Raw genomic sequence first — 105,690 nt, 5'->3', positions numbered from 1 at the left:
GGCTCCAATCGCACTGCACACAGGTTGCATGTGATCTGCACAGGAATGCAGTGCGGTTCCTGTGCGAATCACATGCACTGCATATATGTAAACCCGGGCTAAAAGTGATACTAAAGTCTTTGTTTTTTTTTTCTTAAAAACAACAAACATGTTATACTTACAGTGGATATAAAAAGACACCTCTGTTACAATGTCAGGTTTCTGTGAAGTAAAAAAAAGAGACAAAGATTTATATATTTATTTATTTCAGGTACTTATATAGCGCCGTCAATTTACACAGTGCTTTACATATATCATGTACATTCACATCAGTCCCTAACCCTCAAGGGGAATACAATCTAAGGCCAATAACTCACATTCATACATACACATACTAGGGACAATTTAGACAGAAGCCAATTAACCTACCAGCATGTCTTTGGAGAGTGGGAGGAAACCGGAGAAGATAAATAATTTCAGAACTTTTTCCACCTTTAATGTAACCTATAAACTGTACAACTCAGTTGAACAACAAATTGAGATCTTTTAGGTGGAGGGAAGTACAAATAAAACACTAAAATAATATGGTTGCATAAGTGTGCACACCCTTATACTACTACTTTGTGGAGGCACCTTTTGATTTGATTCCAGCACTCAGTCTTCTTGGGTATGAGTCTATCAGCACGGCACATCTTGACTTGGCAATATTTGCCCACTCTTCCTTGCAAAAACACTCCATATCTGTCAGATGGCGAGGGTATCTCCTGTGCGCAGCCCTCTTCAGATCACCCTACAGATGTTCGATCGGATTCAGGTCTGGGCTCTGGCTGGGCCATTCCAAAACCTTAATCTTCTGGTGAAGCCATTCCTTTGTTGATTTGGATGTATGCTTTGGGTCGTTGTCATGCTGAAAGATGAAGTTCCTCTTCATGTTCAGATTTCTAGCGGAAGCCTCTCCCTAGGTTCACATATGTGCAGGTGGTGCCACTGCAGATCTGCACGAAAATTCGTGCAGCTGCACCACCCGCACAGAGAAATGCGGACCCGTGAGCGGGTGCCATTAGTTTTAATGGCACGCTGCCCGCACTAGAAAATGCAACCGTACTGGGAACCGAGGTTCCTGTGCAGGCTGTGTTTTCAAAAGAAGTGCAGGGACTTTTTCCCTGCGTGTCACGGGCAAGGGAGTCCATTCAAATGAATGGGCTCTCATGCCTGTGCAAAACGCAGCCTGCACGGCCGCATATATGTGAACCAGGGGATAAGGTTTTGTGCCAATATTGAATGGTATTTGGAACTGTTCGTAATTCCATCTACCTTGACTAAAGCCCCAGTTCCAGCTGAAGAAAAACAGCCCCAAAGCATGATGCTGCCACCACCATGCTTCACTGTGGGTATGGTGTTCTTTTGGTGATGTGCAGTGTTGTTTTTGCGCCAAACATATCTTTTGGAATTATGGCCAAAAAGTTCAACCTTGGTTTCATCAGACCATAACACATTTTCCCACATGCTTTTGGGAGACTTCAGATGTGTTTTTGCAAAATTTAGCCAGACTTGGATTTTTTCTTTGTAAGAAAAGGCTTCCGTCTTGCCACTCTACCCCTTAGCCCAGAGATATGAAGAATATAGGAGATTGTTGTCACATGTACCACACAGCCAGTACTTGCCAGATATTCCTGAAGCTCCTTTAACCACTTCTTCTTTGGGGTGGTCGAATGGAAACGGACCTTCTGTCCATATCCACCCGACTGCCATCTGATCTGATCCACCAGACGGATGGGGAATGGATCTCCATCCATCTGTTTTTGGTGTACAGGATTGGATCGGATGCCGACAGGTGTCAGTGGACACTTGTTCGCTGACACCCGCAGGTCCATAGAAGTCTATGGATAGTACAATCGGGTCCACCTGAAAAACTGACAGGCGGACCCAATCATACTGTCAGTGTGAAAGAGCCCTAAGTGCTCCTAACTCAGACAAGCACACACTGTAGAGGGATATGCTTTTTCATATTTCACGTCTGAGGTTTACAACCACTCTAAGCTAACCATACATGGATCAAAATTCAGCTGGTTCAGTGGAACTGGATGAATTTCGATCCATTTGTGGCCGTTCTTGTTCATGAGAAGTTGATCTATCAATCGACTAGTTGTGAACAGTCTTGCTGGAAAATTTCCATTAGATCAGTGCATGCAGCCAACCAGCTGCAGCGCTGATCAGTCTATTCTGACAGCAGAGGAGTCCTGCTGTCAAATACAATTACTCAGCATGGAGGATTCCCCCATTCACAAGGCTCCATGCACACTAGCTTTTTTTATAAACTAAAAAAAACACTAGAAAAAAAGCTGCATGAGAAACACTGATAATAGCATTTTTGTGCCGGCTTGTAGTAGCATTTAGGAGCATTAGCGTTTTATTAGCATTTTTAGACCTTATGCACACAAGGAATTTTTGCGGCCACTTTTAGGGGAGTCTGGCTTTTTTTTACAGCTTCTAAACACCCCTCCATATTATCCTATGTGTCCATGCACACATAGACTTTAAGGAGCTGTAAAACCCACTGCCAGTGCGTCCAGGAGTAGTAGCATTTTGGCAGAAAAAATGCTTGACATGCCTAAACGCATGTTTACGCTAGGTGCGTTTAGTGCTGGAGCATTAATTCATTGTAGCCTCCCTAGTGGTGTTCCTGAGTGTAGCTCGGGGTAAAGTTTCAGTACCACAAGCGGTAACCCCAAGCTACACTCGGGCTTACCATGCGGCGCTGCTCCGGGATCTGCTCTTCTCTTACCTTGTCCTGCGCTCCCGCGATGTCCCTCCTGCAATGTCCTCTGGCCGATGCCGGCATCTGTCTTCTGAGTTCCGTTCCCTGCGACGTCAGAATGTACAGGGACGGAACTGGCGGGAAATTTGAAAGTTGTAAAAGTGACATTCACTAAATTCACTAACATCACATAGTAAAACTTTACTGTATCAAACCATTTCACATACATTTTGTCCCTAGTGCTTTGTCCTGTGCCCTGCCTGCATTTGTACCGTTCTTTCTGCCTGGAAACTGAGAAATGTCAATGGCGTCCAAAAAGTGTTCCTTTAGGTCAAAAGCGGTTTTAGACCAGCTAGAGAACAGTGATAGTAAATTAGAACTACTTGAGAACTAATTGAGTGATGATTTGTGGGGAAATTTGTCAGACACTGAAAACGATTTTGCGACTTTGCTCAGTGATGTGCGAACTTGGCGCTCTATTTCAAATTTCAGTGTTTTTGGTTTGATTATATCATTGAATTAAATTTATTATTATATTATTATTTTTTATGATTATTTATTAAATTATAATTTATGATTTTGTGTTTCAAATTTTAACATACCCGGAATGTTTACTAGACTCTTGTTCGGACAGATTTCAGTGAGTTATTCCTAAAAATTACAGGCATACAATTATTATTATTATACGGAGTACTTGGTGTCATTCTGGACTCCAACCTATCCTTCCAGCCCCAAGTCCAATCTTTAACTAACTCGTGCAGACTCCACCTCCGCAACATCGCCAAAATACGCACCTAACCCCAGAAACCACTAAACAGCTCATCCACTCCCTCATCATATCACGACTCGACTACTGCAACTCCCTCCTCACTGGCCTGCCTCGCCGCTGGCTATCCCCGCTTCAGTCGATCCTGAATATGGCAGCCAGACTCATTCACCTTTTCAACCGCTCCTTTCCGCCACCCCCCTCTGCCAATCCCTCCACTGGCTTCCGATTGCGCAACAGATCAAATTTAAAATACTAACGCTGACGTACAAAGCTGTCCACCACACTGCCCCGAACTACATCACCGACCTAATATCCAAGTACTGCCCAGCACGCACACTCCGCTCCTCACAAGACCTCCTTCTCTCTAGTTCCCTGGTCTCCTCCTCCCATGCCCGCCTCCAGGACTTCTCCAGGGTGTCACCCATCCTCTGGAACTCCCTTCCCCAACCCATCAGATTATCACCTACTCTCCTCTCCTTTAGGTGCACCCTGAAAACCCATCTCTTCAGGGAAGCCTACCCCACCCCCTGCTAACTTGTCGACCTCCTCCACTCTTCCTACCACTCCATCCCCCACAGCTATCTCCTCCTGTGCCACCATCCCCTCCCTCCAAGATTGTAAGCTCGAAAGAGCAGGGCCCTCGATCCCCTCATGTTTTGCATTGTATTGGTATTGTTCTGTCACATGTTCTGTCCCCCTTTGTAATGTACAGCGCTGAGCAAACTATTGGCGCTTTATAAATACTGTATAATAATAATAATAATAATAAAATGCCTACATTCCATCTTGAAGCATGGGCACCAGATCTCTGTGCTAAAATATGGTCAGCAGTGTTAAAGCGGAGCTCCACCCAAAAGGGGAAGTTCCGCTTTAAGTCTTTGTCCCCCGCTCTCCATTAAGGATTGGCACCTTGGGGTAGCGGGTACCCGAATTTGATAGGTACCTGCTCCCACTTCCACTGTGATTGCCTAGGCCAGTGGTCGGCAAGCCGCGGCTCGCGAGCCACATGCGGCTCTTTACACATTTTAATGCGGCTCTTCTGTGTGCTGGGCGCTCGCTCCCCTCCCCTCCCCTCCCTCCTCTCCCTCCTCTCGGGCGGCCGCTCCCCTCCCTCCTCTCGGGTGGCCGAGGACTCTGCAGCTAGCCCAGCAATGATTGGCCAGTCTCGCTGCCACTCACATCCTGATAGCTAGTGATTGGCTGTCAGGATGTGTGTAGGCGGGGCAGCGTGACGAACGTGAGGGGAGCTAGGCTCCTCTCACAGTCCGCCCTGAAGACCGGAACGGCGCGGGGAGCACGGCGAGAGGAACGCGCGGAGAAAGGTAAGTGAATTGACACAGGAGGGACTTGACTTACTACTTGCTACTTACTTACTACTACTATATGAGGGATGAATTAATATGGGGGGTGAATTACTATGGGGGATGAATTACTATGGGGGATGCATTACTATATGGGGGATGTATTACTATGGGGGATGAATTACTATATGGGGGAGGAATTACTATGGGGGATGAATTACTATGGGGGATGAATTACTATATGGGGGATGAATTACTATGGGGGATGAATTACTATATGGGGGGTGAATTATTATATGGGGGATGAATTACTATGGGGATGAAATACTATATGGGGGATGAATTACTATATGGGGGATGAATTACTATGGGGGATGAATTACTATGGGGGATGAATTACTATATGGGGGGTGAATTAATATGGGGGATGAATTACTATAGGGGGGATGAATTACTATATGGGGGATGAATTACTATGGGGGATGAATTACTATATGGGGGATGAATTACTATAAAAACTTATTGAAACTAAAAACAGTGTACCATCCTATGTATTTTCAGTTTTAAAAATGTGGCTCTCAAAATAAATTTCAATCGTGGTTTTGGCGAGATTTGGCTCAGTTGAAAAAAAAAGGTTGCCCACCACTGGCCTAGGCAATCGGAAGCGGAAGTTGTGCCCCGTCCTCCCTGTAGTCTTCTGGGACACGTGACAGGTCCCAGGAGACTATGGGACCATTCACAAAGCACATCATTTCTCACACATGCGCAGTGGTCACCAAGATGTGAAGCCGCAAGCTGTCACCACCGGGTGCCCACACTGAAGATACTGGCACTAGGGAGAGAAGACGGCCTATGAAACTAGCCGTGGTGAGGACACCGCTGGACCGAGGGACAGGTAAGTGTCTGTAGTTTAAAAGTTAGCAGCTGCAGTTTTTGTAGCTGCTGACTTTTATTTTTATTTTTTTTCAGCTGGAACACCGCTTTAAGAGAATCTAGTGAGGACCCCACCAATATTTACCATCAAAGTGCACACTGAAGTGTGGGCAAGATTCCCTGTTCCCAGTGCCATCACTGGCCCAATAATAACGTACTAAACCTCCTTAGTAGGGTAGACCCAATAAAAGAGTTTAGCACTTTCAAGTTATTTTTTTTTAATTGCTAGAAGATGAGAGTTGTTTTAAGGGAACCATAGAAATTCAGTCCGGATGCATTTTTGTATATGCGTTTTTGAAGCGTTCCGGTTTTCTCCCCCTCTCTTTTTCTTCAGCTTAAATAAAGATGTGCGTTCCGGTGTGCTTTGATGCCCTTTACTGTGTTCCAGTACAGTTCAGTCCAGAAAAAAATACAGCATGTTCTACTTTTTTTTTATGGAACTGAAACGCACTGGAACTGACCGCACTGTTGTGAGCTATGCCATTGGAAACCATGTAACCTACTATCAATGCGTTTTTGATGCAGAAAAAAATGCACTGGACTGAATGCAGTGTGAACTGCCCCTACAATAAGAGACTCTGCATATCTCTTCTGTAAAAATCCTTCCCCTATCTCTCCTTGAAAAGTTTAAAATAGTGTGCACTGTCAATGGTGTATGCGCAGTGCAGTGTACACCCTGGGTCATCATACAGTTGCAGGGAATGCAGGCACATGCATCAGATGTGGAGGAGATCAGTAAAATGGGACCCTGAAGATGGGACTGAGTGGGGAGATTCAGCTTTGATCTGTAATTGCTGAGTCTCAAATAGACAGGTGAGTGGAGTTCCGCTTTAAGGGATTGACGTTACAGAGGATGGAGAAACCAGCATCTTTGCTTCTTAAACCTTTGTGTTCCCAACTTGATCTGCAGCAGGTGTTAATGTTAAATCTTCACAAGTAGCAATAAAGTCTTCAGAAATCACACTGAAATTGTACACAAATCGCATGATTTTAAATGGCAGTGGTGTGACCAGTGACTAAAAGCCAGACAGACCGTGATCTGCCTGGAAATTCTAATGTCAGCGTCCCTTCTGACAATCTGCCAGCAAAACAGGTTTGCTGACATTCAAGCTTCACAGCTTGGAAACTTTACCTTGATATCCAGGAATCAGCCTTGAAGATTTGTCCCTGGAAATTTTCCTAGCCTTCTAACTGACCATCTGTCACCCTTTTTCTTCATAGTGACCACTAAATGATTTGGTCTGCATGAAATATATAGCGTCCACAAATGGCAGTATATATACTGGAATTTTAATTTTTTTCATCAGCGACATATAGCGGGACTGCGGCAGGCATTCTGACTCTGGGGGGGAACTGACTAACTGCCACTGACATCCAAATGACACTAATACAGTGATCAGTGCTAGTAAAAAGCACTGACACTGTACTAATGACACTGGGAAGGGATCTGGGGTGATCGAAGGGTTAACTGTGTGCTGTTTTACATGATGCGCTGTGTGTGTTTTACTAGGGTAACATGCTGCTGTGCAGACAGATACACAGCAGCATGTTATTGCTGTCAGGAGAGAGACCTGTGTTGTTTACACACAGGTTTCCCCCCTATCAGTGTTACTCGGTGATCGCTGGGTGCCGGCAGAGAATCTTTGGCCGGGACCCAGTGACTGATATCTGTAGCCGCCAATGGCAGTGCACGTGTGCCCCCTACCAGGACATGCAAATCTCGTATATATACGTAATTTTGCACAGCCATGCCGCCCTGTGGCAGTGCTTCTGCGATAGGGAGGAGGAGAAGAGGCAAAAGGACTAGTCAAAAAGTACACAAAGCTTATACTATGTGAAAAAGTTAATATTCATAACTATATGTGTGTAAATCTGTACTCACATGTTAAAAGAAATTAAAATACTAGATGTTTCTCTAAATTGCCAGCAAACTGACAATTCTTTATTTGCCAGGGATTACCAGACAGGATATTTGATATTTGTATAAATTTATAGGCTTAAGTTGGCAGCAGATAATTTACTTTAAGATTTCTGGATAGGACGTAATTTATACTGTGCTTTTGAAAAATGTCATCTGTAACATTAGTACTGGGAAAGCCAGTGCAGATAGTAGTAGGGGGCCTGGGGCAGCTAGTTTTGGCAGGGAAATGGTGCATGACAGCCTGAAACATATAAGGCCAATCAGGGCCGGTGCTAGACTATTTTGCGCCCTAGGCAAGACCAGCTACGTGCACCCCCCAAAAAACAAAAATAAAACTTCACTTGTAGTTCTACTTCACCCTCCTAGTACACATCATCTTTCCCCTCAAATATGTTCCACCCTAGCATAAATTCTCTCCCCCAAATCCCCTTCCTACCATAAATCCCTCCAATCCCATCTCCTATCACAACTCGCTCGAAATTACCCATCTTAGCACAAATCCTTCCTCCCCACCCAAATCCCCCCTCCTAGCACAAATCTCCCCCTCCTAACACAAATCGCCCAATCCTCTCTCCTAACACAAATTCCCCCAATCCCCCTCCTAGCACAAATCCTCCCTCCCAGCATCACTCCTATTCCTTTAATTCCCCTACCTAGGACAAATTCCCCCGAATCCCATCGCTAGCTAAACCCCCTCCAAATTATCCTTACAGGCATAAAATCCTCCCACCTTACCCAAATCCACCCAAAGCCCATCCCAGCACCGCCTTAGATCCAGCCTTGGTATAGAGTAGCAAAACCAGTGGCCATGGCTGTGCTCCTAGGTGACAGTGTGCCCTAGGCAGCTGCCTAGTTTGACTAGTGGTAGCACCAGCCCTGAGGCCAATAGAGGTTCAGAACTGGAAGAGATTGCACTCAGATAGTGCTGCTGTCCTACAATGCCAGGTCAAGGTTATTCAGTCTCGGTGCAAAGATGTCAAACTATGCCCCCCCCCCCTTCCAACCATCAATGTGCATGTCCAATCATCTTCTGCAGTTGGGATTCCACCCCCAGCTGACCCCGTGCATCATTGCACAGTTACATATCCACACTGATTGTGAAAAGCTCTGGACAAACCAGAGGTAAAAAAAAAAGTATGGCACCGGGGGCTTTACAAATAGAAGTAAGATGCACCATAGTAATAGGAGGATGTAGCCACACTGTACTAACAGTGCGATGGGCTTAAAGAGCTATGCATAAATAAGACCTGGGCCTATTAGATGCATACACTGCACACATATGCCATGATCCTTTTTGAAAACAAAAAAGAATGCTTTGGTGCAGGGACAGATTGGATGCTTTCTGCTCCATCGATTTCTGCTGGGATTCTGGAATGGGCTGCCTCCAGCCTTTAATTTATCCCCTGCTATATAAGCTTCAACAGGGATGCTCTCATAGACTAGAGTTAGAACCACACTATACAGAGAGAGGGGCTTGCAAGGCAGTGCAGCGTCCACATATATTTGCACCCTCCATTTTTGACTGGCTAGCTGGTAAGTGTACTGGGAAAACATTTTTTATTCTTGTTAGCTCTGTGTAAAGCCCTTCGATATGCACCCTCACTGTAAAACCCAGTTATAAATTCGAGCAGTTGCCATTTATATTTTTTCTATGGTTTAAAGATACCTCTGCTTTCGCGTGCAGAGACTGAACACAGAAGCTTCTTATATTCATTATGACAGTTGCAGGGAAAGCTGGAAAATATTAGGATGCAACACTCCTAGAACATACATACATTGTAGCCCCCCCCTCCTCATACATACAATGGGGTTCCCCCTCCCCCTCACACATACATGCAGTGCAGCGCCTTGCCTCCTCTCACATACATGCAGTGCAGCGCCTTGCCTCCTCTCACATATATAAAATGTAGCCCCGTACCTCTTACACATATATACAGTATAGCCCTCTCCCTCTTGCACACACAAAAAATGCAGCCCATCTTCCTAATCAATATATACAATGCAGCTCTCCTGCCCTCTTCCCCTCACACGTACAGTGGCAAAAATAATTATTTGATCCCCTGCAGATTTTGTGCATTTGCCCACTTACAAAGAAATGAAGGGTCAGGGGTCTATAATTTTTATCATAGGTGTATTTTAAATGATAGAGACAGAATATCAACCAAAAATCCCCCCAAAAAACACATGATACAAATGTCATAAATTGAGCTGCAGTTCAATGAGTAAACTAAGTATTTGATCCCAACAATAATTTTGGCTCCCACAGACTGGCTATGTCAGCAATGGGCAAACTACGGCCCGCGGGCTGTATACGGCCCGGCGGACCTTTTAATCCGGCCTGCGGAGCGTGGCAAACATCGGCTGTCAGAATGTGTGTAGGCGGGGCAGCGTGAGGAACGTGAGGGGAGCTAGGCTCCTCTCACAGTCCGCCCTGAAGACTGGAACGGCGCGGGAACACGGTGAGAGGAACGCGCGGAGCAAAGGTAAGTGAATTGACACAGGGGGGACTTGGCTTACTACTTGGGGGGAAATAGTACTGTGGGGGATTAAATACTATATGAGGGATGAATTAATATGGGGGATGAATTAATACGGGGAATGAATTACTATAGGGGGGATGAATTACTATATGGGGGATGAATTACTATGGGGGATGAATTACTATATGGGGGATGAATTACTATATGGGGGATGAATTACTATGGGGGATGAATTACTATATGGGGGATGAATTACTATGGGGGATGAATTACTATATGGGGGATGAATTACTATGGGGGATGAATTACTATATGGGGGATGAATTACTATATGGGGGATGAATTACTATGGGGGATGAATTACTATATGGGGGATTAATTACTATGCTTACTATGGGGGAATATTACTATACTTACTATGGATGACACATACACATCATTCATCTACTCTTGGTCCGGCCCCCGGGTCCAATATATGAACCCATTGCGGCCCTCAAGTCAAAAAGTTTGCCCACCCCTGGGCTATGTGCTCATGTGGTACAGAGATTAGTCCTGCCAATTTAAGAAGGTGCTCCTAACCACAACTTGTTATGTGTATAAAAGACACCTGTCCACAGAATCTCTTTCTTCCATCTTCCACCTCGCCACCATGGACAAGACCAAAGAGCTGTCAAAGGATGTCAAGGACAAGATTGTAGACCAGGACAAGATTGTAGACCTGCACAAGGCTGGAATGGGCTACAAGACTATCAACAAGAAACTTGGTGAGAAGGAGACAACTGTTGGAGCGATTATTTGCAAATGGAAGAAATACAAAATAATGGTCAATTGTGCTCGGTCTGGAGCTCCATGCAAGATTTCTTCTCATGGGGTAAGGATGATCATGAGAAAAGTGAGGGATCAGCCCAGAACTACATGGGAGGAGCTTGTGAATGATCTCAAGGTAGTTGGGACCACAGTCACCAAACAAACCATTGGTAACACAATACGCCACCATGGATTGAAATTCTGCAGTGCCTGCAAGGCCCCCTCCTCAAGAAGGCACATGTACAGGCCCAGCTGAAAGCGGAGCTCCACCCAAAAGGGGAAGTTCCGCTTTAAAGACTACTCCCCCGCTCCCCAATAAGGATTGACTCCTTTGGGGGGAGGGTACCCGAATTTGACAGGTACCCACTTCCGCTCTGATTGCGTAGGTGATGGAAGTGGAAGGCGTCCTCCCTTCCTCCCTCCCCGTAGTCTTTTGGGACACGTGACAGGTCCCAGAAGAATACAGGACCATTAACCTCCTTGGCGGTATGATTCTTTCCGATTTTTTGTGCTGAAAGCGGTACCATTTTTTTGCATGGAAATATGTAGTTTTTTATTGTAGGCTGTAATTTTTAGGAATAACTCACTGAAATCTGTCCGAACAAGAGTCTATTAAACATTCCGGATATGATAAAATTCGAAACACGAAATCATAAATTATAATTTAATAAATAATCATAAAAAATAATAATATAATAATAATAAATTGAATTCAATAATATAATCAAACCAAAAACACTGAAATTTGAAATATAGAGGCAAATTCGCACATCGCTGAGCAAAGTCGCAAAATCGTTTTCAGTGTCTGATGACGAATTTCCCCACAAATCATTATCACTCAATTCTGCAAGTGGTTCTGATTTACTATAGCTGTTCTAAAACTGCTTTTGACGTAAAGGGACGCTTTTTGGCCGCCATGGACTTTTCTAAGTTTCCAGGCAGAAAGAACAGTCAAAATGCAGGCAGGGCACAGGACAAAGCAGTGGGGACAAAATGTATGTGAAATGCAGTGAAAAAGCAATGACAGCAAAAATGTCATTTTTTAAAAATTTCAAATTTCCCGCCGGTTCTGCCGCCCGAACGTTCCGACGTCACAGGGATCGGAACACGGAAGCCAGATGCCGGCATCCGCCGGAGGAGATGGACGGGGACGCTGCAGGGGACCCATCGTGGGAGCGAAGGACAAGGTAAGTGCTGCAGGGACCCCCAAAGAACGCTGCATGGTAAGCCCGAGTGTAGCTCGGGGTTACCGTTCTTGGTATAGAAATTCTACCCCGAGCTACACTCGGGAATACCGCCAAGGAGGTTAAGGAAGCGCAGCACTACTCGCGCATGCACAGTAGGTACCCGGCTGTGATGCCGCAAGCTATCACAGCTGGGTGCCCACACTGAAGATGCCAGAGCCCAGGGAGGGAAGATGGCCGGTAAAACGGGCTGCAGGGGACACACCAAGGGACAGGTGAGTGTATGTTTTTTAAAAGTCAGCAGCTACAGTTTTTGTAGCTGCTGACTTTAACTTTTTGACAGCATGAAGTTTGCCAATGAACATCTAAATGATTCAGGGTTGAGAGAAAGTGCTGTGGTCAGATGAGACCAAAATTGAGCTCTTTGGCATTAACTCGACTTGCCGTGTTTGGAAGAAGAAAAATGCTGACTATGACCCTAAGAACATCATCCCTATAGTCAAGCACAGAGATAGAAACATTATGCTTTGGGGCTGTTTCCCTGCTAAAGGTACAGGCTGACTTTGCCGAATTGAGGGGCCAATGGATGGGGCTATGTGTTGTAAAATCTTGGATGAGAACCTACTTCCCTCAGCCAGAACACTGAAGATGGGTTATGTATGGGTCTAACAGCTTGACAATGACCCAAAACATACCATCAAGGCAAAAAAGGAGTGACTCAAGAAGAAACACATTAAAGGTCATGGAGTGGCCTAGCCAGTCTCTAGACCTTAATCCTATAGAAAGTTTATGGAGGGAGCTGAAACTTCGAGTTGCCAGGAGACAGCCAAGATACCTTAAGGATTTAGAGAAAATCTGTAAATAAGAGTGGACCAAACTCCTCCTGAGATGTGTGCAAACCTGACAACCAACTACAAGAAACGTCTTACCTCTGTGCTTACCAACAAGGGTTTCTCCACCAAGTACTAAGTCATGTTTTGCAAAGGGGATCAAATACTTATTTTACTCACTGAACTGCAACTCAATTTATAACATTGCATTATGTGTTTTTTCCTGATTTTTGGTTGATATTCCATCTCTATCATTTATAATACACCTATGATAAAAATTATAGACCCTTCATTTCTTTGTAAGTTGGCAAACGTACAAAATCTGCAGGGGATCAAATAATTATTCTCCCCACTGTACATACAATGCAGCCCCTCTGTCCCCCTCTTCATACATAAACACAATGCAGCTCCCCTACTTCCTCTTCTCACATACATACAATGCAACCCCTCTCCTCACACATACACTGCTCACTCTTCATTGTCTGCAGCTCCTCTGTTCTTTTCAAGACATCCAAATAGTAGCTAAAATGGTATTCCATATTTGCTAAACAGCATAATAGTAAAATAATAATTATAATAATAATGACACCCCCCCCGCTGGACAAGCAGATGATAAGTCCATGTCCGCTCTTATGCAGAGTGGACACAGGCAGAGCCTGCAGTCCTCTATGGTTGTGACAGGTCCCAGAAGACTACGGGACCATTCACAAAGCGCAGAGCTACTTGCACATGCGCAGTGTGAAGCCACATGCTGTCACAGCCAGGTGCCCACACTGAAGATGCCAGTGCCGAGAACATAGGGCAGCCAGGGAAATGGGCTGCAGGGGGGGGGGGGCAACCGCGGGATCGAGGGACAGGTAAGTGTCTGTTTTTTAAAACTCAGCAGCTGCAGTTTTTGTAGCTGCTGCCTTTTTATTAATTTTTTTAAATTTTCACTGAAACTCTGCTTTAAAGATGTAAAAAGGAGTACAGAAAGTTAATAGGTTCAAAGGCACAGAGGAGTAAATCTAGCTATACATATGCCTACACAAGCAATCAACCCTAAACTATCTATCTATTTCATTCTATCATTCTATCTATCTTCTATCATTCTAATTTAAACATATAACTAATTCATTAACACTGTAGCAAATCCCTCAGTAGTTTAAAAAGTAGAATGTGTTGATTTTAGCTCATACATTGATGTTTCCTTACGGTTATAAACTAACCATAAATAAATTATATGGTCCAAGTACCTGTAAGAAATAAAAAGGGACATTATTAATAGGTGTCAGTAGTTATGTTTGTAAGTGTTTCCTAGCTATACAGATAAGCATTCTTATACCAAGATAAACACATAATGGAACAAATACTTGTTCCTTACACTAGTAAACATGCCACTGAAACATCTGATTTGTTGAGTTATTTCAGTGAAAAGCATTCTCTACTTCTTTGATCTTATCTTACTGTCACAGTGCGCCTTGTCACAATGTTAAAAGGGTTTGGTGTCACCCAGGATTCTCAACTAGGCAGGTTGAGGGTGCTTATTTCACTTGTCAGAAACTGGCTTTTCAGGTCCTTAGTGGTTGATAAAACTCGGTTTGGGACCTGGAGCCTGGAGATTTCATAGAGATTTTGGAGGGAGGAAATCTTCATTCCTGGATCCTGGCTTTACAAACAACCGGCATGCTGATGGTGCAGGTGTTCACACCTGTTATAGTTCTGGGACCTGACAGTAGATTGGGCTCCATCCTCCTGAGGTGTCTGTGTGGTTGCAAAGGAGCGGCCATAAATGTGCATGTCTGCAGGGTGCTGTCTGTGATAGAACAGACAAACAGCCCAAGCCTGAGGGCCGGAGCAGCAGGGAGCTGCCATAAAGAGAGCTGACAGAGGTGCAGTGTTTGAACATGAACACAGGGATGCTGTGTTAACCACTTCAAGTCCGGACACTTTCACCCCCTTCCTGTCCAGGCCAATTTTCAGCTTTCAGTGCTATCACACTTTGAATGACAATTGCGTGGTCATGCAACACTGTACCCATATGAATTTTTTTAGCATTTTTTGAGACAGATAAAATTTTATTTTGGTGGTATTTATTCACCACTGGGAGTTTTATTTTTTTGCTGTATAAATGAAAAAGTCCAAAAATATTGAAAAAAAAAGTGTTTTTCTTTTAAAAGTTTGCTAATAAATAATCTTTCTTCATAAATCTTGGCCAAAATGTATTCTTTTATCTTTTTAGTAAAAAAAAAACAAAAAAAACCCCAAATTATAATTTTTTCAAAATTTTATTTTACATTTTTATTTTTTTCTTTATATTATTATTATTATTTTTTTAACATACTGTCACCCTAGCAGTACAGTGTCACCAAAGTGACACTGTACTTCTTGTGGGGAGTGATGAAGATTTTTTTTTTCTTTTTTTACACTGATTGCTTTTACACCCATAAAGGCTGTAAAAGCAATCATTTCTCCCTCTGTCTGGCTGCATTCCTGCAGCCATTGAGAAATGCTGTGTGAGCTGTGATTGGTTACAGCTTGTCACATGGTACAAGGCTGTTGTGAATAGCCTTGTACCATGTGACCTATGTGATCATTCACAGATTTCACAAGTAGTAAGCAATGATGTCAGAAGTTACATCTTGTTTACTACTGTTCATGTGATCACTGATTGGCCAGTCAGTGATCGCATGAATAGGGACGTCACACAGAGGTTTTGTACAGTGATCTGTGTTCACAGATTGCGGTGCTGTGCGCTCCCAGGGAGCGCGCACAGGCAATGGATGCGGGGGGACATTTATAAACGTCCACCCACATCGGCAGCGCTCCCGTCCGGCCATTTAACGTCATGGCCCAGACGGGAAGAGGTTAAGTGGTCAGAAGGACCAAGGCACAAGGCCTAAACAGCTGTGCTGCTAAATAGAGGCAGAAGGCTGAATATCGATAATTTTGAGTTGAAGGTGGAAACTCCTTTGAGGGAAGCCATTTGTTCTGTTGGGCTTTTCATCGATTTGAATAAAAGTGGGCCAACAAGCTGTACTTGAGCTAAACATCCCTCAAATAAAACATTACTTTTTATTTGTTGTGTGCAATAAGATATTTATGGGTCTGAGAAGTTTTCTTGCATTGGTAATAGTAATAAAAATAACATGCTAAAAAATATCTCAGCAAGTGTAAGAGAAGCATTTAAAGTGATTGTAAAGTGAAGATGTCTCAATCGTCCTCTTCTCGGGTCCCCCACTGATGCTCCTGGGCCCTCCCTCCTGCCGAGTGCAAGAGCTTGGTATGCGGGCACCCGAGCCGCTGCTCTCCCCTCGTTGGGTCACTGACTATGACTGGCAGTATCCATCGCTCCCACGGCTTTCTCAGCCAATGAGGAGGCAGAGACCCGGGACAGGCGAGGCTCTTGTGAACATTGCTAGATCAAGATGGGGCTCAGGTAGGTATAAGGGAGGGGCTGGGGGGATGCTGTACACAGAATGCATGAAAGTAAAGAACCTTGAGCCTTAACAATCACTTTAAAATAGCAAATAATCAGAACCCTAGTCTTCAGTAAATTCAAATCCGATGGATTGCTGTAGGTTATTGCACTTCATTGCTCTCTTGATTGGTTTACTTGATAATTCTATTGTGTACACTTCATTCTTGATTTGAAATATTGTTATATTATCTTGGAAAGTTAAGACATTTCAGTCACTTCAGGTGCTACTCTACAAAGATGCCGATAAGAACTTACATTGTTTTCAGTAAATTGCTTAAAGGCTTAAAGTGTAGGTAAAAGCATAACTTTTTTTGGATAGAGTATGGTAGGATTCAAACCATCATCATGCTGGCTGTGTCCCACTGTAGAGGTTTTCCTTCATTCCTTTTGTGCAGATGCAATAAGAAAATAGAGGAAATCTCTGAAAAGTGATGGAGAATTCCCATCTTAGTCAGTTATGTCAACCTTTGTCCCTATTGGAAAATTTCCCTCACCTCTTGCTGTCATGACATCTCTAGAACATTGGATTTCCCCTCACTTTCAGAAAATGGTGACCAAAACAAATAGAGGAGTGAATCACCCCAGTGGGGACTCAAACAGCAATGAAAAACCTGAAATTGTGTCTACCTTTTTCCCATTAAAATTAAAAATAAATGTACCTTCACTTTACATTATTTTTCTCTTTATACTTTAAGATTAGAATTCTTTTGCACCACGCAGCTCTTTGCCTTTAAAGTTTCTCCTCCTTCCCCATTCTCCCACATTCCCCTGGCTGTATATGCATATCCACTGGTGATTACATGATCTTTATGTGAAATTTAGATTCCTTAGTTGCCTTTGTATTTCATGGCACTGACACAGGTTTTTTGTACCTGCTGAATGTATTCTACTGTACTTTAACCTGTTCGTTATTACACCTTTTTCTGACAAAAAAGGTTCTCCTTCTACATGGTAACAGATAAACTTTTAATTTTCTTGTCACAAAAGTACAGATTGAATACAAATATTTTGACTTCACAGTTTTTAAATATGATGGAAAGATCGTAATGGATTCACGCAACCCCAGCTATACACCCAAAAATGTAATCAACCATGAGTGTCTCATTTCAGTTGTGAAAGAGAGATTTGAAGCTTTAACCACTTGCCCTCCAGAGGATTTACCCCCCTTCCTGACCAGGCCATTTTTTGCAATACGGCACTGCGTTACTCTAACTGACAATTGCGCGGTCATGCAACGCTGCACCCAAATGAAAATTATGTCCTTTTTTCCCCACAAATGGAGCTTTCTTTCGGTGGTATTTGATTGCCTGTGCGTTTTTGCTCTATAAACAAAAAAAAATAAAAATTTTGAGAAAAAACAATGTTTTTGACTTTTTGCTATTAAACATGTCCAGTAAAAAAAAAATCAAAAATCAAATTTCGTTATAAATGTAGGCCAAAATGTATTCTGCGACATGTCTTTGCTAAAAAAAAAATATCCCAATACTTGTAAATTAATTGGTTTACGTGAAAGTTATAGCATCTACAAATGGCGGTATATATAGTGGAATTTTTTTTCTACTAGTAATGTTGGCAATCAGTGACTTATAGCGGGACTGCGGGACTGTGGCAGGCATTCTGACACTGGGGAGAACTGACTTGGTGTCACTGACATCCCCAGCACTGACACTGTACTAATAGCACTGGGCAGGAAGGGGATAACATCTGGGGGTCATCAAAGGGTTAACTGTGTGCTGTTTTACTATGATGGCTGTGAGTGCTTTACACTGTATGCATACTGCTTTGTATAGCACTGCTATGCAGAGCCATACAAAGCAGTGTGCAGGAGCTGACAGGGGAGAGATCTGTGTTGTTTATACACAGGTCTCCCCCCATCGGAGATACTTGGTGATCACCGGGTGCCAGCGAGTAATCACTGGCCGGGACCCGGTGACTGACAGCCGAGGTCACGAATGGCAGCGCGGGTAGAGTGCACGCGTGCCCCCTACACGGAACTGCAAAATCATGAATAAGTACGTGATTTTGCACACCTGTGCCTCCCTGTAGCAGTATTTCTGCTATAGGGCGGCGTGGAAGTGGTTAAAGTGCTACTAAACCCAGGGCCCTGCATTCACTATATCTGGTCTCCCACAGTACACACAACATGGAAATGCAAATCTTTTAGTAAATATTAACTGCTAAATACCTTTTCTCATCAGCAGTTAGAGCAGTCTTGTGACTTCTATCAGTGTCCAGCAGAGCACTGGTTAAAGCTTGTAGGAGGAGTTTTCATTCTCCCCTTATTGTCCTGTGAGGCTGCAGGACCCCTGACCCTCTGTCTGGACAGTGTGGATTGGCCCTGTGCTGATCTCATGTGCCCTCTCAAGAAAAAAAAAAAACTCTTTAGCAATACATACCAAACGGAGCATATGCAGCTTGCTCCCAAGGCTCTGTTCTATCAGGAGATAATTTATTTTTTTTTTTTTTATTTAAATATTTATTAAATTTTTCATGTTAATACAAAAACCCAAAAAGGGAAAAAATTCTCAAACAAATAAACATTTATAACATTTCTATCTTTCCCTTACTAAAAACTCTTTTCTTTCCCATCCCACTACCTCCCATCCCACCCCTCATCCCCCCTCCTCCCCCTCTGCAGACTCTAGCTCGTTCTACTCCTTGAGGCTTATTAATTTTTTTGCTAACATCCTAGTTCATATTTTCCTATATTTCTCCTTCAATCCTGCTCTTTCCCATTTTTCCCATCTCCTGAAATAAACTCTCATCTTATCTTCCTGTATATGGTATGATCTTTCCATTCTACCTATCTGGTTTACTCTATTAATCCAGTCTTCCTCCTTCGGTACCTCAGCCTTCCGCCAAAACTTAGGTATCAACCCTTTCGCCGCATTCAAGAAATACCAAATACCTGAGTCTTTATATTTATTTACTGATGTCTCCACATTGTGTAGGAGGCACGTCTTTGGGTCTAAGCCTATGTCAATTTCAGTTATTTCTTTAATCAATTTGACTATTATCTTCCAAAAAGCCTGGATTTTCGGACATTCCCACCATATGTGAAACACCGTGCCCATCTCTCCACATCCTCTCCAACACTTATTTGAATTCTCCCCATTCATCTTGTGCTCTACACTCGGTGTAATGTGCCATCGTGTCACGCACTTATAATTAACCTCAACCTCTCTCATACTCACATTGTCGTGTATCAATCTAAACATCTTTCTCTGACTGTCTTCATCAAACTCAACTCCCATATCTCTTTCCCATTTTGTGATAAAAATTAACTTTGTGTTTGTGTCTAATTCTGTGAGTATTCTATACACTTTTGAAATACCGTGCTTCCCATCCCTTCGTGTCTCTAACAACCTTTCCAACATATTCCACTCCTGTTTTACTCTCAGGGGTTTCGGTAGATTTCCAATAAAACATTTCAGTTGATGATATTTCCACTCATCTATTCTAATAAAAATATCTCCCTTATTCTCCATTAAATCTTTAAGTGTTCTCAATTCCCCCTCCACCAGAACATCTCTCAGTTGGGTATCCTCCTTTCTAAACCATCTCCCTGATATCTTATTTTTTCCCGGAGGAAAGTAATCAGAATCAGTGAGAGGCATTAAAATAGAATTAAATTCCCATTTCATGTTTTTGTGAAAATTGTCCCATATCCTAAGAACATTTAAAGTGTAGATACTTGTGCTTTCTTTGATTCCCCTGAACTGTGGTGGAACCCATATCATCTGGTTCAATCTAACGCCACTAAGATCATTTTCAATTGTTACCCAACTTTTCCCCTTATGGTTAAATGTCCAGTCATATATTCTTGCTAAAACCACTGCTTTATAGTATCTCTTGACATCTGGTAGACCCAGTCCCCCTTTCTCTTTAGTCCTGCTCAATGTTTCATATGCTATTCTAGGTTTTTTATTCTTCCATATGTATCTTGTTAACATTTTTTTCATTATCTTAAAGAAGGCTTCTGGGATTTTAATTGGTACCATTTGAAATCTATACAGTATTTTAGGCATAATTACCATTTTGACTAAGTTTATACGTCCTATCCAGGATGGATTTCCACCTTCCAGTCTTTTTAAATCTTCCCTGATCTCATTTATCAAAGAGATATAGTTTAATCTATACAGATGTTTAGATGAGGCAGTGAGTTTTATTCCTAGGTATTTTATCTCTTTTTCTCTCCATATAAAGGGGAATTCTTTTTGTAGTTTTTCTTTTTCGTTCTTTGATACATTAATATTCAGGATCTCTGTTTTCGTTGGATTAATTTTTAAATTTGATAGTTCACCGTACTCCTTCAGAATCTTCATTATATTTGGGAGAGTTATTCGGGGGTTCCCTACATAGAACAATAAGTCGTCCGCAAAGGCAGCTACTCTGTGTTCTGTGGATTCTATCTGAATTCCCTTTACCGCTCCACTATTTCTTATTATTGACAACAAAGGTTCGAGTGACAATACATATAGCAGGGGGGATAGTGGGCAGCCTTGTCTTGTACCATTAGACATTCCAATGGGTTCTGATCTCTCCCCATTTACCGTGATGATTGCAGTAGGCTCCCTATATAATTTACTTATCCATTCTCGCATTCTATCGCCTATCCCCAGTACTTTTAAGTTGTCCATCATAAAGCCCCAGTCCACTCTATCAAATGCCTTCTCTGCATCAATCGACAAGAGCACCACCGGGGCTTTCCCTTTTCTACTTTTCTGAATAAGCATGAGGGTTCTCAAGCCGTTATCTCTACCTTCTCTCCCCGGTACAAAGCCCACCTGGTCTCCATGTATCCATTCAGGCATCAAGTCCCTCAACCTGTTTGCTATCACCTTTGCATACAGTTTAGTGTCAGTGTTCAATAATGAAATAGGTCTATAGCTGGAGCACTGAGATGGATCTTTTCCCTCCTTATGGATAAGCACTACATGGGCCTGTAGGGATTCTCTCCTCACTTCCATCCCCCCTCCCAGAGCATTCATATATTTCTCCAGCTTGGGTAACAGTACTTCACTAAATTTCTTATAGTACTTAACTGTATAACCATCCGGGCCTGGGCTTTTTCCCCCCCCTGTGCTTTTTAATGCTGTTTTAATTTCTTCCTGGGAAATTTCTGCGTCTAGGGAGTTCAACTGTGCTTCACTTAGTTTTGGTAATCCCGCATTTTTTAAGTATGTCATCTTTTTTTTATTAATTCCCTCTTGAGTTTCTTTTAGAGGGCCTTGGGGACTTATATTATATAACTTTTTGTAATACTCCGTAAACACTTTAATAATCTCTTTATTTGAGTGGACCAACTCCCCCTTTGAGCTTTTTATCTTTTCTATATAGTTCCTATTTTTCTTTTTATTCAAGGCTCTCATCAGATATCTTCCTGGTCTGTCTCCCCATCTATATCTCTCGTTCAAAACCCTGTTGTATACTCTTCTCTTCTCCTCATCCATCAACCTCTCTAGTTCATCTTTTTTATCCAGCAACTTCTGTCTCGTATCTTTTGTTATTTTCTTCTTATGTATCTGCTCTAAGTCTAATATTTCTTTTAATAGCCGACTGACCCTCTCTCTTCTTTCCTTTTTCTTCCTTGCTCCTGCCGCAATCAAGATTCCTCTTATGAATACCTTATGGCTTTCCCAGACTGTGGCTATCGATACTTCCTCTGATTCGTTCTCCTTAAAGTATACCTTAATCTCTTTCTCGATTTTCTGAACTACCTCCTCATCCAGAAGAAGAGCCTCATTTAACCTCCACCCTAATCCTCCAGTCCACCTTCTTCCCCATCCCATTTTCATTACGACCGGAGCATGGTCCGAGAACGTCCTTGTCTCTATGTCAATTTTAACCAGGTGATCTATAAGTTGATGGTCTATTAAGATGTAATCTAATCTCGAGTATATCTCATGTGCATTAGAGAAGAAGGTATAGTCTCTGTCTTTCATATGCGTTATTCTCCAGGTATCCACTAGTTGACATTCATGCATCACTTTCTTCAAAGCTCTCAGAGACCTACTCCCCTCTCTCTGCACAGAAGAGGTATTATCCCTTTGTGGATCCATACAGAAATTTAGGTCTCCAGCTACTATCAAACGCCCTTTTTTGAATTCCATTAATTTTTTCAACAGACCCTTCATATATATCTCCGGGTTTTTATTAGGGCAGTATATATTGGCTAAAGTACACTCTATCCCCTGAAGTCTACCTTTTAAGAATAAAAACCTCCCCTCCGGGTCGGCTCTTCTATCCTCCAGCTCAAATCTCATATTCTTTGCCAAACCTATTGCAACCCCTTTTGCTCTTTTAATTGGAGAATCTGCATAGTACCATATTGGGTAGTGTTTGGATTTCAATTTCACGTTTGCCTCTATCTCAAAATGCGTCTCCTGTAAAAATACCACTGACGTCGCCCTATGATGTAACTCATTAAACAACCTAAATCTCTTCCCTGGACAACTCAGTCCATTCACATTATAAGTTATAAACTGTATTTCTTCCATCTTTCCCAGTTAACTCCATCTCTCTTCCAGATTGCCTCTTCCTCTTTGTCCCTTCTGTCGTGCAGAGTGTTAACCCAATACCTCCTCCCCTCCCTCCCACCCAACTCCCGTCCCATCCGACTCCCATCCCCTCCCCCCTCCCACCCATTTTCCCAACCCACCCCCCTTCCTCCCCCTCCCCTCTTTTTAGGCCTATTGATTGCCTACCGATCATTTGTGGTAATACTATCCACTTTTGATTTAATCTATAGGGGAAAAACTCCAGCCCTGGACAGCTTTCCGCCCTTCCCCCCCTCCCCTTTAACCCCTAAGTCCTACCAAGATATCTCAATAACAGTGGTTTGAGGGCGGCAGGGACAAGGCGGAGAGAGACAGGAGGGCGAGAGAGAGAGAAAAAAAAAAAAAAAAAAAAAACTATTTCTCTCCCTCTCTCCATCCCCCCCCCGCCCCGCCCCCCCCCCACCAACCAATTGCCAGTCCTCTTTTCTTTTCGTTCTAATTTCCCAGTATTCTTCTTCCCAACCAGGAATCTCCATTCTTTGTAGATTGAGTCTGTCGCAGAAATTTTTCAAGTCTTCTGGGAACCTAAGATATGCTGTAGTTCCATTTCTCCATCCTATTAGGCACTCAGGGGTCCCCCATCTATATTGCACCTTTTGTTCTTTCAATCTTTCCAATAGAGGTCTAAGGGTTCTCCTTCTCCATAAAGTCTCTGGTGACAAGTCCGCATATATCTGTAAGTCCTTTCCTTCATACATAATTACTGCTTTTCCCTTTATCCTCTTCCAGATTTTATCTTTATCTAGGAATTCACAAAATTTGACAAGTATATCTCGTGGCCTATCCTTTCTCGAATTTCCTTGGAGTTTTCCTTGTCTAGAAATTCCTTCTATTTTATATTTTTCCATATTAGTACTGTCCCTTATGGAATTTAATATTTTACAGACCATCTCTTGCAAATTTTCTCCTTTAGAATTCTCTGGGACTCCACGTATCCTAATATTTCTCCTCCTATTCCTATTTTCTTGTATCTCAGCCTTATAAAACAGTTTTTTTTGGGCTTTCCCCATGTTAACTATTTCTTTTTCCATTTCGGCAATAATTTGGGACTGTTTTTTGACTTTTTCCTCCGTTTCTTCCACTCTCACCAAAAGGTGTCCCAAATCATTACGAATATTTACAATTTCTTGTTTTATTGTTTTCTCCAGATCTTTGAACATTTCTGCCATTTCTTTTTTGTTTGGTATTTGTAGCTCTGTCTCCATCTCTGTATTAGCCGATATTTGTTGGCTGCTAATGTCAAGGCCTAGTGATAGTCTAGGGCTACTTTCCAGGCTCAGATCTACTTCACCTTTTCCACTTTTGCCCTGAGTCCTTTCTGGGGTTATATTTCCCTGGGAAGTGTATTTTTTAATAGTGCCAGTCTGAGTCCCTTTTAGCCCACTTCCTTTTGCGCTTTTATTTTTCATTCTTCTATTGCTCTTATTCTTCTTTATAGGCTCAGGGGTTAAGGAGAGATAACTATTGATATATACGTCACTACTTATCCACTCATTTGATTTTCAAGCTTTTCATTCATCTTTCATCTTCTCCTTTTCCCTGCTTTATATTTCCCACTCAAGGGGATCCCCTCTCTTCTCTCACACACTGCCTCTCCCAACAGCCCACAAGAAGCACATAATTTTATTGAGACTCGGTCAGAGTCACTCACCCTGCTCGTATCTCTCTTCTTCTCGGGGCCCGACCAGCATTTTCTCTCTGTCCTTCAGCTGGGCAGTGTGTTCGTTTTAGGGGTATGTTCGTTTTAGGGGTTCCTCCAGAAAAATCCTCCTCCTTTCTCTCTCCACTCCCCCGTGTCTCTCCTCCTTCAGAAGCAGGACTCAGAGCAATGGGCCAACTATCAGAGCCCCAAACAACGGACCGACCAGCACGACCCCCAGCAGTTCAGCAACGATCCAGGTCCCAGCCAAGAAGCCGGCAGACAGAGCTCCGGGTAGAAACCGGTTGAGAGGGTTCTGAGCACTGGGCTAGGATGCAGAGCTCCGAGCAGTGAGCCTACCAGCAGGGCACCAGACTATCGGCGCTAAAGCAGGGGACCAGGTATTGGGTCGGCAGCCGTGCTCCAAGGAGTAGATCCAGAGGCCGATCAGCTCCTCTCTCTCTGCACCAAACACCGGCCGGCTTCCTGGTTTCCCAGTGGTGCTTAGCGGCCGGCCACGTGGCTGCACCGCTCCACCTTATCTCTCCGCTGCCCGACACACCTTCACCCCGAGCACCGGAGGCGGATCCCTTCTCACAGATCAGCTCTCCCGCGGGGTTCCTCCATCCATCCAAGGGGGATCACCGCACCGCAGCTCCACATCACAGGTAGGGGTTTGGGGAGGTGGGTGAAGGAGCTTGTCCGAGAGCTCCTACATCTGGCTCTCGTCAGCCGCCATTGTTAGGCTCCGCCCCACTGAGTGAGCATGATCAGGAGATAATTTAGAGACAAGAAAAGAGGGGGAGGATCAGAGAAGACAGTATGAAACATCTTCTTTACACAATGCGGAGGATTAACCCCTTAGGATCCTCAGTGAGTATAACAAGCATGCTTTACTGCATATACAGACTGATATTACTGTTGTGGGTTTAGTAACACTTTAATAGAATATTTGATATGAATGCTTGATTTACAAGTAACGAAATGTTTCAGGTGCTATTAACACCTGGAATTTTTTATATAATTTTTTTTCTGATGATTTTTTCACTTAGGGCAAGTTCACACTACATGCGTTTCAGTTGCTTTTTTTCTACATCCAAAATGCACAGAAAGTAGGCTATATGGTTGTCAATGTCATAGTTCACATCAGTGCTTGCAATTCCAGTGCGTTCCAGTTGCAGGAAAAAAAAAAAAAAGTAGAACATGCTGCATTTTTTCTGCACAAAACTGTACTGGAACGTGGTAAAACACATCAAAAACTCATTGGAACACACTGGAATGCACCAAAACGCACTGGAACTCACATGTACCTATTTAGATTGAAGAGAAAGAGAAGGGAGCAAATGAACTGGAATGCATAAAAACAAACTGAAACACATCACAAATGCATCAAAAGCTCACTGGAACGTGCCAAAAATACATAAAAAATGTGAATGCAAAAATGCACCCAGAACACATCAGGACTTTGTTTCTATAGTGTGAACTGGCCCTAAGTGAAAATAATCATTGAGGGAGTTACGATGGCTCTAGCTTGTCACCTGCCAGAAGCTCAGAGTCCAACATTGCTTCTGTTATACTAAACAAGTATTACTATGCTTTAAAAAATAATCTTCTGCAGAAAATGTTAGAAATACAATGTATTTAAAACAAAAATAGTGTAATAAATTTATAATCCTTACTGGTCTACTATCTTGTGTGGCATATAAACAATGGATTAATTAAACTATTTACTTTTAAATTATTGAAATTATTTATTCATTATTTAATATGTATCAACAGAATTTGTAATTTTGTGTTTTTAATTGTTTTTAAAGAGAATTGGTACTTTGTCTATACAAAGCAAATAAGATGTTCACTAATAGCTGGCACAAAAGCAGGCTGTACTTAAAGTATATTTCCACTTTTTCTGTCAAATTTGAGTTCCTAAAAATACCTCGAAACTTACTAAAGTAGCATGCCCTAATACAAATATTTCTTACCTTTTTAAATGTTTAGCAGTTGAAGGCATTAGAGCTCACTGCAAGGATTTCTGAATAATGTTAGAATGATCCTGCCTGCCTGCCAGTACATAATGTATTACATTGTGTTCATACTCACTCATCCACTAGAACATTTGTTTTCCATAGATTGCAAGAATCCTGGTTGACCCTGCTGTTCACTGTCCCTCCCTCCTTGTCTGTGTCCCCACTGCAACCTGAGATTGGGTAGACCTGCTGTTGACATCTACTGAGCATGCTCCAGTTTCAGTTCCATTCTAAGCTGTTCATTTCCTCTTTTTTCTTATCTGAGCAGCCCATGTGACTATAGAGTCACACATCTAAGTGTGTACATAGTGGTAAATTAACTCTCCCTCCCTCCCTGCTCGTCCATGTCCTTATATTGCTAAATGCTATAAGGGCAGGATATAAGCTGGTGATTGATGGAGGCTTCACCTCCTTGTTAATCCTAGAACATACAAACCATACACACAAGCTTGAGAGGGTGTCACAGTCTGTGATTTGCAGAACCTCCTCCAGATATCTTTACATTGTGAACAAAGTGAAAGCTAATGTCACCTAACTTATACTCCACCTACATCATGTTATTGCAAAAACATATTAAACATTTGCTTTGAAATATAGACTTGTATGAAGCTTTAAAACACTTTGTTGCTATTATTTATTTTAATTTTCTGTTCTGTAAGCCACTTTTTATTTCATGTGACCAGCACAGAACCAATCAACGCTATGCAGACACAGATTCATACAACAACAACAACAACAACAGAGTACTAGAAACTTCTCCCCTATAACTTTCCCTGAGGACAGGAAAGACCTGATCAAAGTCATGTGACCTCCGATCAGCCATGATTAAATACTGTAAGGTACTTAGATGATCTTTTATATTAAATACAGTGGCATGATCTTTATACATAAATAGAGGGGATAATGGCAATGAAACATTAAATGTTTAGTATCACTTTAACTCCTACAGGAGTTAAAGCGATACCCGGCGGAATGGACGGTTGCACACTCAGGTCTCCTGGTGGGACAGGAGAGCCTGGGATGGCTGCGGAAGGGGGTGGGAGAGGGGACGTCACCCCCTTGCCACTTGTATAAGCAATGCAGCAGCTAATTAGCTACTAGGATAGGATTTATAAGAAAGCTGACCACCAGCTGCAAAAAACATTACCAGGATGATGCACGGAGCTGCAGGCATTATCCCAGTATACCCACCCAAAGCCGGGCGACGTACCTGTACCTATCTTAGTGTTAAGTACTTATACACAACAGACTGTAACTATAAGTGTAAACATGGCTCTATCTCTCATTTTCCATTTTCTGAGGGTATAGTGAATTTTCAATGGGATAATTATGGGATGGTGGGAGAGGGGAGAGAAGGAGGAAGAAAGAGGAAAAAAGGGGAGAGGTAAACTGCAGTGAGGAATGGAATACCATACCAGTTCCACATTCTGTTTTCAGAGTCCCTGTATAAAAAGAAGGTGGTCCAGGTTCTGAAGAGTTTTTCTGACTGCTCCTTTAAGTCACTTGTCAATTGTTCCATCAGCTGTATGTCAGCCACATGATCTAGCCACTGTTCGATAGTGGATGGAGAGGATTTTTTCCACATGGCCAGCATGTAGGCCTTGTCCGCACTAAGGAGGTGTTTGAGTAGGGAGTTTTTATAAAGTTTAAATTAACATTGGAGCAGGGGCAGACTGACAACTCATGGGGCTCCCGGGCAATAGGGGATGATGGGGCCCCTGTGTCCTTGCCCAAACTCAAAAAAGCCTATGAAAAAGGTACCATGGGCATCTCATGGGGCCCCCTACTGACCCCGGGCCCTCGGGCAGTGCCCGAGTTTCCAAATGGTCAGTTCACCCCTGCATTGGAGTAACATACAGGAAGAAGGCTGCTGAGGCATCCACAAGAGACAAATCCATCACCCTATGAATGGTGGCTTTAACTTTTGACCAGAAATCTGATAGACGAGGGCAGTCCCCAGAAAGTATGAAACAAAGTACCAGTATCCTGTTGATATCGCCAACACAGGTGAGACACATAAGGGTCTATCATATTTAGGACCCATGGGGTTTTGCTGTTGATAAGTGTTAGCTATGGACGCTTTGTCAGCAAGGGGAAGGATCTGATCCTTCTGGGGTTGTGTTAATGAAATCCGCAGTTCACCCTCCCATTTTTGTAATCATGTTACATTTTTAAGGGCTGAAGAGAAAATGTCTCTGTTTATTTTAAGTAGTAAGTGTGTGTAATGTAGACAAGTAGATATCATAGCTGATATTCAAATACTGTATATTTACTTAAAAAAAAAAAAAAACTTTGGCATGATAAATAAGGTGAACATTGGAAACTGACCCAATGCAATCAATCTCTGGCAAGGAACTGCATCCCTTTTTGACATTAAAGGCATCAGAACTAACATCTTCCAAGTACAAAGAGTCGTAAAGCCTGAAGTCAAATACCTACCTTTGTTTCTTTTTTCCCCTTTTGATGTTGCATTGTTACACTGTGATTCATCAGGATGAAAAAAAAAAATCATACATTGTTAAGTGTCAGATTTAAACAAGGTCAAGCTGGGTTTGTGCAGCCAGATATTCGGTTTGCATACACAGGAATTGTAATGAATGACATTATAGGTGCTTGTGTGAATATTTGACACTATTATACAACTGTATGTAGAATGATCTTGTTCCCAGGGTCTAATCGATTCAGCTCTTAGCCTGAAAGCTAGATCCATCTGTCATTGACAGCTGTCAGCTCCAGCTCTTGCATTGCAATTGCACACCCTCCTCCCACAGACAGTGCTATTTCCAAATATTGCTGTGGCTGACCACAGTTTTGCTGCACTGTGTAAATTGTGAGCTTGCCTAAAGTGGTTAAGTAGCTGAAATACAGTATGTGCAGCTTTATCTATTTGTGAATTATTTAGTTCTATACAGATTTGCAGATCTGTGTTCTCTAAACCTTAGTTTACACTTGTGGTTGGGGGGGGTTATGAATGAGCTGCGTTTTTATCACCCTCAACAGCTCCCCCTAAGCTGAAAAAGCTGTTGTACGGGAGCAGACATATGCCATGATTTGCATCTTGCTGAGGCAAAAATTAACCCCAAATTTGGTGCGCAGTGGTGGGGCCTTTTAAAGTGGAACTACACTGCATCTAATCACCAAAAACGCTATATAATTTAATATTTATTATTCAAAGCAAACTCCAATATCCATCCATGTCTCCATGCTTTATTTTGCTGAAAAATCACTTTGAAAAATACCCCCTAGCGTTTTTGTCCGTGACCACCTTGAGTAAGGTCAGATGATTTATGAAACATTTACTTCCTTGAAGCCATCTGCCCTTAGTTCAGGCATGCAAGCAGGAGGGCTTGCTTAGCTGAGAAAACCCCTCCTACCCTGCAGAAGACTCCTGGGATGTATGACATCATTTGCCTAGGCAAAAAAACAGGGAGTAACTGAAGAAACATAAAAAAAAAAGTTTAAAACAAGTAAATATGATATACTTTATATGATATACTGATATACAGGGGCAGACTGACCATTTGGAAACTCGGGCACGGGGCCCGAGGGCCCGGGGTCAGTAGGGGGCCCCATGAGATGCCCCTGGTACCTTTTGCATAGGCTTTTTTGAGTTTGGGCAAGGACACAGGGGCCCCATGATCCCCTATTGCCCGGGAGCCCCATGAGTTGTCAGTCCGCCCCTGCTGATATATGCAGTAAAGGCTTCTTTCTGGCAACTTGAACATGCAGCTCATTTTTGTTCAATTATTGTCATATTCTGCTCCTTGAAACATCAACAATGTCTTTTTCCAGAGCAGCCTGTATTTCTCCTGAGGTTACCTAAGAGTGTTTCTTTGTATCATGAACAATCCTTCTGGCAGTTGTGGCTGCAATCTTTCTGCCTAACATTGGCTTGGTATCAAGAGATCCCTGAATTTTCCACTTCTTAATAAGTGACTGAACAGTACTGACTGGCATATTCAAGGCTTTGGATATCTTTTTATATCCTTTTCCATCTTTATAAAGTTCAATTACCTTGTTATGCAGGACTCATTGACTATTTATACACTGACACTAATTGAAATTTAAAAAGCCACAGATGTGGGAAATAACCTTTAATTGCCATTTTACCCCGTGTGTGTCACCTTGTGTGTCTGTACCAAGGCCAAACATGCCAGAGTATGTAAACTTTTGGTCAGGGCCAGGAAGAAAACAACTATGCAATAATAAATGGCATCATATGATCACTATCCTTAGATAAAAGACAATTTTTGGCCTAATCAGTCACATTTTTAATATCAATGCCAAAATTTCACGATTTCTGCCAGGGTATGCAAACTTTTGAGCACAACTGTATATCATTGTTTGTAGAAGCTATAACTTTTGCACAAAGAAATTATTATGCACTTACTGGGATTTTTTATTTTTTTTTTTTACCAAAGACATGTAGCAGAAAACATTTGTCCTAAATTTATGAAGAAATTTTTTTTTTTTTATTGGTTATATTTTATAACAGAAAGTAGAAAATATTGTTTTTTTATTTATTTTCAGTCTTTTGACATTTATATAATAATAATAATAATTTAAAAAAACAGGTGATCAACTACCACCAAAAGAAAGCTCTATTTGTGTGAAAAAATATATAAATTTAATTTGCATACTGTGTTGCATGATCGCCCAATTGATATTTAAAGTAGCACAGTGCTAAATAGAAAAAAATGCCCTGGTCATGAAGGGAGGGGTGAAAAAACCTTCCGGAGGTCAAGTGCTTATCGAATGCATGGCACAGCAACAGTTTCACTTTAGTTTTGCTCTCCGCAGCAGCACCTGCTTGCCTGTCCTTTAACTCCCTGCCCTTCCATTCAGCTCTTAGGAACAGAATATGCCCGGTACTTCCAGATGTGGAGGAGCATATGACTCGCCATCCCCTCATATGACACTAGTGCTTGATGATTGGCCCAGTGCTGTCACATGAGGGTGAGGAGACTATCCTATCACTGTACGACTACCACAACTTTCTTTCCTTGCTTCTAGCATTTGAATGAAGCATTGGTGCAGTGAAAAAGAAGGTAAGTGAGTGATACTAGGGAGGGTGTCAGTGGATCTTTTATCAACTTTCACCAGTCCATATTTTTAAATTCCTGGCAAGCAAAAATAAACGGCAACAGTTTAATTTTTCAAAAAACGCTGTACATTTAATCATTAAGGCCTCATGCACACTTAGGCCTCTAAATGCCCCAGTTTGTTAACATATGTCTCCATGCATATATAAAGTGAGTGTGCTGTACACTAAACAATCAAATGCGAAATCTAAACCCAATGTATCCACAAAATATAAACAAATGAATAATAATATAACAAAAAATATATTGCTAAAGTCATATAAAAAGTCTAAATTCATAAAGTGAATAAAGAAAAAAGTCCCAAATCCAGTGACACAGTGCTGTGTGCTGAAAAATCTTCCAACAAAAGTGTACAGGTGTCCACAAGTGCTTGTCACAACAGAAAAATCAGCCTCTTACCAGACACATTGATATCCAATCAAGAGATCAAACGAGCAGAAGGTGTTCAGATCCAACACTGACACCCATGTTAACAGTATCAAGGAGATGAATGGACAACTGCAGGTTCACTTCGATGGATTCATTACACCAAACAGCTCTCCACACCATGTAAGGAAAGGTTTAAAACAGAAGAAGAAAACTTCATAGTGCAACCTGATAAACTAACAAAAGATTTATTAAAGTATATTTATTAAAGTATTGCACTTACATAGATAAGGGGCATAAAGGCAGTATACAAATTTCAAATTCCTGCATTGTCAGACCACCGGCCGGACCGTGGTGACGTCACAGAAAGCTACGCCCGATATGTTTCTCCAAAAATGGCGTCCTCTGGGATTGGAGATTTATCAGAGTGGGCTAGGTTAAGATCAAAGATTTTTTATCTTGGTTTACCATCTTTTTCTATATTCAGATCTTCCCCCATGACATGTCAGCTTATACATCTACAGGCAGGTTAAATCATGGTGGTGGACAGTGGCCCATATTGTGCCCTATGGGCCTCCCTGTAGGCATTGGTGAATGCGTTTATTATCTCTGTTGATTTGTTGCTGCACATATACTTACCCCCTTTGTCCTCCTGATGAAGTGGACTGTTACTCTGTAAAATGAAAAGCAAGTAAAGAGTTTTCCCATCATTTGTTAATACCTATTGTAAGTATTGCTACACATGCCATGTTTTGGGGTTTTAGGTGGAGGTATTTTTAATTGTATGCTCCAATGAGCACCATGTTATTTTATATGCACTTTTATTAAAATTTGAAAAGCAATTTTATCAGTATATACTGTATGCTGTAATGGTCCTTATTGGTACCTATAAAGTCCCTTGTTTATTTTTCTTGTTTTACTTTTAACTTTGTAGGAATTGTTTGTAGGCTGCTCTCTGTGAGACTTTTGTGGCTGCACAGGCACCAGGGTGTTATCTTGATAATGCCTGAAAAAAGAAGATATCATCCTTCTGATGAGAAAAGCAGAATGAGACGTTGTCAGGGGAAGAATTGTGATCTCTTGGAGGTAAAAAAAAAATACCTGTATGTGTTACATTAACACATTACTTAGCATGCATGTCACAACAATATATAAGGCTAGATCCACTTTAAAGTAAACCTGTTCCTTGCCCTGCAGTCTGCTGCCACTCCATTTACTATATTGCATTGGGGTTGATTTACTAAAGGCAAATAGACTGTACACTTTGCAAGTGCCCTTGCACTCAATTTACCCAGAGCTTAGTGAATGCGGTGAAGCTCTGCTGATTTCCATCATCCAATTATGTGAAAGCAAAAATTCTCTTTTTTCCCTTGCACCTGATTGGGTATTCTTTACAAAGTGAAAATTCACCACATTCACTAAACTCAGGAAAATTAGTGAAACTGCACTTGCTAAGTGCACATTTTATTTGCCTTCAGCAGATCAACCCCATGTGTACACTGAATCCCACTGGTTCGAGCTGACGTTTTATATTACATGGCATGCACGGTGTGCATAAAGTAATGAGTGCTGTATGTTTGCCTAACAAACACGACTTTGTAAAGTTACAACAGTAAAGTTTTTTCTATCACATACATGGGAACATGAAACTATTGTGCATTTTCTTGGCAAATGGAGACATAGAGACTCCATATGTGGTATTTCCTTAAAAGAGCATATTTATTTTTTTATCAAAACTACATTTGGGTCATGTTTTGTGGTCATTTTAGATCAAGACTGTGGTCATCACACTTCCTATTTATATTTCCAAAACATACAGGATGTGGGAATCCTGTCTTCTACATGTCACGGGTCTGATTTCATATAATGCATTATACCATGTCCTTTATTATTTACTACTTATCCCTTCTCTACTATTTATAATGCCATGCGATTTTGTTGTTATAACAACATGGAGATTATTGAGTCATATATGTTTATTTAGAGTTTACAAACAAATGTCAGACAAAGTATGCAAACACTTTATGTATCTTAGAACCTCTTATTATAGAGCAGCGAGATTATTATTATTGTCTGTTGACATAAAGGATAGAGGTAAACCCAGCCTGGTGTGTGTAGGTGCTTACACTGTTGTCCGTTAAGATAGTGACTAACCTGTAGGCACTTGTCTTGTTTGTGGTTTCTCTAAGGCTGGGTGGAGATTGTTCCTGTTCAGTTTGGCAGAAGAATCAGACTCAATAATGTACACGTTCCTTAGTTTTATCTGACAGTAATAGCAATAGAGATCAAGTCATACGACTGCCAAGGCATAAGTTACAAGTGAGGATCAACTGACGGCACAACAACCTCTAATATCTGCTTAACAGTAACATGAAGGTCTTTGTAGCTTTTGAAGGTCTCTGTGAATCTTTTGACATTCGTCCTGGACAAACTGTAAAGGATGCCAAACAGATGATCAAGGTAATCACTTATTTATATATTGGCAGTGTGAGTGGTTTGTAGACAGGAGATGTGTAGGAAGGAAGGGGTGGTGAATTTAACTTATACTGTGTGTGAATATACAGGAAAGAAAAAGAGAAGAAATATTACATACTGTAAAGCATATGAAAAAGTCAATATTTTTTGTTTAGTTTTGGCCATAGATGGATTGAATCTCGGCTGGTTCAGCAGGGATCAGCCGAAATTCGATCCATCTTTGGTCAAAGCTGATTGTACTGAAATTGATCAATTGATCAACTTCAGTACAACCAGCCTGTCAGATATTTTTCATGCGATCACTGCTTGTGGCCATAGCTGTCAGCAGTGTTCATTGTGTCCTGCCAACAGGGAAGGCTCCTTTCCAGCAGAACACAATAGAGCTGCGGGAGGGTTTCCCCCATCAACACTGACTGTCTTGATGGGGGAATCAAGCAATTTTCTTTCCTTCTCCCCATGATGTATAGAAAGAAAATTGCATAACCTATGAGCTGCTTTAGCTGTCACGGGTAACGGCTGTCCTGACAGCTTTCCTATGGTACAGTAGCACAGACCAGATCCAGACTTGCACAAGGCAATTGAAGACCTCTTAGATATGGAAAAAAGGTAAAATAGTAAGTAGCCTATCAGTTTTTATCTAACTAGATAGGTGCGAATCTGAAGATTTGGGAGCTTCTAGAGTGATAAAGAACAGTTTTCACAAATAGCAGAGGTATGTGCAAACACTTTGAGATGTCTTTAGACAGATATATATACATATATAGATAAATACAGTGCAACAAACTGTATTGTGCTCTCATACAATACAAAAGTGTAAATTCATAAATAAGTTGTTCAGCAAATTAATGACTCTCTAAAGAAACATAAAATTATTAAACTATTATTTTTTTCTCTTTAAAGTGGCTGTAAACCTCTGACACATGAACAAACCATATCCTTCTATAGTATCTTAATCCAAAGCACTGAGTGTGATTTCTCTGTGCTGTCTCCTTCCTCTATCTTCATGAGTCACTTCTGAAAGGTTTTACTAACTCTAAGAGATAGAGGGGGATGGGGAGGAAGCTCAAGCACACAGCCTGTGATTGACAGCCTCAGCTCTGCATATTTCCTGTGTGCTCTGTGGAGATCACATCATCTGAGGCTAATCACTTCACTAGGTATATGTAAGGGTTTACAACCACTTTAATGTGTCAATTTGTGCCAATCTCTTTGAAAGCTAGCTCTATCTTGAGAGAAATACATGGATGCCATTGCTGACTTCTTTCTGGAAATGCAAGATGCATGGCTGTTGTGCTAACCATTCACTTTGGTATTCATTGCACCTACCAAGAATGCATATCTAGAGTTCAGTGACTTCACTGGTCGAATGCCTGTTCCAAGTAAGTAATGAAAACCAGGGATATACAGGGAGCAGAAGGAGGTAGGCAATAGCTATCTACACATTTCTCTACTGAAAGTTGTATTTTAAAGCAATTCACACAGTAGAAGTAGGCCACAAAGATAATGGGTTTAGAATATACAACACCAGTTAACACATAAAAGTAGAATACTGGTTAAATAGAAATAATCAATCAGCAACGTTCAACTAATTCTACAGTCATGAGTAGTAAGTTTCAACCATTTAATTGCAACACCAGTAGCAAGAGGGGGAAGAAAATGCTTGTTAACTTATCAGTTCCTTCTCGACTATTGGTGTTGCAAAGAGGAATGCAGAGAGTTATGTAAATGTATACTCCACTATGAATAGATATAAGTATCCCAATTTGAATAACAATGGACTTCAAAGAGAAGATGTTGCTGTTAGGTATTCCCCCTTTCCTGGATTCCTTATATTCTTATTTTTATATTTTCTTTGTGCTGCGCAGTGTCTGGGTGTGGCACGGGCTCAATCGCAATCGGACAATCAAAGTAACCAACACTCAAGTAGGATACAGGAAGATTGCAAAGTTTATTACGTACATTACAGCTTATAAAGATAAAAACCACAAACCCAAATTATCCAATAGTAAAGTAAACCTAACTTATCCAATAGCAAAGCGTACCTTTCACTTTTACCCAGATACCAGACAAAGTTCAACTTTCCCTAAACAGTTAAACCTCAGTCTGTACATTCTGCCTTTTTGGCTGTGTCCCCAGATCTCTTATCTGAGTATTAATCTATGTTTTCTATGATATTTTGCAAGCATCTGCAGTATAGCCTTCATCTTGTTACAATTGTGGTTGTACCTGTTACATACACATACTAAATTTTCCATATAAGCTTGAAAATAAAGCTGACATTTCTTATTTCATTTACTTAAGATATCATTATTTCATCTACTTAAAACATCACTAACTCTTATAACAATGCAAGCATAATGAATACAAAATGGTATACCTGAATCAATAGCCCTAGCTCATATTTAATATATATATAAAGTGCAGCGCTATCTCTAAATGTACTAAATAATTTATAAATATAAAGTGCAACACTAATTATACAAGTGCTCCAAATAATACCACAAGGTACTAAATTAATGTGCAAAATAGTGCATACAAAAGTACAAAATGTGTATTACAGTTCATATAAAGTGCAAATTAGTGCTAATATTAATCACTCCAACCATCTGTTGATACATAAATCCACAGAAAATAAATACCGTATTTGCCGGCGTATAAGACGACTTTTTGACCCTTGAAAATCTTCTCAAAAGTCGGGGGTCGTCTTATACGCCGGTACACATGTTAGGGGGGCTGCGGCATTAAGTACAGGGGTTTGCAGGGGCTGACGTCTCTTACCTGGATCCAGTCCCACGACGATCCGGTCCAGGAAGCGCGGCGTCTCCTTCAGTTCGGCCACTGGATGTTCGTGCGGCTGCGCGGCTCCGCCTCCTCACCGGTGATTGGCCGCCAGAACTGTAGCTCAGGAAAGGCACACAGGCGGCCAATCACCGGCGAGGGGGCGGAGCCGAGCGGCCCCGCGAAAATTGAGTGCCGGAGCAGCAGGTAAGTGCTCTGTGTAGAGGTGCTGCTGCAACCACATATGCTGGCTGCAGCAGCACCGTACTAGAACAGGGTCAGCAAGTGTCAGTGGGAGGAATAGTGCCCCATCATTGGTGTCACTAATACCAATGATGGGGCACTATTCCTCCCACTGATACCAACGATGGGGCACTATTCCTCCCACTGACACCAACGATGGGGCACTATTCCTCCCCCCCACTGACACCAACGATGGGGCACTATTCCACCCCCCCACTGACACCAACGATGGGGCACTATTCCACCCCTCACTGACACCAATGATGGGGCACTATTCCACCCCTCACTGACACCAATGATGGGACACCATTCCTCCCACTGACACCAATGATGGGGCACTATTCCTGCCACTGATACCAATGATGGGGCACCTATTCCCCCCACTGATACCAATGATGGGGCACCTATTCCCCCCACTGACACCAATGATGGGACACTATTCCTCCCACTGACACCAATGATGGGGCACTATTCCTCCCACTGATACCAATGATGGGGCACCTATTCCCCCCACTGATACCAATGATGGGGCACTATTCCTCCCACTGATGCCAATGATGGAGCACCATTCCTGCCACTGATACCAATGATGGGGCACCTATTCCCCCCACTGATACCAATGATGGGGCACCTATTCCCCCCACTGACACCAATGATGGGACACTATTCCTCCCACTGACATCAATGATGGGGCACTATTCCTCCCACTGACATCAATGATGGGGCACTATTCCTCCCACTGGTGTGCATTGGAAGAGGGGTAGTCTTATACGGCGAGTATAGCCCAAACACTACATTTTAGCAGGAAAAGTAGGGGGGTCGTCTTATACACCCAGTCGTCTTATACGCCGGCAAATACGGTATATTGTCCAAATGCAGCAAAAAACTATTTTTCTTTTTCAATCTTCATGCATGTGTCACACGTGACCACACTGTGTAACTCCAAACTTTAGCCGTGATGGCCTCTCACCTCCTTACCCCGACCCCACAGGGTCAGCTTGCTTTAGACAGGGCACTTCTTTGATAGCTCACCAGGGCCTCGCCTCTAATACTCTATCTGCAGTCAGCTCCTCGGTTCATGAATAAACAAAAGAGACTAACATAGTGTAACCTGTTTATTTACTGATGTAAGTATGAAAAAAGATTGCCCACTCACATTTATATTCGTCTTCTCACAGCCTTCAATACCCCGTGCTATAAATCTCCTGCATGGGTATTTTAATACAGGGATTTCAAATATGGCCGCCACACCGGAAATGACGTCACCGCGCTCCCAGAATCCTGAGGAAGTCACGTGCTACCGTGACGCAACGCGTCGGTACGCGAGGAGGATTCTGGGAGCGTGGTGACGTCATTTCCGGCGTGGCGGCCATATTTGAAATCCCTGTATTAAAATACCCATGCAGGAGATTTATAGCATGGGGTATAGAAGGCTGTGAGAAGACGAATATAAATGTGAGTGGGCAATCTTTTTTCATACTTACATCAGTAAATAAACAGGTTACACTATGTTAGTCTCTTTTGTTTATTCATGAACCGAGGAGCTGACTGCAGATAGAGTATTAGAGGCGAGGCCCTGGTGAGCTATCAAAGAAGTGCCCTGTCTAAAGCAAGCTGACCCTGTGGGGTCGGGGTAAGGAGGTGAGAGGCCATCACGGCTAAAGTTTGGAGTTACACAGTGTGGTCACGTGTGACACATGCATGAAGATTGAAAAAGAAAAATAGTTTTTTGCTGCATTTGGACAATATATTTATTTTCTGTGGATTTATGTATCAACAGATGGTTGGAGTGATTAATATTAGCACTAATTTGCACTTTATATGAACTGTAATACACGTTTTGCACTTTTGTATGCACTATTTTGCACATTAATTTAGTACCTTGTGGTATTATTTGGAGCACTTGTATAATTAGTGTTGCACTTTATATTTATAAATTATTTAGTACATTTAGAGATAGCGCTGCACTTTATATATATATTATTTATTTATTCACTTTAGTTGGTAAGGAGTGTTGTGTCAGCAGCTTGGTGAATAGGGCCCCATTCCTAGCGCAGGAAGTCCTTGCATTTAAAATATTTCTAGCTCATATTTCCCCACAATCCCCTCTTTGAGTATATTGAACCTTTGTTCAACATGATCACTCAGAATACCACACCTCCTCTTTGGATTGTCCAAACAAAACAAGCCTGGAGCCGCCTGTTGGAGAGGTGGAGTCTGGGCTCTTGTGCTTAACTGCTACTAGAGATTTCATTTTGAGTCCTGTGATGTTTAAAATTCCTGATATGGTAGTTTTCGTTGCTTTCTGCTAGAAATCGTGGGTCCCCTAAACATTAGTGAATACTGGTAATTTAATGAAGTTACAAAGGTAGACTGTGGTACCGCTCAAAGCAAAGATCTCCTGGTACTGATGTGTAAAGGTGTCTCCATGCAGTGTCTCAGAAAGACAGAAAGAGGTTTGGCATCCCCCTGCTCACCAATTCTATGGATAGCACAGGCTCTCTGGTAGTTGTAGTTCAATCAGCACTCAGATATACAGTATGTATTGGCTATAGGACCACAGTTCCCAAGATCATCTGCTGTCAGAAGAACTGGATTCACTCTGCAGGAAAAGGATTAATCATAGTCTCATCTGTAAATGTCCCTGAAAGGCATAATGATATAGTGGGCACCTGGGTTCACCTGTAGCTAAAGCAAGGGTTGGAGTTTGGAGTGGTGTGGTTTTCTTGCAATACTACTGACATAGATCAGCTAGCATTGGGCAGTCATTTGTTCCAGTGGTTCGCAAGATATTCTGGGTGCAATTGTTCCTTTATATCTGCTGAATAGTGGATTATAAAATGTCTGAATTAAAACAAAGTGGAGCAGATTGAGGCAAAGCTCTATAAATATCCAGCAGACATTAGACGGAAGCTGGCTGTACACGCACCATCTGGTTGTGAAACAATCTTTCAAATGAATGATTGTGACACAAGCAGCAGGAAAGGAGAAAAAGTAATAGCAATTGGTCAGGAAGAATCCAACCCAGCCGGTCAACTTTCTCCAGTCCTAAGTATACTTAGGCAGGAGACATCTGCTATGGTAAACTATGGCTTGCAGATAGAAAATTAATTCCCAATCCAGCCATAAATGGCTAGATTGGGCAAAGGTTCTCTGATGGCTATAAGCACCTTAAAAGGTTAAACTACAATCACTAAAATGTTTATTTAAATACTCATATTCCTAAATAACCACAAATCCACTTTTTGTATACTAAATGCTATTGCAAATCCAAATTTTACTTTGTGAAGTAGTGTTGCCATCAGTTTTGTGCCGTGCATATCCTTTCCAGAAAGCAATACTGTGGGAGGGACCCAGTAGCTCCACATGCTACAGGCTGCAGAAAACTACAGGGGGGCAGATACAAGACCAAAAGGGAAAGGCTGGGGTTCACTGAACAGATTCACTATGAATCTTAAAAAGAATGAGCTAATCATTACGCGGAAGGGTCTTGAGGGACCATATCTGCCAAGTACGCAGTATAGTCATGTGAACAGTGGAAATTGTGCCAATAAAACTACCTTTTGCGTTTTACGTTTCAGAAGAGCAGTCAATCGTTACATATTATCAATTCCGTTTACACTGCTATCCATTGCCCAATTGTCAGGGGGTCCATATTTCTCCATTTTTAGGGAGTGCACACTTTAGCGGCATTGAAAAAGCAGCGTAAAAGGGATTTTTATATCAGCACCTCGAAAGTGGAGTGATATGTAACGAGATCACCTCTGAATGAAATTCTATGATAATGTTGGTAAGTTAGTAGATTGGTCTATTGATGTTTTCTCAAAATGGATGTATATGCTGGCATAACCAAAAGATGTGTAGCAGTGTGCTGGTATCCCTGAGGGGAGAAACTGATGGGAAGATCTTATGTAAAAGTGAGGGAGCTCTATGCCATCGGATTAACAATTTGTAACCCGACTCTTGATTATGTCTACTAGAGCTGGAGGACCTGTGTTTGAAGAACAGAACACAATCTCTCTGTTTATCTGTAAGGGTCCCTCTCCCATTTTTGTAAGAACAGAGTAGATTATTCACTACTGAGTAAGAGACAGCATATGGCAAAGTGGTGAAATGTTCATATGTAGACATCGGAGCCAAAAACAAGTTCCACAATGGCATACATTTTGGGAAATATCAAATTTGCATGGCTCTTCAATAATTCAGAGGTGGAGAGAGCATGCCCTAAATCTCTGAAATTGTCAGCCAATGACCTCTCTGTAGGAAATGTTTGATCCTAAACTGGCTGGATAAAAGGAAAGCTTTAAACTTTGGATCCATCAAACCAGGAATAAAGTCTCAGGCCCCAATATCTGGGGACATAAGAGTAGGCATCTGGGAAGAATTTCAGAGACAGCCCACCTTAGTCAAGACTACCAACATAGTATCAATCAGGGTATGCAACTTTATTTCCTGTGGTAAAGCCAAACACTGCCATGGGAAGGACTGCAATGGAAGAGGTGAAATATCTTGCTCCAGGCCAACCCAGCGCTTCTCAGCAGAATTTTGATGCAATCTAATGTGTGGGACATATGGACATAGTATTTGAAAAGGTTTGTAAAACTGATTTCCCCTCTCTCCTTTGGTAAGGCCAAGAGCTAGTAAGTAATCCGCTACGTTTTATGACCCCAAAGAAAATGTAAGAATTCCATCTTTGTCACCTGCAGGAATGATTTAGGTCTCCAGAAGGTATAGTAACTTTCACAGTGTCTTTTTGGCCAGTTTCACCCCTAAAGGGAAGCGCTGAAGTTAAACAAATGCCCCTGTATAGAGCATTGTAGAAAGGAGGATGAGTTACTGGCAGACAGTTGCAATTTTAGGGAAAAATAGTGACCGTGAAAGGTTTTCTAGCCTCAATTTTTGTTAGCTGAGAACACTTGTTTGAGACTGCCATGTGCTGCTCCAAAGACATGGGGGTTGATTTATTGAATTTCATAAGAACTCAGTGAATGAGGTGAAGATCTTCTGACTTCCATCATCCAATCATGTGCAAGCAAAAATGTTGCTTTTTTATTTTCCTTGCTTATGATTGGGTATTCTTTGCAAAGTAAAACTTCCTCTCCTTTACTAAGCCAACTAAAATTCCTCTGTAATGCAAACAACCTATATTCCCTTAGAAAAGCAACTTCACTGGAGCATTGTATGAAACGGTCTTCTGAAATCTATGAGAACCATTTAACAAAGAGTTTGTTACTAGGCAGCGTATGTGTGAAGTGCATTCAAAGTTTTAGGGTATTTATCTGTACTTTGTTACACTTTGTTAATGGAGTAAAATCTTTAGAGTTAACAGAATGAAGTGGGTGTTGATGTCCTCATTTCGATCTGATTTATGCTGAACTCTACTGTATGTGGCACAAATACACGCAACCGTTCAGAACTGATTCACAACAGAATGTTTGTTTTGTAGGACTTTTTTCATATTCAGCTGACAGATGACAAACAAGGGAGACGATATCTGGAGCTGACATACGCAGGAGGAGTGCTGAGAGATGAGTGGGTTCTCGCAGATGCTGGTGTTACTCTTTGTTCTACTATTAAATGTATTGTTAAGGTAAAGATCAACTGTTCTCAAGGAGTGTGGGCATACATTATTTGTTAGTGAGGATTTTTGACTCACTAAAATCTAAATAAAGAAAAAATATAACATCTTAGTATTCTTGTTCTTCATTAAAGCTAAATCTTGGAAAGCTAAAAAGTCCTCCTCTGCAGTGGGGCTGCACCAGTACTGCATGGGTTAAGTCTTGTTTAGTCTAGGGGACAGGAAAAGCTCTTTTATTTACCCCATTCCTCCACTCCTCCAGCAAAGGGAGCTCTACTGTGCTCAGACAGTGTACTGTCGCTCAGGGTTCTCACTTCCATTGCAAGGCTATAGTCCCTCCATTGGACTTGATCATATCAGAGGACCTTAGACTGTCAGGGCACAGAGACTGGTCTAGCAGCCAGAATAAGCCTGCAGATGCAGAAGATTTGGTGAGATAGAGTGCTTTTCACAATCCCCTAGGCATAAAGGAAAAGCAAACAGCAGTGCAGGCACAGCCCCACTACAAAGGAGGACTTTTTCATTTTCTGGAGTAAAGCTTTAAAGCACCATGTTGAAAAACAGCATGCATGAAAAAAATGGGATAGGCTGGTTGTACTGAAGTTGATAGTTGGATTGCCTTCAGTACGACCAGCATGCTCATAGATGGATCAAATCTTGGCCAGTTCCTGCTAAACCAGCAAAATTTCGATCCATCTATGGCCAGCTTTAGGTACTGATGCACATGGTCACATGAGTATGAATGGAAATCACTGCAGTAATAGATTAAAGCTGAACTCCAGGCAAACAGTTAAATACACAGATTAAATGCATATATGAGAACTGTTTTAACCATCAAAGGATTTGTATTTCTGTCCATCCAGTCTAGGGAATTACACAATTCCACCACACAGCACAGCCCTGCCTGGCAGGGGAGGAGACCTGATTTTCTCTGCTGCAGTTCAATAACATGTACATGTCTCCTCCCTTCTATTCATCTGTGACTGGACAGAGAAAGAAGAAGCAGCACACTAATGAGCTAATTTCTGTCACTCTGCTCTCTGCTCCTATCAGCATAGCTCCTTGCACTGCAGCACATCTAACTGGCGCCTTCTGCTGATTCTCCCATTCCCTCTCTGAGCTTTGCTGCACAGACTGTCCAGGAACTGCATAAGGCTGATATTGGGTCAAATTCAGACACTCATACTGCTTGCATTAAAAATACATTTAATGATTACAGATCTGAAATGATTGGTGCTTTCTATATCTATCTGAAGTTCAGCTTTACCAGATAAAAAAATGTTCTCTATTGTAAAGGGAAAAATGTCACTCTGACACAAGCCCACATATAGAAATGAAAGAATGTACTGTAAATTGAAGAGGTCACAAATGAGGGTATTGTTTTTAAGTTATGTTGGCAGCTAATAAAATGTGTATAAGCATCCTTTATTTTGATGACCCATAAAAAAAACACCACAGAAAAAGGGAAGTCTCATGAATTCTTAACGGCAAGATACTGTGTGCAATGCTTAATGGACAATTTTTCTGCATCCCTGCGTCTTCCTGTTTTGTGCGTGCACTTCACGGTTTTCTGTCTACAGTTAGCAGAGCAACTAAAGCACAGGCTTGGCTAAAAATAGGAATAATTGATCTCTGTAATTAAATATACTGGTATTTTTCTTTATTGATTGAAAATGTAGGTTGCTTTTATTTTTGGCCTGGTAAGAGTTTGGAAAATGGCCATTTGTACAGATTATACTCTGCTTTCCTCATAAAAAAAGTTTTGTCTATTTTTATCCCAGTTTGTTTTCCAGCTCCCATTTGTCAGGCCACAGGGTGTTATAAAGCCCACATATTATCATGTGAATTATACGTATATGGCTTTATGTTTTTTTACTGTCAGATGTTTTACATTTTAGAGCTTTGTTCTGAAAATAACCTATGGGATTGCATTTATCATTAAAATACTGTAGGAAATATCTGGAAAGTTGAAACTTCTCTCTTGTAGTGGGGCTGTGCCCACACTGCAAGGGTAAATTGCTCATTTATATCTAGGGGGCATGGAAAAGAAGATTTACTTACCCAATTGTCCGCTCCTGCAATTTCCTTTGTGCCGCTAGACCAGTCTCTGCAGTGTCCTTTCCCCTGTGTTCCAGCAGACTAACGTCCGTATGTCATCAGCATGATCAGTTTTCTGGCTATGCTGGGAGCACAGCCTGCCTGTCCTCCAATTATCAGACTTGTGCTGACATGCCCCCCTGCACAGCCATTCACTGGGAAGATCAGTTTATTGATTTATTTATTCTCCACTTCCATCTTTCTAAGCACCTTTTGCAGCTGAGAAAAGAGAATACGTAATCACTTATAAAAAAAAAAAAAGGTTGTGGTATTTATTTATTTATTCCAGGTACTTCTATAGCGCTGTCAATTTACACAGCGCTTTTACATATATATATATTGTACATTCACATCAGTCCCTAACCCTCAAGGGGTGTACAATCTAAGGTCCCTAACTCACATTCATAGGGCCAATTTAGACAGGAGCCAATTCACTTACCAGCATGTCTTTGGAGTGTGGAAGGAAAGCATAGTACACGGAGGAAACCCACGCAGGCACAGGGATAACATGCAAACTCCAGGCAGGTGGTGCCATGGTTGGGATTCGAATCAATGACCCTAGTACTTCCAGGCGGAAGTGCTAACCATTTAGCCACTATGTTGCCCAAAGAAAATGTAAGAATTCCATCTTCGTCACCTGCAGGAATGATTTAGGTCTCCAGAAGGTATAGATAGTTAGATAATTTGTCTTTTGGGGGTTAATAAAGTTTAAAAGAAATTTTATGTTTCTCTTTGTAACACACCTCCATTGTCTTGTGTATTTTACAAAAAGATACAGTTTATGTATCTTGTTCTAAACTAAAACATACAGTACATATATTAGTAGTAATGTTGGTATGGTGACCTGCTCTTCATCACTGCTTGTGCAAATATTCAGTTTGAGTGTGTATAGCTGGCCATATATGGATTGAATTTTTTGATCCATGTATGGGGACAGTGGTTGTACAGAAGTCAATCTACTAATCAACTTCTGTACAACCAGCCTGTGGGATAAATGTTGTCTCATCAGTGCTGCCAGATGTATTCGGACGACAGGGAAACTTCAGCGAAATTAATTCCCATATCCACCTTGAATGTGTGGAAGGGGAATGTGGTAATTATTTTTATAATTCAACCTACTGGTTGAACAAATCCCCCCTCCCAAAAAAAAACCAAAACTGAATCATCTATGGCACAGGTGTGAAACTGGCGGCTCTCCAGCTGTTGCCAAACTACAAGTCCCATGAGGCATTGCAAGATTGACAGTTAGAAGCATAACTCCCAAAGGCAGAGGCATGATGGGACTTGTAGTTTGGCAACAGCTGGAGGGCCGCCAGTTTGACACCTCTGATCTATGGGCTGCCAAACTTTGTATACCAATGACAATCGCCTGGTTGATTGTTAAACTTAGCCAATACATCTCATACATAAATACACCAGAATATGTGCATGAGTACACTGGATAATATTTACAAACAAATTAAAGTTTTCCATCACACACATACAGTAGCCATATCTTGAAAAACACAAATTAATTATGACCTAATATGCACCAAAGTGTTCTTAAACCCTTGACAGTAGACCTCAGCACCAGTGATGAGCTACAGTTTTTCTGAAATCTGTGAAAAGCTCTCATAGCAGGCACATGGCCCAATCAGCTGCACATTACAAAGATGTTGGGATGTTGGTGACATCATTGATCTAATACGGCCATATTTGGTGAATAGCATTGTCTGTGGCTTTGGCCAAAATCCCCAGTAACAATGGATCCATCCAAATTCTACAGAATCCCAAGGTCACAGCTGGAGGCTCTGACTGAGGAATGGGATCTAGGCTGGAGGCCTGTTGTCATGTCACAGTTTCCCATGGCTTCAGCCTATACCTTAGCACTTCAATATTCAGCATTTCATGTGGTGAGTGCTTTTAAATCATCTGTAGAAAATTCACCCCTCTCTGGTTCCTGCCTTCGGGTGGCTCCATGCCCTTACAGGGTCTCATGGAGCAACGTTTGCGCGTGCACTTCCATCCAGCACCGTGGATAGGTCTCCTAACATTAACAAAAGATCATAGCCCCGGTTGCAAGCTACACCTCTGCTCTTCCCTCCAGCTGCTGATTGACAGTGGCTGGAGGCTGTGCTGTCCCTAGTTCTCCGTAGATGAGAGAGGCACAGGGAGCATGCTCGGCTCCACTCCCTGGAGGTTCAGAGGAAGCATCCATGTGGACCTGGCACCTGCAGCAATGAGCAGGTAGGGTATGTTTGGCCACAGGTATAAGGGAATAAATGTACCAGGTAATGTTACACTGCTTGACATTAACCTGCACATTAAAAATTGCAGAGGGTTTAATAATACAGTACTTTAACTGTGAGCAGTCCTAACACATTATGATTTATTTAAATGTGCTTACTTATTATAGTGCAAGATTTGTACTATAATTGTATTCGCATAATTATTATATTCTCTTGTAAAGACTATTCATTAAAAGAGTGCCAAAAAAAAGAACTACAGTAAATGCAAAGTGCACTACCTATAAAAATCATTTAGGATCTATCTTGTACTTGTCTGACTTCAGTGTAGTTATTTCTAATTGGTTTTTATAGGTTACTAAACTCGTAATTTGTTCATCGAAAGGAACACTTATTTAGCTTTTTCCTTCCTTATACAGTATGTAGAGAAATACAGTAGCAAAACTGGCAGACTGGGGATAATGGGGTAGTGCAAAAATTGCCCATCCACACTGCAAGACACTTTACAGTATATATCATACATATACTATACATCAAGAAATTAGATTTATCACCAAGGGCATTTTTGTAAAGCAGTGGGCCTGTGTGCAAGATTAGAAGTTGGGCCCCCTGTCTAGCAAACAAGAAAATGCAGCATGTGCAACATGCCGCAGCAAAAACTGGGCATATCTCTAATAGCGATTGGCTTAACCACTTCCTGTCCGGACACTTTTACCCCTTCCTGTCCAGGGCAATTTTTATCTTTCAGCGCTATCACACTTTGAATGACAATTGCGCGGTCATGCAATACTGTACCCATATGAATTTTTTACTATTTTTTTGAGACAGATAAAGCTTTATTTTGGTGGAATTTATTCACCGCTGGGATTTTTATTTTTTTTACTATGTAAATGAAAAAGTTAAAAAATTTTGAAAAAAGTGTTTTTTTAAATAAAATTTTGCAAATAAATAATATTTCATCATAAATCTTAGCCAAAATTTATTCCGTTATTTTTTTAGTAAAAAAAAAAAATCCAAATTAGTTTATAACCAAAAATTATAATTTTTAAACAATTTTTTTTACATTTTATTTTATTTTTTTATATTATTATTTTTATTTTTTTTTTACATACTGTCACCCTAGCAGTACACTGTCACCATGGTGACACTGTACTACTTGTGGAGGGTGATGAAGATTTTTTTTTTTTTTTTTTTACACTGATTGCTTTTACACCCATATAGGATGTAAAAACAATCATTTCTCTTTCTCTCTGTCTGCATTCCTGCAGTCATTGAGAATTACTGAGTGAGCTGTGAGTGGTCACAGCTTGTCACATGGTACAAGGCTGTTGTGAATAGCCTTGTACCATGTGACCTCTGTGATCATTCACAGATTTCACACATAGTAAGCAATGATGTCACAAGTGACATCTTGCTTACTACTTTGCATGTGATCACTGATTCGCCAATCAGTGATCACATGATCGGGACCTCGTACAGAGGTCCCGTCCGACGATCGGTGTTTCACTGTGTCCGGAGGACACAGCGGGCACCGGATCGCGGTGGTGCGCGCTCCCAGGGAGCGCGCACAGCTAGAAAAGGCGGGTGCCGTTTATGGACGGCAACCCGACCCTGGTCTGCCACCGCCCTGCCGTTTATAAACAGCAGGCGGACGGCAAGAGGTTAAAGAGGTGAGGTCAAATAGAGTCTGAGTAGACTTACATGGTATAGAATGAGTCAGTGTTGAATACAGAATGTGCAGCACAGTATCTGTGGATATACACTGTAGGGACCAGGGCCCAACATTAGACACTGGGCCATTTGTTCAGGGGTCAGTAGTAAGTGATTTACTACTGACCCCTGAACTCTGCATCACTTACTACTGACCCCTGAACTCTGCATCACATATTACTGACCTCTGAACTTTGCATCACTTACTACTGGCCCCTGAACACAGCATCATTTAATACTGATCTCTGCGTTAATCACTACTCATGACTCATTAGCTAAATGTCACTCACTACTGACTCCTGACTTCTGCATCGGTTACTACTGACCTCTGAGTCATTAAAGACTCCTGAACTATGTGCCACTTATTACTGACCCCTGAACTCCACTTATAGCAGCATCATCTACCACATCTATCATCTCTGAACTCTGTGTCACTCACTCCTGACCTTTCAACTCTGCCTCTCATACTACAGAAACCTGAACTCTATATCACTTACTACTGACCTCTTTCCTTGGCACCACTTACTACTGACTCCTAAACTCTTCGTCACTTGCTACTGACCTCAGAACTCTGCCTTAATTGCTACTGACGCCTGAACTCTGCCTCAGTTAATACTAACCCTGCCTCACCTACTACTGACCGCTGAATTTTGTGTCTCTTACTACTGACCCCTGACCTCCGCTTACTACTAATATCTAAACTCAACATCATCTACTACTGATCTCTGAACTTTGTGTCACTCACTCCTGACCTCTTGACTCATCACTATTAACCCCTACAGTCTGTCTCACTTATTCCTGACCCTTAAACTTTGCACTACTTACTACTGACCCCTAAACTGTGCCTCACTTATTACTGACGCCTGAAGTCTGTGTCTCTTACTACTCACTCCCAAACTCTGCTTAATACTGATATCTGATCCCAGCATCATCTACTACTGATCTCTGAACTCTGTTTCACTTGCTCCTGACCTTGCAACTCTTCCTCTCTGACTACAGACCCCTGAACTCTGCGGCACTTTTTACTGACCCTTGAACTCTGCTTTACTTACTGATGACCCCTACAGTCTGTGTCACTACTGACCCTTGAACGCTGCATCACTTACTACTGACCCTTGAACGCTGCATCACTTACTACTGACCCTTGAACTCTTGCCACTTACTACTGACCCTTGCACTCTGCCCCACTTATTACTGACCCCTGAACTCTGCCTCACTTATTACTGACCCCTGAACTCTGCCTCACTTATTACTGACCCCTGAACTCTGCCTCAATTACAGTACTACTAACATTTGAATTTGGTGTCCCTTACTTACTGACCTCTAAACCACTTAATACTGACTCCTGAACTCTGTATCACTACTGACCTCTGAACTCTGCTTATTACTGATATATGAACTCCACAGCATCTACTACTGATCTCTGAACTCTGTGTCACTCACTCCTGACCTCTCAACTCTTCCTGTCTTACTACAAACCCCTGAAATCTGCATCACTTACTACTGACCCCTGAGCTCTGTGTCACCTACTACTGACCCTTGAACTTTGCCTCACTTACTACTGACCTCTTTACTCAGCATCACTTACTACTGACCCTTGAACTCTGCTTCACTTACTACCCACCTCTTTACTCAGCATCACTTACTACTGACCCATGAACTCTGCTTCACTTACTACCCACCTCATTACTCAGCATCACTTACTACTGACCCTTGAACTCTGCTTCACTTACTACCCACCTCTTTACTCGGCATCACTTACTACTGACCCTTGAACTCTGCTTCACTTACTACAGAGTTCAGGGGTCAAAAGTAAATGATACAGAGTTCAGAGGTCAGTAGTGATGTAGAGTACAAAGTGCAGAGGTCAGTTGTAAGAGACCCTCCATCTCACAGTACTGTCAGCCTCCCCCCTGCGCAGCATACCTCTGTTCTTCTCCATGGACTCCTCACAGTACTCATAGTACTGCATCTCTGGCTCTGCTCCTCTTCTGAAGTCCAGTAGATGAGCTAAATCTCAGCCAAACACAGTCCTGCTACAGGGGCCCACCTCCCACTCTCCATGCTGATTTTTAGCACATGACCCCTCCCAACCCTATACAAGGTTTCTGTTGCAGCTGCCTGTGACAAGCACAGCTGCAGCAAAAACACAGAAGGGGAACTGAATGGCGTTTCCCAATACTTCTTGTGTAATGTGTTAGGACAAAGTGGGCCCCACCCCTTCGGGGCCCGTTTTCACTGCACACATGGAGTGTGCGCCATTGTTTATCACACATAGAAGCTATCAGTCTCTATCATATATGTTACTAGTTTTTGTGTCTAGTTCACAAGTATAGAACTACACAGTGTACACAGCAAAACCACTGTTTAAAAGTGAAGGCAAAGTGCATGATGGAATATTAATACATGACATATTAACAGAGAAGTTTTGGAATTCCCTGTCTGCAAGAGATTTCAGTTTTCACAGAGTAAGAGCAGACAGACACATTAGGAAAGGTAAATTCAATTCTATTAAAAATGCATCTCGGGTGAGTGGGCCTGTCAAGTCGTCAGTAAGAGAGCATTCTGGGGATAACAATAGCAAGTTAGAAAGGTTTTAAGTGAGACACAACCATAGCTCTGAAAGATTCTGATGAAAAGCAGGCTGGGAAACAAATGTTTAAACCTAATTGGCTGCTATTAGTAATAATAGCAATTCCTTTGTTCTATATAGGCCCACTATGCTTGATCCATCATATCCTCTTATATACAGTGTCTTGAAAAAGTTTTCATACTCCTTGACATGTTCCACATTTTGTCATGTTACAACCAAAAGCGTAAATGTATTTTATTGGGATTTGATGTAATAGACCACGGGTCTCCAAACTATGGCCCTCCAGCTGCTGAAGTACTACAAGTCCCATCATGCCTCTTGGAGTGTTGCCTGTGGCTGTCAGAGTTTTGCGAGGCTCATGGGACTTGCAGTTCCTCAACACCTGGAGGGCCATAGTTTGGGGACCCCTGTGATAGACCAACACAAAGTGGCACATAATTGTAAAGGGGAAAGAAAATGATAAATGTTTTTCAAAATTGTTTACAAATAAATATGTGAAAAGTGTGACATGCATTTGTATTCAGTCCCCCTGAGCCAATACTTTGTAGAACCACCTTTCACTGCAATTACAGCTGCAAGTCTTTTTGGGGATGTCTCTACCAGCTTTGCACATCTAGAGAGTGAAATGTTTGCCCATTCTTCTTTGCAAAATAACTCAAGCTTGGTCAGCTTGGATGGAGAGTGTCTGTGAACAGCAATTTTCAAGTCTTGCCACAGATTCTCAATTGGATTTAGGTCTGGACTTTGACTGGGCCATTCTAACACATGAATATACTTTGATATAACTCATTCCATTGTAGCTCTGTATTTGGCTCCATCCATCTTCCCATCAACTCTGACCAGCTTCCCTGTCCCTGCTCAAGAAAAGCATCCCTACAACATGATGCTGCCACCACAATGTTTCACAGTGGGGATGGTGTGTTCAGGATGATGTATAGTGTTATTTTTCTACCACACATAGAATTTTGCTTTTAGGCCAAAAAGTTCAGTTTTGGTCTCATCTGACCAGAGCACCTCCTTCCACATGTTTGCTGTGTCCCCCACATGATTTCTCGCAACTGCAAACGGGACTTCTTATGGCTTTTTTTTCCAACAATGGCTTTCATCTTGCCACTCCTCCATAAAGGCCAGTGTCAGGAATGGACTCGCAAATGGTGGTGGGACTCACCTGCCTTGTGGGCTGCAGTACCAGGGCTGGCCAGCGGGTGCTCTCAGCAACCAGAAGCTCACTCCTGCAATCAGCCATCACCTGAGGCTGATTGCAGGAGGTGTATTTAAGGAATGGCCAGCCCTGCAGTCAGTGCCTTGGTGTATGTTTCCCATGAGCCCCTGTACCTGCATCCTGCCTGATTCCTGATTCTGCTTTGACCCGGACTCTGAGTGAACTCCGCCTGTCCTGACCTCTGCTATTCCTGACCACTCTCCAGCCTGCTCCTTTGGTACCTTGTCTGCCTGATTGTTCCTGACCCGGCCCGTCTGACTACGCTCTGCCTACTCCTTTGTGTCTTGTCTATCCGATGGTTCCTGACCCGCCCCGCCTGACCACTCCACCTCACCAGCCCTGACTGCTCTTGTCTGTGTACATTCCGTTATCAGTTAGAGGTTTGGTTTTGTTGTGCGTTTATATTTGTGTATAACCTTTAATAAATTATATTGTTACACCATACTTGAGCCTGCGTTTCCCTGTGTCAGTTCACGCATCTCTGGTCTTACCCGGAGCCCTGACATTACACCAAGGAATTTCCTGACCAGAAGTGGCTGCACAGGGAAGCCATCTTGGCTTGTTGTTGGGAAGGATGCATCCTGAGGAGGTTATATACTTGTATTTGCTAGTCTTAGATGACAGAGAATATGCCTATCAGACTCTGCAGGAGTATACCAGGGATCAGCTGCTAGAATGCATACGGGTCGCTCATTCCCTAGTAGATCAGGGCACAGAGTTCTCTGAGGTGCAACCATTGATTCAGGCTTGTGTTGAGTTGGCTTCATCTAGTACCCCTGAAAGCAGGGATAACTTTCTTCCACCATTCAGTGTGGATCAAATAGAATCACTGGTATGGTTGTTGGGGGATGATCAGGATTGCTTCTGGGAACATTATTCAGCATGTTCACCACATGTGCTAGTAGAGTGTATAAACGCAGTGCAGTCTTTGGTCAGACAGGCTATGTGTAAACTGAGTTTTGTTCAACCAATACTACAGTCCTGGTCAGACTTGTTACACCCAGCCTCAGGCAGCTTGCAACAAACCCATCTTGCTTCTAATTATTCCTCTGCTCAAAGCTCTATTCCTGCATTATCGACAGCACCCCCAGTGACAGCCCAATATACCCTGCTATCTACCACATGTCAGTACCCTGTTCCCACTCACTGCACCTATCTTGCCTTTAACCCTGTAAAAAAGGCTGCTGTAACAACTATTCCCTCCTCTGTTCCACCCTCCAGCTCTTCTCTGTCTCCAGCTACTCCATCCATTTACAGACCTGCATTTACTTGCAGTGCCCCAGTAACTAAACCCAAGAAGAAGCAAAAATTCTTTCCAACCAGTAGCATCCTACCAGTATCCAAACCGGTCAGCCTGCCGTCTGAGAACCCGCCTTCCGTTGTTCAGCCTGATGGCCTGATGCCTGATGCCCCAGTGTACGCTACCCAGCCTGATGACCCGATCCGGCCTGATGATCCTACACAGCCTGATGATCCTATCCAGCGTGATGGCCTGGTGCCCTCTACCCAGCCTGATGGCCCGATCCAGCCTGATGACCCGGTGTTCGTGATCCGGCCTGAAGACCCAATCCGGCCTGATGACCCGATCCAGCCTGATGACCTGGTGTTCGTGATCCGGCCTGATGGCCCGATCCGGCCTGATGACCCGGTGTTCGTGATCCAGCCTGATGACCCGAGCCGGTCTGATGACCCGGTGTTCGTGATCCAGCCTGATGGCCTGATCCAGCCTGATGACCCGGTGTTCGTGATCCAGCCTGATGACCTGATCCAGCCTGATGATCCGATCAGGCCTGATGACCCGGTGTTCGTGATCCAGCCTGATGACCCGGTCCAGCCTGTTGCCTCAGTGCCCGAGGTCCGGCCTGGTGCCTCGGTGCCTGTGGTCCGGCCTGGTGCCTCGGTGCCCGCTGTTCTGTCAGATGACTCGGTGCCCGCTATCGTGCCAGATGACTCGGTGCCCGCTGTCGAGCTTGGTGACTCGGTGCCCGCTGTTCTACCAGGTGACTCTGTGCTCGCTGTCGTGCCAGGTGACTGTGCCCGCTGCCCAGCCTGATGTGCCTCCGCCCGCTGCCCAGCCTGATGTGCCTCCACCCGCTGCCCAGCCTGATGTGCCTCCGCCCGCTGCCCAGCCTGATGTGCCAGCCCCTGATATCCAGCCAGTTACCTGACCCAGGCGGTGGAACATTTTGCCCACTAAGGACTGTTTGGAGCGTCCTGAGGCCGTTCCTTGGGGGGGGGTACTGTCAGGAATGGACTTGCCAATGGTGGTGGGACTCACCTGCCTTGTGGGCTGCAGTACCAGGGTTGACCAGTGGGTGCTCTCAGCAACCAGAAGCTCACTCCTGTAATCAGCCATCACCTGAGGCTGATTGCAGGAGGTGTATTTAAGGAATGGCCAGACCTGCAGTCAGTGCCTTGGTGTATGTTTCCCATGAGCCCCTGTACCTGCATCCTGCCTGATTCCTGATTCTGCTTTGATCCTGACTCTGCGTGAACTCCGCCTGTCCTGACCTCTGCTATTCCTGACCACTCTCCAGCCTGCTCCTTTGGTACCTTGTCTGCCTGATTGTTCCTGACCCGGCCCGTCTGACTACGCTCTGCCTACTCCTTTGTGTCTTGTCTGCCCGATGGTTCCTGACCCAGCCCACCTGACCACTCCACCTCACCAGCCCTGACTGCTCTTGTCTGTGTACATTCCGTTATCAGTTGGAGGTTTGGTTTTGTTGTGCGTTTATATTTGTGTATAACCTTTAATAAATTATATTGTTACACCATACTTGAGCCTGCGCCTGCATTTCCCTGTGTCAGTTCACGCATCTCTGGTCTTACCTGGAGCCCTGACAGCCAGATTTGTCGAGTGCATGACTAATAGTTGTCCTGTGGACAGATTCTCCCACCTGAGCTGTGGATCTCTGCAGCTCCTCCAGAGTTACCATGGGCCTCTTGACTGCTTCTCTGATTAATGCTTTCCTTGTCCAGCCTGTTAGTGTAGGTGGACGGCCATGCCTTGGTAGGTTTGCAGTTGTGTCATACTCTTTTCATGTTTGGATGATGGATTGAACAGTGCTCTGTGATAAGTTCCAAGCTTGGGATATTTTTTTATAACCTAACCCTGCTTTAAACTTCTCCACAACTTTATCCCTGACCTGTCTGGTGCGTTCCTTGGCCTTCATGATGCTGTTTGTTCACTAATGTTCTCTAACCTCTGAGGGCTTCACAGAACAGCTGTTTTATACTGAAATTAAATTACACACAGGTGGACTCTATTTACTAATTAGGTGACTTCTGAAGGTAATTGCTTCCACTAGATTTTAGTTAGGGGTATCAGAGTAGAGGGAGCTGAATACAAATGCACACCACACTTTTCATATATTTGTAAAACATTTAAAAATCATTTATTATTTTCCATCCACTTCATAATTATGTACCACTTTGTGTTGGTCTATCACATAAAATCCCAATAAAATACATTTACGCTTTTGGTTGTAACATGACAAAAGGTGGAAAATTTCAAGCGGTACGAATACTTTTTCAAGGCACTGTACCTAAAAGTCAGTAATTGTGGCCATATTATTAATCATCTATCAAATAAATTTATCAAGCTTGCATATAACCATGTATGTCAATTGCAAGCAGCATTATTAAAGCTATTTCAATTAGTCATTCAAAAAATGTATATTTTTTTATGATTCCAGGAAGAAGAAAAGCCGACAATATATGTATTTAATGCAGTGACACAAGAAAAGGTCCCGATAATGGGAAAGGTTCATCTTCTCAATGAAAGAGTTTCACAGCTGAAATCCCTAGTATCTATGAAATGTGGATTCCCAGTCAGTGTTTTCTGCCTGAGGACATTAGAAGGCAAAGAAATGTATGACTGTAACACCCTGAGCGATTACAAGCTGGAAATAGGTAAAATAACCACTATAAGACAACGTGCCTTATGATTAAGAACAGTTTTGTTCTGCCTATGGCAGGCAGTCAAGTTCCCCTCTGCACTCTCCTACAACTACTTTTATTGGTTATTTCTGAAAATTGGCTTGGTTGTTTTTGGTGCAGAAAGTCTGGTGCTAGAAATGTCAGAACACAAATGCTGCATTATTATAACTATTGCTTGTGTTATACAGCACTCTTATCAGACACTTGATACTTCTTCAAACTCTGTAACTGAAGGCCCATACCTTGTTACCAACCTGGGGCTGTTTGTGATTACAAGGCTTTGCAAAAAAAATTAAAAATGCACGTTCTTCTTTTAATACAAGTGCATTTATTACTTAAAAAAAGGAATATGCTTTTAAAACTAAACTCTATGCAAACATAAAAGACATATTTTAATGCACACTATAATGCCAAAAGTATTGGGACACCCCTCTCTGGATTCAGGAGTTCCAATCACCTCCATGGCCATAGGTGTATAAAATCAAGTACCTTGGCATGCAGACAGCTTCTACAAACATTTGTGAAAGAATGGGTCGCTCTCAGGAAGTCAGTGAATTCAAGTGTGGTACCGTGATAGGCTGCAACCTGTTCAATAAGTCCATCCATGAGATTTCCTTGCTACTAAGTATTCCACAGTCAACTGTTAGTGGTATTATAGCAAAGAGGAAGCAACTGGGAATAAAAGCAATTCAGCCACGAAGAGGTAGGCCACGTAAAATGACTGAGTGAGGTCAGCACATGCTGAAGCGCATAGTGCGCAGAAGTCGCCAACTGTCTGCAGAGTCAATAGCTAAAGACCTCCAAACTTTGTGTGACCTTCAGATTAGCACAAGAATAGTGCATAGAGAGCTTCATGAAATGGGTTTCCATGGCCGAGCAGCTGCATCCAAGCCTTACATCACCAAGTGCAATGCAAAGCGTCAGATGTAGTGGTGTTAAGCACGCCGCCAATGGACTGTAGAGCAGTGGAGATATGTTCATTGGAGTGACGAATCACGCTTCTCTGTCTGGTAATCTGATGGACATGTCAGGGTTTGGTGGTTGCCAGGAAAACGGTACTTGCATGACTGCATTGAGCAAAGTGTAAAGTTTGGTGGAGGGGGGGATTATGGTGTGGGGTTTTTTTTCAGGGGTTAGGCTTGGCCCCTTAGTTCTAGTGAAGAGAACTCTTAAGGCATCAGCATACCAAGACATTTTGGACAATCTCATGCTCCCAACTTTGTGGGAACAGTTTGGAGATGGCCCCTTCCTGTTCCAACATGACTGCATTAGTGCAGAAAGCAAGGTCCATAAAGACATGGATGAGTGAGTTTGGGGTAGAGGAACTTGACTGGCCTGCGCAGAGTCCTGACCTCAACCCAATAGAACACTTTTGGGATGAATTAGAGCGGAGACTGCGATCCAGGCCTTCTCATCCGACATCAGTGCCTGACCTCACAAATGCACTTCTGGAAGAATGGTCAAACATTCCGATAGACACACTCCTAAACCTTGTAGACAGCTTTCCTAGAAGAATTGAATCTGTTATAGCTGCAAATGGTGGGCCAACTCAATATTGAACCTACGGACTAAAACTGGGATGCCATTAAAGTTCATGTGCATGAAAAGGCAGGCGTCCCGATACTTTTGGCAATATAGTGTAGCTCTGCAGTCACTAAGGCCCCTTTCGCACAGGGTTGATCTGCTATGCTCAGAAGGGGATCTGTCTGTTGATTCCCTGGTGAGCAACGCAGAGCATGTGGATGACAAGTCCATGTCCACTCCATTTATGCAGAGCAGACATGCACCAAGCACACCCTACTTGTGGATTCACACATGTGCATTGAAAATTGAAGCTCTGTTTTCACAGCTAATTGACAAAGTAGTTGTTCAGCAGTTCAGGTCAGGTTTACATCAGGATCAGGCCAGTATTTTATCCTTTTCACAACATGACATACGCGATTCAGAAATGTTCCTATAGAGGTCAATGGGCCTGAATTTGCATCTAACCTGAACCACACTGCTCAGAAAACTGACAGGACTTCTTTTTCAATTTGCACTGAATCCACATAATAGAAAGCAATGTTCTTTCACGTCATTTGAATTAGATGCGGTTCACAACGCATCCAATTCGCTTATGTGTGAACCAGCTCTTATGGGTGATTGGGTGTACATCCTCTTCCATTTGTTTTTAGCAGAACAGATATGCAGGTATAAATAGAAACAAGTCTGTTTACACCCAGCAGTCTATAATGCCGGTCTGAAAAAAATGACAGGTGGACCTGATCTAAACGTTCGTGTGAAAGGGGCCTAATACATCTTTATTTTTAAAATGCAAGCAATGAAAGTACTTGCATTTGACCTCTTGCTGTCCCTGTACATCAGGACTGCAGTGTGAAAGAAACAGTACAAGAGCCAATCAGTACATGTTCTGACAAGAAGCATGCTGATAGGAAGAGAAAGCAGAATGAAAGAGAGATGAGCTCATCACTATGCTGCTTCTCCTTTCACTGTGCAGTCATAGGCTGAGACAGGTCTAGGACAATTTGGGCTAGAGAAAGTAGGTGGAATATTGTTGGCCATTAGACTGGGGACACTAAGTGAAAAGGAAATAATATCGGACTGTGCCACAGGTGACACAAAAAGGGGGGTCTTATCTTACCACCAAAGAAACAATTGTGCAGAAAAAAGCAATAGACAGCGCTACCCTACACCCCCACCTCTATCCATACTCCATTCTAAATCACATTTATCAAAGTGCCATATGCCAATGTGCAACAAATTGTTTAAAACCATAAATAAATAAACATAAACAAATCTCATACAGAATTATAAAAGTGCTACGTGCAAAAGGTACTTCAAATAAATATCTGTAGAAAAAAAAAAATTATATATAGGTGTTCACTTACCGGCCACTTTATTGGGTACACCTGTTCAGTTGCTTGGTAACACAAATTGCTAATCAGCCAATCACATGGCAGCAACTCAATCATTTAGGCATCTAGACGTAGTGAAGACTACTTTCTGACGCTCAAACCGAGCATCAGAACGGAGAAGAAAGGGGATTTAAGTGACTTTGAACATGGCATGATTGTCGGTGCCAGATGGGCTGGTCTGAGTATTTCAAAAACTGCTGATCTAATGGGATTTTCATGCACAACCATCTCTAGGGTTTACAGATAATGGTGTGAAAAAGAGAAAATATCCAGTGAGCAGTAGTTGTGTGGACAAAAATGCCTTGTTGATGTCAGAGGAGAATAGGCAGACTGGTTGCTGCGACATTCATATGGTAAAGTCAGAATTTGGCATAAACAACATGAAAGCATGGATCCATCCTGCCTTCTGTCAACGGTTCAGGCTGATGGTGGTGTAATGGTGTGGGGGATATTTTCTTGGCTCTAGCAAGGTGTACCTAATAAAGTGGCCAAAACGAATCCCAAACCTAAGCTAAATACTTAGTGGTCTATACAGTGGGGATCGAAAGTTTGGGCACCCCAGCTAAAAATTTGTATTAATGTGCATAAAGAAGCCAAGGAAAGATGGAAAAATCTCCAAAAAGGCATCAAATTACAGATTAGACATTCTTATAATATGTCAACAAAAGTTAGATTTTATTTCCATCATTTACACTTTCAAAATAACAGAAAACAAAAAAATTTTATTGAATCCATTTTTCCTTCTGCTCGCGAGATGTTCCCTGTGCCACTGGCTGCAACACAACCCCAAAGCATGATTGATCCAACCCCATGCTTAACAGTTGGACAGAGGTTCTTTTCATTAAATTCTGTGCCCCTTCTTCTCCAAACGTACCTTTGCTCATTCCGGCCAAAAAGTTCAATTTTAACCTTATCGGTCCACAGAACTTGTTTCCAAAATGCATCAGGCTTGTCTATATGTTCATTTGCAAAATTCAAACGATGATTTTTGTGGTGAGGACGTAGAAGAGGTTTTCTTCTGATGACTCTTCCATGAAGACCATATTTGTACAAGTATCTCTTTATAGTGGAATAGTGTACCACAACTCCAGTGTCTGCCAGATCTTTCTGGAGGGATCGTGCAGTCAAACGTGGGTTTTGAATTGTTTTTCTCACAATCCTGCGAGCTGTTCTGTCTGATATTTTTCTTGGTCTTCCAGATCTTGCTTTAACTTCCACTGTTCCTGATGACTGCCATTTCTTAATTACATTCCGAACAGAGGATATTGACATCTGAAAACGCTTTGCTATCTTCTTATAGCCTTCTCCAGCTTTGTGAGCGTCAACTATTTTCAGTTTCAGTTTTCTAGACAACTGCTTAGAAGAACCCATGGTGCTGATTGTTGGAGCAAGGTCAGATGAGTCTGGGCATTTAAAACCTTTGAGCTTGACATCACCTGGTCTTCACAGACGATGATTGAGAACAATCCATGACACTGGCAGGTCTCAGCTTGGCAGAGGGGGCAGTGCATGCTATAAATTCTGCAGGGTGCCCAAACTTTTGCAGACGCCATTTTTTTGTTTTCTGTTATTTTGAAAGTGTAAATGATGGAAATAAAATCTAACTTTTGTTGACATATTATAAGAATGTCTAATCTGTAATTTGATGCCTTTTGGAGATTTTTCCATCTTTCCTTGGCTTCTTTATGCACATTAATACAAATTTTTAGCTGGGGTGCCCAAACTTTCGATCCCCACTGTATATATAGTGAAACATTTCTTGTACGAATGTCACAAGCATTTGTACAGACTGCTCAAATATTTCCCCCTATTTTCTCAAATAATATGGTGTCCCATGATTGTCATCCCAATCTAGTGGTATATATTTTCTAATTGGGCTATTTCAGAAAAATTTACCACATTTTGGCAGATAGATGGTTGTGACAATCATATGACGTCATAGTGTGAGAGAATATGAGAAAATTTGTGCAGCCTGGTTAATTGTGACATTCATCCAACAAATGTTTTATAAATACTGTAGACCCTTAACCTCAACCTAATCAATAAAGGTAAGACTAACTCCAAACAGGTGAAATATGCAGCATACTGTCATGGTGGTTAATACTATAAATTAATTAGCTAAATCTTGTTTCAGCATGCTTTTAGCGGTTTTCAATTCACCAATTCAGACAGCACACCTTATATTTTCTGTCTGTAGCCCCATCTGTTGTCCAAACTTTCTATTTTTTTTTTTATTCTTTGGTCCTTGAAAAAAGTAAACCTTCACATTACTGTTTCAGAAGTTTCCTTTTTTGTTTAAACATGTATTATGCGGCATGTTACTGCACAGGTTAAAGTGGAATTCCAGCCTACCTCTATCCATGCTTGAAAATGTTCCCTTACCCTCCTGCTGCCTATCTTTCCTAATTTATAAAAAAAAAGATGTGTATATGTACTTATTTTTTAGTCCACTCCGGTCCTATGATCCCATGTGTCAGTGAGCAGCAGCTGCAAGGGAGAAAAGGGAGTGCTCGAACAATGTCTGGGAATTCCAGAAGCCATCACGTTACTCATAGGCCCCCATAGTTCAGCCATTATCAGAGCTCCTTCCAATCCTCTGTAGACAGGGCTCACTGACATGGGAGCCAGACCTTTGGGATCACGTGACCAAGCCAGACTACAAATATGTAATTATACAAATAATTTTTTACACAGGTTAGGCATGATGGTAGCAGGAAGGGCATGAGAACATTTTGAAGCATAGTTTGTTAGGCTGGAAAACAACTGTCACTGGAATGACCTCTGTCTGAAGTCTAAGAAATTAAACTACATATCCCATAATCCTTGGGTCTCTAAGTCTAGCACTGGTGCAGGTGAGAGCCACACAGAAATTAGATCTGACACAGACACAAACTGGCAGCGCAATTAACAAAGCTTAGCATGCTTAGGAAATATTTTTCATCACATTAGCACTCTTACATTTGTGGTGCAACACAGAGAAATGACAAGGAATGAATTGGTTGCTGTGGGAGTCAGAACAATACAGTAAGTTGTCTTGTCCCTCTGGTTCATAGGGACAGGCTACTTGCAACAATACATGGACATAGGGGAACATTCAGCCACAACACTACAAACTGCAGCCACAACAAATGATCTGATCATTACAAAGTAAGGGAAACAAAGAACACAGGGAATAGAACTACACAAATACCTAGTTAAAACAACAATAAACATTTGAAAGTTTACAATACTTTTCCAGCAGTAGTGAGCACATCAAACTTTTTCTACTACCTTTTTTTTCTAATACAGTATCATTACTTTTGATTGGCAACTAATCCCTGGACATGATGTTGCAATTCTCTAGTTCAGAATTAGTATATTAGCCTTTCAGTTACATGTTTTCCTGTTTTTGGCAACTCAATTTTCTTTTTTTTTTCCCTCAACAGTAAATATAATCCTGTGGCTTCTACTGCATTTTATATCATATACATAAACACAGAATTCAAAGAGGAAGCGGTAGTATAAAAAATATTAGTGATATGGATGAATGTGAAATATTATATGTGAAGGTTTATGTTTTCTCACAGTCAGCAGGTGGAGCTCTTGGATACTTTTCTAATACTTTCCACTTTCTCCTTACCTTGTCTTGTGTTTTCTGAGCTAAATAGTTAAAGTTGAAATTTACACACACACAGCAGTCACTCCTCCCATACAGGTGCTGCTTATAAAGTTGTAATGCAAAGATTGTAGGTATAACATATGTTTTAACCGGAGAAAAAATTTAGCAAAAATAGGTACAGTTGACCTAGAATCATTACAGTTTTCCTTTAAAATCCCAGCTTCTTCTCTGTCTTTCTGTTTAAAGAATAATTTCCAGCAGCGTGCATTCCTAATGTTTACAGATGTGCAGTTAAAGCCTTACTGGAACTGGCAATGGCTAGCAAATAAATAGTAAATAATAGAGGGGGTGAAGAAGCGGGCAGACTATATCCCTTGCATCTTGGATGTGCTTGCCTCGCGATCATCCTTGCAGGAGATTACAAAGGATGACATCTGCAGACAGCTTTATCTTCCATAAGCCAGGAAATTTGAACTGGCAGAACTTTGCATCATGTGGAGCTTTTGGGGACAGCAGGAGCACAGAATATTGTAGGAGAACATTCATTTTGTAAACTTGCTCGATTGGCCTGGATAAGAGAATAAGATAATTACATATCCTGTAAGATATATAGCCAATAAGATCTAGTGATCCAAAGAAGCTTGGCATCCCAAAGGTAATGCTCTATTTCTTCTTCGATAACATAATCCCTTCCCACCTTGGTCATTACTACACCAATATACACATGCTGTATCTCATTCTAAGACGTAATCTTGTTTCATCAATAATGCCATACATTGTACTTGAATATGCATACTTGGGTGTGAAAAAACACCCATTTCTAATCTTGGATAGTTTGTACAAATTTCCAAAAATGTAGTTTGCGTTTTATAAACTCTTGGTGGGTGTCTAGTGTAGGTACAATAGGTAAAAACTGTAGTGCAATTACAAAAGGTAAAAACTATATGTATATCATGGTCTAAATTTTATAGAAAGTCTAAAACATTTGGCACTTGTGACTTCCTAGGGAGATTTTCCTTCCCATTGCTTCTCGCTTAACTGCAGAATATATCTATAGACCTCTAGTGGTTATTTATTATAATTACAGGTACTCCAGCATCATTCTTAGACTTGCTGCAAAACACATTTATTATAAAAACAAAAAACAGCATGTAGAGCAGATGTATTTTTCATATGTGTACATAAAACACCTGCATATCTAAGACAGGTAGTACTCATACGCACAAGTGCTGATTGCAGAAGCATGCTTGGTGTACAGCAGTGTACGTGTCTCTGAGCAATTATTCCTTCAAATATGGTTCATATATACACATAGTGTATACATTGCAGCAATAAATATTCGCCTGTTTTTATTATATTTAGGTGGAGTACTAAGACTGGATGTATGGGATGGCTGGAAGGAACTTTTGGAAGCCTGTGTCCTGGGCCACAAACAAAATGTTCAGCGATACTTATCAAAGAATGAAACCATCCTCAGGTATATGAACCACAACTTTTGGGCTCGATTTCCATTGCTGGAGTCAGTGAACACACAAACTTAGGCACCCAACACACCTTTACACTGCTAGGACTGCCAATAGTGCAAAGAACATTTTCTTATTTTACTGAATCTAACATGGCTTTGAATATAGTCACAATAAGTGCCAGTTCACATATATATGTGGTTTGAACCAAATCCAATCCACATTACATGTGAAATAACAATGTTTCCTATGGTGTCTGTTTACATATGTCCAGTGCACTGGCAGTGTAGATTGAAAAAGAGTCCTGTCTGATTTTCTGAGCAGTGCAGTCTGGTTCAAGTGCGGATTACAGGCTATTGACTTCTAAGGGAATGTTTCGATTAACTGTGAAACCTGAGCTTCAATCCATACCGCACATGTGTGAATCCACACTAAGTAAATACGTTTGGAAGAGATGACTGTGTCTCTACTGATGATGACAGAAAGCCGCCTCTACCTCTGGTGCCTATATGAACAGGCCTATTATACCTAATGGTAAATATGGTCTTGGAGTTCATTGATAGCAACTTCAGTTTTATTTGTTGTCTACTTCAGTTGTGCAGACTAGGGCTAATGAAAATGGTGAGGTTGCTCTTAAATCATGAGATCCTATTATTTCTCCTGTTAATTTATAATTGAAAAACTGCTAGTAGTCATGAATAGCTTAGGCCTCATACCATATGCACCAAAAAGTATATTTTGACCCACGGCTGCACTATCCCTATTTTGCTGGGATAAATACTATGGCTTGCAAGGCACTTATATATTCTCTGGCCCTTCATTTAGGATTTGCATACTGTTTGCTGTGCACTGGGGTTTGTTTACTAATTCTGGAGAGTGCAAAGTCAGGCTAATTTCTGCATAGAAACCAATCAGCTTCCAGGTTTTACTGCCAAAGCTTAATTGAACAAGCTGAGGTTAGAAGCTGATTGGTTTTTTTCTTTTTTTTTTTTTTTGGAATTTTTTTCCAGCAGGGGCACAATTGGATCATGCTTTGCTGGGGTTTTTTTTGCCTTCCTCTGGATCAACTGTGGGTGTAGGATTATAACTTTTTTTTTTTTATGGTTGAGCTGGAAGGACATTTGTCTTTTTTCAGCCAGACTAACTATGTAAGCCGATGTCACACAAATATGCGGCCTCACAGAACTGTTTTTTTTTTTCGTGGGACCACATATTTGCATATCTGTCTTTGTGCTGAGAGCGTGCCACACAGCGTACTCCCAGTACAAAGACTGAGGTGTCACTGAGAGCCCCGAGTCCTATTCTAACGATCGGGACCTGGGACTCCCGATTCCAGGTCACATGATCGCTGTGATAGGCCCTAATTGGCTATCACAGAGATCAGTCACTTTGAAGCCCACCCCCCTTGTTTTTTTTTCTCTCTGAACAGAGGAGAGAGATACATTGTATCTCTCTCCTTGCATAGAGAAAAAAACAACTGTTTGAAAAAGAAAAAAAAAAAGATATATAAACATTAAAAAATAAAGAAAAAAAATACCTAGATCAAGGTTTGATCTAGTTCAGTGCCAGGGTTACTGTTTGTGTCAAAAATAAAAGGTCAGGATATTATTTTTTCGTTGTCAGTGTGTTTTAGGTAAAAAAAAACCCCAAAAAACAAAGACCAAACTGCGCACTATTGTTTCTGGGCTGTAGTACAGGTACAAACAACAAATAACATACATATAAAGTGGGGCAAAAAAGTATTTAGTCAGCCACCAATTGTGCAAGTTCTCCCATTTAAAAAGATGAGAGAGGCCTGTAATTGGCATCATAGGTAGACCTCAACTATGAGAGACAAAATGAGAAAACAAATCCAGACAATCACATTGGCTGATTTGGAAAGAATTTATTTGCAAATTATGGTGGAAAATAAGTATTTGGTCACCTACAAACAAGCAAGATTTCTGGCTCTCACAGACCTGTACCTTCTTCTTTAAGAGGCTCCTCTGTCCTGCACTCATTACCTGTATCAATGGCACCTGTTTGAACTTGTTATCAGTATAAAAGACACCTGTCCACAACCTCAATTAGTCACACTCCAAACTCCACTATGGTGAAGACCAAAGAGCTGTCGAAGGACACCAGAAACAAAGTTGTAGACCTGCACCAGGCTGGGAAGACTGAATCTGCAATAGGCAAGCAGCTTGGTGTGAACAAATCAACTGTGGGAGCAATAATTAGAAAATGGAAGACATACAAGACCACTGATAATGTCCCTCGATCTGGGGCTCCACGCAAGATCTCACCCCGTGGGGTCAAAATGATCACAAGAACGATGAGCAAAAATCCTAGGACCACACGGGGGGACCTAGTGAATGACCTGCAGAGAGCTGGGGCCAACGTAACAAAGGCTACCATCAGTAACTCACTACGCCGCCAAGGACTCAGATCCTGCAGTGCCAGACGTGTCCCCCTATGTAAGCCAGTACATGTCCGGGCCTGTCTGAAGTTTGCTAGAGAGCATTTGGATGATCCAGAAGAGGATTGGGAGAATGTCATATGGTCAGATGAAACCAAAATAGAACTGTTTGGTAGAAACACAACTCGTTGTGTTTGAAGTAGAGAGAATGCTGAGTTGCATCCAAAGAACACCATACCTACTGTGAAGCATGGGGGTGGCAACATCATGCTTTGGGGCTGTTTCTCCGCAAAGGGACCAGGACGACTGATCCATGTACAGGACAGAATGAATGGGGCCATGTATCGTGAGATTTTGAGTGCAAATCTCCTTCCATCAGCAAGGGCATTGAAGATGAAACGTGGCTGGGTCTTCCAACATGACAATGATCCCAAGCATACCACCCGGGCAACGAAGGAGTGGCTTCGTAAGAAGCATTTCAAGGTCCTGGAGTGGCCTAGCCAGTCTGCAGATCTCAACCCCATAGAAAACCTTTGGAGGGAGTTGAAAGTCCGTGTTGCCCAGCGACAGCCCCAAAACATCACTGCTCTAGAGGAGATCTGCATGGAGGAATGGGCCAACATACCAGCAACAGTGTGTGCCAACCTTGTGAAGACTTACAGGAAACGTCTGACCTCTGTCATTGCCAACAAAGGATATATAACAAAGTATTGAGATGAACTTTTGATATTGACCAAATACTTATTTTCCACCATAATTTGCAAATAAATTCTTTCCAAATCAGCCAATGTGATTGTCTGGATTTTTTTTCTCATTTTGTCTCTCATAGTTGAGGTCTACCTATGATGCCAATTACAGGCCTCTCTCATCTTTTTAAGTGGGAGAACTTGCACAATTGGTGGCTGATTAAATACTTTTTTTGCCCCACTGTATATGGTATCGCTGCTATCACCAAGAGCTGGAAAATTTATTTTGAGTTGTTCTTTGGTGGTAGGTTATGGTAGTAACAAACACACAGCTAAATTAAAAAAAAAATATTTTGTTTTTACTATTTTGGGCCAGGTTTCCTTTGATAATAAAAAAAAAAAATCAGGAGATATCAATTACCATTTACCACCAAATGAAAGCCAAATTTGTCCTGAAAAAAAAAAGCAAGGTACAATGCACTTGGATGTACAAAGTAGTTGTGATGATATGTACGGTTTTACTAACACGTGAAAAAGTTGTAAAATTTTACTTAGGCTTTAAGATTTTATTTTACCCTTAGGCGTGAAGGGGTTAAGGTGCAACTGTTGTCCCTTATTTTGAAAACTGTAGGATTTCCTAATAAGAGCAATGCTTTGCAATAGACTGATTTCATTACACATTAGAACAGTAAAGAGAATTTCTGCTCCTTACAGGTACAGTATTTGCACCTAACACATTGGTCTTTGCCATGTAAATGTTTCCAGATAAGGGTTTCTAGTTAAAACAACTTCCCACCAGGTGTCTCTGACACCCACCTGTATTGACAAAAAGAGGTTTCCGTCTCCTTCATCTAGCCAGTCTTCCAGTAATGGAAATTTACAGTTTTGTTTATATACTGTAAATGGTCATGTTTCCAGCCACCAGGCATTTAGAAGAAACAAAAGTAAATGTGCCCATGCAAAGAAGCTAAGGATTACAATACATGTGTTGGCCCTCTATCGTTCTACACCCACCCAGAAGAAAATGTTCAGAGGTATGTAGAGAGCCGACATTCAATTCGTGGGGGATATCCTGGCCTGGAGTTGTGAGTTTGAGAATATTTGGGTGGCAGTCCTTTTAGATAAAAATAGAGAAGAGCTCTATTACTTATAGTCTAGAGAGAAATGGGTATAACTCATGAGCTCTAGGTTAAAGTAGAGCTTCGACACTACATATTCATTGATGTAGAAAAGAGTCTCCCACTTCACTACTAACACTCCAGTGTTAGTATGCTTTTAATATTTACCTTTAGTATCTTCAGGAGAATCCACAAGCTTTAACTGAGACTCCAGTTATGGCCTACTACTCTTCAGAAGCAGCTTTAAGATCCCTTCACATGCAGGTTTCCCAAGGAAAGCAAACCCAGAATCCATTTCACGTGGGCCTCTTCAGGCAGACAGACCTGAAAGAGAAACTCTGTAGCATACATCCTTCCCAGGCCAGAGCCTGGGGGAAATAGTGTGTATCAGTGCACTCCAAAGATTTATACTCTTATCCAGCATGCACCACAAACACAGGTAATTCCTATTGGTTTACTGGGAAAGATCTAAACATTCATAATGCAGACTTTAGGTTAGGTTCACATCTATGTGGGTAATTGTCATTGCGGGACCGCACCTGTTTCTACAGCCACTACCACCCACACAGAAAAACACAGGAGATGTGTGCAGGTGCCAATAATCCCAATGGCAGGTTGCATGCAGTGGAAATCACTCCCACACTGAGAACCTCACTGCACAGTGTGGCAGGCGGACACCCAGAGATGGACGCGGTTCAACCATTTTGGCTTCAACCTCCATCTTGGCAAAGGGGTTAACCATCCTGACAAACATATTTCCCCCTCATTCTCCCCCTTCCCTCTCTGAGAGGCCCAGCGACATTTGGCCAGTGTGTGTGTGTTAGGAGTGTCACAGGAGGCCAAAGTCCAGCGGGGGCTAGGAGCTATAAAATCCCCAAGGGAGCTGGGGCCTCACTGTCCAAAGAACCTGTGCCATTTAATACCTCGTAAAAAGATAACACAGCCTTCCCAGGAGTTCAAAAGACATTGAACCAGATAACCTTTTTAAAATCCATTTTTCCCCTATGTCTCCTATCTTGGAATATGAGAGACTTACATAAAAACCAGGCATATCGTCAGATTGGCCAAGAGGAGACGAACATTTTGATAGGTCACTCTCCATGGTTGGAATACATAGGAAAGCAGAAAAGTAGATCTCGTGATCCATTCAGTGTAGAATTTCATATTTAATATCTAATCAATCCTCAGACGTGTCCGCATAATAATCTAGAAATTCTGAAGGACCCTCTGCACACTGGTATATACCCTTTCAAGCAAACTATGCAACAAATAGGGATATTTGGTTCACACATATTGCAATACATGTTTAAGCTGGCCAACTGCGTCAAAGTAATCCCTCTATGGCCAGTCCTACTCTGCCCTGCCTACACAAGTGCTACTGTGGACACAATGCTAACATAGGGGAAAAGACACAATGGGGAGAGCTACAAGGTTCAGGTCTGGCTACTGACCCAACAATACAACAAACAAGAGATCCCTGTGCTCAAATCCATACAGCTAGTGCATGCATTTATCCATCAGGTGCTAAAGGGGTGTAACCACATTAACTCTAGAAATTCTGAAGGACCCTCTGCACACTGGTATATACCCTTTCAAGCAAACTATGCAACAAATAGGGATATTTGGTTCACACATATTGCAATACATGTTTAAATGGATAAATGCATGCACTAGCTGTATGGATTTGAGCACAGGGATCTCTTGTTTGTTGTATTGTTGGGTCAGTAGCCAGACCTGAACCTTGTAGCTCTCCCCATTGTGTCTTTTCCCCTATGTTAGCATTGTGTCCACAGTAGCACTTGTGTAGGCAGGGCAGAGTAGGACTGGCCATAGAGGGATTACTTTGACGCAGTTGGCCAGCTTAAACATGTATTGCAATATGTGTGAACCAAATATCCCTATTTGTTGCATAGTTTGCTTGAAAGGGTATATACCAGTGTGCAGAGGGTCCTTCAGAATTTCTAAAGTTAATGTGGTTACACCCCTTTAGCACCTGATGGATAAATGCATGCACTAGCTGTATGGATTTGAGCACAGGGATCTCTTGTTTGTCGCATAATAATCTACTCGCGGGTGGAGTGTCACTTATGCATATGGAAAGTTATGAGCCAAAGTATGAACTATAAGAGATTTTGGCTCTAGTTTAGGCCTATGCCCAGACGATCCCTCCCTAAACGGGGTATTGGTCCTTAACTTCAGAGACACCCCCTGCCAGGGAACTACAAATTTGGTTGTCAGGCCTAAGAAAAGTTAAGTTGAAGAAGTCTCCCATTTTAACATCAGAACCACCTGGGGACACCCGTACCCTTTCGCTCTGAAACTTGATCTGCAAACCGAAGGCTGATTGGCAAGTACTTTAACCCTTTAACCTCCTTCTGTTACCTCTTTGCTGTGCTGTTGTTCTCTGTATATTTATATATATATTGGTTACATCTTTTTTCTGTAAATATTTTTATTGCACCCTTTTTGACCTTTTGGTAATAAATCTTTCCTTCTGAAAGTGTTGAACTGTTTCTATAGCTCTTAATTGCAATTCACGAATTCCTGCCTCTAAAAAGAGGGCTACTGTGTTTGTTTAACCCTCTGTATAACCGGCCTGCGGTGATCGTGTTATACAGATGATTATTTCAACCATTATAGTGTTATAGCTGATATTGCCGAGTTTCCTCTTTCTCTGTACAAAAAGGAGGTGGTGGCAGTGTGAAGGGTTAATTGCGTAATTAACCTGACCCAGTAACAAATGCTCAGGCTTCCGGTACATAGATTGTGGTCCAATTAGCTGGAAAATCGTTGTGCAGGGTGCAGCTGGGTGTGGCATTGTTACGCATGTGACATCGCGGTTTTAGATTGGCTAGTCCTTCGGTCACGAGTTTGGTGAGAAGGGCTGGGGTCTGACGCTGCGTTCGTAACATATTGGTGACAGCGATTGTGGGATCGTCACATATTGGTGGCAGCAATCTTGCGTTCGTCACACACAGCACTGCACCCTGCATTTCAGGAAGCAAGGCAGCCCATTCAAATGAATGGGCTTTCGTGCCCGCATAAATCACGGGTCACAGAACTGCAATAGTGTGAACCTAGCCTTAGGCTTGAGCGTCTTGTAGCTTGAAGCTCGAGGCTCCAAAAAAGCTCAAACTTAAAAATTTAATTGTTCTCTATGGTACCTGTTCACACTTGATTGCGCGAACAAGCACCATAGAGAACAATAGATTTTTTAATTTTGAGCTTTTTTTGGAGCTTTGAGCTTCAAGCTACAAAACGCTTACCCTAGGTTCACATCTGTGCGGGTGGTGCCGCTGCGGATCTGCACGAAAATCCATGAAGCCGCACCACCCACACAGAGAAATGCGGACCTGCGGGCGGGTGCCATTAGTGCTAATGGCACACCGCCCGCATTGGAAACGCAACCGTACTGGGAACCGAGGTTCCCGTGCGGGCTGTGTTTTTCAAAGAAGTGCAGGAACTTCTTCCCTGTGTGTCACGGGAGTCCATTCAAATGAATGGGCTCTTGTGCCCGTGCAAAATACGGTGCACACGGCCACATATATGTGAACCGGGGGTTAAGTGTGAATGTAGCTTCACTGTGAATCCTCCCACTAGTGTCAGAGGTGCCAGTGACTCTTAGTGGCAGAAAGGAGAACTGACAGCCAGACTTACAGGTAACTGAGCAAGACAAAACTACAAATTTGCACTGGCTGGTTACAGCCGTGCTGACTAAATTTGGCACGGTTGCTACACTTGCATTGGCCTTTAAACAACAGTTCAATTTAAAAGGATAAGTTCACCTTTATGCAAAAAATAATAAATGCACTTTTTTCCAGGTAAAAAAAAAATTACCATTTATTATTTTTTGTTTTGGGAGCCTGTAAATCATTGCACCAGCGACCAGTAAATCTCTGGTGCCATGTAGGACTCCTGCAGATCTGTCAGTATATCTGCTTGCCCTTACAGGATGTACGGGCAAGCAGATATACTGACAGGAAGAATCAATGAACTACCATAGCGCTCCACAGTGCCATGATAGTTCATTGAAAACTACAAGCAGACAGGCTGTCGGTACTTGTACTTTCTCATTCACAGAGCACAGTGAATGAGTGACATGGCCGGGCATGTGGACAGATAGCGAGGGGGTGAAGATCCCCTGATCATAACATGTTATACCCTGAATATGGGTGTAACATTTTAGGAAAGGTGAACTTATCCTTTAAACAAAATGTAATCTGCATTATGATGTAAACTAGGTATATAAAACCATTTGTAGGACTACATACTGCCCTATCATTTCCTCCTCACTGTACCGTACCTGGTGGTGGAGCCTTACGTGTAGAGGTAGGCTTCTCTTATACCTCTGGCTCAGGAGTTCTGGTAAAGTGACAGGAGTGCCTGAACACAGAGTGGGTACGAGTGCCTGACTGGTCTTCCGTTGCAGGATCCCGGAGAGCTGCACAAGGTTGGGGGATGAGTAGGTAGTGCGTTGCTGTGGGCAGGCTGTGTTAGCTGAATGGCAGGCTTGCCTTGCTGATGAGCAGGCTGTGCGTTGCTGTGGAGCAGGCTGTGCTGAGGGAACACCAGCATGGCAAGTGACACAAGTCAGCTAGTTCAGATGCAGAGAGCAGGGTCAGGCAGTCCGGGTTGGCAACTGAAAAGCATATCAAGGAACAACAGGACAGGCAAAAGAATAGTCAAGGTTAGGCCATGGTCAGCAATGGTAGGCAGGTGGCTGTATAAGCAGGAGGAGCAGGCAGAGATCAAAACCAAGGACAAGCCAAGGGTCGGTACAGGCAACGACGAGGCAAGGTTGGGGCAGATCAAGTTGGGAACAGAGAAATAATACAGAAACAGGTTTCGGGTAATTCAGGGAATGTACTAGACCAAGCAACAAGGACCCCAGGCCATGGCACAGTTTAAATAGCCCGCCTGGTGCGTGCTCATGCACTTGCTCACGCTCCCGTGCACCCGTTCGTGCATGTGCACCCATTCACACACTCGTGCATGCACACCTGTGAATCGGCCACGAGCAACTGTTCTGCGCACCAGAATGCGTCTTCCCTGATGCTCGCATTCTCAGCCAACCTGAATTTAAATGGGCTGAGTCTAAAATATCTCATGTACTCAAACAGCAATTTTTTTTCCTGGCTCTGTTTCCACCCACCTAAGAATTATGGCAGTTTCTGCCCATTTGAGATGTCCCCACTCCTCCATTTGTGTTTTCTATAAAATAAAATAAAAATCCAAAGGAATGTGCAGAATCCTCTCAGGGTGGCCATGGCAGGTGTACAGACAGTTCAGGTAACACAAATACAGAGAACTTCTGAATACCTAAGAGGTTTATGAAACCATACCAAAAAACGTATAGAAAACTTTTCAGTTGACTGTGGAAGACTTACAGATACATTATTAACAATAACCTTTGTTTTTTCACATACAGATATCAACAGAGAGTAGCCCTTTACATAGCCGCACATTTTGGCCATCTAAAAATGGCAGCATGGCTTCAGAAGAAGGGTGTAAGAGCAGATGAAGCCATTGGTGTCCATCCATACAGAGAATGGTGCTGTGAAACTGATCACGCAGATATAGGCAAATGTGCCATTCATGCAGCTGCTGAAGCAGGCCAACTCCTTTTGATCAAAGCCTTTGTTGCACGTAATGTTTTGTGTTTAGAATGTCAGACTCCTTTTGGCCAAACACCTCTCAGGACATGTATTCACCAGGGACGCAAAGACTGCGTATTATATTTAATCATGAAGATGTGGTCAGTTGTCTCTTTCACAAATATTTCCCTCTCTATGAAAATCTATGTCAAGGTCAAAAAGTGGCTTTCTGTGACTCGGAAAAAAATATGCAAAGTAAAGAGGTGGGATCCACAATTTAAAATGCATGTTGGGGACCCATTTGTTGTGGATGGTTTCACAGAACCCAAGATGACCAGTAAAAGTCTGCATAATTTTCATCAGCACAAATGGAAAAATATTATCAGGAGTTATAACAATTCTCGGGTTCAGAGCAGCCAAGACTTTGATAATGCGGTCTTCAAACTCTGCCCTATGACACCAAAACCATCCAAGTTTCTTCCCGTAATGAAAACAGCAGAAAATCCAGCTCAGAAAAGACTTGAAGTTGAGCTGGAATCTTTGGATATTATTCATAACACATGGAAGGCTCAAATTTCTCTTCCACCAATCAACACGATTAGCAGCAACCGCCCCTGCAATTTAACAATGCCACATGCTACCTTTCTTCTGAATTCTTCCCTAGAGTCTTTCTCAAAGCACCATGGTCGAACACCAAGGCAAAATGCGATACATTTCTTAAGTTTAGCCAGGTAAATATAGTAGTTCTGTAAATTTTCATAGCTTGAATACTTGTATTTAATTGTCTGCTTGAATTTAATGTTGTCACTAACTGGGCGGAAGGTGAATTCAAATTTTTTATGCAATACTGAAAGATAAAAAGTCATTGCCAAGGATTAAAGTAGATCTTTCTCTAAAGTACAATTGCAGTGAGTGATCTGACTAAACAATTAGAAATTAAAGTGATTGTGTAGGTTCCGATATTTTTTTTAAATAACAAACATGTCATACTTATCTGCTCTGTAAAATGGTTTTGCACAGAGCAGCCCTGATCCTCCTCCTCCTCTTGGGTCCCCCGTCAGCATTCCAGGCCTCTTCCCCCTGCTGAGTGCCTCCAAAGGAAGTTGCTTGCCCTGGGGGCACTTGTAATGCTTAGCCCCACCCCTGATCCCTCCTCACTGGCTGTGATTGACAGCAGCAGGAACCAATGGCTTCTACTGCTGTGTCTCAGCCAATGAGGAGGCAGAGACCTGGGAGAGCCTCTGCTCCCATGCATATTGCTAGATTGGGATCAGGCTCAGGTAAGTATATGGGGATATTAGGGGATAAGCTGCACACTGAAGGTTTTTTAGCTTCATGCATGCATGAAGGTTAAAAAACCTTCAGGCTTTAGAACCACTTTAACTCTGCAATGGCTATTTCAGTGAGCAGTGGTCAAATGCATCATTTGCAGTATATTTATGATTGGTCCTCCCTCAGAGCAATGGTTTTAAACTTTTGTGGTATAGGAAACCTCAACCTAAGTTCTTGACATCAACAAAGGCCTGCACATAGTGTTCAGTATTGCTTGAGAGGACTGTGAGAAACTGCAGACATACTAGAGAAAATGATGGTTAGAAGACATGTTAAGCTTTGGTTGGAGACATGATGCAAAAGACTTTGAGAGACCATGTTTCATGCGGCTACTAGAGATTCCTGCAGCAAAATAACAAAGTGTCACAATTTGGTCACCAGGGCCCTATGCCTAGATCAGTCTTTTTCAACCAGGGGGCCTTCTGGGTTCTTTAGGGATGACTTGGCAAAATAACAAAAAATTGTCACAAATTGCCAACCAGCCAGCAAACGGATCAAACCTACTTCTTTTGTTACACAAAGTCACAGGTTTTTGTTGTACAGCATTACAACTCTGGGTATTATATGGGACAACCACTGACATCCTAACAACCATTGACGTCATCTGTTCACAAGGAGGACTTCGGGCACCTACACACCACCCTTGTTTGCCCCTCGCCTGCACCTCTCTGTCAGCACTTGGGTCACATTAGCAGAGGGAGGGAGAGAAACTGAGGGAGAAGACAGATGTTAGAATACTAGTCAGTATCAGTTTGAAAAGGTGGAGGAACAAATCACCTGCAATAGTGGGTGGCACACACGTGTGTGGACTTTGCAGTGATATGTAACACTATTAGTTTAGTTTTCTTACATTTTAGAATGGGGAGCCCTGAGATTTTGCATTATTTTAAAGGGTTCTTTGATCGAAAAAAGGTTGACAGATACTGGCCTGGGCTATCCCAAGGCACAGTGCTGAACTTGACAGAATAGTTTATGGGGTGAAGCAGATTTTGTTTTCAACACATTGAACAGATCAGTTCCTTCTCTAACATGAAATTTATCAACCTCTGAAATGCTCCAGCGTGATAGACAATCTGTGGAACTGCTGCTTCAGAGTTTTTGTAGCCATGAACTCTCAGTGCTTGAGTATCTGCAATTATGCTTACATACAGTGGGAAAGAATCCACCCCCTTTAAAGTGTTACTAAACCCACAACAGTAAAATCAGTCCGTAAATTCAGTAAAGCATGCATGTTATACTCATTGTGGGACCTAAAGGGGTTAATCCTCCACATTGTGTAAAAAAAAGCTGTTTTGATCCTGGCTTCTCTGATCCTCCCCTTCTACTGTCCCAATCCATCTGCTGATAGTACAGAGCTCTAGAAGTCACTCTGCACACTCTCAGTTTAGTGTGTAAGGCTAGAGTTTTTTTTTCTTGGGAGGGTGCATGTGATCAGCACAGGGCCAATCAGCACTGTCCAGACAGAGGGTCAGGTGTTATGCAGCCTGATAGGATAGTCAGAGCAGAATGAAAACTCCAAGATTAACCAGTGCTCAGCTGGACACTGATATAAGTCACAAGGCTGTTATATACTGCTGATGAGAAAAGGTATTTAGCAGTTTACATTTACTAAAATAATTGCATCTCCATGTTGTGTGTACTGTGGGAGACCAGATATAGTGAATGCAGGGTCCTGGGTTTAGTAACTCATTAAAATAATCACATTTTGTTGCTTTGAAGCCTGAAATGAAGACAGACAGGTTTTTTATCCAGCTGTATTTACTAAGTGCAACTTAGAACACGCAGGTGAAATATATAACACCAACATGTCAGAAAAAATAAAAAAATCACAAAAAAAAAAACTGAGTTGGAAAAAAGGATCACCCCCTCCCAAATATGACCTGTAAACTCAATCAGGTGTAGCTAATCACCTTCTCAATGTAACACAAAGCCATTTGAATTTCAGCTGCGATCAGCTGTGGTCATTTTGATTGGCTCAACATGAACATAGCTTTCCTGGAACATTTCAGTCCCTGATAGTGCAACTTAAGCAAACAATGAATTGTGGGAGGCAAGGCACGGTCAAAAGATCTCTAGGATAAAGTTCTGAACAGGCACAAGTCAGGAGATGGACACAAAAAGATTTCAAAGGCTTTGCCAATGCCTAGAAGCACAGTGAAGTCTATTATTAAGAAATGGAAGGTATTTGGTACAACACAGACCCTCCCTGGATTAGGACATCGCTCCAAACTGGATGAAAGAACCAGGAGGAAACTGGTCAGAGAGGCTACCAAACAGTTGCAAGAAATTATGACAAAGAGTGGTCATTGTCTGCAGGTGACAACAATACCACAAATTCTCCACAAATGTGGCTTGTATGGGAGGGTTGCCAGAAAAAAGACACTCCACAAGAAAGGCCACATGTAGTCACAACTTAGTTTTGCCAAAACACACCATGAAGATTGTGAGGTCACATGTAAAAAGGTGTTATGGCCAGATGAGACTAAAGTTGAATTATTTGGTCTCAACACTAAATAATATGTCTGGTGCAAATCCAATACAGCTCACCATCCTACAGTAAAGCATGGCGGTGGTAATATCCTGTATGGGGGTGTTTCTCTGCAGTAGAGGGACTGGAGCACTTGTCAGGATAGAACGGATGGGGTAAAATAATGTAAAATTCTTGAAGAAAATCTGCTGCCCTCTGCCAGAAAGTTGTCGATGTGAAGAAGATGACTTAAAGACTGCAGTCCACAAATGGTTACCATCAAATGTAACTGAACCTGAGCAGTTCAGCAAAGAAGAGCGGGCAAACATTGCAAAGTTTAGATGTGCAAAGTTAGTAGAGTCATATCTCAACAGACTAAAGGATGGAATTAAAGCAAAAGGTAGTTCAATAAAATACTAACACAAGGTGGTGATCATTTTTTCAACTCAGCGATTCTGATTTTAATCTTTTTTAATACATTTTCTGACATTTTGGTGTTATATCTTTCACTTGGATGTTATAAGTTGCACTGAGTAAATACAGCGCGATAAAACAAAAACTGTCTGTCTTCATTTCAGGCTGCAAAGTAACAAAATGTGATTATTTTAAATAGGGGTAATTCTTTTCTGTACCCACTGTAACAAGTAATATTCAGCCTTTGTATGGCTTGTCTAGGAGTAAATGGAAATATCCCAAGTTTATTTTCACAGCCTAACCATAACACCATAAAAAGACTCCGAAAACTCTTGTGCCATCTACTGGCAAATCTCTAGCTCTCCCCTATTTGTTTCTGCTTCACATATTAGAGGGGGCATCATGATATCACAGGTGCTTTAGCCTGGCCAATAGGCTGCTTAAACTAATGGAAAAATGAAACATTGGTTGTTTCGCAGGCTAGCTGGTTAGTGTTGCCATGTGCCTTCCATGTGCACCATACTGCTAAGACTGGTTATAGGCTGGGATGGTTGACATTTTTTGTGTAGTTGGCCAGTTTGGATGCAGGGACGCACTGGATGCCATTGCTGTCATTTTGGTATAGCTTGGCATCACGTGTGTCCCTGTACCTTTAAGGAGGGATAGACTCCTCCAAGCACACCTGCCCTTAACCTATCCATTTATACATGTGCTCCTACTATGGAGGCTTTGGAAATTTTAGTTAAATCCACAGTATACAGAGGACCCTTGACGTAGGACTGTGGCTTATGCCTGTATTTGCAAATGTGTGCAAACAAAAACTTGTGTTTTTAACGCAAATGGTTAGACAGGGCCAAATTGGTTGTTTCGCAGGCTGGCTGGTAAGTGTTGTTGGGAAATCCTTTGTTTGTGATGTGCATTGCCCTTCCATGTGCCCTTACTGCTAAGGCTGGTTATAGGTTGGGACGGTTGCCATTTTTTGTAAAAATGAAACATTTACCTAAACTTCCTAGTCAATGTAAATCAAATACATGGGCCTTACCTTGACACGCTTTTCAATGGGCTGCCCTACCCCAACTCTTTTCTGAAATTGTGCCGCACTGAATCACATAATGCTACAGCAACAGGCAGTTTTGTATGTGCAAAATCGTGCCGGGGTGCCATTAAGAGTTAATGGCAATCCCATGCATCTAATAAAATGTAGCAAGTTTCTCTGTCAACCTAGCCTAGATTTATGATGGGACCATAATAGCTTGCAGATATGGGACAAAATTGATTACATAATGCAGAAAATGATGTGCTGTTTCCCACAGTATACAAACAGACACTGGCTTTTAAGTTGTGATTATTGTTTATCATTAAATTTATTGTTTCTGTGTAATACACGTTCCATCATGCTAAAGCCCGTGCAATAGGTAGTGATGATTTTAAAGACCAATGATACCCAAAGGTGATATTTCAGGCTGACACCTGTAGACTAGGGTTGCCATGTCATCCCTTTAAAACCGAACACATATTACACAGGTTCTGAGGCTAAGTTAATGCAGCTAAGGCACTAAGTGAGTTTAATTACCACCTTAATCAGCCACAGAACCTGTGTAATTAATGTGTTCAGTTTTAAAGGGATGAGGTGGAAAACCTACTGTAGACTGAATTGACCACTGGTTTTTAATAATTCTTAAACAAACCAATTTTCATTTGTGTCTTCACCTGTCTTATAAAACCAAGTGTGGTGTTCCTCTTAGTAATGGTTGGGGCATTTAGTATTTCTAGTGGATGAACTGCACAATTTATGGGTATGTGGTCTACTTCAGCAGTAACTGAAGGGCTGAAATATCAATATTCGTTGAAGCTGCCCTTTTAAGCAAATTGTCCTAAAGCAGTATTAAACACAAAAGCAAACCTTTATTTTATTGCAACTTGCCAAATTTTTAGCTGTGACTGCTGCATTAGTTTCCTTTTTTAGGCTCTCTTCTATATTCATTTGGTGATCCAACCAGTAAATCTGTTGTTTTTCAATAGAGAAGCTTTCTTGCAGTTACAGGGATGAGACAAACCACTGGCAGGGGTGCCTTAAATGATCAAATTTTATTAATTAATGTAAAACCTTTATCCCAAAAGGAAAAAAAAAACAAAAAAACTTTTCTGTAATGGGTTATGAAGTATTCGCTTGAGTTCAGCTTCTCTTTGTTAGTGTATTTCAATCTGTTAGTACATATAACACTCCCCTCCCCCATACTGACAGACAATGCTGCTGTTCAAATTTGCCCCCTGTGCTCACTCATCCAGAGTAGTGTCTGTATAATACAGGAGGTGTAATACTGGCCAGAACACCAGGGGAGAATACAGGGAAAAAGCCTAAAAAAAAAACGAATGCAGCCACCACATCTAATCATTGGTAAACTGCAATATATTACATTTTTGATTTTGGGTTTAATACCACTATAAGGCAAGCATTACTTTTAAATAGGGCAGAACAATGAATTCCAGTTAGTGAATGGTTGCCATAGATAACTGGTCTTAGTACACCGCTAAGTAGTAAATTCCACTTGTGTTCAATGGGAATTGAAAGATACATTTGATTTGAGCTGCCTCAGTGTGCTTGAAACGACACATGATAGCATTGAATAAGATGGGAGAGAATTAGGACATCTAGTGGTAGTAAATCAAATACAACTGTACTCCTTGATAGAGATAAGAAAGTTGTTTTTCATTCACTAATGAAGGCTTCTCAAATCTGCAGAGAATTATAAAGATTATCAGTTGTGATTCCCTGGATCTTAAAGTGGCAATAAAAGCAAAATAAAAATGAAGCAGTCTGTCAGTAGCATTTAGGCTAGGTTCACACTTGTGCGGTTTCCAGTGCATTTCCCCAGTTTGCAGAAACGCACTACAATCTGGCTCACGTTCATATCTGTGCGTTTTTAGCTGGTGTGTGTTTGAAAAGGGCCAGGAACATTTTTACCTGCATTTAGCGATTTTGATTCAGTAGAATTCAATGGAACTGTATTAAAAATTGCAGTTATTGCATTTTTTATGCGTTTTCTGCTGCATTTTGCACCTGCATCACAACAAACACCTCCCCCTAACAACAAAGTTCCCAAAAACTGAAAAACGAAAAATACATTTAAAGCACGTACAATACGAGTGTTCAAAACGCATCAATCGCAACACGCATAGGTGTGAACCTAGGGTAACAAAGCAGTCTTTGTTTTTTGAGTTCCCCTATAACTTTTTTCTTCTTTTTTTAACATGATAATTCTGCTATTTTTCAACTTCCTTTTGCAGACCAATCTGAAGAGCAAATGTGGAAGTTAGAGGGTTGAGCCCAGGGCTTTTTTTTTTTTTTCGCCAGAGAATAGGTATAGGAACTCACTTCCCTCATCAATATGGTGCATGGTGTGTGCTACTTCATATGGTGGGTGTGACCAAATTGCACTGTGGGCAGGTTTTAAAGGGTATTGTAAACCTCTGCACCCCACTGACCACAACTCACCTCTGGCCCTTGTCCTAGGCCAGTGTTTCTCAACTCCAGTCCTCATGGACCCCCAACAGGTCATGTTTTCAGGATTTCCCTCAGATGAAACAGCTGTGGTAAATACTAAGGCAGTGAAACTGATCAAATCACCTGTGCAAAATAATGGAAATCCTGAAAACATGACCTGTTGAGGGTCCATGAGGACTGGAATTGAGAAACACTGTCCTAGGCTAATGTGCACCTCCGTCCACAGCTCACCTCTACACCCCTGTCCAAAACTCACCGCTGCACCCATGCACAGCTTGTCTCTGTACCCCCATCCACAACTCACTTCTGCACCCTCTGTATGCAACTCATCTCTGCAATGGGGGCCCCATTGCCAACTCACCTCTGCACCCCTCTATCCACAACCTACCTTTGCACCCCTCATCCACAACTTACCTCTGCACCCTCCATCGAAAGCTTACCTATGCATTTCCTTGATCACAGCTCATTTCTGCACCCCTCCTCTTTAACAATTAACACTTTTGTTTTTTTTTGGGGGGGGTTACCTAGTTTTGACAGATACCTGCCCCCTTCCCCGGCATCCTTCTGGTACACATCACAGGTCCCAGAAGACTGCAGGACCATTCATAAAGCACAGCACATGTGCAGTGGGAAACTGTGAAGCCACAAGGCTTCATTGTCAGTTTCCCTTAGTTAAGATGTCTGTGCCTGGACCTGAAGCCAATTGCAAAATAAGCTCAGGTATGGACAGCACTGGATTCTGGGACAGGTAAGTGTCCTTATACTAAAATTAAGCAGTTACAGTATTTGTAGCTGCTGACTTTACATTTTTTGGGGGGGACTAGAGCTCCTCTTTAACCAAAGCACTAAAAGTCAGAAATCACACCTGACATTCAGCTTTTAGTGCATTTCCGGAAGATGAGAACAGTCTCATTGAGAAGACCTTTCAATGCCCCAAGTGTTAAACATAAATAAACTAAAAAGAATAACAAACAATAACAAGTGCATTACAGTGCATAACCGCTTACCGCTATCTCCTGTGGCTTAAAGGGTTTAGAACGCCAGAGGTGAAGGTGGGCGATCACTGTGGTTGGCTGCTACAGTATTCTCGTGATCAGGAACCCATCTTACTGTGACTGGGTAAACAGCGACTGGGAGCTATTGCTGACAGTGCAGCCACAGGGGTAGCCAAGTGAGCACACAACCAGCAGAAAACAGCAGTGTCAGTTGTATGCATACTGCATATGTGGCAGCATGGGGTTGAAGCCCACCCCTCCCACATATACGTATGCATACGGTCAGTGGCAACAGGTCAAGCTACTATACTAATTATACCATATAGCAAAAACAAAATTGTGACTATTCTACACTTGCTCTGTAATGTTCAAAAACATTTATTTGAAAAAGCTGCTTGAATGAGCAGCGAAACATCTTCAACATTCCAGAAGAAATCCAGTTGAACGCGACTAACTACTACTAGATATACTGTGACCTGGATAAGTGAGAACTTTCTCAGACACAAATTGTAATTGAATCAGACATCAAAATACTGGGATGGTATCACATCTTCCAGTGACATTGTGGAGATAGTCCTGATTGCCCAAGGTGTTTGGTTCCTGCTGACTTGTGGCATATGTTTTGGAGGTGCCCCCAGTTATTTCATTACTGGGAAGCAATAATAGACACCATAAATGAGGTTTATAGTGTTTCCATTGTTTGGGACCCTCTGGTGTTTCTACTGGGTATTCTGGATGAGGACATTTATCCCACGGAAGTCTTGGTCCCTGTTTCTAGATTGCAGGTTCATGGCTCACAAACTCAGTCATGAAGCGGCTCTCACCACATCCTCCCACAATAGAAGAATGGTGCAATCATGGTAATTCCATTATTCTGAGAGACAAATTGATTTATAAAAATAGAGGTCGCCCACAGAAGTTTGATAAATTCTGGGACCATGGCTATCAACACCTGGATTCGCTCCAATGACTCTTGCTATACAGTGGTTATTTCAGGAGTAAACTCTGAGGTTGCAGAAAGGAGTGGTTATCCTACATAGCCTTGATGAACTGTACTGAGGCATTAATGCTTGGGTGGTAGCCCTGTGCTTAGGGATAAGTGATATTCCAGGACTACCCTGTAGAGAGCAAAGGTTAATAGTTGTAAGTGGAGATTTTAGTTTGCCTTCAAAAGCTAGGAAATATTAGCCATACACCTTCTGATTATGTATGCTTTTATTCGGAATTTGTTTCACACTGATGGATGCAAGTTTGAATTGATACCTTGCTCATGGATGTGTACCAATTATACTTTGATGGCTAGTAATGTATCTGTGCAGTGTACTTATCTTGTGTTTCTCTGCTTTGGATCTGGAGATTATAAACAAAATCTACTGTATTTTTTTTCATTCTCCATTTTTTTTAAATGAAAAAAGTCTGAAGATTCAATAAAAATCTGTTAAAAAAATACAGGGATGAAAAACTCTGAACTACTAGGGTGGTAGGTTTAATAATGAATATCTATAATTCAGAGTGCAATGCTTTTCAGTTTTTATTACAATGTAATTCATTGTTAACTTACTCTTTTAGTGAATTTAAGGAAAAGCCCTGGCTTCAGCAAGTAGACATGGCTCGGATGTTGGCCAAGAAGACGGTTTACCAACATTAAGGACAGCAAGATTATCCTCTACAGACAGCTATCCATAGACCGTTAATATCACACATTTATGGACTGTTGCTGTTTCCTGTTATTTGTGTGCAACCCTGGCTTCTATCTTTGTGTCATAGCCTATACTTAGACCTACAGTCAGGTCCATAAATACTGGGACATCGACACAATTCTAACATTTTTGGCTCTATACACCACCACAATGGATTTGAAATGAAACAAACAAGATGTGCTTTAACTGCAGACTGTCAGCTTTAATTTGAGGGTATTTACATCCAAATCAGGTGAATGGTGTAGGAATTACAACAGTTTGCATATGTGCCTCCCACTTGTTAAGGGACCAAAAGTAATGGGACAATTGGCTTCTCAGCTGTTCCATGGCCAGGTGTGTGTTATTCCCTCATTATCCCAATTACAATGAGCAGATAAAAGGTCCAGAGTTCATTTCAAGTGTGCTATTTGCATTTGGAATCTGTTGCGGTCAAGTCTCAAGATCAGATCCAAAGAGCTGTCACTATCAGTGAAGCAAGCCATCATTAGGCTGAAAAAACAAAACAAACCCATCAGAGAGATAGCAGAAACATTAGGCGTGGCCAAAACAACTGTTTGGAACATTCTTAAAAAGAAGGAACGCACCGGTGAGCTCAGCAACACCAAAAGACCCGGAAGACCATGGAAAACAACTGTGGTGGATGACTGAAGAATTCTTTCCCTGGTGAAGAAAACACCCTTCACAACAGTTGGCCAGATCAAGAACACTCTCCAGGAGGTAGGTGTATGTGTGTCAAAGTCAACAATCAAGAGAAGAATTCACCAGAGTGAATACAGAAGGTTCACCACAAGATGTAAACCATTGGTGAGCCTCAAAAACAGGAAGGCCAGATTAGAGTTTGCCAAACGACATCTAAAAAAGCCTTCACAGTTCTGGAACAACATCCTATGGACAGATGAGACCAAGGTCAACTTGTACCAGAGTGAAGGGAAGAGAAGAGTATGGAGAAGGAAAGGAACTGCTCATGATCCTAAGCATACCACCTCATCAGTGAAGCATGGTGGTGGTAGTGTCATGGCGTGGGCATGTATGGCTGCCAATGGAACTGGTTCTCTTGTATTTATTGATGATGTGACTGCTGACAAAAGCAGCAGGATGAATTCTGAAGTGTTTTGGGCAATATTATCTGCTCATATTCAGCCAAATGCTTCACAACTCATTGGACGCCGCTTCACAGTGCAGATGGACAATGACCCAAAGCATACTGCAAAAGCAACCAAAGAGTTTTTTAAGGGAAAGAAGTGGAATGTTCTGCAATGGCCAAGTCAATCACCTGACCTGAATCCGATTGAGCATGCATTTCACTTGCTGAAGACAAAACTGAAGGGAAAATGCCCCAAGAACAAGCAGGAACTGAAGAGAGTTGCAGTAGAGGCCTGGTCAAGCATCACCAGGGATGAAACCCAGCGTCTGGTGATGTCTATGTGTTCCAGACTTCAGGCTGTAATTGACTGCAAAGGATTTGCAACTAAGTATTAAAAAGTGAAAGTTTGATTTATGATTAGTATTCTGTCCCATTACTTTTGGTCCCTTAAAAAGTGGAAGGCACATATGCAAACTGTTGTAATTCCTACACCATTCACCTGATTTGGATGTAAATACCCTCAAATTAAAGCTGACAGTCTGCAGTTAAAGCACATCTTTTTCGTTTAATTTCAAATCCATTGTGGTGGTGTATAGAGCCAAAAATGTTAGAATTGTGTCGATGTCCCAATATTTATGGACCTGACTGTACATATCAAAACACTGCAATATTTAGAAATGAAGGCAAAGGTTTTTTTCTTTTTGAAAGGATAGCTATAACCCTTGCCAGATTTTCCCAGTCATCTGTGTCCCATTGGGGAGATTTCCCTTCACTTCCTGTCCCATTGTCAAAACAGGACGTGAGAATGTGAGAGAATACCTGTTGCCACCAGGGTCACCAAAACTAGTGTCCCCCTTGGAAGATTTCCTTTATATTCCTATTCTAGTGACTAATCAAAATGTAGATTTTCTTTCATGTTCATTCTTGGTAATAATGGTAAACAGGACCACTAGAGAGGGTGAATCTAAGGCTGCATTCACACTTGAGAGATTTGTAGCTTGAAGCTCTAAGCTCCAAAATGCTCAATCTTAAAAAATCAATTGTTCTCTTCATACCTGATCACTCAATCAGGTGTGAACAGGCACCATAGAGAACAATTGATTTTTTTACATATGTAACCATATGTACACCACATAATATGTGCATAAAACAATGAAGGGTAATATAACTCAGTCCAAAAACAGTGAAATAAGTGCAAAGTACTGGTGCTCAACTGTTAATTTCATATATTGATTGTAAACTCTTCCCACAATACAACTTGTGCTCAAAATAGTGCCCCACATGGACTGACACACCAATGACCACCTATCTCTAGAATGGTCATTCACACTTTTGGGACTATCCCAGTAAACCGATTGTTGCAATTTGTGACCACCTGTCCTTGGAGTAAACTGTGACTGATAATAGACAAGTTCCAGGAAGCCAAATTTCTCCTCACCTCCACAGACAGGGTGTGCAATATATCACCCTAGGCATCAGCCTGATCTATGGAGAACGTCTCCATTATTTTCTGGATGGAACTTAGGTTGGTAACACCAGTTTTTTATATTTTATAATTGATAGTTTACATTTGAGCGCTTTTGGAGCTTTGAGCTTCAAGCTACAAGTCGCTAAAGTGTGAATGCAGCCTTACAGGGGCACAGACAGCAATAAAACCCTGACAGGGGTTCTAACATCTCTACACTCTATTCAAAACTAAAAAAAAAAAAAAGTTTTGCCTTTTCTTTAAACATTTCTTCATTAATATATGATAAAACCATAGGATTGCTACATTATCACTTACACATGAATAGCAGCATTATTAATAATTATGCAGATATCTATAGGTACCGTACTTTTTTTTTTTCTATAGCTTATTCTATCCTTATGGATGCAAGTTAAAGGGGACCTTCCCTCCATAAGGCTAGGTTCACACCTATGCAGGTTACGTTTGAGACGTTTCTGCATTGCACTTTTTGACACGTTTTGTGGGGCTTTTTTTTCCATTTTGTTTTCCTGTTGCTAGGCAGATTTAAAATGCAAAATGCAGCAAAAACTCAATACATGCTTTTCTGCAGTGTTTCCGTTGAAATCTATACAAAAAAACAAGCAACTTTTTGCATTCAAAAAAGTCCCTGATCCTTTCCAAAAAATGCACCGGGTGAATATGCACAGGTGTGAACATGTCCCTTAGGAAATCATGTTAAATGGACTGTACTGCATTGCTGGAAAACACAAAACGCTGCAGAAAACACTTAGGTGTGAACCTAGGGTGAACTAAAATCCATAGGTGCACACAGCTGAGCATACTTACCTGTAATGATATTGTATGCCTATGTAAATTAAAAGCAGTCTTTGTCAACTTTCATTTGTATAAACAAAAGTGCAGCACTAATAAAGCAATAATTGATAAATAAAAGAAAACCATAATATAAATGAGTCCAAACAAATAAGTGCAAACAGAGACAGTCCCAAAATAATCAGTGGAATCTTTATCTACACTTCACCTTACAGCTCTTCATAAATTATGACACTGCTGTGCTCCACCACCATGCGCCAAATAAACGTGCTTACCAAAGCCAATGGACTCTTCCGAATAAAGAAAACAGTCAAAATGTGCTTGGGTCTCCAAACGGTCCCTGTCTGGGATACCGTGCACCTCCTCCTCCAGGTCCAATTACACCTCCATGGCAGTCATCTTAAGCTTGTATTACCCAGTCATAAAATGAGGAGAGAGCCGAAAGAGCTGAGTAATGTGTCAAAATCGCAATCACATACTTATTAAAATGTACTAAACACTCACGATGTTAAAATATAAAAGTGCTTATCAGATAAAAACGGGTCTCGGGAGTCAGATGGGCTGCTTCCTGGTATCAGTGCTTGATGATGTGGCTTTTTATATTTTAACCAGGACCACTGTATGCTGCACTTACTTGTTTGGACTCATTTCTATTACTTTTTTCTTTTAATTTCAATGATTGCTTTATTAGCGCTGTACTTTTGTTTGTATTCATTGAGCAATTTGTATTTATTGATGTGTCAGCTGCTCTATTTATTTCTTTTTTTATTGGTACACTTGCATTTTTATGTCTAGCCCAGGCTTCCTAGGCTCTGGTGATGTAGTCAGTGCCTTCCAGCTGGAAGACTACATCACCAGTTTTTTCCAGGGAGATTGCAGGAGAAAACTAAAAAAAATTAGTGAGATTTCACAAAATCAAGCAGGATCTTGGATAAAGGCTCAGATAAAGGAGATCTCAGGACAGATGTTCTGGCAAAGACGTCATCAGTTGGCCAGCCCAGAGAACAAGTAGCCAGCCACTGATGACATTTTTTAAAATGTCATCAGTGGCTGACGTGGGATATGGAGAGCAGGCATCATGGGCAGTATGGAAGAAAGGTCATGAAAGCAGTGTGCTGCTAAATGTAATTAAGCTTCACTCTTTAAATACACTGTATTAGCACTGGAAGTTTTTGAGATGAGGGGGGAGTTCCACTTTAAGGCTTGGTCCATTTTGTCAATTTTGCAGTGCATTTTGCATTTTTGCGCATGTGTTTTTGCTGCAGTTTTACAGTATTTTGTGTTTTTTTTCAGCTTTTTTTGTTTGATTTTTATGTTAAAAGGTATTTGTTTTTGTTGCTGGGCATAAAAAAAAACAAAAACAAAAACACAAAACATGTCAAAAACACACTACATGCGTTTCAGCAGCATGTCCATTGACTTCTATTGTAGCAAAAAGGTTGCTTTTTGTTCTTAAAAAAAGTCCCTGACCCTTTCCAAAAATGCAGCAGCTCAAAAAAAGCACAGAACTTGTCCCATAGGAAACCATGTCAAATAGACTGTAGTGCGTTTCTGCAAAGAGCAATAAAAACGCATTGATGTGAACTAAGCCTAAGAGATTAACACATGCAGTCACAAGGAAAGGCAAATTTCTTATAAAGTCTGACTTGAAAAATGTTTACTTTCTTTTTTGGGAAGCAGAACAGTGAAAGTCTAACTATTATTGACAAACAGAATAGAAATAACTAGCAAAAGTCTGCCTAATCTTTGAATGGGCAGAAAAGGAAAAGGCATGTCACTGCAGTGGCGAAGAGCACATTATGGCACGTTGTTACAAGGATATTGAGCGCTGAGACCAGGGGCGGACTGACAACTCATGGGGCCCCTGTGTCCTTGCCTAAACTAAAAAAAGCCTAAGAAAAAGGTACCAGGGGTATCTCATGAGGCCCCCTACTGACCCCGGGCCCTCAGGCAGTGCCCGAGTTTGCAAATGCTCAGTCTGCCCCTGGCTGAGACATGCGTCAGTGCAGTGGCAGCAATCACTGAGGTGGTGTTGGTGCAGTGGCGAGTGAAGTGGGGGCATGTGGGAAAAATGGAGCAGGAGGGAAGATGGAGCTCAGGCGCAGTGGTGAGAGTGGGGGTTTATGTACAGGTGTGGTGCAGATGGATAGGCAGGATAAAAAAAAAAATAAGTTCTGCAAGTGCAAGGGTCTCCAAGCTTTCTAAACAAAGGTCCAAGTTTACTGTGCTTCAGACGTTAGGGGGTCTGGAGTGTGGCCAGAGGAAGCAGAAAATGTCCTGACATCAGTGGGAGTAAACAATGCTTCATCTTTGGTATTAGGGGGAGTTACAGTGCTCAGTCGTTCATGACAGTGGGAGGAATTGTACCCCATCGTTGGTGTCAGTGGGAGGAGTAGTGCCCCAATGCTGGTATCAGTAGGAATAACAATGTCCCATTATTGGTGTCAGTGGGAGAAATAGTGCCCCAAGGGCCAGAAAAGCAAAGGGCCACAGTTTGGAGAGCACTGTGCTAGGGTATGCTTCACGTCCTGTACTGGACATGAAACAGAAAGTAGGAAGAATTTCCTTTTGTAGACAATTGTCTTCAGAAAAGGTGTCCCCTTTGAAAGGTATATTTCTCACCTATTGTTCTGGTGACACCTGTTACATTTTAGGCTCTCCATCACTTTGGTCACCAGAAAAAATTAGAGGAAAAATTTGGATAAATGTTCTAATCTTTTCCTATTCTAACCAAAACAAAAAAGGTTTTGGCAATATATTGTACATACATTTGTTTTTAAGATTCTTGATGAGTTCTAGGAGATCTCTGTGGCTGAGATTGCAGAATTGATTTGTACGTTAATACACACAAAATGGTGGAAAACACACTTCAGAAATGAGTTCCGTCATTTTATATAAATGTATATGGTCATAATCTTTAGTCGTCACGCACACTGGACGTTTTTACAGCTTTTGGCGTTTTTTTTTTCTACAGCCAGTAAACTCCCTAGCATGTTATCCTATGTGTCCATGCACACATAGACTGTAGTCAACGTTTTTTGGCTGGAAAAAAACCCCAGGACTAGTGGGTTTCTAGAGGAGTTTTTTAGCTGTAAAATTTTTTTATTTTATGTATTACTATTTATGTATATAGATAATGTAATAAACTATATTATACTCATTGCTGTTAATTGTTGTGTATATCGCTCATTCTGGCTGGAAGGGCATAGCTACAAGATCACACGCACACCGCATCACTTCTACTTGTACAGAAGATGTCAACACTACGTATTGCCTGATGAACGATTTTTTTTAGATTGGTTAATGTGGGCCACGATTTCAACTAATGAACGAACGCCTCTTGGTCGCCGGATAACCGATCAGTCGATTTTCTAAAGAAGAGCAGCAAGGTAGAAGCTGGCAATTACAGGCCAGTGAGTTTAACATCAGTTGTAGTCAAGTTAATGGAATCATTCCTGAAAAGGATCATTGATCAATTAAAAACACACAACGTGCTGCCCTTCTTGTGGATAGGTACAATATTAGATGTCTGACAGTCATGGGGAACTTTTCCTGTTAGAAGAGATTGATTAAAAAGATCAGTTTTATTTTCAAAGCAGCATGGCTTTACCGAGGGCAGATCATGTCATACTAATCTGATTGGATTTTTTGACTATATTACCAATGTTTTGGACCAGAGTGGTGCTGTGGACATAGCATATCTTGATTTCAGCAAGGCATTTGAGTTCCACATAATGATCTAATACAAAAGTTATACAAGCTAGGACTTAGCCCTTGGGTGGTTCAGTGGATATGCAGCTAGCTAAAGAATACATACGACAGTGTGGTTATAAATGGGGTTCACTCGGAACAGAGACCAGTCACTAGTGGTGCAGCACAAGGCTCTGTACTAGGTCCTGTTCTATTTAATCTATATGTAAGTGATATAACTAAAGATGTGACAGGTAAGGTATGTCTTTTTGCTGATAATACAAAAGGTGTGCAATAGGGTTGATATCCCTGGAGTTGCATGGAACAAGATTTGGCATTGCTGGAAGATTGGTCAAAAAAGTGGAAATTGCAGTTCAATGTTTCTAAATGTAAAATAATGCACTTAGGGAAAAATAATCCATTGAGAAAGTACAACATTGGGGGGTACATTGTTGGCCAGCAATTCAGAGGAAAAGGACTTGGGGGTACTTATTTCAGATGTTTGTATAATGAGTAAACTGTGTGGCCAGGCAGTGGGGAAAGTGAATACAATTCTAGGATGCATCACTAGAGGGGTCACCTGCAGGAGGAAGGAGGTCCTGATTCCTCTATACAGATCTTTAGTTAGACCTCATTTAGAATACTGTGTCCAGGTCTGGAGACCTCACTTACACAAAGATATTGATAATATAGAACGAGTCCAGAGATGGGTAACAAAAATGATAAAAGGTCTGGGGGATAAAACATATCAAGATTGACTTAGGGAACTTGACATGTACAGTCCGGAGGAATGAAGGGAAACATGACTGAAACCTTTAAATACATCAAGGAGGTGAATAAGGTTCAGGAGGGCAGTATTATCAACTCAAAATCAAAATCAAGAACACGGGGGCATGACCTTAAACTAACTGAAGGAAATTTCAAAACTAATCTCAGAAAGTACTATTTTACTGATAGAGTAGTTGAAGCTTGGAATAAACTTCCAGCAGAGGTAGTGAGCCAGTCAACAGTAAATAGCTTCAACCATGCTTGGGACAAGCATTGTCATGTTTCACATGACTGTCATATGCCTTTAAGTGTTCTTTGTATTTTGTCTCTGCTCCTGCCTTTCTTTTGGTTTAGTTCTTGCTGTATAGATAGCCCACCCCTTTTCCCAGTAATGCATTTCAGCTTCAAACCTCATGTCATGAAGTAGATCACATTATGATCTTTTGACCTATCCGATGTTCATTGTTGTAAGATTCTCTCAGTTTATGGAATAAACTTCACAAGATCTACAAGGTGACATCTGGGTCGAGTCACTGTCTGTGTTATTCAACTAAGATTGTAGTTAATCACTATCTCATCACAACTGTAAGTTACAGAGATCACACTTTCAATGCTCAGATTGGAGAGACAGAACAAGCATAGATCGATATGCAGACAAAAAAGTTAACAAGAAAAACAAAACAAAAACCCACAAAAAAACAAACCCTACTTTACTGTGGAAGGGTCTGGTCTGCAGTACCTACGATGTTTCTTGGTGACATCAATGTTGGTCTATTGGCTGTCTGAAGAATCCATCTCAGGGTCCCATAGTATTCCAGTGTGATGTCATGACATGAGGGGTCCAATCAGCTAAGCATCCAAAAGAACAGAGAGCAACTTGCAATCAACAGACACCACTGCTGGACGAGTTGCTGTGGAGGATCATATGGCAGCAGATTCAGGTATGTATTTCCGGATTTTAAAAGGCTTTGTAGAAACTGAATATTGCAAAAATTGGGTTGGTATGGGTGGTGCAAGAGCTGGGTTTTTGTGCTGGTCCTAGAAGTTGTTTTGGCCATTGAAGAATAAGTTTACCTTTTAACAAAAAAATAAGAAATGCATAATTTTTTGCAGATAAAAATATGTGCATTTACAATTTATTGTTTTAGGAGCCTGGAAAGCATTGCACCAGTGATACGCAGGTCCTCTGCAGACTTTCAGTGTGATCTGTGTGTTCGCACATCATACAGGCAGGCATTTTACACTGACAGGAAGAATCAATGAACACGGAGAACTACAAGCTGACAGCCGCAAATGCTGCTGGGACTTGTACTTTCCCATTCACAGAATTCTGCAAATAAATGACGTGGCCAGGTGGAGCCACACATGACTGCGTTTTTTTTTTTTTTTAATTGTGACAGCTAGCGGGATGTCAACTGTTATCTATGAACTTGTAGAATTCTGAGATTCCGCATCCAGTTGAGACTGGATTTGGATTTAAAATTTCTATATTTTATATTTCTATTTCTTATATTTGTTACGGCAGCAGCAGGTTATTTTTGGATCTCCAGCTAGAATTGAAAGGCATAGTAAAAGGAGTGTAAGTTTTTTTTTTTTTTTTTTTAGTACGCACTGAACATTTCAGTATGTGAAGTTTAAAGCAGGGGTCTCCAAACTGCGGCCCTTTGCTTGCCTTTTTCCAGCCCTTGGGGCACTATTCCTCCCATTACCACCAACAAGGAGGCATCATTCCTTCCAATGACATCAACAGTGAGGAACCATATCCCTCGCTGGCACCAGCAATGGAGCATTTTTCCTTCCACTGATATAAACAATTAAGAACTATTGCCCCCAGTGATGCTAATGATGGCGCACTATTCCTCCCAGTGATACTAATAATGGGGCACTATTCCTCCCAGTGATACCAATCATGGGGCAGTATTCCTCCCAGTTATACCAATAATGGCGCACTATTCCTCCCAGTGATACCAATCATGGGGCACTATTCCTCCCAGTGATACCAATCATGGGGCACTATTCCTCCCAGTGATACCAATCATGGGGCACTATTCCTCCCAGTGATACCAATCTTGGGGCAGTATTCCTTCTCCAAGCCCGATGCATTGTTTACTCCTACTGACACTGGGGCATCTTTTTATTCCCACTGGCCACTCCGGTCCCCCTAAAGACTGAAGAACAGTAAACTGGCCCTTTGTTTCTAAAGTTTGGAGAGCCCTGGTTTAAAGGAATAGTGAAATAGCAGATGTGCATGCATTATATGTGTTGGCCTCTGGGTGGCATTATTCGATAACATATAGCTATAATGTCCCTGCTATATGCAGTTTATATGCATTTTCCTCCTGTATAGGTTTCAGCTTGACAACTCTACGTGTTTATACTTCATGCTTAGCATGTTAAAAAAAATGGTGCTAGAAACACCATTTTGCTAGATTAAGTTTAGATGTGCAGCAGACTTTGCCACCCCTTCAAAAAACTTCCAGAGGTGGTGCTTTTCAGAGTCATTTGACAGGTGTTGAGGAGACGAAATGTTGCCTCTTCACCTCCTTTTTTAAACCTGCAAGTGCTGCAGCAGTGTGCATTTCATGTGTTTTACAAGGTGGTTGTGCAGCCCTGTACACTTGAATGGGTCGCGTTCGGCAGCAGTACTACCTGCCGAAGGTGAAAGGAGGTACAATTTTTGCCAAAACCACGAAGCATCACAACCATGACACGTGTATACCTCCGTTCATTACTTTTTTAGCTTAAACAAGTATGGAGTAAAAAAACAAATACATACCTCCATTTTGTAGCATTGGTGTGATGTTACAGTTGTCCCACAAAGGCTCTAAGACTGAGAACTGAGCAATCTCATGACCACTGATCATTCAGTTTTTGGTCTGCTCAGAGACTGACATTCACCGCTCTCTGCTCTTGCAGTACTCACTGGAGAATCAAGCAGGGGAGGAGGTGGGCAGGACTGGCTCTGGCTCTCAGCTGTCTGCTGAGAGGTGGAACCAGCTGCCACTCAAGCAGCCAGGTGGATATCAACAATATTGTCAGGATCCTTCCAGAGCCTGGAGGGGCTCTGCCACATCAGCTGTTTGCAGACAATAGTCTGCTATTAGCTGACTCTGTGTTACAGGAGGGCTAAAGTAAGGCTTTGGCCATACTTTTCTTTTAAGGAGGAGTGGTTGGGGGGGAGGTGTTAAAACATGCAGTTGAGCATTTGTACTGCCCCCCCCCAACCAGAGATGTAAAGAAGTAGGCAATAAGTACAGCTTCTAGATATAGATTCTTTACATATTTCTCTACATTTTAAAATAAATATTTCCTGGCATCTATGTGATCCATTATGTTCAGAAAAAATACAGAATGCACATATGCCATAGTGATTTGTCCAATGTAACTATGTACTCTATACAGTTGTGCTCAAACGTTTGCATACCCTTGGAGAATTGGTAATATACAGTATGCACCATATTTAAAGAAAACATGAGTGAGCAGGCAAAACACATTTCTTTTATTTCTTATGGGATTCATATTCAACTGTAGGTCATAACAGAATAGCACAATCATAAAACAAAACATGTTAACAAGTAAACAAATGAAATGACCCCTGTTCAAAAGTCTGCATACCTTTAGTTAATACTGTGTATTGCCCCTTTAACATCAATGACAGTGTGCAGTCTTTTTCAATAGTCATTTGAAACCCCATACTCTTGTAGGTAGTATATCTGCCCATTCATCTTGGCAAAATGCCTCCAGGTCACGCAAAGTCTTTGGTTTTCTTGCATGAACCGCATGTTTAAAATCTCCCCAGGAGGGGCTTGATGATATTAAGGTCAGGAGACTGTGATGGGCATTCTAGAACGTTCACCTTTTTCTGCCATTGGAGGGTCAACCTGGTGGCTTTGCCAAAAGCTGTGAGGTGTGTCAAGGTGTTGTTGGGCATATTGTTACTGGGCTGTTTGGTGGCATTGGCGCAGTAAAGACTTCTTTCTGGCAACTCAGCCATGCAGCTAATTTTTGGTCAACTAGCGTCGTATTGTGTTCCTTGAAACAACCATACTGTCTTTTTCCAGAGGAGCTTGTATTTCTCCTGAGCTTACATGTGGGTTTTTCTTTGTATCCCAAACAATTCTTGCAGTTGTAATCTTTCTTGGTATGCCCGACTTTGGCATGGTATCAAGAGATTCCTGAATTTTCCACTTCTTAATAAGTGATTGAACAGTACTGACTGGCATATTCAAGGCTTTGGATATCCTTTTCTATCTGTATAAAGTCCCATTACCTTGTTACCCAGGTCTTTTGACAGTTCTTATCTGCTCCCCATGGTCCAGTATCTAGTCTGCTCAGTGCATCCACATGAGAGCTAACAAACACATTGCCTATCTATACACAGACACTTATTGCAATTTAAAAAGCCACAGATGTGGCAAATTAATCTTTCGTTGTCATTTTAACCTGTGTGTGTCTGTACCAAGGACAAACATTCCATGATATGTAAACTTTTGGTCAGGACCATTTGGTTGATTTCTGTTATTATGATTTATAATTGAGCCAAACAACTATGTGATAATACACTGCTCAAAAAACACTTTGAAAACACATCAGATCTCAATGGGGAAAAATATCATGCTGTATATCTATACTGATATGGACTGGGGTAATGTGTTAGGAATGTAAGAATGCCCCATTGTTTGATGGAAATTAAAATTATCAACATACAGAGCACAGAATTCAAAGACACCCCAAAAATCAAAGTGAAAAAATGATGTAGCAGGCTAGTCCATTTTGCTGAAATTTCATTGCAGCAACTCAAAATGGTACTCAGTAGTTTTTATGGCCTGCGCGTGCTTGTATGCATGCCTGACAACATCTAATCAGCTAACACTTTGCATTGCATTCCAGTATTTACTTTCTGGGTGTGTATCAATTAACTGTTCTTTGCCTAGAAAAGAAATGTGAATCCATATATAGATTTTCTAATATATTTCTTTGCTTGGATTGATGCACTGCACTCATTCATCTTCTGCCACTAGGATGTGTAAATGTAACTGCTATTGTATCAGGTGACACAGATCTGTGAATTATGGGCATAGCGAAGTAACTTTTAGTAACCAATTCATCTTCTCTTAACTCATCTGATTATAGTAACCTAAAATTTGTTTTGGTGGCTGTGGGCTACTCAGCATTTCTTTTGTTTTACTGAAAAAGCCAGAGGATGATAACTTCAATTCCCGAACAAGCTCTGGTGTACACTTGACAACATCCCTCTTATGCAGTGTTTCTCAACCTTTTTTTCAGTCAAGGCACTCTAACCACTTCCAGTCCAAACACTTTTACCCCCTTCCTGTCCAGGCCAATTTTCAGCTTTCAGCGCTATCACACTGTGAATGACAAGTGCGCGGTCATGCAATACTGTACCCATATGAATTTTTTAGCATTTTTTTTGAGACAGATAAAACTTTATTTTGGTGGTATTTATTCACCACTGGGATTTTTTTTTTGCTATATAAATTAAAAAAGTCCAAAAATTAAATCTTTTGCAAATAAATAATATTTCATCATAAATCTTGGCTAAAATTAAAATCTTTTTAGTAAAAAAAAAAAAAAAAAAACCCAAATTAGTTTATAACCAAAAATAATAAAAAAAATGTTTTTTACATTTTTAGATTATTTAGGTTTTTTGTTTTCTACTTACTGTCACCCTAGCAGTACAGTGTCACCATGGTGACATTGTACTACTTGTGGGGGGTGATGAATATTTTTTTTTTTACACTGATTGCTTTTACACCCATAAAAGCAATCATTTCTCCTTCTCTCTGGCTGCATTCTTGCAGCCATTGAGAACTACTGTGTGAGCTGTGATTGGTCACAGCTTGTCACAAGGCTGTTGTGAATAGCCTTGTACCATGTGACCTCTGTGATCATTCACAGATTTCACACATAGTAAGCAATGATGTCAGAAGTGACATCTTGTGTACTACTCTGCATGTTATCACTGATTGGCCAATCAGTGATCACATGATCGGGACCTCGCACAGTGGTCCCGTACGACAATCGGTGTTCCACTGTGTCCGGAGGACACAGCAGGCACCGGAACACAGTGCTGTGCGCTCCCAGGGAGCGCACACAGTCCATAATGGCGGGTGCCGTTTAAGAATGGCAACCCACCCCTGGACTGCCACCGTCCGGCCGTTTATATACAGCGGGCGGATGGCAAGTGGTTAAAATTATAGGCAGTCCTGAGACACCCTTTAAAATTATGGACAGTCCCGAGGCACCCTTTAAAATTATGGACATTCTAAAATGGGGTACCTCAAGACTGTCCATTTTAAAAGAACAGCCCATTCTAAAATGTGAAAGACTATTCTAATAGTTTTATAAAATGCAGCAACATCCACACATGTAGAACACCCAACATTAGACATGATTTATTCTTCCACAGCAAATACACTTTTGCACACTGGTACTGACTAGTATTCCATTGTTTCTCTTCTCCCTCAGTTTTTCCTCCATCACTGAGTTAATGTGACCCCAGAATTGTCAGGGAGGGGCTGGGAATGGTCAAAATAGGATGCTGTGCAGGCAACTGACATCCTCATCAACTGAGTTGGCTAGTAGGTTGTAATGATGCACAATGAAAAGATGTGGCTTTGTATAACTAAAAGGCAGGCTTGTTCCACCCGCTGGCTTGAATACAAGTTTTGGGCAATTTTTAGACATTTTGCCAAGGCACCCCTGAAGAAACCTCAGGGCACCCTGGTTGAGAATGGCTGCTCTAATGTCTGGTATGGTTCTACAGTATAAAATGTGCTATGTATTGAAAAGTATGATTATGTAAGTCAGACTGTTATTGTAAACGCTAACATAAATGGTTCTTTCAGCTGACTACAGATATGTTTAGAGCAAACGGGCAAATAAAGCTATATTAGCAAGGTAACGAAAATGTCAGAGATAGTATGTGTCCATGGAAGACCACTCACACAGTGAACCTAGAAGGAAGTATCACAAAGACTGAGACCACCCACAAAGCACAGATTAATTACTCGATTACTGTTGAATTTGGGAATAATTCGAATTCTGGCAGTTGTCTACAGAGGAAAATAATAACAGCAGGCATAAAGAGTTAAATTGTTGGTCATTAGGAAGGACTGAGTCTTGCAAGTGCAATTATCTCTCATCTATAAAGATTATCTCATGCGTGAACAACTGTTTGGTTTACAGATTAGTGTTAGATGGAACCCAATCAACACATCCTGCTCCGACTCCTTTGAAAGTTAAACAAAGAGACTTCATTCTCATTAATTATAAGCAATAACAACAATGGTTCATAACCGGGTCAGGCAATTCATCTATGTTAGAGCACTGTACATGGCTGGCTTCAAAGAGATGAATGATATAAGCGCCTCTATTATTATCTAAACAAAAGTGTCAATAAATCCCAGCAAAACAAGGACTGAATAACTGTGGGAGTAGAGAGATCGGTATTGTAGAGAGGAATTCTGCTGTGTATAAGACTACTAGAGGTGCTGGGGCAGCAGCACACTAATCCATGCTCACAAGTGGTCTCTCCTGAAGGCAAGGATCAGCCAATCTGAACACCTACATTATCAGAGATCATGTGACCTGAAAGCTGGACAATGAACAAACTCAATCAGTAATCAGCCAATGGTATGCGAGAATTACTGCAAAAGCGTTCAGAAAGTTTACTGACTGCCCCTCTTCTGCATAGTTCACCAATCCTACTGCCACAACTTCAAAAAGTGGTTTGTGGGAGGGGGTTGTAGCAGTTGTCAGTCTGAGGAAGGTAGGGACAACTCTTCTAGGCAGTAAAGGGGGCCTGGCTGTTCATCAAATGGTCCTGTAAAGTACCAGGAGAGGAATTTGAGAGCAAGAAGTGACTGGAAGTGGAGTACTATTCATGCAAGGGAAGCTAAGAAAAGAGGCGACAACGTACTTCTCCCCCTCCTCCGTGTACATCCCACATTTATTTGACACTAATATTAATTTAGACTTCTACCGCATCTGATATGACCCGTATTGATGATCAAATAATTTTTGCAGTCACCCCTTCCCTCACTCCCTTCTACCCTCGTGTTCCCCCCCCCCTTTTTTTTCCTTTTTTTTTTCTTTCTCTTTCCTTCCTTCGCGCTTCTCTCCTTCCTCTTCTTTTTCTCCTCTCTTATGCTTGTACAAGCTCCAGATAATTATCCCGCAGAGCATTAGGCATGATGTCAACATCTTATTTCCTTTCCCATTAGCGATTTCCATGACAATTTACTCCCATATACGCTCTCCGCCACCTCCACTATCTCAAACCTGTAGTTTGGACTTCTGCTTAGATATCGTACGCACCCTCCTTTCCTCCATAGCACCATACTTTGAGACATTAATGTAGAACGCCTGGTGCCTCCTTGCTCTAATCGTTTGACAAGCACACTGGAATATTGCAGGCACAACCTTGTCGTGGTTTTACTCATCCAATTTGTTCATTTCTGCATTGGATTTCATGCTCTTCTGTATGATATATGTTTTGCCATATGCCCTATGTTCAACCCGTTTGAAATTTTATTCTGTCTTGTATCAATCTGTGTGTTTTGTTTTCAATAAACACCTCTTTTTTGGAAAAAAAAAAAAGAAAAAAAAGAAAAGAGGCGAATGTGGATGGAAAAGATATTATTGCATAATGATACATTTTTGGTCCTCCAGGGTATAAACAGTGAGCAGGACTGGGTATACCCACCAAACTTTTAATTATATAGTAAAATGGTGTTCCCAAAAAAACAGATTACTCAAGGAATCTCATTGTTGTAGTGTGGTATGGATTTCCAAACATTACCCTTCATAAAAAGTGTGCCTGGAAATTATTTAAATGTAAAACATTTTTTTCTACCCAATACTCAAGTGACGGCATGTAAAAGAGGCAGAGAACTGGAGCCCCCTCCTCTTGAGGTGGCATGGAATCACCACCTAAGTAGTGAGGCAGGCCAACATTTCAATCTCAGGGTCTGTTCCTTTGTGTATGGTGGGGCAGAATATTATTTGGGCACCAGTAGCTTATCTTTTATTGCTGAACTAGGGTTTAGGGAGGACAGGATACCCAAAAAAGGGGCACAAAAATAGGACACGTATTTTAAAAGTGGTAGTAACAGCAGTGGGTCATTTAGGAGCAGCATCTTCATAATTGCTGGCTCTATGAGAGCAGTCAGGCAGATCTGTGGTCATGCCAGAGCAGTCACAGAGTTTCCTATATATTGTAATTGATCTCTGTCTAAGCAGTCTTGCTTATTATCACTTTTAGAGTAGTCAAAGATACCTTAATCAGTGGGCAATGAATCTTTCTTATAATGTCCAGACTGGGCTGAAAAGTGCCTAGCACCTCTGTGCCACTCTTTCCAAAAAAGATTATTTTTCCAGCTCAACTTGAACCAAGGCCCAAGTAAAAATCCTTCTGAGCAGACATATTCCCCAGGCAAAGCCTGGAAGGAGAGAGGAGAATATTTGGGAAAGGGGACCCAAATAATTATGAATTCCCAAACCATACCTCCTAGCAAGGACCTGCCAGGGAGCGAGGAGCCAGACACACAAGGAGGTGCAATTAAAGGTAGGTTTATTAATATTAAAATAAGACAAGAGTCTATGCAAGTTCAACAGCGGAAATCATAGCCAAAGCCGGGGTCAAGAGCCAGGAAGAATCGTCGCCAGAGCTGGGATCAGGAGCCAGGAAGAATCGTCGCCAGAGCCTGGATCAGGAGCCAGGAAGAATCGTTGCCAGAGCCGGGATCAGGAGCCAGGAAGAATCGTTGCCAGAGCCGGGATCAGGAGCCAGGAAGAATCGTTGCCAGAGCCGGGATCAGGAGCCAGGAAGAATGGTCGCCGAAGCCAGGAGTCTTAGCCAAAGCCGAGTCGGTATCCAGCAATGAGTAGCTAAACAGGAGCTTGCTGTTGTGCAACAGACAGGACACGAATGCAATGGCCAGCCACAAACAGCAGACTTATATGTGATAAGCCGCCACCTCCTGGGGGAGGAGCTGCAGAGGGATGAAAGCATAAAGGATCCCACAATGCTTTGCAGACACCTAAGATGGATGCCAGCACATGGAGCAGCACAAGGTCTGAGGAAAGGTAGGACCTTGACAGGACCTCAATGATTGGTTAGGTCAGGTATACTGCTGATTGGAACTTTCTTCATAGTAAATGGCAAAAGCAATGAACTCACTGACCTTAGGGAAGACTCATGGAAGCCTAGGAAAAAGGTAAGTAACAACTCAGACTGGTTACAGCCAAAAACCACACAAACCAAAATGTACACTGCTCAAAAAAATTAAAGGAACACTTTGAAAACACATATCTCAATGGGGAAAAATATCATGCTGGATATCTATACTGATATGGACTGGGTAATTTGTTAGGGACATAAGGATGCCCCATCGTTTGATGGAAATAAAAATTATCAACCTACAGAGCACGGAATTCAAAGACACCCCAAAAATCAGAGTGAAAAAATGATGCAGCAGGCTAGTCCATTTTACTGAAATTTCATTTTAGCAACTCAAAATGGTACTCAGTAGTTTTTCTATGGCCCACACATGCTTGTATGCATGCTTGACAATGTCGGGGCATGCTCCTAATGAGACAAAAGATAGTGTCCTGGGGTATTTCCTCCCAGATCTGGACCAGGGCATCACTGAGCTCCTGGACAGTCTGAGGTGCAACCTGGTGGCGTCAGATGGACCGAAATATGATATCTCAGAGGTATTCTATTGGATTTAGGTCAGGCGAGTGTGGGGGCCATTCAGTGGTATCAATTCCTTCATCCTCCAGGAACTGCCTGCATACTCTCGTCACATGAGGCCGGACATTGTCGTGCAACAGGAGGAACTCCGGACCCCCTGCACCAGCGTAGGGTCTGACAATGGGTCCAAAGATTTCATCCTGATACCTAAATGCAGTCAGGGTGCCATTGTATAGCCTGTAGAGGTCTGTGCATCCCTCCATGGATATGCCTCCCCAGACCATCACTGACCCACCACCAAAACGGTCATGCTGAATGATGTTACAGGCAGCATAATGTTCTCCACAGCTTCTCCAGACCCTTCCACGTCTGTCACATGTACTCAGGGTGAACCTGCTCTCATCTGTGAAAAGCACAGGGTGCCAGTGGCAGACCTGCCAATTCTGGTGTTCAATGGCAAATGCCAATCAAGCTCTATGGTACTGGGTAGTGAGCACAGGCCCCACTAGAGGACATCGGCCCTCAGGCCACCCTCATGAAGTCTGTTTCTGATTGTTTGGTCAGAGACATTCACACCAGTGGCCTGCTGGAGGTCATCTTGCAGGGCTCTGGCAGTGCTCATCCTGTTCCTCCTTGCACAAAGGAGCAGATACCAGTACTGCTGATGGAATAAGGACCTTCTAAGGCCCTGTCCAGCTCTCGTAGAGTAACTGCCTGTCTCCTGGAAGCTCCTCCATGCTGGGAGACACAGCAAACCTTCTGGCAATGGCACGTATTGATGTGCCACCCTGGAGGAGTTGGGCTGCCGGTGCACCCTCTGTAGGGTCCAGATATCGCCTCATGTTACCAGTAGTGACACGGACCCTAGCCAAATGCAAAACTAGTGAAAAACAGTCAGAGAGAAAGAGGAGTAGGGAAAAAAATATCAGTGGCTTCCACCTGTAAAACCATTCCTGTTTTGGGGGGTCATCTCTTTGTTGCCCATCTAGTACACCTGTTAATTTCAATGACACCAAAGCAGCTGAAACTGATTAACAACCCCCTCTGCTACTTAACTGACCAGATAAACATCCCAGGAGTTAATTGACTTGATGCTATACTCTGACTAAAAAGTGTCAATTTTTTGAGCATTGTAGTTAAGGTCAGAACAAGGCTGGGTTCCTACACTCACTCCTTAAGAAATGGCACTGTCCTTATAATCAAATAACCTGAAAAATGCTCTTTTTTTCAAGAGGTGGATATGCCACAATGAGAAATGGATATGGATGGGTAAATTGAAGGAAACAAATAAAAAGTAACAGTATCAAATGTGAAATTTCACATGAATGCAACAGCTTTTAAGTAGTTGCAATTATAATGGAAGCTGTCACAGGCCAAAATTAGGCATGTGGTGACAGGTACTCTTAGAAGAGCAATAAGGCTCCCTACCACAGACTAATAGCAGCAAGTAAATTAATGTACACAGAATAGAGCAAAAAAAGTATATCCTGCACTACTATATGGTAAGTGACTGCTAGCAATATCCATCTGTAATATCGCCCATGCCATGTATGAATGCTAATTCACCTCGCACTGCTATATGGTAATCTATACTGCTTTTAAAATTCACCTCTAACTGAAGCTGATTCATACCTATCAATGTTCTTATTGGTAATTCTTACTGCTTCAAAAAATCTTTAACTCTAGTCTATATTACTGTGGTGTTTTTTTTGCTCTTATTGTCTAACCCAAATTTATGAGCCGATCCTAATCTTTACAACTCTGCCCTCCTGCTTTCTTGTTGTCCTCCTTTGGCATGAGAAGTTTGCCTTGCTAGCCATGTGGCTCTGCTATGCATTCCTAATTGATTAATTGGCAATACCCCCAACCAACTCCATATAAATTTAGGCCTTCCTTTCGGGAGGCACAGCCAGGGGCAGCACTGGCAACTATCATCATGGATAAAGTATTGATCTTGGATTAAGTATTGAGCATTGTACTTCGGCTCTGCGC

At 41.8% G+C, this 105,690-nt stretch overlaps 1 protein-coding gene across 1 annotated transcript; it reads left to right on the top strand.

Annotated features, from left to right (window-relative positions):
* Positions 1–34,223: 34,223 nt before the first annotated feature.
* On the top strand, positions 34,224–85,239 carry ANKUB1 (ankyrin repeat and ubiquitin domain containing 1). The gene is made up of 6 exons (XM_089672585.1): positions 34,224–34,573; positions 43,056–43,199; positions 56,730–56,946; positions 64,849–64,963; positions 74,580–75,476; positions 85,028–85,239. Exons 1-6 carry the CDS (start codon positions 34,484–34,486, stop codon positions 85,104–85,106), a joined length of 1,542 nt encoding a protein of 513 aa, XP_089528711.1. The 5' UTR covers positions 34,224–34,483; the 3' UTR covers positions 85,107–85,239.
* The last annotated feature ends 20,451 nt before the right edge of the window (positions 85,240–105,690 follow it).

The sequence above is a fragment of the Staurois parvus genome, unplaced genomic scaffold (genome assembly GCF_062004578.1).
Source record: "Staurois parvus isolate SC_StPar_1 unplaced genomic scaffold, SC_StPar_1.0 ptg000131l, whole genome shotgun sequence".
Taxonomy (NCBI): domain Eukaryota; kingdom Metazoa; phylum Chordata; class Amphibia; order Anura; family Ranidae; genus Staurois; species Staurois parvus.
The sequence above is the reverse complement of the archived record's forward strand: the minus strand, read 5'-3'. Positions and strand labels throughout refer to the sequence as shown.

Excerpts from the sequence above, each read along its gene's own strand:
- ANKUB1 (XM_089672585.1), top strand. The coding sequence starts at position 34,484 with ATGAAGGTCTTTGTAGCTTTTGAAGGTCTCTGTGAATCTTTTGACATT. Across the intron at positions 34,574-43,055 it reads ATGCCAAACAGATGATCAAG|GACTTTTTTCATATTCAGCT; the intron begins GTAATCACTTAT and ends TTTGTTTTGTAG. Across the intron at positions 56,947-64,848 it reads CGATTACAAGCTGGAAATAG|GTGGAGTACTAAGACTGGAT; the intron begins GTAAAATAACCA and ends TATTATATTTAG.